General features: G+C 40.3%; 1 protein-coding gene and 1 long non-coding RNA gene across 5 annotated transcripts in view; both read right to left on the reverse strand.

The window, feature by feature from the left end:
• cdh4 (cadherin 4, type 1, R-cadherin (retinal)) overlaps nucleotides 1-21,557 on the reverse strand; it is a 197,840-nt gene extending 176,283 nt beyond the window's left edge. For all 3 annotated transcript variants that reach the window (XM_040116214.1, XM_040116213.1, XM_040116212.1), the window contains exons 1-2: nucleotides 21,386-21,557; nucleotides 19,990-20,101 (exon numbers count right to left, since the gene is read on the reverse strand). In XM_040116214.1, coding sequence (XP_039972148.1) covers nucleotides 19,990-20,101; nucleotides 21,386-21,442 — 169 coding nt within the window. In that variant the 5' untranslated portion in view covers nucleotides 21,443-21,557. The remainder of the gene's footprint in view (nucleotides 1-19,989; nucleotides 20,102-21,385) is intronic.
• Nucleotides 21,558-38,250: 16,693 nt separating this feature from the next.
• LOC120783040 lies at nucleotides 38,251-96,054 on the reverse strand. Of its 2 annotated transcripts, none has more exons than XR_005706292.1 (4): nucleotides 95,987-96,054; nucleotides 41,741-41,882; nucleotides 39,493-40,049; nucleotides 38,251-38,719 (listed from the first exon to the last, which is right to left on the reverse strand). It is a non-coding gene; the product is annotated as an uncharacterized LOC120783040 (long non-coding RNA). The 2 variants fall into 2 exon arrangements; XR_005706291.1 differs by having other exon boundaries at nucleotides 38,251-38,765.
• Between the last annotated feature and the right edge of the window lie 5,354 nt (nucleotides 96,055-101,408).

The following is a 101,408-nucleotide window of genomic DNA, read 5'->3' on the forward strand; positions in this document are numbered from 1 at the left end:
GGCAAATCTTACTCAAACAGGAATAAATAGCACATTGGATGAGGACTACTTACGGCTGTGGATTTGGTGTGCTTACGACAAGCAGGACATTGTATGTGGGATGTACTCAAAATAAACTAAAGTGTGTGTATGTGTTCATGGTAATGTGAGACTATGTCACCCAGTGTAATGGTGTGGCTCAATGATTTGTTTTTAATTGTTTTTGGACAGCAATGTAGTAGGTTTTGGCTATAGACACAATACTTGTTAGTGCGATCAACCATATCGATTATGGGCTTTTATTTGGATCTGTTGGTAATAAGATAAATACAGAATAACACTAGACTTATCTTTAAGACCTTACCCTATGTAGAAAATCTCTCATATGAAATCTTCAGTCATCAAAGGTTCTATGTGTAAGCAAAGCTAAGGGTGTGTTATTATGTACCACTCGTGGTTGTAGTTAGATGTGACACAGTGGCCTGCTGAGAGACACACTTTGCATTAAAAAAAAGCACAGGAGGGTATGAATGGACCCCCATGGTGTCCATTTCTAGTGTCCTGTGTTGTTTCTGGCTATCTTTTGGTCATGATTGTGTGTCTGTGCTAACAGAGCAGGAAATGGGCAAAATATCAGCCTTCAAAGCATACACTGTTACTAGTATTTCTGCTAACAATGAAGAATACAGAAGCAGAATGTTACATGAAATGTAATTATGCGTGGCATTTTAAAAATGTGTTGTACTGCATAAAATGCCAATGGATCATGCATACAGAGAACAAGCACATTACAGAGTATCTAAGTGCAAAACAGGAAGCCTGCAACTTGTCAACTTGTCATGCGAATTTCCAAATTCAAACAGTTGATATTTTGGTTGCTGGCTGAGATGCTCCAGTGCTCTGCTGAAGCTGAGCAGGCTCCAGTTGATAATCATCTGCTTTGTGGCAGGAAGCAAGGGGAGATGGAGCAGATGGCACTAGTTTTATTTTGCCGCGGATGCTTTCTCTGAATAAGGAACGCTCTACTGAATGCCAAGCTCTGTGGGAGAGCAGAAGCAAATTGAAGCCCTCCTGCACAGCGCTCCGCGTCAGGGAAAGGACTATTGTTGTGTGTGTGCTCCAATTCCAAAGTGACAGGCAAGTTCTGCTCATTCATTAATGTACCGAGCTTGGGGATGGACAAGCCACATGGGAATTTCATTACCTCACTCACTCATCTTTTCTGCCCCCCCCACCACACACACACACACCCCAGTCCCTAACTAACTCACTCTTTCACTGACATGCCCACATTGATGAGAAGTGATTCTGTTGTTCCAGCAAATAACCAGGAAAAATAGAACGACACCAATTCAATTAAAGAATAATGATATATGGTTTTCAGTTAACGATGGCTTTCACCCCGAAAGGAATTGGCATTCCACTCCCAGTATTGCCGTGATTCAACACTTCCTGAAGATACAGCGGACACTGACAGACCTCATAAGTACACCAAGAATGACTACCAAGGTTTAATCATGTAAAGTCCAGACCTCTTTTTGCAGAAATGAAACGTAGTTCAGATGGTCTAAATGTCACATTTGGTGACATTTCAGTGACCAACGATGAAGAGAAACCTCTGGGAATTCATATCATATAGAAATAAGAGCTCCCTGGAGCCCATTGGAACGCAATTATGAAAAATGTTGGCAGAGGTATATTTATGAATTATCTGAATGACGTAACTTACTGTTAATGGAATGTGTTTATGCGGGAAAGAGGCCAGTGCAGTGAAAGGTCAAAGGGCATCAGTGAACAATAGAAAATAGAGCAGAGTGAAGCATGAGAGAGCAAGGATGGGAAAGAATGAGAATTGAAAAGAGAGTGGAAAGAAGATAAATCCAGAGAAAAAGCAGGGGGAAGGAAGTCTCAGTAGTTTGTGATTATAAGTGTTCCCTGATGATGTTCTCTTTTTGCTGTGTCTCAGGACAGTTTGTGCACCTCTGACTCAAATGTCTTCCTCTCTGTTCCTCCCCCTTGTTCCTTCTCATTACCCTCTAATGTGTCACATGAGACCCTAGCCTTCTGTCCTGTATGCATATACTCATCAATACATTTCTCACGCTGAATGCTTTGTCATTGCAGCCCAACACGTCACAGTAATCTGTCGAATGAGCCGACCATTTTACTCAGACATCCTTCTGAGATCTCACTGTTATCATTTGTTATCAGTGGCGCCCTCTGTGTAAATGGAAGCAGACTGTGGTGCAGTTTGGATCCCATTTCACACATGTAGAAATCAGACAGAGGCAGCTGAGGTAGTTTTCTCTTTTGTAACGACACTGAAAGAGCTTGATGAATCAATATCGCCTGATTTACACAGGTCCAAGAATTGTACAGCGAAAAAAGGTATAGTTAATACTGTCCTGTATCACAATATGTAGCTTATTTAAAACTGTGCTGATTTATACAAATGTAGTGAGGCCATCTGAGGAGCAGGCTGCCACCCCCTGCACATGTGCCATCTTTCTGTGCTGGACATGGACACTGGCACTGGGCAGCATAAATGATTGAGTTGGATGTCAGAAGCAGAGCTCTTGCCAAGGGGCCGCAGCATCCATGCTAATGGGCTGATGGAGCCTAATCTAAATAAGTGTGAATAAAAGGGCTTTTACTCTGAGTGTTTACATCTTAAGCAGAGAAACGTGCTGGAAATCGCTTCAACTTAATCAAACAGTAGACAAGACAGAAATTCAGTTCATTTAGCTCTCACCATATAACTTTGACGTCAGCTATTGTTTGGAAGAGTATGTTGGTGTGTGTGAGACGTTTCACACGCATCTTGTGTGCAAACTCTTTGTTTGTTCTGTAAATCCTTAGTCTTCTGAAGCCCATCAGAGATCAATCACTAGGCCAAGCATGATGGAGAGGCCTGTCAGAGCTCACTGTTGTGGCCTTGATTCAATAAACAAATAAAATGGGCAGAGGCATCACAGAAAGGTTCAACACAAGCTAGACAAGAGACCACACCAAAGAGCATTCAGAGAGAGGGGTGAATAATGAGGAGGGGGATAAATGTCAAAGAGCACAGCAGGATGAAAAATGATGATGTAGAAAAAAGGGAGACAGGGAAATGTATACAGAAAAAGACAGTGAGGTAGACTGGAACAGAGGCAGACACAGAGAGCAGCAGGCAGCGCTATTGTCTGCCTACGTTAGCCCAGTTCAGCTCCTCACCCTGTTTCTCCTTGACAGCATGTCATCAGTGCAGCTCTCCTCTGTTTAGACCCTGCTGTGGATGCTGCAGTGCATAGCCATGTGATGAAAGGGAGGAGCCCAGAGAGATATCTACTGCAACTTCCCTCACACATCCTTTATATTCTATTATGTCAGAGCACATTAGCATCATGCCAGCATACCGTTTCTCTGATGAATTTGTTGGCCATGTAACCTGAGCTCTGCAGCACTAAGTTCGGCTCAGCTGGATTTGATACAGCAGCGTTTACAAGACTACATATGACAACGCAGCATAGCTCTTTCTCCCAACATAACAAAACCCAAGGAAGCCATAATACACGCCTGTCAGCACTTAACCTCCAGCCAGCACTTTAAAGAGACATTCAGGAGCGGGTAGGACGGAGGTGAGGCCACCCTGGGAAGCCACAGCCAGACCCCAGCCCACGCGCTCAGTGGCGTCAGATACAGCACAGAGCTCACACATCAAACTACTTCCTGTGGTTCCACTCTACTTCATACTGTATATGTGGAGGAGGTGTTGTTATGCACCCTGCTGGCCTGACTGGTCAGAGAGAGGTAGACGTCAGAGGTGTGCTCTGCACCTGCTGTGTCAAACTCAACAATCAAATGAGACTTCCACACAGTGCATGGCCAGAGGACGCTTCAAGAAGCTTTGGGAAAAATCACGAGAAGAAAAATAATCTGCTCAGTTTCTCATAATGATGACACATGGGTTTCTTTTAAGCACTTATTTCATTATTACAGGAAACTTTTCTCATTATAGCAATATCTAAACTTATCTTGCTGCAACAAGGAACTTTTTTTTCTAAAAAGATGAACCAGTATGTCATAATAACAACAGTCTTTCAAAGTGTTCTCATTTTAACAACTAGATCTAGTCAAAGACTAATGAGAGGACATTGTAGCCTATGGACATCAGAGAAATTGACAATGACTGATTTAAATTATTAAGATAAGTTTGCTTGGCAGCAAGATTTTTCCATTATAGAGCACAGTGGATGGTTGTATGCATAGACAAAGAAGAATGTTGAAAGAAAAAACATTTTTCTCAGAGAAGAAATCCATCAGTAGTAACATTGATGTAGAATAGTGTGCTTGGATCCATCTAACAGACCATTACAAAACTTTCAGATTTTCAGTTAAAATTTTTGTTTATGTAAACACCCCTCAAATTATGGCTTTACCCGCATGATTTAAACAAAATCTTTGTCAATTCTTCTGTTTTCTATTGATTAAAATGTCTTCACATTAAGTTTTGATTCAACCTATTGCTCCTTCTAACGACATGTGAATGTTTCTTGTGATAACATCATACTAACTAATCTTTTTGGGAATTTAAGTGTCTTGTTATAATGAGATGTTTGTCTGTCATTTTAATGAGAAAAATATACCATTTCAACATGAAAGTAGTGGTACAATCCAAAAAAGATCTTGTTATAACCAGAAAACTCTCTCATTATAATGAGAAAAGGAGCAGAATTTTTTGTCATGGTGGCAGCCATGTGCTGCCGTACAGCAGCTGTACACAAGTTTGCTTTTTCCTTTGTGTGGGAGTGCATCTTTGACTTTTTGCCTTTTTGCTCCTTCTGAAACTTGGTTTCTGGGTACCCATCCAAAAGAAAGCAATTTGTGCTTGACTTTTGTCTTTATATTCCTAGCATCTGCATATCTTTTTGCAACAAATTTGACTTGTGAACTTGCATTCAGGATGCGACTTTAGTATCAAACATTTTAAAGGTGAAAGACTATTTGAAAATTCCTTGCTCTGAGCATTTTTACCTTGCATGCATTTTGCATCTCCATTTAATCCATGTGCTATACGGTATGTAAATAAATGCATTTTCAAATCAAATGCTGTCCAGCTAACTACAAAGACTCACTGAGCCACAGGAATGTTTTTCCTCCAGTGAAAAACTGACAACAGTTCCTTAATAATCATAAATCTTGGTAAAACACAAGGTGTCTGTGCCTGACTGGCAGTATTTACAGAGAAAGCCTGTAAAACACACCACAATTCATGTGCATTTATTTGCCTTGAGGGGTCCATTTATTAACTGATTCAGTCCTGACACAACACTCATATTTCTATCAGTGTTATCAAGCACATGCTGCACCCCTGGCAGTAATATTAGGAGGATGCTGCTGTAGTCTAACTGCCCTCCTGCAGGATCCTCCATCACTGCAGTGTTAGACTTGCTGATGTCTTTGACCGCGCACACACACACACACACACACACACACACACACACACACACACACACACACACACACACACACACACACACACACACACACACACACACACACACTTTATCACACTGGATGAATGGCAGGGTAAAGCTGTACTGGCCGGCTCAGAAAGCAGGAATGGAGGTGCCATCTCATTTACCTTGATTGACTTTTCATCTGTGTGCTATTTACGTAGGTCACACACTCTGCGCTTCAGTTACACATGGGCTGTTAGCTTCTATTAAGGTGCCATGTTTGATGTTTGCTGTGCCATTAATGATCCAAAACAGGGTTTTATAAATACATAATGATGTTTACCATGAGATTAGTAAGATTTTCTCATTAAATTTCATATTAATTTTCATATTAAAGCCAAGGTTGTTGGCTCTTTGGAATTCTGATTTATTTTAAATCGTGCCTTTAAGATGGCACAATATCTGTTAATGGAAACCTCTACAGAATTATGTTGCACATCAACATAGCAACACACAAATTGTGACCAACACACTGACGGTGGGATCTTGTCGTCACCCCGCCGTGAAGAGCTCCATGTGAATGGATGGAGGTTTGGCTCATCTGCAGTGCGCTGGAGTCTCACGGGCTGGCAGGGCTCCAGTCCTCTGCTCGCTTATTCATCTCTTTTTTCCACAGCCAACATAGTCTGACACACACACACACACACACACACACACACACATCCACACACACACACACGTTTGGCACACATATGCTCGCGAGATCAATATAACTTCACACACTGTCATTAATCTAAAACAAACCAAAATTCAGAAGCACCATATGATGGCCACATAACAAAATATGCTAATTGATATTTCAAAATCAATCTCTTCCTGAAGATAAGTGCAATGCAATGTAGAATCAAAGTCCATTAGACCTACAACACTGCAAAGTCTATTGGGGTGATTCCCAAAGGTGAACAGAGAATAGACTAAGCTCAACATCCTAAAGAAAATATTCAACTGTGAGAGTAAATTATGCATACAAATGTGCCACAGGTTCGAAAAAATGCTATGTAGATTTGCCAGTTAGGTGGTTCAGGGTGCGGAGGAAGTAAATAAATAATCCTGTTTAATAATTCATTGAAATTCATGTTGCTTTGCCTCCAGCCTTGAGAGTATTTAGAATGCAGCCTGCAAGGGCCCTGCTTCTGACTTGTGGTGGTGTGTGGTAAGATTATTGAAAACAGGAGGAAGCTCAAGCACACACATATCCACATGCACACACACAGAACTACAAAAATGTGTATACAATGTATCATATGTTCTATAAAATAGTGAAAAAGGACATTGACTGTCAACATCTTATCCCCTGTTTGCTCCATTTCTCCCTAGAACGACAGATACAATCTCCAGAGTGTGAAGTGAAGTTCACACAGAGCTTCAGGCTGGTGAATACACTGAAGCTGAGAGAGATGGCGACGCAGGCACAGGGAGGACTGCAAATTGGATCTAAAAGTCTTTCAGGGGGAAAAGGAAAGGGAGAATATCAAAACAGAGAGGAGGGAAGAGAGTACTAAGAGTATGGGGAGAGGAGAGGAGAGGAGAGGAGAGGAGAGGAGAGGAGAGGAGGCTTAAGGCTAGTGATCCATGTGTGACCCGTTCCTGATGATGTCTTTGCTTGATAGAATTACCCCAGCAGATAAAATGATCTTATCTCACTCTCTGTCAGGCTGTGCGTGTAGATTCAGTTTGGTCACTCTGGCCAGTTCAGTTGCATCTTTACAATTCATTAGTATACAAATTTCTCTATATCTTTGAACCTCCCCGTTCTTTTTGGTTTACTGTTCTTACAGTTACAGTGTTGTGACGAGTGGATGTGGCTTCTGCATATTAAACGTGAATGACTGGAGGGGATTGATAATTGAGAGAATATTGTGAAAACAGCATCTTCAAGCATTTGCAGGGTACAGCTAACATTTTGGCACTGCTACCAGTCTCTGTTAATGCCTATTAACAAGACAAAATTAGAGATTCTTTTGCATTTTCCTCTCTGTTGGCAGCTAAGAAATTAATGCTAAGATTTGATTAAATTAGAATGAAAATACATGCTGTGATTTAGGACTGCAGTGCAAGTATTGAGATATTTACAATATTTTACAATATTTTTGACACCAGTTTGGCTGTGTTTGTTCACATCCGCTTAACAGTACCATACCATACTATATGCACTTAAACCAAGCTGCCTTCTCCAAAACTGCATTAACGTTACCACAAGTGATCTAAATACTGAAGCAGGGTCTTAAAATGCAGTTGCTCCATTAATAAAATTGGCTCAACTTTCCAGCCTGCAGCTGTTTCTTTTAATCACTTTCCTGCTAAAATGGAAGCTTACACCTGTGGGATAAAACATTTTGTGAGGGTAAATGGGAATGAGGCAGAGTGCATAATCTGTTAACTACGGATAAAATATGCAGGTGGTTCAACAAGTGGCTTCATCAGACATGCAAAACTCAGTCCCCAAGACCAGAGTGCAGTGAGGTATTCAACAGGTGGAGCACTGAGTGCAGAAGACAGTTTTCACCATGTTACAACAAAATGTCCTTAAGCAACGCTCACATAACCAAACCATCAGAACAACTGGACAAAGTCATCACTGAAATGGCAGCACTTACACTGTAGTTACTTCAGATGAGCACTAAAAAAGGAAAGCCATATGTCGTCAGCAACCTTATTTTTAACAGGTACTTTTCATAATAATACTGTCAGAAAATCTCACTGAAATTCAAGAATGACAACAAAATGACACAATTTCTGAATAATTACTGTATCTCCAGTTCTGCGATAAAGATTAAGTTTAAGTTATGGCAGTTCAGATTAAGTTATGGCAAGAGATCCCAGTTTCCCAAGAAACCTGGTGACAAGGCTATGCTTGTGCTGTTGCTAACTAGACCTGTTATCAAGCCTGAAGCGAAAGCTATCTGGAGTGCCCTAACAAATAAGGTAACATTACCAGAAATCAGCTTTTCTTCCAAGCTAGTGAGCTAGGCTAAGCTGGATGCTAAGCTAAAAGCTCAGTAACAAGGCAATTTTGAAAGTGAAAGGTAGCAAATCTAACATGATGCACACTAAGCACAGGAAGAGCAGATAAGGAGACGAATGAAGAGAGTAAAACAGAACATTGAGGAGGGAGAGAGACAGGGGTTATCAATCTCAAGGAGGTCACAACATGCGTCACAAGAAGCAGCATCACATAGCGATAAGAAACCATTCAACACTAGCGTGGTTGAAGTATGAAGTATCACAAAGCTGTAATTTATTTATTTAGCCCCACTGTGGATGATATACAGACCAACTGTTAAATCAAAACATCCACAAGAGACTTAGACTCCATTTTATCCAGTATTGCAGTTCAGCCATTATGTGCTTAATGTTATAACCCTCTGTTGATACCATCAAGACATTGCTTGATCTGACTAGCATCTTTACAATTATAGTAGAACTACCGATAGCACTATTCATTTGTAACTGTACTACAGTGTAAGTCCATTCTTTGCTGTTCAGTGTAAATTCTTATGCAGCTCGCAATGTTGATCACACATATGACTTTACTGATGTTCAGGCCTTGTTCCAACTCCTCCTCGCATTTCATCTACAAGCTGCAGGGCCTGAAGGTGGAGGAGGGTCTTGTATTGTTGCCAACATCCACCCTAGCTCTACGATAATGAGCTCTTCAGGCCCTGAGCCTGACCCAAGCATGTAAAGCTGTCAGTTAAAAATAACAGGCAGGCAAAGCGCTGTGATCAAAGCATCACGTGGTATATCAGTAGTTTAATAGAATCTTGGAAAACCATAACAAAATTGCAATTCAAGCTGTGAATCACCACATCAAATTAGGAAACCCAGCAGTTATCTACGGGTAGTGGATGTTTATTCATGACAGGTGAGTTTGGCGCAGTATATGGCCCTGCAAAGCAGCAGAGATCATTCAGCCAGGACGTTTAACTCTCTGCTTCACAGTGATACTTCCGGAGAGCTGTTCAAACCATTCCATGTCCGAAATTAGAAATGATTACAGCATGTTCAGCCAGTAACCTGTGGCCAGCAAATCAAAAGGCTACATGCGTAAGCACAGACATTAGGTGTTGTATGCAAATTCCATCGGTGTAACAATCTCTTTGCTTTTAATGCACACCGGCACAGCACACATGAGCCCCACACTACAGAGCTGGTGTCAAACATCGTTCACTTATCTGTGGCAGCTCTGGCGTGTCATCATTTGGATTAGCCTTGATGTTAGATTGGTTTACACAACTATAAATTTGACGCTGCATTTAAATAGGTGCCTGGATGTAAAAGCCATCATTCACTTTGCCATAGCCCTGTGGTGGCTGTAATCATGATGACACAGTAATATGGCTGCATCCGTTTTTTCTTTTACCCAGGCTAAATTGCTGTTTATGGCAATAAGAAGTCCTCTATTCCCAGAGGCCCCAGTTAGTCAGACTGGCTCTTATTGTTTTACTGCTGGGTTGTGGTTCAGAGCACAAACACTGTCACCAACAATAACCCCCCCAACCATGCCTCTCTTCTCTGTTGGTTCTCAGAGCTATTATTTTTATCTGAAAACCTACATACAAGGCTACAGAGAGAAACACGAGAAAGAGACCGAGAGGGGAAGAAAGGCACACAGAGAGACAGAGAAGAGCGGGAGAGGAAAACTGTGATTCTTCTGAAGCTATGATCGATGCTACCAGAGTGTGTATGCATTGCAAGTTGCAAGCAAAGAGGAAGGCGCTATTGATTTGCTTCCATATTTCAATCAAAAAAGTGGGTTCTCAAGCCCAGAATTTCCTCTGTACCTCTGTACGAATTACCAGACTCTCACGGAATAAAGACTAAAATGCCAAACGTCAAAAAAACTCAGCTTTGTTATGCAGAGACAACAAAAGACACGCTTGTGTGTGCGACTGGGACATCTTTGGCATGGTAATGATGTTTCATGTGGATTTCTGACTGTTGCTATCCGATGGCTATAATCTTCTCATGGGTATTTGCAGTGCATCTCTATCCACATCACACACAAAATATGTCAAGAAGTGAGCAAGCAGTACAAAAGGTACAATCAGATTTAGAAATTAATCTTTTTTTTCGTGGCAGTTTAACTGTGTGCTTGTTCTCCAGCAGAGATTGGAAATGTACAAGTCTGCAGGTGGATTATTACAATGTAGAAGAAACCCATCTTGAGGTCAAAGCTAATATTATAATGGCACATTTAACATTTGTGCAGATACCTACGGGGGCCTCTACAATGAATTAACCTCCACAGTAAGTGTTAAAGTGCGTGTCAGCATGTGTATGTGCGTGGGATACAAGTTGTGTATGTGACTTGTTTCGATGTGAGCGCAGCTCTAAATATAAATAAGACAAGTAAGTCGCTCCGTGTTTGGTGTCTGAGTTTTTGAGGAAATGGATTCATAGGGGAGTCAGTGATATAGTAGCATGATGAGCTCCCTCAGGTTTTGAGATAGAGAAACTGACAGACAGACATGCAGCTGAGATAATGTGATCATGGAAAGAAAGCAAAGTAAGCAATAAAAATGTAAAAGGATTTCTTACTGACATTAGATCAGGTGATGACAGAGATAAGGAATAGTTTAAATTGTGATACAATTCTACAGAAGATTATCTTCTGTTGTTTCAGGTCAGCAAAGCATATTTGCAGATTTGTCAACCTCCCACAGAAAAATCTGTATCACAACAGAAAGGAGCATGGTTCCATATCGTTATTTCCAGTTCTGCCCTCTGAATTCTGGCTAGAATTTGTTCTTTCAAACAGTTTGTCTGCAGAAAGTACAATCAAAATCGACTCCGGTCTAGCAACAACTGTGTTTTTTTTGACAAAGCAAGCCAGTCATTGCTCAAGAGGTAGCAGGTACCACAAGTTTAGCATAAATGCACCTAGAAACATGACAACAAGATCAAAAGCAATGGCTTCGTCTAAATCCTGACTGAAAGTTTCACGGTAGAAAATACATTCAAGCTCAAACAGAAAGAATGGGTGAAGTACAATCTATGAAAAATGTAAAAACAAACAAAAGAGAAACAGAGAGTGGTGTGTTTCAAATTAAATAGGATGATATAAGCTGCACGAGAAGTAGCTCCCAGCAGTGGGCATCCACAAGTCACTGTGCATGAGCAAGTAAACCTGCACAAAGCCCACTTTTTAGATCAAAATAGACAGCAAATTGATACAATCCAATCCAAAAAGCACCACCGCCATAGGAGATGCAATTTCTACCCTATTTTCCATGATGGAGTCAGGATTTGTGTTTCTATTTTCTTTTATGGTGCCATCGTTTCCCAAATTGTTTCTTTTATGTGCCTCAGAGCCTAGTGAAAAATGGTAGGGACACTGTATATCTTTCAACACCAAGGCTAATCTACAGCACACACAAACAGTTTATATGTTGCTGTGTACATCACTGTGGTTGCACCCCTTCATTTGCTATTTAAAACTGTGAATAGCAGAAACTGTGAACACTCGCTAGCACTCTGTTAGCAATCGGCATACTAATTTTTACTAGCAAGAGGTACAATAACAATGTGAATCCTTAAAATGGATTCTAATGTACGCCGTCACGCTCCGATTCATATTCTAATGCAGTTTAACGTACTCAACCCAAACAACTGAGTTGCATGACGACATCGCCTTTTCTCACAGCCAGGCTATGAGCATGAGCAAAGTTATTTCAAACAAATTATGAGAAATGTCAATACGGCATGTTGCTTTCATTCAGTGTATTAACACCAAAATGTGCAATTTAATAAATGTCATCTTTCTTATATTTAAATAGTCTGTGGCAAATTGTATTTCACAATTAGATCTGTAAATATCTGTAAATGTAATTGCGTGGCATCAGCTGCTAAGGTGAAATCAAATCCTCTGTTTTAGTAATGAAAATTGTTAATTAATATGGGATTACAGAAAAGCTTCCTCTCTGTTTAATTTACAAGTTTACATCTTTACCACTATAAACAGGTATGCCTCTCTCTCTCTCTCTTTCTCTTTCTCTCTCTGTCACTGTGCTGTATTATTCTCTCTCTCTCCCTCATCCCTCTCCTTTGCTTACTAATGACCTGTGAGATTGACAGCTGGATTACCGGCCTGGTTTGTAATCCTTTAATTTCTCCATTTAAGATAATCACCCTCTGGATGGAGCACTGCCTTCAAACACATACACACACAAACACACAATACACAAATACACACAGTGCACAAAATATACTGTGCTCCTATTTAAATAAATAACTTTGTGTTTACACATTTAACAAAAAAAAACAAGAGCATATGATAAAGATGAGAGCATGCAGACATCCTGATCATATACAGATTCCAGGCTGAATTAATCCAAAGGATTAAGTAGAGCACAAGCCCCTCTCCGATGAGGGACCTTTTTGATATTAGAGTTTGTAGAACAAAGGCATCTTGACAGTGTAGTCTTTTAATTAAGGCGATAGAATAGCAAAAGCCCAGTGGCTTCAGAAATGGCTGTACACTACAATACAGAGTGGCCCTCTGGAGATGCATTTAGCAGCAGCTTAGAAGGATCTATGTGTTAAGTCAAACCAAACGTAAATCATTTTGATTGGGCCATGTTTTTCATCTCCTCCAGTGCTGCCGACTGAGGATATGACTGTTGGAGAACATGTGAGGTCAAGTGGCAGCACAAGGTCAAACCGCTTGGTCGTAATTCATCAATAAAGTGAGAAGCTATATGTCATTTTGAGCATCTGACTCAGGAATGAAGATGGGGTGGGGGAGAAAAACAATGAGGCACAGCTGAGCGAGAGGGCGGCTAGGGTAGACAGAGAGTCTCATGGGTCATCACTCAGTAAACACATATTGTAAAATATGCACATGATGAATGCGAGAACTTGGTGATCTGAAGATTATTTGGTTTCAAATCTGGACCAGACTTGAAAGTATCCTGCTAAAATAAACATTTCTGTCTGATATGCTGGCGTTTGTGGAAACGCCAGCTTCCTCCTCTTCATCCTCATCCTCTTCCTCTTCCTCCTCCTCCTCCTCCTCCTCCTCCTCCTCCTCCTCCTCATCCTCATCCTCATCCTCATCCTCCTCCTCCTCCTTCTCCTCCTCCTCCTCCTCCTCATCCTCATCCTCCTCCTCCTCCTCGGGGACCGGAAGAAGGACTGAATAGATCTGAAGATTGGATTGTGAATCCTCTCCTGATAGAGATCCACTCCAGAGTAATTACAACGATCACAGAAATGGCACATAACATTCTAAACATTCAGGCTGGGCTTGTTGGAGGTCAGCTAGAGAAACTTGATGGTAAAAATCACATAGGTAGATGGATGTCTGAAAAATATTTATAGTCTATACGGTATGTGGAGTCTTGCTTTTTATTTTTCCTATGTATTTTATTTCTTCGAGGAAGAAACGTTGACAGGCTTCAAAGCCACACAGCTTTGAAAAGCCACAATTTCAGATTTGATGATAAAAGAAATGGAAAACTGGTACAAAACTGAGATTTTCCACATTATATTCAGACAGGCTTGCACTGAGATTTTATTCTTTTCTCTTCAGTTTCTTTTGCAGGGGATAGTGTAGTTAAACCGCTCTCTTGTTTTTCTGTTAATTGTAATAATCATTATCTATCCAATAATCCTCCTAAAGGAAACTGAAGTCAGCATTGTCATGACAATGCAAACAAGCAGGATAACATGCGAGTGAATAATTTGAGCTAAAGAAACACCACTTCAGTACTGAAGACCTGATTTGTATTCAGATGCATGTAAATCCTTGCGAGCCTAGAGGAGGGGAGAAAAACCTTTGTAATGAACTGGTAGATTCTAGGTTACCCTTACAGCTAAAAGGTGAAACAGAGGTCTCCTAGTGGGAAAATTGTTCATTTCTGCCCTGGAACATAAAAAAGAAAATAGAGACTTAATCAAGGCCACCGATCGTTAAAGTGCACTGAGATGTAAACCACTAATACACATTGATTGTGAGGGAGCGCGGTCAATTAAAAAAAGGTTTTTGATAACTAATGCAAATAGTATTCACAGAAAACAAGGTCATCAATGATAGATGTGGACTGTGTGTGCTTTCTTATATTTTTTAATAGTCTATGTAAGGAGAGGCATCCATCAGGAGGGTTGAACTGTAATTTGGAGACAGTGTCTGAGAAACACAAAAGAAACACCACTTCAAACTTCATCCATGATTTTGTTCTAAATTTGCCCTTGTCTCGACTCCTGAAATACAGTAGTAAGTCTCTACCCCCTCGTCCAACACAGTCCTCTTTCTTATCCGTTAATCCCTTGCCAAGGACTCTCTTTTTGGCTAACACCATCAGAAGTGCCTAGTTTCTCCTTTTTTCGTTATAATCACTCTATGATTGAACCCACTGCCGCCAGCTTTTGCAGATGCAGTCTGAGGTCTGATAATATTGCGGTTAGCTCCATTTGAAGGTCAGAATTCAGGGCACAATTAGTTCACCTCTATTTTGTCAGGAAATGTAGATCTACTTCATAATCTCACCCAGTAGAGTGCAAACAGACAGCGTGCACGGCACTTTTAAAATGCAGCTGGAGTCTCAGGCGTTGGGGTTCGTCCCTGACAGCTTCTCACCGTATAAATGTAAGGAGGTCGAAACGAATCATGCCTGTCTCTCAGTGGGCACCAGATGGGAAAGAAATGAAACTATCTGTGTTGTAATGAAACTCCATGAGAGTGCATGCCATGACCCAGTGACCAACCGGGTCAAACTAAACGTAATACCCGTATACAGCAAGAGGAGATCAGCAGAGATCTGTGCACTAGAACTAATAAAATTCACATGGAAGCTCTGACAAGACGCAATAATATTTCTGCTGACAGCCAGTTTCCCATCTATCAAAACCCTTTTTTTACTTACTACCTCCACTGAAGAAGTGACTACAAAACAGGATGAAAAGCATTGTGCTGTGGCATGTACTATATCTTGGGTGGCTTGCTTGATGGAATTGGCTCAGCATGTATGTCATGTTGTCGGGAGTTTGAGGGATATAGGAGCGTAGCTTGGTTTTGTAAGAAGGCAGGCGAGATAAAGAGAAATGATGTGGCTCATCTTCTGTACCTGTATTCTATCAGCTCGCCACAGACTGCAGGTCCTGGCTGCAGAGATGAAAGACTCTCTGGAGGACAAGAGCGACGTTTGTGAGTCAGGAGGAAAATGGCATCCCGCTTATAAAATGCCTGGAAACATAATCCCACCCCCCTCCACAGTTCTTGGGTCTGGACGTCCTTATGAAAGCCCTGTCACTTTGGATAGTAGGTTAGGAGTCAGAAGTTCTCCACAGCAAAACCAACACTGAGCTGGCTGTTTCAAAGCAGATATGGCTCCTTGCCAGATTTCCCTGCTGCAGTCTAATTGGGGTCATGTTACAAGTCATTCTGTATGTGTAACTTCTAGAGATGGAACTAAACAATAGGAAGTCCGTGCTGAAAGTTTATAGCTGATGGAGGCATTAACCTCCTTAAATTAATCTTTTAGATTCAAGTACAGTGTGTGTCATTTCTTCCCCCTGTATACAGTGCAGCAGTTCTAAAAGCCCTGGGATGAAGGAAGCAAGAACAGACACCCAATTGTGGATTATTTTTTCATAGAGCAAGTCCATCTCCTGTGATTCAAGAGACAACACAGGGACTGGAAATGAGAACGTGCCCATTCTGTTTGAAAGGTGGAGCTGAAGTGGCAAAGCACAGGCTTTATGAAATGATGCTGTCTACTTGGTTACGGAATAGACACATGTCTTGGGATGCACTCTGCCACAAAAATATTAAGTTATCATCGTTGTTTTTTTAATCTCATTTGCCCACAACAATTGTCCACAATTTCTAAGAGCCTCCATTGAAAAACTGAAATTATTTTTTTTCCGAAAACAAGGTTTCTGCAATCCTGTAAATCCCTTCTCACAAAATGAGGGTGGCATAATGCAAGATATGCAGTCAGGCAGGCGTCTAAATCATGCAGATCTGTGTTGTTCACTGTCTTTTATGACTGGCGAGGGGCAAAGGGTGAAACTCATCACCACTGTCTTTTCAAATATGCGTTGACAGTGACTTAAAGAGACACTATCCTGACTGAACTCTATTTCAAATCAATTTCTTTTGTGCAGAGGCCACATCCCCTTGTCCGTGTTCCTAGGTGTCTGTTCCGGCTCTTGGAGCAAGGTGATGGTTTACATAGCGATGTGCAATCACTGGAATATTTCTTTTCATGGCTTATCTGCCCACAGCGGGGATCTGCACGGACCACGACTCAAGGCCCGGCTGTCTGCTTGCCTGTGTGCCACAGCCTCCCCTTCCAATCCTGACCCAGCTCTCAGACAAACATCTCCATGGAAGCATGGGATGATTTATTCAGCAAAACTTAGCGGCAGCACAGAGATTTGTGAGTTAGTTAAACAAAGGTCTTTTATGGTCGACCACAAAGCCGTAACAGCCTTTTTAACCTATAAAGCTGGCACAGAATGACCAAAGGGGGCAGTGAATGATGCATTACAATTCAAAAATGACCTTTCAAGTCTTGACCAGACACTTGACTTTACCTACAGGGAAAACTATAGAAGAGACCAGTGTTGTAGTAAATTTATTTACTATAAATCATGTATCATTTAAATAATTGCTGACCAAGACATGCTGCTGTGTTTTGGATTTTTTAATGTTTGAATTAAATACTGGAAAATTTTACCTCATAAGAGACTCTAAAAACATATAACAATGAAAATGAGAGGGTTACATCACTCTCTGCTTAATGGGGTATTTATTGGTTTTAGGGTGACAAGCCAAAAAGGTGGGGAACCAGCATGGAAATGCTTCTTTGTGGGTTGAGAGAAATCTTCCTCTGTCACAGGCTCTAAACCCATGTGAATATATATATATATATTTTATTTTATTTTTTAATCAGTGTTTTTGTGTAATAAAAAGATAAAATTACACGTCAGTGTCCCCTCATAGCCTGAATATTTAAGTACGCAACCATGACCTGCAGCATCCCTGGTTCACGTCCAGCTGGGGACCTTTGTTGCATGTCATTCCCATTGCTCTCAACCCTCATTTCCTGCCATCTCTCCACTGTCAGCTCTATACTAAAGACTTAAAAATCATCACAATAAAAAAAAGAAAAATACACACACACACACACACACACACACACACACACACACACACACACACACACATACATACATAAATTACAGGTTGATTTTAAAGTTTGCATTGTATTTCCACACAGTGAGGACACAACTCAGTCATAGATCAGTCCATATTGAAACAAATAGAAACCAATGGCTTCCTTGAAGGTAAAAAAAATTGAGTAAAATGGAAAATGGCTCTCCACATTTAAATTACTATAGTGTGCCTTGGGATATGGAAAGTGTGAAAAAGCACCAGTATGGACATTTAAGCAGACACATAACGTGACAACCAGGCATATACAACACATCACAATTCACTCTTATCGGCATTAATTAATTTGACATCAAAAGTATTATGTAGTCACTTCTAAACTACCAACACATTATCAAAAACAATAAAGAAGAGGACAAACAATTCCCCCTTCCACCTCAGCATGAAAAGAGCTGCGGCCCACACATTGTTCAGCAACTGGAAATAGAAGCTTGGTTCACACTGCACCTGCTGGGTCGTAGCTCTTTGGTCCTTCCCCCATTGCTTACTGCCCATCTCTCCAGGGAGAAAACAGCTCTGTAGCATCCCAGACCATCCCTCATCTCATCCCCGGCCCATTCATTTTCTTAGAAAGTGACAGTTTCAGGTTATACATATTGTAGCATTAGTAGTAAAAGCCTCTTCCCACTTTGTGTCCCACTGTATATAAAACAGACCTTCAGTAAGGCTAGCCAATGCACATTAATCATTGCATGAGGACGAAAGCTGCTGCAGCACATATCCTTTTGAGTGACCAGTTGGGAGGACAGTGTGGCTCTCTGATTTTTACAGAGCAAACACAGAGATAGACAAAATGAAAGAGAGACTGGGAGCAGAGGTAATATGGCATCAAAGCAGGGGCTGATGTAGCACAAAAGCTATATCAAATTGATGCAGTTGAGCTTTGCTGTAACCTTTATTTGAATTGAAGCGTGGGCAACTAATACAGCTTGCACACCAGAACATGTCACATGTGTGTGCAACATCCCCCCCGAGACACATGTGCATATAACACAGACAAACACGGGGCAGGAACCAACATACGTTATCTGTCTAGACACATCACCCTCCGTTAACATCGTTTGGGTCAGTAAGGACGCCTCAGCCCATTTCCAAACAAGCAGAAACCTTGAGCCCCGAGCCCCTTCAGGCAAACGCGCGCCCCACTGACTGGCTGCACTGTCCTTGTCAGCCTCCTAAATAACAAAATAACCTCCAGAATAATTCAATTGTTTTGCTCACAGCCGGAAAATGCTCGAACAGCTGTTACAATGAGAATGCCATTTCCTCCTGGCAAATAGCATTTCATGTAACAATAGACAAATATTTGGCTATAAAAGCAAAGTTTCAGGGGAGAGCTAGGCTTATTGTACACTGCTGTTGAGCTGCGGCATGCAAGTGTGAGTAACAGTCTAGAGTAGGTCTAGCCTAGACTGTTATAGCGGAAACCTATAGAGTAGATGTGAAATCCTGCAAAATGCTGAAGTACTCCTCATCTTGGGGGTAATTTTTTCATCTTGCAGTTCAAAGAGTTTAAAGCTTTCGATATAACGTGGTCTATGTTATAGATACATATCCACTGAAAGTCAAGGGGACACTGGGATGATGCTGAGAGGGACCGTTTTCCATTATGATAAAGATTCATCGGCAAATAGAAGAGACACACTGAAGATACTACAGCATAATTTCACATGGCAGGAGGAGAACCTCACAGTAGATTCAGTACGCTGCCTGTACTGAAAAGAAATGGAGCGAATGAAAAGAGAATTGAATTCCTCTGAAAAAGAAGGAGAATAAAAGGGCTGGAAAATGTATTACAATGAACACTGGAAATAAAATAAAACTTTTGGGCTTCCAGCTGTAAACATGAAGAGAAGCGAAACAGGCTATTTAAATGAGTCTGCTCTGTCAACCTGCTGCTCAGTCAATCAAAAAAACAAAAGAAATGTATTGGGGTTTTTTTTTACTGCAATCAATGTAATTTAGGTGTTCATTCATCAATGAAACTCCATATCAAATGACAGCACCTGTTGTCATGGCACATTTAATCACATTGCAGGATTTTTTTTTTAACCAAATTTCCATCACAACTGGATCCTTCTGCTTAAATATACAGTATGCATATCCGTGCTCAAGATGAGCCGCTTATATTGCACAGCCACAGCCAGAGTGTGTTCTGACCTTCCTTAGGAGTGATGGAGAGCCACATGCCATAATATATGTCCCCCAAGACACACATGTAGACACACACTTACTCACTCAATCACACTATGGGGTTGGAGACACATCTGGGCAGAGATGAGAGAATATCACCAGTCAATAAATGAGATCCAGCAGCGGCAGAATTACCTTTGAGAATGTTCTGGCCGTGCAGTACGTCTCTCGAGACAATCACTGTGTAGAAGGTCTGGGAGAAACCTGGTCTGCATGGGGGTTTGAGAGGCTGGCCTGCCTTACCCCCCTGAGGAATAAAAACAAGACGGCCTGTTAAGCATTGGCAAATTGACTTGCAGCCACCAGGTTACAAGCTGATCTCACAGCCTTTTGAGACTGATGTTGAACTTCACAGTCTCTCTGGCCACAGTGAGTGATTTGCTTCAGACTACATCATGTTGCACTCGGACCAGCGCAGTGTGGAAATCCATATCTGAGGCTGAAGACACCTGCTTTAAACCTCTGTAGTGAAACATCAAGTCTCACGGAAGACACACAGAGTGAATCAATTATTTTAATTATGGTGATCATCATTAAGTCATTATTATTATTATGACAGACATTGCTGCCATCATCATATGTTGATTATTGTAATAAATTATGACACAAATGGTGATAATGACAGTAATGACAACCATTATAAAGATGATAACTGTGGCTAACATGACATGTTGAACCTAAAAATTCAGTATGTACTGCATGCTAATCAAAGTGTGGGGGCAAGAGATACACACAGAGTGTGTGTTTGCATGTGTGAAAAAGATTTAAGAAGGAAGTCAAATGTATTTAAGTAGCTGACACTGTTGATACATAAGCTTAGTTGCAGGCACCCAGTTTTCCAGCTCTTCATTCTCCACAGATTGCACTTACAGCAATCCACTTCATTCATCTTTGTTTGTTTTTTTTTTTTTTTTAGAAAAGAAAATATATTGCAGTCTGTTGAATAATATAGGCAACTCCATTAAAGCTCCACAAACTACCACAAGGCTACAGCATATATTGGGGAAACAAGGCTAATTCTAGCGAATTATTTTCCCAAGTTTGCAGATAAAGTAAGCTGAGCTATTTATAATCGCACATTTTCCTCGTGAGGTCATCCTCCATAAATGAGCACTAAGACATCTGGACGAGGAGAAATGACAAGCGCGTAAACGTGCGTAAACGAAGTTGATCGCGGCAAACACAGCGAGAAGCCCCTCTAGACCCCACCGTCCCCTGCAATAAAGCACTGCAGTTTATCTGGGCGAGAGGCTGGGGATGCCAGCGAGCAGAGTTGTCTGGGACTTTTTTCACCGCACTTCAGACAAAAAAAAATAAAAAATCTGAATGACCCTCAACGCCGCCGCGCTGGGCTCGACTACACGCACGGTGTTGCCTCTCAGCGAAGCACTGCGGGGAGAAAGTAAGCCCCTCGCGGCCACTTCCGAGGGCTCATGCGGCGCGCTGCAAAGCCCGTGCAAGCGCCACAGCGGTGCAGCGCTTCCTCGGTACTGGTAGCCGAGAAAGACGTGAAGAAATCAACTCATCTTACCGAGGAGGATGCGCCCACGAGTAAGGTGCACGCCAGGATGACGCAGCCAACGTTCATCTTTGCAAAGCCGCGTGTTCGGGGAGAAAAAGGGGGGAAGAGAAGAGTCTTCTTCGCCAAAAACACCTCAGTAATTCCCGGAGCCGTGTTTCTTCTCGTCGGGTGCCGAGCGAGAGACCGTCCCTACTTGTCTGGCGCAAAAGTGCCGCTGAGCCAGAGATGCTGCGCTCCGTCCAGAGGAAGCCGGTGCCCATTGGATAACGGCGTCACTACAACCCCTCCTACCGCACCGCCGTGCAGGCATGGCAGTGTGCTCAGGTCTGTATCTCCAAATGACTCCCTGTAATGATGCCCCGTACACTTCTGGGATCTATTGGTAGAAAAATGCATTTTCCAGGCTATTTAGATTCATATTTTCACTTCAAATGGAGCAAAGGCGGGTCCGACGGTGTGAGTGACAACCAACCATCCGAGTCCCTTCATGTGTCCATCAGCTTACTGGTCTATTGGAGTCTATTTCACACCCCAGTTACCTCCTCGGCCGCGATCCGTGGCACAAGTACAGCAAGAGCTGCCGAGTTATTAGTTTTTTATTAAAGCTGCTGTGAGAGAGAGAGGGATAAGACTTTGATAGTTAGGCTAAATGTATGGCTCAAATGAGATGAGGTCCAATGAATCAGTAACCTGTGTGATGATCTACAAGAAATACATGTCCATTTGGCCAGTCATTTCAGACTATTCCGTTCATTGTTATGTTTGAGGAATTTTCTGCCGCATTTTGGTAGATTTTTATTTTAAACTTCATTTTATAGAAATAGAATGTGAGAATGAGTATTAAAACCTAAAGAAAAATTTTAATCAGCACATAAATTTACAGTTTCAGTACTTTAAATATTAACTTGTCTCACAATTTAATAATGTTGACATTTCTGAAGCTTCAGATCAGTGCCTCAATTTCCATATCTGAGAGGTCATGACAATTTAATACCATCAAAAGGAATAGGACAGTATTGCAGTGTCAATCAACACAGCCCAGTGCCTGCCCCTGTCACTGTCATTCACTTTGCTGCTTTATTTTCAGTACTAACTCCTTCAATTTTGAAAAAAAAAAGTATCTCTGAACACTGGGGTTTTTTTTTTCAGTTTCTTGCCTTCAAAATAAACAGCTTGAAGCTGATCATTAACTCTTCAGGGCATTGTGGGGCTGCTGCTTTTGTTACATCCTGGAAAACTGTATGATAAGGATAAGGATTTAGAACTCACGCCTTGTACAGTAAACAATAACTATTAAATAACATCACATCTTTGTATCAGTCACTGTCATTTCCTCACATGGGAGCAGCTGCTGACAGGAAGGAGGGTTAAGAGGGAACTTCCACTAAGAAAATGTCTGAGTGTGCTGAAAATGGCACGTCCTCAAATGTAAAAGACTTTTGCCAGCAGTCCTACTATATTTTCCTACATTCAGAACTTAGTCAAGGCCATGCATGTGCTGCTATTTAGTAGCAACGCAGTACAGTGCATGAAGTGGCCATGTCTGAATTACACACTCAAGATATATCAGCTCATCTCTCTTTATGCTCATATTATCCCATAGTTCTGGTTCTTGACCCAGAACTATGCATAGACCCCCCCAAACACCACCACCACCCCACCCCCACACCCTGCCTCGTCTTCCTCCGCAGCACAAACTCAATGATATTCATGAAATTATTGTTTTGCTGAATTAGTACCCTGAAGAAGGGGCCCAACTGATTCTCTGCTCAGTAAATTCTGCGTGGCTCGAAGGTGCCCTGCCTGTTTCAGAATGCATGTAAATTATTCCTCTCAAGTATTGAGCATTTTTGCCTAATAAAAATACCATCTGGGTACTTGAACTGAATTGGTTTAAGGCCGTGCTGAATTATTAAACAAATTTCACAAAATGGGTCCCAGTTCCCTTTTAATGGGGGGAAGGAACACCTTACCATAGACTATACAGGCTGACAAGTTCTACTTTCTATTTGTTATTTCATCCATTGTTTTTTTCTCCTCTAGTGCAGTCATGAGTGCAGAGTTATGTGTTTCTTTCAAGCATCTTTCAGTTTCTCGGTTCTCTCTTTATCTCTGCCCCTCTTTTTTGGCATGTTTAGACACCACAAGCAAAATTTATCAAGAGACCATACTTCCATTTATAAACTTTGTTCGGTGAACAGCATTTTTACAACACATTTTTTTTTGTGTTGCATTTATCATTAAGGCACACATGTTGTAAGGGCTCATTGGGAATTTAATGATCCTCCTTGCATAAATTAGGGCAAACAGTAAATGATTACTTAGGTCCGATACCAATATAATAATTAGGGAAGAAATTTAACTTACTGAAGATTCATTCTCCTAAGAGACTTGTTGCTCAGCTTTAACTCTGTCAGCGTACACGCCAGTGTACCACCCACTGCTTAAGTGAGGCTTGTATAGGAACCGACTGGTGTATCTCAGCCCGGTCAGCATATCAGTAGCTCTGATCCTTTTGAGCGAAATGAGGTATCACACTTGGTTTCAAGCAACATGTGCTCATCAAATTATGGCTGTGTCTCATTGTACTTAATAGGGGGCAGAGTCTGTAAATAGTTGCCAGTGTTATTTATTGGTTATGATGCTGTTTTTAAAATATTGACCGTTGAGCCCTATTAAACCAGACGGGTTAGTGACATGGTTTGACTTAAGCAAAAAATGAGTAAAAGTTTATAGATGTTACATACTAAATTTTACTGCCAGCACTGAGAGCCACATTCAGTTCAGTAAGTCCGTGCTGAGGCATTTCACTGCTCTGTTCCTTTATCAAAAAGGTTCACATTTACTGATGAGTATGTAATTAATAAAAGGAAGTAAAAGTGTGTTGTATCTTTTTGTGCCTTTTTTTTTTTTTTCTGAATGTACGACAGTAGACCTTTGCTGTAAAATTTCAAACAACAACAGAAACTTTACTTTTTAATTTGTTGTCTTCATCAGGTGACATGAACTGCTGCCAAACAATCACGTACTGTATGCGTGATGTTGTAACAAGTGTCAAACCCATGCGAATAATAACACGAATAACGTTGACATTTTTAAAGGCCATTGTAAAGGTGCTGCTCTGTATGCAGATAATTTGTCACAAGCCTGCCAGCTCATTATTCATTACTATTATTAAGCGTGTCAAGTAGATGAATGTAGTTGATCAAACAGGAACCCAAAGAACTGATATCACACTTGAACAGATAATTATTAGATCTAGTATACACATCATGTCTTCCCAATGAATGCACAGTGGGACAGGATTGGTACGTGTGAGCTTCCCTTTGAACAGATGTATTCAAAAGGTGTAAAAGCAACACATAGTTCATCACAATGGTGTTCACAGCCATGCCACTGATGATGCAACTATTGCAGCGCTGTCAACTGCGAAGTAGTGCGAATTGCCGTTATTATGAAACTTTCCTCATTGCTGACCAAGGAGAAAACGTCACAGACACTCCTAGTTATGTGACAGCATAGTAAAATCAGCAAACCTCTCCAGATTAATTTACACCCTCGGAAAGAGGAGAGGAATGCATTTCAAAAATGTGTTTACGATACAAAGCCATTCTGAAATCTTTGGAGGGTTTTCAATTCAAAGGGAAACAATGCTGCAGCCACTAGCAGTGCGTACCTAATCATGCCTCTAAGCAGAATTTGTTGGGAGTTTATCTTTTTTTCTTAACTCTATGCAGCTGTGCTGGAATCATGTTTTTCTGTCTATCCACACAATATTCTATATTGCACCCTCTGTGCATTATATTATTGAAAGGGCAGCTTCGGTACTACTTAACACATATTTTTTGGTCTTTTGAAAAAAAAAAAAAAAAACAATCATGTAGTGATTAGCATGCTGTAACAGTAATTTATGAGTGTTTTTTTCCCTGAAGTTTCACTTTGCCGTACTTTTCAGTGCATGAATATCAAATTGATGCACACTGAGGAAATGAAAAAAGCAGCAAAGATAGAAAAAACGCATTAAACTACAACAAAAATTCTGCACAAACTCCACAACACTTAGTCCTCTCAGACTTTCAGGAACTGATGTTTTGTTTTTACCTGTTTCTCTTGAATGAATGAAATATTGATATGCACCCAACAGAAATGCCTGAAGACCGAAGGAAACATAGGATTTATCAGTAAAAGACCAAAGTAAAGATTTAATTAACACCTTGAGAGGAGCAAAGAAAGTAAAATGAATATAAAGCAATTTCACCCATGATCTGATTTTTTAATTTAGCTAAGATTAATATTTCCGTGCTCTGTTCCAATGGGCTTCACACATATTTCAGCAGTACAGAGCAGCCAGTCCTTCTGACTAGACAGAGACCGCACTGTAGAATCCAAACAGCAGGGAGAAATCAATAGGCAATGGGTCAGTTGTCATCAGCGACTATACGACTGTGGTCCAAATATAATGACACACGGCGAGGGCTGCTCTCCATATCTAACACAGGGGGGCTGAGCCCCTGCAGATGCCTGTATCCCTAACCTTTTCACTGCCATTTCAATATAGCATGAGAACCTGATAGGTGCACAGAGAGTGGCTCGACGGAGATGGATGATGGTGGATGTTATTTGATTTTCATTTGAACTGGCACATCAGAATCTACTCCGCCTAATTAACCTCTGTCTCTTTCCACTTGGCAGACTTCCACTGCCATGTGGAGAAAAGAAAGAGCTTTGTACAGACTTACCTTCAACATATTTCACACATGGTTTACATTTTATGTAAGACATTTGTCACATAACTGCATTTGTTAAGAAATTTCACAAAGAATAAGAGACAAAGAATAACTCATGGTACAAACTCTGTCTCCCAGAAACACATTTATATACTAATAATTTGTTTTTCCAATTACAATTTTGTGGAGAAACACAATTTCTCTCTGTACTATGTTTCCTGGCAATGTTTTTTTCTAGTGTAGAAAGCTACCACACACAGGTTGCAGGGAGCTGGTCAGTAAGGATATTGGGCATGCAAAGTCCAGGACTTAGACTCCAAAGAAAGGGGTTTGTATCCTGAGTACCACATGCGGTTAGGTTAAGGCAACAAGAACACTTTGGTTCAATTAATTCTTTTTTTTTAGTCAAATAAATTTTATTTTATTTCTAATTTGTCATGTTTTATCCTTCAAGTCACCTAGAATACTATGAACTTATCCTATCCATAACAAAGCGCAGTGAGTGCTTAAATATAGCTATAAAAAGTTGAATCATGCATTCCTTGTTGCAAATCGATATTTCATTGCAAAAGTGGCTATTGCCAGGAACCCAAAATTAAACATATTGTCTGTGGACATTTTGCTGATACTTTCAGTGTAAACACTTGCGACTTGGCAACATTAAAGGCTTTAAAAACCTATTTTCTCATTCAGCTTCCTCCTATGACTAATGGGGTACTACAACACACTTATTTCTGCCAAACTTAAAGTGGTTGTTAAGATGCCTGCGTTTGAGTTCTTCTCTGAGCTCTTCTCACTTTTTTCAAGCAGGCGGGTCACAGTTGGAAATACATGATGTCACATATTTCCATAAACCACTCAGGATCTGAGTCTAAATGTTATGACAGATGGAGGGTTGTTTTGTTACCGTCAGTCAAATCTGATAAAACCACACCCACACAATCCTGATGAAACAGATGAGTTTTTGAGTGTTAAAGTCCTACCTAAGGATGTTTTTTTCGTCAAATGTAAAATTGGATTGTTGCTGTTAAGCCACAAATATTTAATGTTACAGAGGATTTCAAACCAAATTTTCATGGTTTCAAATTTTGATTAAGGTAAATGATGTCAATTAACAAAGGTCCATCATTATATTAGAATAAAAAGAATAATAAGAATTTCTTTCAAAATCTTTGCTTTTGTAACTTAGTAGTATGTAAATGTCATTTCTATGAGACAAGGTTGAAAGTCCAGTGTTAAACGTCTCTGAAGCAGCCCAGAGGCTTTTAGAAACCACTTTAGAAACTAAAGTGAGTCATTTAGGTCAAACCATGTAGACTATTTAAATGAGCAATCTTGTAACATTTTTGGAGTCACGATTGACAGTTTTTTTGTTTAAAGGATCAAAATCAATGCAGCATTCAATTTTCAAACTTGTAGTCGTCAGTCCCAACTAGTGTTAATTTGGTTAACAAAAATTTTGACAAAATATATTCCTCAACGTTTTTTGCTGCGACAAAAACGAGACGCTACCAAGAGGAAACTGACATCATTAAACAATAACTGCGACTACATGTCCATACAATGTTGTTGATGAAAAACAGGTGACTAAAACAGAGTTTAAGAATAAAAACTATGACAAAATCACTTTAATTTTGTTTTTATAAACAATCACATAATCCAAATGTCCTTCTTTGAATGGCTGTTCTGCACATTTCTCTTCCTGCACGCCCTAATTATCTTCCCAGTGACTTTACACAGCAGTGCACCCAACAGTGCCAGTCTGGACCCAGCCGCTTGCATGCACTATGACGCTATAGCTTTGGAAGCTTTTTCTACAGCTTTTTCTTTTTCTTTAATTCTGAAGAACTACAGGTCAAATTTAGAAACATTGGTGAGTGTGAGCAAATAAAAGAGTTTTTAAATTCAAATAATATTCTATCTTGTTTTCAATCTGGTTTTAGAAAAAAAACACAGGACACTAACAGCAGCCATGAATGTACTAAAAGATTTTTATGGAGTCAGTGGATAACAGCAGATTTTGTGCAGCACTGTTTATTGAGACAGGCAGCTGGTTTCCAAAGTACCTTGCTGACATATTGCAATGTGTGAAGGTAAATGGTTCAGTGTCTGAAATGCTTAAATTGTCGCATGGGGTTCCCCAAGGTTCAGTACTTGGCCCTATTTTATTTATTATTTATACAAATGAAACTGGCCAAATCATTTCAAAAGTGAATTTTCATCTTTATCATGATGATACAGTCATGTATTCATCAGCTCCTACTTTAGACAGTGTTCTTGCATGAAGCTGCAAGAAGCATGTAATGGTCTACAGTCTGGCTTTAAATGCTGACAAAACTAGACTCATGTTGTTTACAATAAGTAAGACTAAAATCTTGAATTATTTGCAGCCCTTAACATCGAAAGAAGAATCAATTGAAGTGGTTTTGTCTCTGAAGTACCTTGGTGTTTTAATGGATGATTCTCTTTCTTTAAACCTCATGTCGGCAACCTTGTCAAAACACTTATACTGAAACTTGAATTCTAATACATAAACAAACATTGTTTTTCAATTCTTGCAAGAAAAAAAGTTGGTATCAGCTAAATTTTTACCACAAATGGATTACTATGATATTGTGTATATGAGAGCCCAGCTGAGTCTCTACAATCCATAGACATGTTTGATCGCAGTGCCTTAAGATTTGTCACTGCGTGCTGTTTTAGAATTCTTCTCTGTAAGTTGTATTCTTCAGTTGGATGCCCATCTCTTGCTGTCTGCAAATTAACTTTCCTTATTTTACTTAGCCATGATTATTTTACCCGCGTTACTTTTCACGTTAGTCACGTTATTTTTAAAGCCATATTAAGCCAACTGCTAAAAGCAATGGTATTAGCATCTCACAGCAACTGGGCATTGCTATATTCCTTGCATATGGGGGTTTAGCGTTCCTGAGAAGTCAGCAGCCCAGGCAGCTGCTTGGAATAACCTATTGCTTAAGATAAGTTTGTTTATTTTTTGTGTTAAACGTGCTATCTATGCTAAAGCTTGCACAACTTAATTGCTATACAAATTTCATAGTCAGGTCTTGTCGATTTTGAATGGGTACATGATAGCTAAATGTGGACTATTTGCAACATCTACTGGTTATTGATATGCACAGCATATTATATAGCAGATTGTTCTGTGCTTGAATAAAGTCTGTTGGGCAGTAACCAGCTAGCTAGTGCTTAACTTGTGTTGTGTGCAGTGAGGTTCCAAATACTTCCTCCACAAATTTACTTAAGTGCTATTATACATTTTTTTTTATACACTATTGTACAACCTATTATAAACACTTGCTGTATGCGTATAACACAATCTAGTACAACATTACCATTGAAGCCTACAAAATGACAGAGTAAAATCAGCACCTTTCTAGCACAGTCCTGACAAAACTGAACATTATAAGCGTAGGAATTATTGCAGGGCTCTGGTGAAGTTGTTTTTTTTTAAATTTGATTTTGTATGGTGTTGTTTTTTTCTGGATACTCAGGGTTTGTGTAATCAAACAGAAAGTTAAGATGATAGCAATTACTGATTCATATTGCATGACTTAGATTGCATTTAGACTTGCTGACGTTGTTGCATCTTTCCAGATTTAATTGTTTTATCCTCGTTCATGTTCAACTGTATTGCTCAAATTAATAACATCAGACCAGACACTCTCTCTGCAAATCAGCATTTTTAATCATACAAACTATCATTGTGTGACAATTTCTTTTAGTGAAGTGTTCAGTAATATCAGTTGGATGAAATCTTATTTGAAAGCAGTTTGTTGAAGTTTAACCAAAATCCTCATTCTTGGCCTTGACTAAATCTAGAGTAAAATGTTCACAACGTTTGTCAACGTGTTTTTGTCGTCTAAAACTAGACTAAAATGTTTGTGTTTTTCTTTGACTAGGATGAGACTAAGACTGAGACAAAATAGAGCCACAAAAGATTTTATGCTTATTTCATATGTGCAGTAGTACTCCCTACCACCTGCAAACAGACTTTCTCCCCTTTATGTGAGAAGCTAAGGTGATACTATACATGGATGTTTTGTATGTGTTAACTATAAATTGTTTTGTGTGTTCCTGTGTGTGTGTGTGTGTGTGTGTGTGTGTGTGTGTGTGTGTGTGTGTGTGTGTGTGTGTGTGTGTGTGTGTGTGTGTACACGCACACTAATATTTCAGTGTTTCACAGATATTCTTGGAAAGCTGATGCACTCTCTAGAGGCACCATAATTACTTTTATTACACACTGTATAGTTGCATTAAGCAAATTCATACTTGCTTGAGCAAAACATGCAAGCACAGCTTTTACATGACTACACTGTGCATTATTGCTCGGTGGGAGGGGGGCTTAATTAATTAAAGAAGCAATCTTGAGGGAAGGTCTGTTCAATAACGGCAGCCCCACAAGTTCTAACTGTCTCCGGAAAAAAATGCAATAACACATAAAACTGTTGTGTGAATAATTCAGAAGTAGAATGCATAAATAGTGGATTAGGCTTGATTTAATTATGTCTGTGTGAAAGCAGAGCCTGGTGTTAAACAAACAAACACAGGCAACCGGAATGAAGCAGTTCAGCGCCCAAGTGGCAAGGCCTTGCAAAGGAGCGAAAAGCAGGCTTCTGTAGAGATCAAACGCAAGCAGCAGCATTTAACTGGGGCCAGACAGAAAGATAGGTACAATCGAATCGGCTCCTCTTTTCAAAGTTGTGTAGAGAATTGGATGTGACTCTCTCACAGGAGAGTACCCAACATCATTTTCATGGGAAGATCATTGTATTGTTTTCTTCATAACACTATCCTCTGTACGCATCAGGTGATATTTATATCACTTTGATAGAAAACCAGTTTACTGTGCAATGGTTGGCTTATGATGGAGTGCGTTTTCCCTGAAAACTTCTATAATGTTAAATCTCTGCCTGCTGTGGAGCTGGATTTATGCATATTTGCTCCATACATTTCCAGAATTCTTTGTCTGGTGCAGAATGCAGTCAGAATATTGATATTTATTGATTTTCTGTAAGCAAATATTAGAAATGGCAAATGAATAACTGCATTACCATAGAAATAAGTCTGCATGGGGGAATATGGTCACAACATTAACATCTCCATGAGCACAAATGATTCTCGGGCTAAAACTGATCACATCACATCATTCAGAGCTACTATTTCGACACTGATAAGGCTGTAGTTCATTTGTGAGTGGCAGAGGCCTGAATGAGAGCAGATGTAGTCAACCAGAGAGGGATATGGGGAGAAATGTGAACTGATTGCAGAGTTATTCTCTGGGCAATGGAAACCAATATGAGGAGCCAACAGTAAGCTCCATCTACATGGGCTGAATGGCTGATTGAGTTCAGAGGGAAGAATGGGACTTGGCAGCAAGGAAGGGAACACCCCTTTCATCCAGAGCCATCCACTTTCATTACAACATACCTTTGAAACCAGCAGCACATAATCACAACTGAAACCTGATCAGAGGGGGGGGGTTACTACTATTCACAAGTGGCATTATTCGAAACTTCCTGCTATGTCCGCATTATGCGCACAATGCATCCAAAGATGCAAAAGTTTGACTATTTGAATTATGCTAATGTAACTTCCTTTTTATTGTTGTCCTGTCATTCAGTTTCCCAGTTTCCATATTGCAAGCATTGCCATCTTTTTGGAAACCATGTTCCATTTGCAAATGTTGAAATTAATGGATTCCTTATGTCAGGAGCCGTCAGCCGCATAGCTTTCCACAGCATCTCCCCTTGGTAAGATGGTATGGGTGTCATATGTCTTACCCTATTTAAATTTTTCACTGCCCTCTGTCTCTCCTTCCAGGTGGAGATAAGAAATATTGACTGTTCTCATCTGGGCCTGCAGCCCCCACCCCCATTAAACCACCACCCCCAGCTACTCTGCTATCAAAGTGCTGGCTCAGCGAAGTGGAGAGAGGAAAGTGTGAAAGAGCAAGAGGCAGATATATGAGGGGGTGGGAGTGGAGTGATGAGGGGGCTCTGCCGAAAAAGGAAGGCATGCGTGAGAAAAAATATGTAAATTAGTAAGGGAGGAAGTGAGCAGTGGCAAATTATGCGTAAACAAAATAATCTTGTGTGGAGCCATTAAATCAATAAGACCGATAATAAGGGAGAAAATGAAAATTTGAAAATGTGGATTAAAATAGAAAGTAAATTCCAAAAAGGAAGAAAAGTTAGAAATCTGTGAAAGATTCAAACTATCTCCAGCTATTTGAATGTGAATCTGAAGGGTTCTGGCACTGAGGGTGTGACAAGACAGCTGATTGTGCAGTAAGTGGTAATTATACACCCCAGTCTGCGGTCTACTGCTGAGTGACAAATAGTCTACTTGCTGTACACTTGTGTATCTTATCTCTAAAGCACAGGAGGGAAGTACAAGTGGTGAGGCTATACGACCATTCGGGAAAAAAAAACACGCTCAGTCAGTCATTAAGATGTTCTCAGTACGGTAAATTTAATGGCAGGGACAAAGGCAGTTGTTAGCAGCAGAGCTAATTACCTGTTGCCAGGCTCTGTTTCCCATTGAAAATTAAAGGGGACAAAGGTAGAGCTCCAGCGGCATGCCCAGTGATGGTGACAGGATATTACACATGAAAAGCAGCTTGGTGCACAAATAGAGGAACTTGAATAGAAAGGGATAAGTTGGCTTTGATCGGACACATCTTCCTGGGAAACAGACAGTATAAGTGAGAAAAGCTCAGAGTTAGTAAGATGTTCCTGACTGGGGGCTTCAATTCTGTGTCAAACTTTTTGTGTTTCATATAGTCTTATATAGGCTTATTATCATGGAGAAAAATGACTATGAATTAGGTTTGTCTGTCACATATACTGTATCTTAGATAAAATCCCAAACATCACCAGTCTTATCTGGACAGAACTCTGACAAATGTTGCATTTCTCAGGATTTAGAAAAATTACTGACTGACTGCTGTAATCATGTTGCCATTAAATTAAATGTCAAAATTTGATTTCTCAGAAACCACCAGTTCGATTGTGGAGAAATTCTGAGGCAAGACCACATCTTGATATTAATCCGCTGTTTGTTCTGCTTTATGGAGCTAAGACATGGGCAATATTAGCCTATGGTTTTGCATCAGTGAAGATGCAAGACAAGGAACATTTTATCATCAAAGTAGCTATTTGCATGGCCACAGTGTTTGAATATCGTCTGCACCGGCATGTGGTTAACACTGTTTGCTTCTGTAATGTGTTTATTATTAATTCGCTTCATCACCGGTGGAGTTTGAATTAGGCAGGAGGGTGTACGATAAAATATTTATTTAAGTATTTGTATAATTTTACTGTGGTATGGATTCAATCTTGAAGTGGATTTATTTTAGTGGTTTCTTTCAATCTTAGAATAAAGACAAGGAGTAAAGATTTTTAAAATGAACACCTGTCAGCTGTCATTTGAGAAAAAAATACTAGAAAGTGAAGGTTCAGTGAATGAACTGCAGAACAGTTTAAAGCAAAGGTGTCATTTCAGAATTAACAAGCTTTTATGTGTGTGTATGTCTGCCTCTGTGCATATTCTTGTACTTTACCTACATGCTGTATAAATCATTAACCCTCTCACCCTTTTTGCAACACCTGTTTCCCGTTCTCCTCATATTCACACACCGTGTCCTCCTGTTGAAAATGTGCCGCCTTCACTAAAGTCCCGATTACCACATGTAGGGCAGTATGCAAGTGTACAGCCTTTGCAGATATATTTCTTACACCTGCAGCACACGCTTCCCTGCTTTGGGTGGGACGTCGAGGAGACTTGTGTCGCGGGTCACAATGACCCGAGGACAGCGGGACGGTTAAATCAATGTAATGTTAGTCACATACATATATTTACCATCTTATATTTACCCCCCCCCCATTTTGAACGGTAGTTAAAATTTCACATGTCACAGTCCTGTCTGTAAATGCCAACACAGTCCTGCGAAGAAGTCCAATCAGAAGAAGTGGAATGGGTGTAGAGTTAGCATGAAGAGCCCTGTCTGCCCTAAATAAAATACAGAAGATCCATGTAAACTACATAAATTAACCAAAATAAAAAAATTTAACACACTTTTTTTGCGTTAACCAAAGCTTTTAGGTGAATAACAGAGATGCTAAAGTTACCCCTGTTGCTAGCATCACTTACTACAACAGCACTTAGGTTTCTGACTTTGTCCTGTTTTTTATTGGAGCTGGGGAAGTTGACAAGAGATACATTTGGCAGACTCAGCAGTTATTACTTATCCTTGAAGCCCTTTCTCTTTTAAGTTAAAAAAAATATTTCAAATAAAGTGTTAACCTCACCTGTGTAGCTTGTTCAAATATGTCCTCAAGTGCTGTGGCACCATTCCTGGCTTTGTTCTGTCTTTCTCAGACACATTCTCTCACACTCTCCTGTCAAGTTTTTGGAGGCTGTCGGTTGTAACGTAATATTCTGTGACACTGTATGTCACCTTGCCTTCCTGACAGGTGACTGTCCATTTCTGCAGTGACGACGTCAGGAGAGTCTTTCCACTTGTTCCCCCTCGTTAGGATATATTTCCTCCTTAGCGGCACACCATGTAACATGAGTAAGCATTGTTGTCTATTCAGGCCAGTAAGATATTTTGTTTTTTTATTTTGTGTGATGTAGTCATTAGGAACTTAATGCGTGGCTGTAATGTTAATCATATCCTGATGCTCATCGTGTCTGATAAAAGCTGTGTACAGCCCACACACTGTTCATTAGGATGTGAGTTTGCGGGTGCAGCAGTAGGCTGTCCTGATTTAGGAAGACTGGTTCGTGTGCTGGCAAAACAATGTGGATACAGTGAGGAAGTGGGAGTGTTTCCCTGCGCAGTGCAACCACATGTGGCCATCTTCATATCCAGGCTGGTTTGACCTACTGTCAGGTGTTTATAGAGACATCACTTCATTAGCTGTGGATGATGCCGGGCACACATAAGGGCCCACCATCTGCTCCCAGAGCCCGGCCAAGGTTAAATATTCTCCTGGCGAGATAGAGAGGAAGGCGGCAGTGATGTGTGTAAGCAACAATTGGTAGAAAGGGTTGAGTTAGAGAGCGGTAATGGAGGAAAAAAGGCCATATATTTCATATGCCCTTTTCTGGACTGAGCGCTACTGAATAATAAAGACAGTTTTACTAAAGAAGGAAAAGCATTACTGCAGTAACCACTCACTGGAAGAGAAGTTAGAAAACACTTAACTGGAAAGTGTTTTTGTTTTTTCCATTCAAATGTGGCACATAAATACAAATAAGGAGTGCAAAAAGTGCATAATTAAAATGTTCAAAAGGACCATTGTGTGGGTTGCGTGTGTTGCATGAAGGAGTATGTGTGCAGACTAACTGTTGCTAAGACAACTGTTACTAATGTGTTTTGTTTTATATTTCATTATTTTTGAAAGGTTATTACTCAGCCAACGTAACTGCAGTGCATTAAAAAGATGACCTTAATTTGAGTGTCAATGCATTAATGTTGTTTAATGCATCAGCATGTCATGACATCTACCCTGATCTGAAAAGCTGTTCAGCCTCATTTCGTGCCGACATTATGAAATAAACAAAACACTAGGGCCAACAGGTACGGTCCCGCTGGAAGTCAGTAATTGCTGCGGAGATTCTCTGCACGTCACACGCTCACCCCGACACCGGGGTCACCTCAGAGATGAGGGGATTGGCTAATTTGGCTAATTACCCTGGCAGATAGTGATGAGTTCCTCCATTAGCAGGGTCACCCTCTCTTCCCTGGAGTCCCAGTGTAGGAATGCAATTAGAAATAGCTCTGAAATCAAATTCTGTATGGCAGGTGTGTGTGTGTGTGTGTGTGTGTGTGTGTGTGTGTGTGTGTGTGTGTGTGTGTGTGTGTGTGTGTGTGTGTGTGTGTGTGTGTGTGTGTGTGTGTGTGTGTGTGTGTGTGTGTGTGTGTGTGTGTGTGTGTGTGTGTGTGTGTGTGTGTGTGTGTGTGTGTGTGTGTGTGTGTGTGTGTGTGTGTGTGTGTGTGTGTGTGTGTGTGTGTGTGTGTGTGTGTGTGTGTGTGTGTGTGTGTGTGTGTGTGTGTGTGTGTGTGTGTGTGTGTGTGTGTGTGTGTGTGTGTGTGTGTGTGTGTGTGTGTGTGTGTGTGTGTGTGTGTGTGTGTGTGTGTGTGTGTGTGTGTGTGTGTGTGTGTGTGTGTGTGTGTGTGTGTGTGTGTGTGTGTGTGTGTGTGTGTGTGTGTGTGTGTGTGTGTGTGTGTGTGTGTGTGTGTGTGTGTGTGTGTGTGTGTGTGTGTGTGTGTGTGTGTGTGTGTGTGTGTGTGTGTGTGTGTGTGTGTGTGTGTGTGTGTGTGTGTGTGTGTGTGTGTGTGTGTGTGTGTGTGTGTGTGTGTGTGTGTGTGTGTGTGTGTGTGTGTGTGTGTGTGTGTGTGTGTGTGTGTGTGTGTGTGTGTGTGTGTGTGTGTGTGTGTGTGTGTGTGTGTGTGTGTGTGTGTGTGTGTGTGTGTGTGTGTGTGTGTGTGTGTGTGTGTGTGTGTGTGTGTGTGTGTGTGTGTGTGTGTGTGTGTGTGTGTGTGTGTGTGTGTGTGTGTGTGTGTGTGTGTGTGTGTGTGTGTGTGTGTGTGTGTGTGTGTGTGTGTGTGTGTGTGTGTGTGTGTGTGTGTGTGTGTGTGTGTGTGTGTGTGTGTGTGTGTGTGTGTGTGTGTGTGTGTGTGTGTGTGTGTGTGTGTGTGTGTGTGTGTGTGTGTGTGTGTGTGTGTGTGTGTGTGTGTGTGTGTGTGTGTGTGTGTGTGTGTGTGTGTGTGTGTGTGTGTGTGTGTGTGTGTGTGTGTGTGTGTGTGTGTGTGTGTGTGTGTGTGTGTGTGTGTGTGTGTGTGTGTGTGTGTGTGTGTGTGTGTGTGTGTGTGTGTGTGTGTGTGTGTGTGTGTGTGTGTGTGTGTGTGTGTGTGTGTGTGTGTGTGTGTGTGTGTGTGTGTGTGTGTGTGTGTGTGTGTGTGTGTGTGTGTGTGTGTGTGTGTGTGTGTGTGTGTGTGTGTGTGTGTGTGTGTGTGTGTGTGTGTGTGTGTGTGTGTGTGTGTGTGTGTGTGTGTGTGTGTGTGTGTGTGTGTGTGTGTGTGTGTGTGTGTGTGTGTGTGTGTGTGTGTGTGTGTGTGTGTGTGTGTGTGTGTGTGTGTGTGTGTGTGTGTGTGTGTGTGTGTGTGTGTGTGTGTGTGTGTGTGTGTGTGTGTGTGTGTGTGTGTGTGTGTGTGTGTGTGTGTGTGTGTGTGTGTGTGTGTGTGTGTGTGTGTGTGTGTGTGTGTGTGTGTGTGTGTGTGTGTCTGCGTGCGTGCGTGCGTCTGCGTGCGTGCGTGCGTGCGTGCATGCGTGCGTGCGTGTGTGTGTGTGTGTGTGTACACCTGTACGTCTATCCTTGTGAGGACCACTTTGAAATATAAACCTTATAGAATGAAGACATTTTGGGAAAGTGAGGACATTTTGGCCAGTCTTCACAACTTTAAAGGGCTGTTCGAGGGTTAAGAGTTGGTTTAAGGGTTCAGGTTAGAATTAGGTTTAGAATAGGGTTAGTGTAAGGGTTGGGGTTAGGCATCCAGTTGTGATTGTTGAGGTTTGGGTAAGGGGCTAGGGAATACATTACATTGTGAGTGTCCTCACAAAGATAGAAGTACAAGTGTGTGTGTCTGGATGAGAGTGAACGAGACAGACTGCCTCTCTGTTTGCATATATGTGTATCTATCTGTATGCATAAGTACTTGTGTGTTTGTGAGAATGAGAAAAGCACGCAGAGGTAATCTGCTGATCTCCTGATCTCAATTTACATGAAAACCAATCACCGCTCAGGCTGAGGGAAGTGTCTCGTTCCAGAGCAAAAAACCAAAAGAGATGCGTGTCACAGAAAAAAGGCAGAATTGAAAGGATGAATGCTGAGATACAGCGCAGTAGATCATCTGAGGGCCTGTGTGCTTTGATTCGATTAACAGTTTCCTTTCAGACAAACTACAGCTTCTGCATGTGAAGACCCTCTCCTGCTGGGAGATCACAGTCTAAACATGGAACTCAAAGAACTCAGATTGAAACATAACTATCTCATTCATAATAATTTTGCTGTAATGAGTAGCTGTTACACAAGCACTTTCTGTTTTTTTTGGCCATTGCAACAAAGAATGCACATATTTCCATTTTTGATGAAAGCAGACAGTAAAGAAGAAATAAACAATTTTCTAAAAAGAGCACCACCTCTTATATTTACACCTTGCAAGATTTCCTTCTGCAGTTTGTTATTCTACAATTAAATTTTCACCTGCAGCACAAAAGCATACATTAAAACAAAACCAGACAGCTGGAAGAAAACCCGTTTCAACAGCTTGTCCGTAAAAAAAAAAGGAAGCCTCCATGTTTGGCATTATGTTCCCCTGGCAGGAGGGTGGATGGAGTGGGTTGAGGTTTAGAGCAGTGGGGCTCAGGTCAGGGGAGCAGGAAGGAGGAAATGAGTGGAGACAGGCACTGCTCTCTGCGGTGAGCCTGTGACACTGCCTGGCCACCTGTCAGGCCTGGTTTGCTGCCTGTCAGGCAGCAGCCTGGGATAGGACAGGCAGGCAGGGGTTCAAACATGGAGATGACGGCTGGGGAGGGTGAGGAGGAGACACAGATGAACTGGTGGCTGCAGATCTGTGTCAGGTCAGGATGAAGCTATTACTGGGACATCAAAGGACATGTGATTTTTGCATAAAGTGTAGCAGCTGGTTTTGGGGACAGGGGAGTGGAGGAATACGCATAACGAAGCTTACAATATTTTACAGTGTCTACGACTACAAGTTTTTGTTCTTCACAGTGATGAAGTGGTAAATAAAAACTTGAATGAGCTACTGTACGACCTTTTGCAGGTGATCATTATGCCGCATCACAACAAACAATAGAATCAATTGTATGTATATTTTTTCTCCTTTAAAAAACACAAACCTCAGACGGCTGAGTTTGGTGGAATTTGCTATGATTTGTACAGTAATGAAAATTTACAGCAGCAGGTGATGAAACTAGATTCTTCAATAAACTGCACATCTCAAATAAAGCGAAGTTCAATGTTCTAAAAGTACAATCGGAGAAATAACGGAATAAAACAACAGGATGCAACTTACAATTATTTTCCTTATCCATTAATCTGCTAAATACTTTGTAGACTAATTGATTAATCTTTTGGTTTATAATCTTTTCTGATTATCAACTGATTAGTTAATCAGGTAATCATTTCAGCTCTCTTTCAGGGAAAATGATTAGATGTACATTGGGCTGTCCACGTCAGTACATTTATATATGGGTGTGAAATAGAAACGGTAAATGAAAAATGTAAGGAAATGAAAATAATTAGTCAGCAGATAAACAAGATCCTCATTCTTACCTTTTTAGCCAGTGTAGTCAAATTTTGCGGGGAAAAAAATCCATCAATTTTCTTGGTTATTTCAACCTTGCTGTCGTCTTATGGATCAAAAATGACCCATTTGTGAGTTTAATAGTAGAGAAAAAAATCTGATGACTTTTCCTGGACTAACGATTCCATCATGAAGTGAATCACTGCCTTTTTCGTATTAATATATAGAGGTCTTACACCGTCAGGATATAAAGATTGTATAAAGGTCCTGCTTAAATATTAAAAATTGTTGAAAGCAATTTGATTTGCTGCCTTATCAAATACATTATGTGCAGAAAAGGCAATCTGTTTAGACTCAATTAGCTTGCCTCCTTTTCGTTCAGGGTTGAATTTCCTCCCCTTTGCAAAAACCATCCCATGTGGTGACCATGGGGCAGAGATGGTGAGAAAATCTGACATGTTGTATTCTGTTTGAGGATTGCATTAATCCTCAAGTCGTCCTCAAGGCGGTCCTCTCCACATCCAGAAGATAAATATTGAACAGTCGAGCAATACGGAGCAGGGAAGAGGTCACATACACACACGTACTGTACGTACACATAGAAACAAGAAGAGGAAAGAACAAACTTGTTACACTTCACTGGGCATGTGCAAACACATATCCTCACACACTTGTACCATGGATGAAAGCTTCTATCAGGCCCTGTTTGCAGCAAGGTGAGGTAGGGGACATACTGTCCGAGTTCTTTAACACCACAAACCTGACAACACCACGGACTGAGAAGGTAGACAGCTTCTCCCCATACAGCTCTTTTTCTTTCCTGCTTGCACACTACGCCACACTACTCCACACACACACACACACAAATACACATATACATGTTGACCTTGGTCACTTTTGGGGACATTGCATAGATTTGCATTAATTTCCTGGAGACTTACTCTAATCCTAACCATAACTACTACTTGCCTAACCCTAACTCTTCCCCTTCCCATAACCTTAACCACTGACTCAAAGATCTGCTTTTTCCCAATTGGGGACACTGCTTTTGTTCCAATTGGACAAGCTGTGCAAAATTAACCGTTTTTTTGTCTGAAATTTGTCCCCAAAAGTAGCCTAAGCCAGACCCACACACACACACACACACACACACACACACACAATATCCCTGACCTCTGTGGTGTGAAATGGAGGGCTTGGGAGGGGGGGGGGTGCAAAGTAAAGCAAGAGAGCTGTCAGAAGAATGCATCCAACAGACACTTGACAGAATGGAAGTTCACATGCTAGCTCTCATCATGCAGGCAGAGCACAAGGGGTGAACATCTCAATTCAAACGATTCAGCAAGCAGAGCAAAAATCAAGGCACATTCTCCTTGTCCGCTGTCTGAACTGCTGTAAACTGAAAATCTGCTCATCAGTGTTGTTGGTGGAATATTCCGACATTTTCTATTATCTCTTTTTCATATCACATAATTTTGTAGTGGAGGAGAAAAATATTGTTTTGAAAGAATACATGAAGTTATTGGCTGTTTTACTTGGTTGTGGGGTTTGTTTGTGCATAACTGTTGAAAACATTCTCTACTGTAATGATAGACTGTTTAGTCATGATTAATGGTATCCAATCAGGTTGTTGAGCAGTAGCCTCTCACCACCCAGGGGTGTGGAAATCATTTTCATATCCTGAAATTGATACCCACTCTTTTCTCTGGCTGCCTTTCTCTGTACATCTGACCTAATCAAGTGCATGAGATGAATATGGGCCAGTCATGTGATCAGGTCTTGATCGTGTTTATGTTGTCTCTTTCTGCATTGCAAAAGGTTGTTAATCGTCAGTGAGTTATGGCAATAATAACCAAGCTTCCTTATAATAAGATAATTAATTTAATCTACTGTCATTTGGTCCAGATTAATGCTCCATCTTTGTTCCCCGTAGGGGGGGCCATAATTGAAGGTTTCTGCAACTATTGACTTATGTTGAGTAAACATCTGTTCTTTAATATTCTTTTTTGAGTGCATCCATTAATTTTAATTGTGCCCAATTAACAGAGTACACATTCAGAGGAATATATTGGGATTCAGTCTGTTCTCTGATGAATGAGATACCAGCTTTCCCCTCAACATCCGTTGCAATTACTATTTATTTCTGATTACACTACTCCCATCAGCACTTCTTAATATTCTTCTTTTTAGAATCCAATATAAACCCTCTGAAGTAAGTGAACTCTCATCTTGCTGCAAAGGATGAAATTTTATCACCAAAACAATCACACAACCCACCTTTGACATTTGCACACCAGATGCCCATTGTTAATCCCAAAGGAAACTCTGGGTGTTGGATTTCCATTGAACACCCACATGCTTGGCCTTTTCTCTCCATGGAAATGCTGCAACACTGACTGATCAGAGACCTTCTGTGGTTCTGTGGGTAAGGGTTGCAAAGAATTTGAAAAGAGAGAGGAGGGATAGAGATTAGAGCTTCTCGCTTTCCTTCAGAGTAATGCATCACTCTCTGGGGAGAAGAAATCAGAAGATGGGGTCAAGCAAGGATATTGAACAGGGCTTCAGACAAGTCTGAATTTCAGGATATCTATGCTGACATGAAACCACCAAATTAAATTTGGTGCAATTGAATCCCCCCTTTCCCTGCTTTAAAACTCCCTCTCTTTCAAAGCAGGCAGAGGAAAAATCAATAGTGTACGTATTGATATTAATGTTCAGCATTATGCGTCTAAATGAAATCATAGAGAAGAGCAGAAGGCCTTCATTAACAACATGTGCTGAAATCAAATTACCATCTAGTTCTGTCTCACAGGTGGCTTCTCTCCAGGTAAACCAAACTGCTGCTGCCTTGTATTGTTTACCTCCCTCACAACTGGGCTTTTCTGCAAAGAAGAGCCAGCTACACTAAACTGGTTGAAGCGCGAGTTAGCGGATGGAAAAGCAGAATCCCCCTTATTGCTTCTTTCATTTATGCCCTTCTGGCTCCCTGTTTGAAATAACAGTCCCACAATGCAATTCTATGGGCAGTGTGCACCAGGTCAGCAGAATGCAGCAAGGAGCTTAACGGTTTAGTAGTAGGTGTTTCTATGCTTCCTTTATAACCCCTTCCTGGTTACACTTTCAGTTAGGCAGTTAGTGGGTAACTGTCACATTATCCTCAAGCATTTCCAAATGTAATGTGCACATCATTGTCAGTTGCTTATTGAATTAGTGTACCTCAGCAAGAAGCAAATTCTCGTTTGTTTTTTTGTTCAACAAGTGTCATGAAATGAATCTGTTCGCAGCACTTTGACAGAAACTGGGTGTCACTGAGATGACAAAACATGCACTGCAAATGTAGCTTTTATATTACCTCTGCATCTCCCTTCCAAACACCACTGGAGCACAAGCTGCCAGTTAGACACTGCCTTAGCTCCTGTCTATTTAGTTAAAGGGGGATGAAAGGGATGAAAATTTAACTAAATGGTTATCCAGGAAAAACTAAAAAGGGATGGGCAACTTGGAAGCACGAACATATCTATTAACAAGCACAGGAACAGTGTAGTTGGGAGTCAAATGCAATGGAAGAAATCAACTGTCAGACATTTTCATATAACTCAGACAATTTCCAACTTTCCTGTGTACATCTGCAGTCAATAGATGTAGTTCAACAGCATTTAGTATCTGTTACATAATTTCACTTCTTAGTGTGTATTTTGAAGATGATTTTTTTCATTAAGGAGATATTAAGGATTGAGGAAAGGAAGGCTTGGGTCATGTTTGCTTGACTGACAACTGACACAACCTATCAAACTGAGCTGTCAAGGTTAGCTTTCAGCGCCAGTAACTGAGAATGAGGGTAGTCCCAAATTTAAGCTTGGTAACATTGCTACTGGAACCTACGAATGAAGTTGTAGTTGCTTCTAGGACACAACACATATGTGAATGCTTTTTTTTTTTAAAGCTATTTTAAAAACACTATTTTAAAACAAATTAAACTACTTTTTAAGATCAACAAGATTGTGTAAAGTGAAACCTACCGTAAATCCAGTGTACGTTTATTTATAATGAACAAATCCTTTAAAGAGCAAAAACTTGACTTTGTTAAGATGGGTAATATAAAAATGAATCCATGTCCATCCATCCATCCGATGATGTGGTGGTAGATGAAGAGGCCTCTTCATCCCCTAGCAGATGGCTGACAGATTACAATGCAGACAGGGCGATCGTCCATTAGGCTTTCTTCAGACCAGTACTTGGTGCTTATGAATCAGGGTTTTCAATATTCATATCAAATCGGAATAAAAGCAAGAACTTTTCAGGCCTGGATGCATTTAAATATTGAGTAGCCTTCCATAGTTTCTTTCCTGAAGCCAGCTCTTGAGATGAAAGGTAAGACAGTGGAAAGGCCAGGCCTGGTCAAGCGATTTAAAAGTGCTGATATCTGCATCCCTTTGAAAATCAAATGCATTGCCTTTGTCATTGGGGGCTCCGTCTTTGATATTTCTTTCTTTTTGTCACCATGATGCCCGGCAGCTGTGTTATGGGTAAAACGGTTCCAATATTAATGTTAACTGACTATATTTTCACATCCATTCGATCCGAAGAAGCAGATGCAATCCAGATACAGACTCCTATTTTGCTTCTACCAAAAAGATACAAGAAAGGAAGCAAATATACTATATGATTTTAAAAAATCTAACACTACATGGCTGTAGTCATTTACACTGCATCTTCAGGAGCAACCTTGTCAACAAAGATTGTAATATTTACACAATCTGTATTTGTTTAAATAAATAATAATTTACTTACATTGCCATTAACGAGCCATTACAACTGGCAGCCACAGGGAAACCAGTTATAACACAGACAAAATAAGGTAATGCTTTCACATAAACAGTATGAGCACTATAGACAACCGGCAAACCATTCATTTGCCAATAATTCCCTATATGGAAGCATCTGCATTCATCATGATTCTCAGTTAAGGTTTTTCCATTCATTTGCCACCTGGCCGTACATCTAGTGGTTCTACACTTTGTAATAGAAGTAAATTTGGCCGCTGGCTGATTTCAAACTTGTTCTAGACTACTTATAATGAGCCATATCTACCAGTCTTGAACAATCAAACCACTTTTTCGCATGTTAGCATACTAGGACAGTGTCAATGATATGCACCTTTTGGCCTACTGGAAGTTGCAGTTTGGCCTAGACAACCGATAACAGCCATTTCATGGGGTGAAATTGCTGTTAGGGGCAGTTCTGTGAGGCTGTACTTCTATGCGTCGTTCTAATGAACAGTCATAAATAACACATATGTTGTTTAATTTGGAAGACTGGCAAGTATTAAGCCAAAGTATTGGCCAAAGTAAAAATTGATCTGAGGATGGCGCTAAATGGAAAGGATCACCAAAGTTATAACAATCAAGAGAGAGGGGCATGAATTTCATGTCAATCAATCCAATAGTTGGTAAAATATTTCACTTAAAACCACAAATGCAAATGTCATGGTGAAACTAAAAGACTTCAGTAGATCACTAAACTTATCGGGATATACTGTCTGGTAATCAATGTCTGTACAAAATTTTGGTGCCATCCATCCAGTAGATTTAAACATATTTCACTATATAAGTGTCAACTTTGACCTGCTGGTGGAGCTAAAGGAAAGGTAAGGGGCTCACCAAAGTCAATAGGCTTAATTCTCTGGGCACCATGAACATCTGTACCAAATTTTATGGTAATCCAATCAACTGCGATTGAGATATTTCAGTCTGGACAAAAATTGTAAACTGACCAACCAATATCACCATCTCCACTGCCACGCAGCTACCCTGACTAAAAAAAAAAAAGAAGAAAAATTGGAGGAAAAAAGGAAAAGAAAAAAGAATGCAATATGGCATCCTTTAGTTTTATTTAAGGCTTAATTTTATCAAGATGCTATGTCAAAATATGGAGCTATATAAGACTAAAAAATATTCCTTTTATTCACAGGCATTCAAGAAAAAGTTATGTATTTTCTAAGAAGCATTTTGACTTAGAAGTATTGACCCAGAAGTGCTTTTCTTTTTCTCTCTTCTACTTATTCCAAGCAATTCTTGTATACCTCCAATACACTGGAGGTTTACTAAACAGCAGCACTGCTGTGGGCTGTTGTCAGGATTCAAACAAGTCAGATTTCACTTGGGGAGGAGCATTTAAAAAGACTTTTTGTTTAGTGGCTGCTTTCAGAAAATGACTGACAACCTGGATGATGTCCACACACTGGCAGGCTATCTCTTATGTAAAAAATTGACTTGAGAGAAGCTGATCTGGGATTTTAAAGCTTTTAACTAACCAAGGCTTCCTGCTGCCAGACCATCATTTTAGGATTGTCTGGAATACTGTTGTAGACAAGGACCCAGCTCGTCCAGAATGACTCACGCCTTCCAGGGAGGCTGCTCCATAATCAGAGAGCTTGCCAGCAATCCTGACACACCATCTGGGATCGGGGTGCAATGATTTTCTCAATGATTACCTCAGCATGGGGAAGAGCAGGCTAACAGGGACAACAAGTAATGGGATTCCCTGCAAGGACACTGATCCAGAGGAGGTTTCACCAAGTACCAGTCCAGACCCATCAACTCCCATGAATAATGCTGGAAAGTCGCATGTGGCCATTCACATGGCAGGGGTGGGCAGCAAATGGTGGAAATGTGCTTTTATGTGTGTGTATGTGTACATGAATGTAAGGGCATGAACTGTAATAGCAGGTGTGAATTTGGTCTGCATATGTGTGTTTGAGGAGTTGTTAATTGGTGCCTCAGGTGACACTGGAGACATATTGTCAAAGCTGTGAATCCTCCCTGGAACAGACAAGACAGCAGCTATTCTGAGCTGTCAAACTGGACATGTCATGACTGACCATGCCACTGGGACTGGTCAGACACTGAGAAGACGGGCCCTAGCGTGGGCCAGCTCTCACAGGGCCTGCGTCCCCTCTGGTGGTATATGCCAGTGCCGCCATCAAAACAACAATTCTATCTGAGCTCAAGATTTGGCAGATCACTCCCCACGGCACTCCATGATCAACACAGGCTTTGTCAGTCCTCCTGCACTTCAGACACACTGTCATGACATAAGTGCTTTGCACCTATCAGATGCTTTAGAGAAGTTAATAAGTGTGTTCAAGTGAAGTGTTTTTGACTGTGGTTTTCCAGAAACATCCATTAAACCTTAACAGGAAAAGATTGACTGAATTCTTTATTTGCTTGAAAAACTAACACATTTGCGCTGGTGGGACCTCAAGACCTTGAAACTGATATAGCCATTTCTAAGAATGATTAAGCAAGATTCCAGAACTGTGAGCGTGTGTGGGCAGTGATTAAATGTGCATCCTTAAAAAAGTGTGTATCATATTTTAAAGCTGCAATAGTTGTCAACATGCTGCATTTCAGTGTGTGCAAATGACAATGTTTTAACGGATGGTTTGTCAAAAAAAGCAAAAACTCTTTTAGAACAGTATTAAGCGCACCCACAATTACACATAATGGACAAGATTTTTTTTTCATTTAATTACTGTGACATAGTAAAACATTGTGCAGAGCTAAAAATACAGTTGAAACATTTACACAACAGGGGAAAGTAGCTTGTCACAATCTTTAATTCATCAAAATCCTCAAGTAAAAAGAACACTATAATCTGTATTCCTAGCAGAAAAAAATAAAATGGTTTCCAGGGACTGCTGTGCGTGCCGCTAACATAACCACTCTGACTCCATTTTCTGAAGCATAAAGTAACTCTGCATTCTCTCCCAAAGGTATTGAATCGCTGCATAAAAATGTTCTGTTACAATGCTGGCTGCCAACTGTGATCTGAGCTTTGTCTTTCCCCTGGTGCAGCCTGCAGTTGCCTCTGGTGTTACAGTAGAAGCCCGGGACAGCCGCGAGCCCCGGTCCACACCCTGCTAATTAACCATTTGTTTTTACCGGCAGGGATACATTCAGTGCACACCATACTCTGGCTGATTGAGCAAAGAATGGATATGCCGTTGGCTCCACGAACAGGATTTGGCTCCAGTTAGATTCAATTTCCACGTGTAATGCTTGAGATTATTTTGTTTTGATAGAGCTGAGGAGGCAGAACGTAATAAGCAGAAATGTTAAATGAAGGAGCTGGACACTACAGGATTATAACCCACAGTAACTGGATTGGGGATTTTAGTTGAAATTTGAGGATGAGATGGATTTCCACCTCTGGAGAAAAGTTCAAAGAGGGGACAAATTTTCTTTTCAGTTAAACTAAACCACAGTGTTTGAGGGAAAAGGTGGTATCTGCGTGAGGGTTTCTCCTATAAAGCTAAGTATTTGCACCGACAGTTGATGATCTTGTGTCAACTGCATAACCAGCTCTCACATCTCATTCACTCACCTCCCATCGTACCACCACACAGCTTCTATTACCTTTCCTCTCTCTGGGCACTTGGGCTTTCACTTGATATCACCTGCGCAGAAACAGCAAAATACAATCATTCTTTTTTTCCCCCCTTTTTTTTTTTTGTGCCTTGGGTGAACAAACAATTCCCTGTATGGATGGAGACAATTACAGATCAGACAGCACACGGGGGAATGTGTCATGCTGGATCGTCTGCCCTTAGATTCACAGGAGGACACGTGACAAGTCATTAAGTCTCAGCTCTGTCCCCGTGTAGGAGGGACTGCCCTGGGTCAAATGGAGACAGTGACGGTAGAAGTGTAGAGGAGACAGACAACGATCATAACAGGCCTAATGGGCAGGACTAATGGTGCAATGGGCTCCAATTACAGGCCTTTCTGACAGCTGCTCACCACCATTCTGGCTTCACCTGCACTGGGAGCACCCAGCAACCGATGGCCGGCCAGTTGAGTACTTTGTTAGCTCGCATACAGTTATCTTCCTGGACTCCCTGCAGACAACAATGGTCCACTGCACACAGTTTAAGGGGCCTCACTGCGCGTGGAGGAATTTTGCTTCATGAACGTGGGCACTGTATTCTTTAACTGCAGTCGACAAACTGAGAGAGAAATTGATCCGTTCTCTTCGGCGGTTTTTAAATGATGTTTGTTTTGAGAGAGGATTGAATTGTTTCCTGTCCTCTCTCTTATTGATTAACACTGAATTCAGAGGCACATCATCATGAAGTTTATCACTAATGTCAATAGGTCTGAGGAGAGCAGAGTTTGGAGCCATCAGCTGAGAATAGCGATACATCACGGGATATTATTTTCCCAGAGTTCTAATCAAAATGTTAATTGTGCTGCTGTGCTGGTCTCCGCAGCTTCAATCAATCTATGAGGAGTACATTAAATAAAAGGTAGGTCCTTCCTCGGAAAACCCCGCCTGGTAATGTTCCCCGGCATTATGCACGGACATTTGTCTTCAAGGAGGGCAGCTTGTCCTGCAAGTGAATTACTTTCCAACGCTTAAAGAATATTCATTCACTTACTGCCGGAGCAACCTGTCTGCTTCCTGCCCTTCTAAATGGCTGCGGATCATTATCAGTGATAGAGATGGTTTTTTTTCTTTCCTCTCTGTGAGTTGGCAAGAGCTGTGTTTACAGTATGTTTTCAACTAAACACTCTAGCTCAGCATTTGTGTTGATGGATTAAAGCTTGTTAGGATGGCGGAAGCAGTTTGGGCATGAGTGAGGAACATCACTCTTCAGCACATTTATCGTTTATTTTGACAGGCAGAATTGTTAAAAGGAAAATTATAGTTTATTACAAGCCGGAGGTTATTTTGATAGTCTTGGCCAACACTGATGTTGGTTTTGATAATACTGTACTCGCTATAATAATTGCTAGGATCTGGGTGCACAGATCTCATCACTACCGCAAAGTTGGATTAGGCAAAAAAAAACACGAGATCAAACAAGAGCAGCGTAGCCAGTTTATTCGGAAGAAAGGTAAAACTAAACCTGAGTTCATCGAATATGTCGCTAATGAACCTTGCATCTGCTGACTCCTTTTTATGTCCCAGATCTCAGCAATTAACTTTGTGAGGACATTGGGTCCCCTGCAGAGACCACTCATCCAAACAGATCTGCTCTGACGTAGCACGAACAAGTGATTTATGCACAAAATTCACAAGTGGACCGAACCTATCTTACAAGTCTTGTACAAATAATTTGCCCTTCTCCACAAGGGCAAAAAAATTTAAGAATGATGACTTCAGAATCATAATACATTTATCACAAAAATGTATTGCATGCATTCTTGAGGTGTTGAATGTATTTCCTCTGTAATAGCACATTTGCAGTTTTGTAACATTTTTAAACCTGCAACGTTTGGAGGTGTCCAGATAGTCAGATAGTTAAGGTGCATCACACATAACAGGAATGTCCCTGGTTCAGCTCCAGATAGGTATCTTTGTTGCATGTCATACCCTTCTCTTTCTTTTCCTAGGGTTCCTGTCTGCCTCTATGTTGTCCACTATCTAATAAAGGTAAAAATGCCACAAACATTATCTTTCAAAAAAAAAAAAAAGTCCTGCATTGTATCCATGGTGACATCCTAGTGCCCTTACTCATACATCTTGAAGGCCATTTCAGAGACCTTATTTCTGCTCTGAGGATCAGGGATCGAGGAATAAGGAGGGATTTCTGAGAACCCATGAGCAAGGATACAGGAGAGCATCCTTCACGGAAGCCTTTTACAGACACAACCCTAACTCAAAAATATTAATACCAAGGTTTAGATTTTGTTTTCATATTCACCATCTAGTTAAGGAAGGTGGACCTGTGGGTCTGAGTGACAAAAGAACCATGAACAACTTTCTTCTTTCATCAGAAAGATTATTCTCTGCAAGCTATTTCCCGTTTGAATCTTACAGTCAGGGAGAGGGGGAGAGTCTGGTGTCATTTCCATTCAGTTACATATGAGGCTTAAAATCCAGGTGTTTCAGGTAAAGCATTTGTAAATCCTTTCTACAAAAAATGTTCTAATCATAACCTGGATTATTGCATAATGAATTTAAAAACAGATTACCAATATTTTTTAAATAAATGTACAGATGTTTTTCAAACAGTTTAAACATATCAAAAACACAGAAAGGCTTCAAAGGAAATAAAAAAAACAACAACTGCTTTGCCAACACTGGTAAGACGGAAGCCTACTCATTATTTGGACAGTGTGTATATGGGAAGCCAACAAAAGTCACCACAGAGCTCTAAAATCCGACTGACAGCTGTTCAAGCTGTGCCGGTGTCTTTGGAAATGGATTCCTCAATTCCTCTCCCCTCACATCTTTCCTTGCATCTCTCCTCACATCCTCAGTAGAAGGGACTAAGACCCAAGGAAAAGATGCAAGTGAGGGAAACGTGGATGCAATTAAGGGACCTACCCCGTGTTTAGTTGCTAGCAGTCTACTTCTTCCTTGTCTTTGTTGGTGCATTGCTGCGTTTTTTGGCGGTTACCACGGCCTGTACATCAGGAAGGTAGTGTGAAAGTATTGTCAAGAATGTGTATCGGATTCTTATGGTTATTCATATTGTGCACAAGAACTAACAATCCAGGTAAGCACTCATGATAATATTCCTCCATAACATTGGTACACAGAATACCTTAAAGATATTTTTTGGCATTTAAACTTCCCATCAAACCATTCTTGTTTTATTTCCATCACAGCGCAACTTTGCAATAGCACAGTGTTGACAACGTGATTCTTTTACACACAGTAACGTCACATTTTGTGAGGTGCAAACAAAAAGGTGCTTTTTTTAGCATGCGATTGTCCCGACAGATTGCCTGGTGATGTGAGGTTGAATTATCCTACCTGATAGACACCCCTGGTTAGTGCATATCAAATTTAGGCATACAAATCTTATAATATTTCATTATTTGCTCATGCTCTTAGGGGTTGATATACTTATTGCTCATGGCGGCTTTGTTCTGTATTTGAGAATGATAATATTGGTGTGAGTGTTAGATACTTACACCTGTTTTATACCGAATGTACTATTGATTATGTTCCCCTTTTTCTCTTCACTTATGGATTTTTGTCCTAAAGGGGGCTCATTTAGCAGATGACTACTTGTGAGAAAATCATGAATCTGACTGCTAATTAATGAATGTTTTTTTACTATCCATTGTGTTACATTTTGTTGCAAGGGTGCTAAAAAAATAGCAATATTTTAGAGTGATAATCAGTTGACCTAGCAATCTCAACAACCATCACCTGTTTGCTTGTACCTCCAACACAGTTTCAGAATTGGTCGCCGCCCCCAAATGCCTGTGTGTGTGTGTGTGTGTGTGTGTGTGTGTGTGTGTGTGTGTGTGTGTGTGTGTGTGTGTGTGTGTGTGTGTGAAATAATATTTTCTCACTTTTATGGGTTAACACCACTAAATGTGTTACAGGACATCAAGGTCCAAAGTGAGAAGTTCATTTTACTCATGGGTGGTGCTGGCTAGGTAGCCTTACATGGCTAGCTGTTGTGTATACTAATGATCACATCAGACAAACCTGCACCTCCTCATGAATAGGTTGCATTCATTGGGTTGAAACAAGCAATTTAGAGAAGTTTGTGTAGTTTCGTGAGACATTAAGAAATACAAATATGTTCTTCCATGAGGCCCAATATTGTTATTACTGACAGGAATGAGGGATAAAACTGCCATGGTGTATCTAACTTAGGACTGCAATGCAGGAAATCACATACCTTGTCTTTATACAGTATATCCAGCCCCTTCCAGTCGCAAATCTGTGTGTTGACTCCTAACCTCCAGCTCAGCATTCCTCACCACAAACTGGATCTCTGCTTGCCAATTACTCAACAGATAATATCTGTGGTGACTATGTGACTTGAAGGTTCATTACCACAATGAACCTGAACCAGCATTAGCCTCTCCCCCAAGTAAGGTTATATACGTACTCAATACTGCATTCCAATAGGCTGACCTCAGCAGTTGTGGTTTAACATGCCTACCCTCAGAGCTCCGCAGACGACCTCACAGCTCTATTATAAAAGTCAGTGGGTCATACTCTGAACAGACATTATTCTCATATTAAACAGTGAACCGCTGTCACATACTGTCTTATTCAGACTATTTGTTATTCCACAGGAAACTGCACGCTCAACACAGGGCGACATTCAATTCTCTTTTTTTTCCCTCCTTAAATTTCCTTCTTAATCCTGTGTGACCAGGCTGGTGTGAAATGTAAGTGGATAGGGCAACATATGGAGAACAATTTCCCATTGTCCTGTAATAGTGTGGATGCCTATTTTAGTACCTGTGTAACAGCATAGTCGATCGTGTTACGTAAAAGGCTCTGCTGCCCAGTAACTGAAAAATGACTAAAACGGAGATGAGTGCTCCTATATGTTTTATTTATGCCTCCAAAAAAATGTTGTTTAAGGTGCAAGCCTGTTTGTTGTGTATGTTGTTGTTTTGGCTCTTTTTCTGTCCATGGTGTCAATTATCAGGCCCAAAACAACACTGAACTCATTCCCTGAAGAAGCTTTGGAAAAGAAACAGAGAAAAAATCTCTCTTTCTTGGTCCTCATTCCGTTTTAAAACTAGCGTTTGCTGCACGAGGGACCTCTCCTCCCATGCTGCATAGATTTTGTCTGATAGAGAGGGAAATAGACAAGTAAGTCTCTTCTTCCTCCTCCAAGGTGTTTTACGGGAAGTCTCCAGAACTCCATTTCCATGTCATTTAAGGCCTGGCCTAGGGAAGAGTGGTAGTCAGAGGTGTAAAATTTGCCCTTATCTACCCTCTATACACACACACACACACACACACACACACACACACACACACACACACACACACACACACACACACACACACACACACACACACACACACACACACACACACACACATATTTATCCCCTCACATCTTTACAACACACAGTGCTGTCATTTATTGCCAAATCAGCTCATAATGTTGACACACTTTATTTAAAAAATATAGAGCAGAAAATTATCTTTTAGGGTTGTTTGTTTAACCATAAAATTGGATTGAACGTGTGTATCTGTGGAAACAATGCGGATGAATGCTGTCAATAGTAGAAAATAGCATTCCTGGAGGTGCTGCTTTTGTTTTATATACACCTGCCTGTGTCCACCAATGAAGGGAACAGTGCGCCCAGCGTAAAAAATAATTAAAAAAAAAAAGCATAAAAACGTTCTTCCCTTCACTTTGCACATACTGATACAGGTATAGAAACACAGAGATACAATTACACTGCATGCACAATTATTTGGCAGGTTGTATTTTTGAGGATTAATTTTGTTATTGTACAACTACAGTGCTCTTCTTCAATCCAAAATGTTAACAAACCCTCAAACCTGAACATTTAAGTAATAAAAGTGAAGTTTTGGCTTTCTTAAGAGAATATCTATATGTACACCATTATTAGGCAACTATTAGTGCGCAGAATTATTATGCAACTAAATGAAAAACAAAAATTTTCCCATTTCACTTGTTTATTTTCACCTGTTAAAGTGAGAATAGTAAACAAACTCAAAATGCAAATACAAATAAACATTTCTGAAATTAAAAAAAAAAAAACCTAAGTGACCAATATAGCCACCCTTCTTTTCGATAACAGTCACAAGCCTTCCATTCACTGAGTCAGTCAGTTTCTTGATCTGGTCAGAATCAACTTTTTGTGCAGCCGCAACCACAGCCCCCCAGACACCGTTCAGACAGGTGTACTGTTTACCTTCACTGTAACTTTCCTGCTTAAGAAGGGCCCAAAGGTTCTCAATAGGGTTTAAGTCAGGTGAAGAAGGGCGCCATGTCATTAGGTTTTCATCTTTAAGGCCTTTACTGGCCAGCCACGCAGTGGAGTACTTTGATGCATGTGATGGAGCGTTGTCTTGCATAAAAATCAAAGTCTTCTTGAAAGATGCAGACTTTTTCCTGTACCACTGCTTGAAGGAAGTGTCTTCTAAAAATTGACAGTAGGTCTGAAAGTTGATTTTGAGTCCATTTTCAACCTGAAAAGGTCCAACTAGCTCATCTTTAATAATACCTGCCCATACCAGTACCCCACCTCCACCTTGCTGGCGTCTGAGTCGAAGTGGAGCTCTGTGTCCATTACTGATCCAACCACGGGCCCATCCATCTGGTCCGTCAAAAGTCACTCTCATCTCATCAGTCCACAAAACCCTTGAAAAATCTGTCTTCAGATATTTCTTGGCCCATTCTTGACATTTCAACTTATGTGTCTTGTCAGGAGGTGGTCGGATTTCAGCCTCTCTTACCTTGGCCATGTCTTTGAGAACTGCACACCTCGTACTTCTTGACACTCCAGGTAGGTTGCAGTTGTGGAATATGGCAGCACTGGAGGATAATGGGTTCCTGGTAGCTTCATGTTTGATTCTTCTCAAATCTTTGGCGGTTAATTTGCGTCTTTTCTTCTCGACACGTTTCTTGCGACCCTATTGACTATTTGCAACAAAACATGTGATGGTTCTGTGATCACGCCCCAATATCTTAGATATTTCAAGAGTGCAGCATCCCTCTGAAAGACTTTTTACAAGTTTTGACTTCTCAGAGTCAGTTAAATCTTTTTTTTGACCCATTTTTCCTGAGGAGAAAAGTCTGCCTAATAATTATGCACACCTGGATATAAGCTGTTGATCTCCTTAGGCCACACCCCCCCTCCTTACACAAATACACATCCCCTGATATGCATTAAATCCAATAAGCATTCAAGGTAATACAGCTTGGAGTTGGAAATTATGGATAAAATGATGATATAGTCAGAATATTCACTTTCCTAATAATTGTGCACACATTGTGGAGTGAGGTTTATCTCCTGTCTGTGCAGCTGCAGTGCTTTATATGAATAGAATATCATATTTGCTTTTGTAGATGTTATACAAATCTTACTTCTTTTCTCTGTTGCCACTAAATGTTTGACAACTACTTGCTTACAAAACCATAAGCTATCTTAAACAGCTTTACAGTCTACCTCTCCCTTCATGCCTTCACACTGAGGAATCACTGCCGCAGCACCGCATGCAGAATGTTTTTATCACTTTATTGTTACCCTATTTGGCATTCATACGCAGTATAGGAACATAAATTGTTCATTGTCGTAAACAGATATAGGACATTTTAAAGGGTGGTCAATGACTGGACTAGTTTAGCAAGGCATTACCATAAAGTTGAGGAACTCACAAGAGACAGCTTTAAAAAGAACGGTCAAAATCAAAGCAGCAGAGGCCGACACACACTGAGTTTTAGGTCATAGTTTGGGTCAAGCTGAAGATTCCAATAATGCAACTCAACAACATCTTTCATTAGACATATCCTGCCTCCTAAATGCCCCCTTCTTTCAAGCTCCAGAACTCCAGGTTGAAACGCAGGCTTTCTGTTAAAACGTCCCAAGCCAAACTATCTATTCAGACTTCAGAAAGTTCATCCAGTGCCACATAAAATGATACATAACTGTTTTCACAGGCTGTGTAGTACTCGTCTCAGGGAGTATACTGAACTTCATGGGGTGCCCCTTTCATGCTAGTTAGGGTATTTGTCAACAACTGTAACTCCTCTTGTGAAGCATCTCTGACTGGTGTATAAACAGATGAACAGAACAGAATGAAACCAAATGCATGATTGACAATATAACATAACACAGTTGTAATTATGTAAAAAAAATATGAAGTATTTATTATGTTTATGAATCAAATATTTATTTATTTAAAAATACCTGTTCACACTCCATGACAAATGAGGACATGGTGTCTGCTGATGAAGGTCATGGAATGCTGCTGAAAGCTGTGGGAAAAATTGAGCAAGTCGATGTTGAGATTTTTTGTCTTTGTGAGTTTGCAACACATTTACTCACCTGTGATTAATTTGTACATCTGTGAACAGTTAATAAATGTTTTTGTTATATTATATATATTGTATTATCATTATCATTTGTTGACTGTTTGTACACCTTCAAAAAGAGAAGCTATAGTTGCTGACAATACATTAATAAACACTTTAAAATACATATGTACTTATAACTACATTAAAGTGTTACAAACAACATATTCAGTGTTTACAGACGGATTGTAAAAGCTAAATGAGGGGTTAAAGTGTTACCAATAAGTCTTTACATCTTCGTAAAATTACACTGCAAATACTGTAATGTGATAAGTTTTTTATTTTTAATAAAAGGTTTAATATAATGACCTGCAGATAATAAGTGTATCTAGAAAGCACTAAGTCGAGTGCAGATGTCCACCAAGGCCTAATTATGCATCCAATCAGCCATTACTCAATACATTTCCTCCACCCTCGTAGCCAGCTATGAGGTCCCTGAGGTCTGGACCTCAGTAAAATTTTTCCATCTCAGGCTGACATTTTGCATTTTATGTGTGTATGAAGGAACATTATTTCGCTTTGTGAGCAAAAGTGTCTGGATATCGTTATAAATCCCCCTATCAATGCATCTATTAGGCTAATGTGAGAGCATATCCCAGGCGGCAGAACAGTCAACACATCTGAGCAAATTCTCTGTAGGCCCTATGGTCATATCGATCCGCCAAATAAGACTTGTTTATTTCTCAGTGATAGGCGACCACATTTCTGTCATATGATAGTCGGAGGGAACAATGAGGGCCTACCAGCAGTGAGGAACATTTTAGTGTCAATATGGTGCAACAAAGTTACTATGTGTTGATACATCAACTAACTTACAGTACTTAAGATTAGCTAGCTAAGATTGGCAAGCTAATGTCGGTCACCTCGGGCCACTGTCTTTTTTTTAACTCATTCATGTCTGTAAATGAAAAACATCTTTATACACAAGAAGGGACTAGCCTACTGGTTTTACAAAATGGTTCCATTGGACAATGGCTAGGTGCTAGCTGTTATAGCTAAACAAAACTAAACAAATCTGTTATCACAAACAAAGCTGTATTTATTTATATTTAATTATCAGAGCATTCCCAATAATCACTCTATATCAGCAGGGGGAGGCGCTTGGAAACAGTTCTTTAAGGTGTAGCTCTCTGTCCCGCTCTCTCTCTCCCATTGACTGTCCCTTCACTTCCCTGTTGTTTTCTTTCTGTCTGTAGATTGGTACAATGGGTGGTGGTGGGGGGGCGAAGTTAAATTAACAACCATGAAAAGCAAGTGGGCTAAGAAACCAAACTAAATAACGTGCTCTGCCTCTCTTACTTTCAATCTTCTCCACTCCGTTTCAGTGCTATGGACAGCGCCACACCTGCACCTACACACACAACAAACACACACACACACACACACACACACACACACACACACACACACACACCAAACAGAACTGTCCCTGGTGCTGAAACAACAGCTAAGCAATAGTCACATTCATCTTGGTCATTTCATGTCATCATACATAAAGGCAAGAAATAAAAGCATCTGACATGACTATCGAGCCCAGAGCAGACTACACGCGCACCTATCGGGCCCACAATGAAGGGACTTACAAATTTTCATTAGCCATACTCAATTCACCATTTCATAGAAAAAACACCCACCTGCTTAGCTGTGGGGCTCAGAGTAATCATTTGTCAAAATATTTAGATATTTCAATGAAATGTTATTGTTAAATTAAATGTTAAATGTTAATTAATTTAAATATTTACATAAAAGTGAGTTGGTGGTAAGAAAGAAGGGGTGTTTTTTTAGCCTACATTTTTGGTACACAATAGCCTATAAGAATACATCGTTTGCTATCAACCAGAGTTTTATTCCATTGGATCAGTTGATTTCAATGTATTACCAATTCAGCAATCTCAGTGTCAGTGATGACAGGACTATGTCTGTGCTATGTTAATTTTAAGAACTCACTGTAAGGAACTTGCAAACAATTATGATATTGATCTTAAACTTCACATGGGGTCTTGTCTTCAGTATTAGCTACCCAACTCAGAACTTGCTCTTTCACTCATCTTAATTAAATAAATAAACTTCAAAAAGTACAAATGTGAAGCTATAAAATAAACCCGCTCTTTTTATGCTTCTGGACCTCGTTTAAGATTTTGGCCCTTGTTACTGCCCTGATTTCCTCCTCTTTGGAGCTTGAATGCACACACAAAAATAATGTGTATGATATTAGGAACCAGGAGATGGATTCACATGAAAATTAAAATTTTGCCCTTCTGATTAAGTTAGAGCGAAGAGTCTTTCCCACTGGCAGCGTAAATTCGGACACATATGTAAAAACTGTGCAATAATTTTTAGGTTTAACTTTTAAACATAAGGTTTGCCAGCACATTATTACACCATTGCTTTGGCAACAGCTCTATACAGGAAGGTATTTGTGTCAAACACAACTTCCTCTGCTTGGGAGATTAAATAGCAAAATGTGTTGTTCTGCGGGTTTTCATTGAACAGTGATGTAACTAACGTATTGGTGTTACAAGAAGATTAAAGACACACGGCTGTTTATAGCATGGGAGCTACAAAGAGCAAGCATCTGTCGGTGTAAAAGCAAAATCAAGAAAAACCTGCCTACCAGAGCAAACGGTAAGCTTCCACTTAAACATTCATCCACCTACAAATCACCCTGACTCAACTCATCACTAAGAGCTTCACTTATAGTCATGGTACAGTTAAGGTAGGACCTTGAGAGGTATGTTTTCTAATGGGCGTCATTTCGCTGCACACACTCATCATATTAATATGTTCTGCAGCAGTATGCTGTAGAACACAGTGTTCTCATTATGATCACTACAAATTATCAGAGCATCCACCCATTCATCTATTTATCCGTCCATTTTCCGAACACACCTTTTCTTATTCCCAATCACTGAGGGGGCTTGAATTTTTTTGCCATACACATCCATTAGAAAGAAAACAAACAATTTCCAACATTTCCAAAGCAGCCAACACATTCAAAAAATGAGTGTTTGAATCTTCAAAGTTTAAATATATATTTAACAGCAACCAAGAGTCAAGATCATTTTAGTCATTTGGACAGCCAGCCAGAAAGAAAGAGTAATAGGAAGTGGGAGAAGCTTTTAAAGTCAGGAGCTTTAACTGAAATAATGAGCCACTGCGTTTGAATAACTTTAAACAGCCATGGGGGACACATCTCATCCTGTGTCCATGACATATCAGCATTATTATAATTACCAGTTTCTCACTTGTAAACAGTGTCCCCATCAACATCCATGGTGCAGTTACAGCTGGGAAACTTTTTCTCTTAGCAGAGTCACTGACTGGACATGTCAACATGTTGTATAGTGTCTGCTGTGGCGCTGGAGAGCTTTTAAAAGTCTTAAAAAATAACCCTGGTGCTATTTCACTGTTTGGAGACTATACAATTAACAGGAGAAAGCTTGCAATAAAAACTAGGGACATAGAGTTTGAAAGCAAGCATTTACCAGGCAGGGATGCTCTAACAAAAGATGCTATCAAGCTGCTGTATGGGAGGTGTAGGATCCGGTCTTTTTGGACCCATACCTGGGACTAAAAGTCAGGAAAGCTCAGATTCTGCTGCATTGACTGAAGTCTGTCTTTTGTGAGTTCCAAAACTTTATGGAAGAGCGAAACCAAATCACTGGATTAATCCTTTAAAGGACAATTTGCTTTTTATGATTAGTCAGTTTATTTAGATGATAAACAGAAGCATCAAATGCCCTTGAAATGAATGAATACATTTCTTAATCAAATGTGTTGTGCATTCACCAACAAAGTTGGAAACTACAAAGAGAGATGAGTCATTTGTAAGTGATAAACCCATAGCTCTCCACAATATAAAGGTAAATAAAACCACAGTTTTGATAGTAAATGCCAACCTGTGTTATTATACAGAACTGAACATCATTTGCAAAATGATGATGCTTCAGCAGCCTTTTAGTCCAGGTGAGAAAAATGCTGTTAGAGCAGGTTTACCTAGAAAAAAGAGAAAGATGCATGTTACAGACACGCTGGGCTGCAGTGATGGATATTGGTAATTACTTTTAGTGATCTCCTTTAACCTTACACACACACGCACCTTTAATTGCCTGAAAAAGAAAAACACAAATCGAGTTAATCTGGTGTAAGGGGATCTCAGGACAGAGTCCTGAAGGGTGAGTGGAGCGGGGCAGCACTCCATCTCTGCAGACAGGGTGTGGCTGTGGACCCCTACAGATTCTCCATGGAGAGAAGATTAATATGACTCTGATCTCTATCCAACAGAAGGAACCAACTCAGACAGCGAGCCAGGGTTAGTGCACTGTGTGTGTGTGTGTGTGTGTGTGTGTGTGTGTGTGTGTGTGTGTGTGTGTGTGTGTCTGAATTTTGATTAATCTTGCACTGTTAGAGAGGCAGTAGTGAAGAAATACAAAAATACAACCAAAACTGACTGGAACAAAACTGTCCCTTTAGCGTTATGGGGGTGTAACAGAGCTGCTATCTGTCTCTGTTTATGTCACAAAACTATCTGTGGATTTTTACCAAAGATGGGAGGGGTCTACACAAGACATTGTTAGATTTCATCTCAATTGCTTCCTGTTCCGCATTACATTGTTTTCTACTGTCATTTATACATCCCATATGTCTCTGTTTAGGTTAAGCTACTGACAAAACATACAAGATAATATTATTAGTATTTTAATCATGCACCTAAATTAATCAAGTAATAAATCATGATGATTTGTATTAGAACCCTACCTTCAAAGACAGAAAAGTTTAAACTGAGTCTTAGTAAAAACTGTGTAACTTTTAATGGTCTGGGTGGAAATGAATAGTAGAAGTAGAACAGCAGGTTTATATAGCATGATTTGAAAACAAAACCTGGAGGTTGCGTGTATAATGGGAAGAGGCTCAGATGATAAATTCGGTTGGTCTCCAGCATCGATTTTTTTTTAAATGAGAAAAACATTGGAAAAAAGATCTGATATTCTCCTTTATCCATTTTGCATTGATACGGTTGTGGGCAGAAATATGTGTCACTAGAAACTGAATTTGAATCATTTTTATTTGAAATTGTATTGTTTAACTTAAATAGTTGCATTGAAAAGAGAGAGTGTGAGAGTTGAATTTTCAGTGAGGATCAAACACAGTTTCAGGTTAAATAAATTTAATTTCATAATATTACATTCATATTTAAGTTTATTGGAATTCAGTTCAAAAATTTAAATTAAATGTATTATTTATTATTATTATTATTATTATTTATCTATTCAGAGTCAGTTTTTCAATGCAATTAAAATTCAAATAATTTGATTCAAATACAGTTTTTTAATGCAAATATTCAAGTTGAGCAATTCAAATTCTAATGATTCAAATTCAGTTTTTAGTGACACGTATTGTGTCACTTATGGTCCTTATGCTGGTCAGTTTCCCACCCTCTGTTAAGTCACGAAATGTGCAGGCTTCAATATCAGATCATATGGTAAAAATGAACACCTGTTCAACATCATTCAAGCTTTATCCTGCACTGTGAAATAAATCTGGTGAAAGCTGATAAAAAGTTATTGAGGATAAACCTGACTGAACATCTGAACATCGAATTTAAAACTTTGAGTTCTGTTATCTGTATCGGATTAAGGCCCCCAATCATCTGGGATCAGTTTGCATCAGTGATCAATTTACATATGCACATTTTCTGCAGCCTGTGTGTTACTCCATATTGTATCTTTCTAATATATGGATCATCTGTGTTATCTACAAACCTGTCTTTGTTGTTATGGTCAGGTATGTCTAACAACTAATCAATTATTAATCAGTGAACACATTCATGAATAAATGGAGCAATTTGCATTCAGCACAGTATATCAATAGCCCATATGACAAACATGACGTTCCCGCCTCTGGATGGCTGAGATTCATCAATACTTCATGAACTGACAAACATTTTTGCCCAGTCTGATCGTATCGCGGCAATGAGTGATGGCATCCCCCTTTTTTTTTTCATCAGCTAATCTAACGGCACAGGATATTAAGAGAAACAAGAGCCAGATAGAGATTCTTATCTTCTCTGTGTTCTGTTTCTAGTTTATGAAGGTTAACAAGGATTCAACTGCTTTTCAGCTTGAATTCTTAAGGCATGTTCGCCAGGTAGCTTTGGTATACCTTGTTATTAAAGCTGATGCATATATCATAGAGGAAAAAATGTTCACTTTTAGTTCCCTTTTGATAAACTCAGAAAAAACATGGAAGGGAAGTTAAATCAGAGAGTGTTGGGCAGTGAAACTGTTCCTGTGTTTTATAAAGATAGGGACACATTTGAAGGTTTCTGACAGCCAATTTAGACCAAGTGAGAGATTTTCTTTACCACTTAACAACCCTGCCACAGACTGGACAAGGACATTTCTGTTCTTTGATAAGCTACATCCCTTTCCTCTGTAGTCACTACTCTTATTTGTTTATTTAATTACATAGCTTCTCTGTCGTTCTGTTTTCCTCCTTTTTATATAAGGTTCTCAGTTGTCTCCCAGCCAACAGCTGTTTGCGGTAACCACCACCAAAATGTTCTACAAAGGTAATGTGATGACTCAAATGTCTTCATGAATTCACATGAAGTGAAATATCTAATCCTTTAAGCTTGTTGGCATTACTTAATTGGGGTATTCTGCTCTTATCAAATCTAACTGCCAAAGCTAATCTATCTACTTCGGACAAACAACCTTTAAACTTGTCAAACAAAGACCAATAAATAATTTCAAAGAAACTCAAATGTGCACTTTGGAATGGGAAAGTGATACAAGCTAGACTCAACTGCGTTTGTTCGTTCAGGTCCATTACAACTAGAGAGTGGCTGATCAGCAATATAGAAAGGAGAGAACCTGACATTTCCCAAATGTTTCTGCATCCATATGCATCATTGGAAAAGCTCTGTAATAATGCATATTTAATTATATTCCTCAAATCATGAAGGTCACTCCTGGTGAGCTCTTCCCATAGATCAATGTGTCTGCATGGCCTGGAAAGTTAATATGATCAAACTCCCCCTGCTGAATTTCTCATTGCATGCTGAGCGCTGATGGTCATGATTTCTGATGATTCTCTTTCATTATCATTCATCTGCTGATAAAATCTGCTAATAAAACTATCGCTTACTTCTGCAGGAAAAGACACATTTTTCCTTTGTGATGTGATGCGCTGCCGACGAAACTTGGGGGGGAACTTCGATGGAAGTTTATTAGATTAATGATTTTTTTGTTTCAACATCTGCACAGTCTGTGCTTTCATAGCTAGAGGTTGTATTATTTGCAGTGATTCCAGACACTTCACTGACATAGACCGACTTGTTGCACTGCTTCCTGTAAACATCTCAGAAATAGATTTGCGAAGTTCTCCCTCGGTAGACTTCAGCTGCACGGTGTCATCACTCATGAATTGGCTTATTTTCTTTACTGTAGGCTAAAAAAGACCTGGCTGTTCTGTTATGAGAGATGCTAGTTGTTACTTCTCCCAATGCAATGATGTATGATTCCTGTGCAGAGTGGGTATGTGTTACCTATAGACTATAGGAGGGATCAATACTGCAGCTAGTGGTGCTTGCATCCAAAGTATAAATCTCCAAGACATCTGAAGAATGCAGCAGCACTCTGTCTAGCTCCCCCCTTGTCACCTGTGATTCTGAAGCCTCCCGCTGCCTCGATCACATCTCCCACACACACACCATGATCACCGCTCCCATCACACCATCCTACTTTGACATGGAGTGAGAAATAAGATCCAGTGCACTCCCAAGGTCACCGTTGCAGTTTCTCAGGCTCCTGTGATGATATGATACACTTCATACTGTCTCTGGGAGTGAAATGAATCTTCAAGTGCAGCCGTACAAGGGAGAGATCCCGCAATGTTCCAGACTTGACAATAAACAAAATATCAGATGGTGAAAGAAGTCGAAGATATTGATAGCTCTGTCTGCTGAGGCTCAGTGCTAGAGCTGCTGGTGGGGGCTTGCCGGTTTTCACACTCCCAACAGCACAGCATGAGATTTTAAACCTTAAGTAAACTTTGGAGTTTTTAAGGTCAACGGTGTTCAGCGAGGCCTCGAGGATGAGCGTCACCCAACCTCAAACTTAATTATGAACCTGCAAATGGGGGAAAGCTTCTGCTTGAAAAAGTGTTTAAAAGAACACCCGTGCAGACTGGTTTGCATGAATATTTGATACCTCAGTCCTTGAGTGCAAGAGTGCAGCACATAATTTAATGTCCCTAATGGTGCTTACTCCTCATCTGATGTGATGTGAGCTGTTTTTCTATAATTCTCAGAAATCTTTTCCTGTGTATTGAACTGTACAACCGAAGCATTGTGTCTTTGTTAGTTTTCTCTAGAAATTACAGCACTTTCAAAAGGCACATTTCTCAACTTTAGTTAGAGGTGTCTTATTACCTGAGCCCTCTTTTTCTTCCTTTAATTAAAAAATTCGGTGCGGCAGCAGGTTGGAATGGCTTCTGAAAAGTGGAGGCATACGTCACAGGGAGGATTATGAGAATCTAACATGGGAGAGGGAAAGGTGCTTAACTGTGGAATTACAGCTGAAATGAGTTTTTAATCGTGCAGTTAATGTTGGGGAAATGTGAAGCCCAGAGACAGTGCAAATTGCTTCCGTGAGGGATAAGACACCATCAGGGGAGCCAAGTGGACAGATTACAATATCACATTGCATCTTGGTAGAGGCAACAGAACTGACTGTCTTTATTGATACTCATATAATTGGTATTTAAGGCATTTCTTGTGCACAATAAATACATGGATAAACTTTGCAAGTTAGCAGCCTCAAACTCTAGACCTGCTTAAGTTGCAACTTCTACCTTTGGTAGAATATGAAAGGCAAAGGTCAACTGGATTCATTAGCGACAGCTAATCCTATTTTAGTCTTTAATTCTTGCATGGCTTCAAAAAGTGACTCCTCGTTATTCTTTAGCCCTCACTGGAAGAGCAGGGGAGCTGAACGTGCTCCTGTTAATGAGATGCTGGTAATCTCTATAGCACACTGCCTCCCACCCTCTCCCACTACTGCATTATTGTGCATCAGAGAGGAACTTTCAGTGTCATTAGTGTTGAAAGAAGGTAATGCAACAGACTCTGCCAAGTTTCACGAGGGGTTACCATGACCCAGAAGTAGTAATTGGCCTGGATGGGAAAGTCTGATTATGTGGGATCTAATATGTAAAAAACGGTGGCTGAAAATAAAATGGAGATTTGACGTGCCCGGCTCCCCCTCACAGGTTGTTCTGGGGCTTCGTGCCCTCTTTTATCTATTTCCTAAATTAATGGATCAAGGAGCAGTTATGAAAATTACCCCTCCTGTCATTAGCTTTGGAAAATTCTACAAAAAAGGTTCTCAACCTGAGAAATTTTAAGGATCATTTGCAGCATAATGTGAGAGCAAGAGTCCATCTATGTCAAGAGCATGTCCTGCCTATGCATAACTAGATGATGAATGCCGCCATGATTAGAGATTCGTCTCTCGTCGCCAAGGCCATAGACACCGAAGTTCCCAAATGCAACAAGTCAAATGGCTTGTGTAATCTTCAGCATGGAGGACTTGTTTCCTTTTAATTCAGGCGGAAAAAGCCAAAGAGAGGAGCCCGGTGATTGTAATTCCCCAAAGCATTTCATTATTTCAGTCCGTGTGATAACATCTTTAATTCCATTTTAAATAGGTTTATGTCCATCATAAAATATTCCCTCGTGGGTTTAATTAATGCTGTAAGATAAGAGATGCTATGGGAAGAGAGCAGGGACAAAAAGGAAGAAGTCATTTCTAAGGATGGAGACACAAGTTATGTAGCTTGGTGACTGATGGTGTCCTTGTTATTGCTTATCGCTTGTGACATCACTTCCTGTAGCTTTCATTCGCTTGGCTTTATCTTGTCATCTATTCAGCACAGACAATGGAACTGCAGCATCTGCTATGAGCCTGACACAAAGGCGCTTATTATGGCAAGATTAAGTGTAATCTAAAATTTTCCTGATTCAAGTAGCTTTTGACACAGTCACAACACAGTGGATGTTACCAGCACCTCATTTTAACTATGAATACATTCACCTGTGCTTATTTTCTCCGTGGTGCTTTTGCACATGATACACTGTGAACACGTAAACATGACTAGTTGCCGTGTAGCGATTACATAGAGCAGCTCTCTCCGGTCTTCTGCACGTGTGCGCACAATAGCTTTTAATGATACACTCTCACTTTCCTGTTCACCCTGTAAGGTGAGGCTCTCTCACCCACGTAGTGTGCGTCCACACACTGATACATGTGCAGTACCTGATATGCACCTTCACGTGGATGCGTGCACACACAAAAATCCACATATGACCAACAGCAGATTGTTTGAGCCTGTTTCTCTGGTCTGAAGGTGACAGTGGCTCAGGGACAGACAGTGGCTGACCAAAACCTCTGTGTCAACCATAAAATTACCTTCAATTCAAATTCACTTTATCTACTTGGAAATTCTATTTCATCGAGCACAAATGTATTTCAGTGATAGAGCTGAATTCTATATTTTTCTTTTTTCATCCCCGTTTTTGAAAATAAAACAACTGGTGGTTTGAAGCCTGAAGAATGTGTTGCATAGTAAAATGGGTAATCTGTTAATCTGTCTTCTTATCCACCCATGAAGTTTTTCTGAACTACTCTCTCCTGACTCATGGTAACCTCCATCACTCCCACGTACTCTCGAACAGTTAGGTAAGCTGCGTACACCACTTCATCTGCTGCAGGAAATTATCACCTCTGAGAGTCTGCGTGAAGAGACAGCGCTGAGATATGCTTCTTAAACGTCACCGCCAAATTAAGATCCTCTTCTTAAAACAAAAGACAAAGAAGACAGTGGGTCTGTGAAACAATACCAGCTGTGACTTTTTTCCTCCTCTCTGACTCTCTTAATCAGCACCTCCTGAAGTTTAACTAAAAGGAGATGTGAAGAGTAAAAGACATCCACTCGCTGGCAGAAAGCCTCCACAACTAAATAACTATATGTAGATGATGCTCTGTACTTCCAAAAAGGTTACAATTAACAGTGAATAACCTATAAAGTTAGGATTCCCCTGACTGTATTGATTAGGTGTCAGTTGAAGTCAACAATACTGATGGGAGCTTTATTACTGCACTTAATGAATTTTGTTTTATTAATGGCCATGTAATAAGATTGCCTTTATCTCAATGAAAGCCATCAGTCTTTGCCCTCTGCTGTGCGGCTCTGTGAACACTCATTAAGCTCTGTATAGATCTTGTTCTCTCAAACTATAGAGGATCTACAGAGCCCTGCAACATGCATCACTGCAGAGTAATGCACTCATTAACTGATATCTAACTGAAAAATAAAGTGAGTAAGATTGTATAATCAGTCACACCAGTAACAAATAAATTAATTAAAAATAAGAGAATATGTACATGTAGAGGGAAATTCATAAATTCAAAGAATTATTTTTAAAAGTGTTTTTTCATTTTGAAACGGAATATTTTCATTAACTCTATTACTGTTTACATGACACTTAAGAGAGCATTTAAGGCAAAACATTAAGATAGTGGAAGATTTCGAAGCTGTAAATTTCCAATTATTTAATTTTTAAAATTATATATAATTTTATAGTCACAATTTGATCAGAGAGAGAGAGATTTTCTCTAACACGATGCCTGACGATTGATATACTGCATGTCAAAGGTTTACAGGAGCTGAGTCAATACAAACTATTTAGCTTGATCAAAAGCCATGTGACCATCAAGCCAGTATATTTTCTCTACAGTATATATTACAGCTTCTGCTGAGCCAGCTCAAACAAAATCATTGGTGTGATTTAGTTCCAGGTTACCACAAATGTACTACGTGGTTGCTCCACGATGACTTTTAACCTGCACAGAAAAAGTAAGGTTTTACTGGTGTGTTTTCACTGATGTAGACATGGCCAGTCTTGGACTGGTTGAGAGAGTGGATGAAAATGGTTGGTTGACAGCTCTGCTGAGGTTTTTTTTCCCCCATCCGGTCTTGCTGTGTTTCAGTGGTGTACTGCACAGCGGCGCCTAGTGGACTCAGTCACTGAGGTAAAACCATCTGAAACAATGACAGCCCCCCCCCCGTCTCCTGCTTCATCTATCAGAATCTTGACACAGGTGAGAGAGATTGATGTCTCTTTCACGTGGGCCTGACATCCACCAAGCTCTGGCGAGGATTGTTTAACAAGTACCATCCCCTCTGCCAATAAAAAGCACCTTTTTCCCCCCTAAGGCATCTCACAGGGCAGCACTCAGCATATATACTGTATACTAGCCATAACTTTTTTTAAAAGCGGGATTTATAGACCCCTAAGCGGACATGTATGACAGACCATGGTGAATTAATTATTCCAAAACAATTTGATATATCTGATTATTAATTCTGGGACACGAGCTCGATTAGAGCAGAGACTGCTTGTAAAGGTTGGATTTATCATGTTGACATTTTGCTACAGCCAATGCTCCTCTCTCTCTCTCTTTCTCTCGCTCCCATACAATGCAGCTGTTCAAAGCTCTGCCCTACAGTTTTTTTTCTGCTGCACAAAGTGGCAGAACAAAAATATGCCCTTTTCGTCTGTCTTCTGCCTCTTTCTCAATGAGAAAGATACGGATGTTTTAGTAAGAGATAACAGCGAGCACACAAACATATCGTTCGCACACACCAGCTGTTGACAAGCGTTCTCTCTACTGGTGTGCCATGCATGGCGGAGCAAACAAATGAAAGGTCAGGCCCATCAACATCCATCTCCCCCTCAAACAACAGAGACACCAGCCTAATCCAGCTGTACGAACGAACAACAAAGGCGTGAGAAAGTGAGGACTCCAGTAGATGCATCAATGTGAAAGCATTAGAGAAGGTTAAGCCCTTCAGTTTGTTCAGCAAGCACTCGACAGCAGCTATGCACTCCGACTAAAATGCATGCAAATGAACACAGCAAAATGTTATCAGTGAGGTTGCATTCTTCTACATTTAGAGGGTTACCCTGGCTCTGTGTAACACCAGGTACTGCTGTACGCCCTGTGGTGGTAACCTTATGGGATTGCTGACCTGCTGAGCCATCAGAAGTGAAGAGCTGATCTCACCAAAACTCTGACATTGACTAAAAGCCAGGCATGAGCTTCACGCCAGGCCAAATGGCCACAAAGAGACGAGAAAACAACTACAGAGAGTTCTGCTGTTTCTAGTCATTCTGTGTCTCCTTCAGTCTGGATGTCTTGCTCCTATGAAGGAGGGACAGGGGGACTTTTACATGTCTGTGCCCGGGGATCCATCTTCTCCTAATCTGGCAGTCGCAAGGCCAGAGTGTTGCCTACACACACTCCAACATGACAAGTGACCTTGAAAGTGAATTTCAGCCTTTCCTACTGTATCATTAAAGCAAGCCAAAACACACACAATAGCCATTTCCCCAAGCTCTGAGTTTCATTACACTTCGGTTTCCTCGGTTCTATTTTGGCAGCCAGTCTAGGTATGTGCCCTTGATGTGATGAGAAATGTGAATTTCTACACAGGGCATACTGCATAGCATATAGCACTGTGCTGCCCTCTCAGACACATTGCCTCATAGTCATAATCTACATCCCACCTGAAACATTTCTCTCTGTCCTCTCTGCAGCTTGTTTTTCACATACTCCCTTGAACACGAGCAGGCTAAAAGCACTGTCATTACTCCATCACGCTCTTAAAGCAGTGTATCTGACCCATTAGAGAGGGCTGGTGGGAGTAGGGCTGTGAAATAATGATCACAAAGAGTTCTATAAAAAGAATACTGTTGCAAGCATTTGTTTGACAGCCGAGGAGCGATTAAGGCAGACTGATTGAAAGTGTCCCATGTGAGCGGACGAGAATGTTTTGGGATCGGCGTAATGGGCCAAATATCTGCTCCGCTTGGCTCCTCTCTCTCCTCCATTCTGCAACGCTCTCTCCAATTAATCCAGAGCCTTTTAATGACCCTCGAAGGTGACTCACTAGATAAGTGCAATTACACTGGAAACATGGGTGCTGCCAATTAGTCCTCAAGTCTCCCTCCATCTTTGCGGCAAAGGCTGGGCATGTCCCATCGGGTCGGCCTGTTTGTGACTTCATTAGCAGACTTCTAAAAAGGGAAAATGAACGCCTGGCCTAGATCACACTTCTGTGCGAAGGGATCAACACTGCATAGGATGTGTTTGTCCTTAGTTGTTCAGGAATGACAGAAGAGGCACGGGAACGTGGAAGGAGGCAAAACCTCGAAAACACACGTCGCGACACCCTCACATCTCAGACTGTCCACATAGATTAGTGGCACTTCTTCACCGTGGCAGCAGTTTACATGCTTTTGGTTACGTTAGGCATGTATACTCAGGGGAGGCCAAACTGATGTCTGGGTTTGTTGTCATGCCAAGGAGTGATGGTGATGATGATGGCAATGATGATGATTATGATGCATCCAGTGACAGCAGAGAGGAGGTCTCACTCCTCATTCTTCCTGACTCCTTCTCTAATGCCTCTTTGCTCCTTTCTAATTGTTTTCCCATTGTTCCTTCCAGAGAAAACTGTTAATGAGAATTTCCTGCTATGTAGATGTCAGGAGCACAGCTACTTGTCGTCTGCCAGCACAGAGTCTCTGAGTAATGGGTGTGACTAATGCTGCTTGGCAGCTTCCACTCTCATCCCTCCCTGCCATCTGTCCCCTGCCACCCCTCTGGGTGCACTGGGGTGCTCTCAGCAGGTCTCGGTAATCATACAAACACATACACACACTCTACACACACGCACACACGTGCGCGCGCACAGACACACACACACGTACGAGAAATTCCAGCCATTTGACAACATCCAAAGATTTTAGAAAAGATGTTTTCCAAATCTGTTCGCACAGACAGTGTCTCAGCAACAGATGAGTCACCTTCACAAGTTAGAGTCAACAACTAATTATTTTACTCTAAGTACGCTACACTTTGTGAAACTTATTTGGTCTATGAAGTGAACGTGTGCATGTTTGAGGACTATATCAATTTCAAATTAATCTAAAAAGACCACAGACCAATCACCCAGCTTTAGACAAAGTATCTATCAAAATCTCCCCTTACCAAAAGAGTAATGACAAAATTTAATGATATATTTGGTGGCATTCCTGTCGGCAACATGCGCCGTCATACAGCAATGCAATGGCAAATGAGATGTGTGAGTGAGCGTAGTGGATGAATGTATCCAGGATGTCAGTCCTGACTCAAGATATGGAGAGGCAGGATGAATCTCATTACGAGGGCCTGTGGACCTGCCCCTGCAGCCAAGTGAATCACTCGGAGTGACTTTAAATTGGTGTCCAATGAAGTAGGAATTGATCCTTGGCCCTATCCTGGTTCTCTCAGGCGGTTTGTACTGTAATCTTCAGAAGCTGCAGCTTTGATGGATTTGTGGTATCTGTTTAGTTTCAATTCAGCGGAAGTCATCTTCATCTGCTGAGAAAAATATTTGCTTCTTGGGTGACTCAAGAGGTGTTAACCTCTACTCGTTATTCTTTTTAGGCTATTTTGAAAGTTTATATAATAAATTACAGGAGAAACAAGAAGGGGACTTCTTCTGTGAGTTGGGTTCTGACTGTGAGTGTTCATTTTAACTGAAATAAAATTCATATGATCACCATGCACAAGAGTTGGAGTGGAAGCTTGAGGTCTTGGCACTGCACTCCTGGCACTAAAGTGGCAGAGGTATCACTGGGACTTTCCTTTGCACTGCTGCTGGTGTGGTGGGAGTGTTTTCACTCTGAATAGCCGAAGGCATCGTCACTCTTATTCTGCCTACCGGTCATTAAGTGAAAGCAGCTTTGGCAGGAAGACTGTTGCCCCCAAAAATAAAATTGACAGTTATTACCTTTCAGCTGTTATATGCACTTTTAGATAGAACAGTTACTCCTTTGTGCTGTGAAAAAACAAGATTTTCAAAGCCCAATAGCACATTAGACTCAGACTGAATTTAATTGTAGTGAAGCACCATCCGTTGTTGACATGATTATTGGTGCAGGTATTAGTGTAACCTGTGAAATATTGTTAAATTTACTGAAGCTGTAAGGATTTGGTTGTTACCAACATACATTATTGAATGTTATTTAGCAGAGTAAAAAGTAGTTAATTATTCAAAACCAGCACCTGACAACAAGAATGGATAAGAGCTGCTAAAGCCAGTCAGTTTAAACAAACAAGGTTGCATATATATAAAATACAAAAGAAAAATCATTATGCAATGCACACACTCCATCCATGCATCGAGAAATGGATTTGCTATGGATATTTTTAGGGTCACTCTGCTGGTCCATAATCTCCTTTAGAGTGAATGAAATAAACATATGTGAGGATTGGACACAGAATTGGACACAGTTAAGTCTGAGGGGTGGAAATTGATTTTCTGTAGAGCCGGGTACAGAGAGCAGTTGTGCAGCATGAAGACACTCCAGAGATGAAAACCTCTATCAGGGTTTTTTCTTTATCAGGCAGCTTACAGTAGAGAATTGTAGGAATTTCAGGAAGAAATGGATGAATGCTCACTCTCTGCATTGACTTTCTAATGAGTTGAAAGAGTGACAAAGTTTGAAGTAATGACGCAGCATTTATCTTACTGCTGATCTTGGCTCCTGCCTCGCATTAATGCAATAAAAATGTCAGTAAAGAATAGCTTGTTCTCTTCCTCTGGAAAGGACCTTTGTATTTTATAGTTACTTTTAAGAACATCCTGTACTTGTGCAGCAGCTGAAGGAGACCAATCAATGTGACCAAGTCAAATATACCGTTGCTGAAAAGGCTCCAAACTAAAAGCGAATCTAGTTGAATGACTTTATGGGATTCGATGATTTGTAGCATTAAAGTCTGATTTGTGACATGTTTTCAAAGGGATGCATCTCATGTTCAGTCTCAACAATCCACCATTGAAAATTCCACCATCTACGGGGCAGCCACCGTTCTGTTAATTTCACTACCCTCGACAATATAAAAATGCATTCCCTCACCATTAGCGCTGCATTTCAAACTTATCAGCCATTACCAGAGTCATTGAAGGAAGGCTGCTATGGCAACTAGTCCAGTGGAAGTGCACTTCTCTCATCACAAAGGCAACAGCTTCAGTGTTGCTTTACCTTCTGCAATAGTTGAGATGATGTAAAGATGTAAATGTGTAAAGTAAGATGTGGGGTACAGTTCCTTTGTTTTTTTAATTGAAAGATTCAATGCAGCTTGTTTCCATGGTTACCAATCATATGGTTGATAGCATAAGAATACGGTCGCTCAAAGATTAGACTGACTGATTAGACTGGTATGTGAAAAAAAAAAAAGTTTGCATCTATCTATATACAGACAGGTGACAAATTGAAGGAAAAACAGGTGTTGGGCCACCATGAGCCACCGGAACAGCTTCAGCGCACCTTGGCATTGACTCCCCAAGTCTCTGGAACTCTACTGGAGGGATGAACCCCATTCTTGCAAAAGATATTCCCTAATTTTTTGTTGTGGTGATCGTGGTGGAGAGTGCGTGGACCCGAACCATGCCAGCAAAATGCCCCCCACAGCAACAGAGCCACCGGATCCCCTCACTGTAGGGGTCCAGCATTCAGACCTGTGCTGTTCTCTTGATGTACGCCACACATGCATCGCCCACTTGTCGAGAATATGGTGAAGGATGACTCATCTGACCACTTTTTTCCACATCTCTGTAGACCAGTGCCTATGGTTTTTGCACCGCTGAACTCTCAGATGTGCATTCATCTTTGTAATGAGGGGTTTATGCACTGCAACCCTGCTATAATATCGCTCTCTATGTAACTGTCAACGGACTGCTTTTGGCGACACAGTCTGAACACGTCCTGCATCAACATTCTCAGGAAACTGAGGAAGAGTTGCTCTTTTGTTTTTCCTTACATATCGCACTAACGCACCTGCATCATGGTCATCAAATGTGCGCTGTCGACCGTGATTTCCGCCCCTATTTACTGACGTCTTGACACAAAATCAGAATCAACTGGGCCTGCTTAGTATTTTTATACATGCCACAGAGCGTGATTGGATGTTAACTGCTTAATTGTACCATGCAGTGCAACTGTGTGGGGGCATCTGCTTTGGTTATGTTTCCCCACTCATTTATTCAGGTTTTTCCTTTAATTTGTCACCAGTCTGTATTTCTCCATCTATTTTTGTGTTACAAGACACTCAGTTAAACAGACCTCTATTAAACCTCTCCCATTCATCTTTCTTTTAGCTCCACAGTCTCTGGATAAAACTGCTTATGAATAGTTTTATGTACACATTAAGCTTTCAAAGTCTGGCGATTGGGAAGCTGAAAAAACACAAATGACAAGTTTATGACTTCAGTTCTCTCTGCATACACAATCCATCAGAGAAGAGCTCAGTCTGGTTCTTAAGTTGGTGGAATCAATAGTAATTCAGTGGAAGCCAGAGGGAAGAGAGTTAATTATCTCAAGGTTCTCAGGTATAATTGAATAGATGTGTTTTGAAATTGGTCAGCTCACCATTGCAATGCCAGTGGTAATATCCTCCCACACTGTCATGGTCTGCAATGCAGAGACCAAGAGAAAGAGGACAAAAAGCAGAATTACAGTACGGCCTTTATGAAATGCAATTCAGGCGCCGCACACAACTCTTCACCCCAGAGACTGCTGGAAAGACAATTAACCTTTGACCTCTTAGAAACACTAGCCATACGCTGCCTTAGACTAGCTAGCTTAAAACTTTTGACCTTACAGGACCTTGATTTACAGCAGTTTGAGCCTGTTTTGAATTGAGTTAGCTCAGCCCTGTCATACATCATTCATACCCTGAGTGTGTTTTGGTGGATACCCCGTGGTCTCAGCAGCACCACAGTTCTCATCTGTGTGGGGCCCTCCAGCCACAGCCTGCTGCTGGTGATAAGAAGATGGGGCCGGGCCTGACGAGTGGCATCTTCCCTCCATCACTACTTCTCCCATTTCATTTCCCTGCTTTAAAGAGGAGACATCAGGATGCACTGCCCTCAGGCTGCTACCTCCACTCTGCTCCCATGACTCAATCTTCTCAGGCCACCCTCTCTCTCTTTCTTTCTTTTTCTCTCTCACTCTCTACCTCTATCTCTCTCACACGCTTTCTCTTCTCTTTGTTAGTCAACATCACACATACTGCCTCTCTCCAGCACAAAATAGGACGGCTCAGAAACCTCCAGGTTTCTATGAACAAATAAACCTGTTCCCCTTTCCCCACTCAAATACCCACGACACCTATGAGTCACGGACCGCCAATGAAAACTCAATCAATAAGGCAGCCCACAGGTCATACAATACTAAGAGACAATCTGAGCAAGCATCCTAGCTAATCTCACTCTGAAATAGTTGGAGTTGGCTTTGGATTCTTCCACAGTGGAAATTGTATACTGTGTATGTCTTTCCAATGTGCTGCGTGTTGTATCTCTAACTTTGGCACATAATAGACATGAGTTATGTATGGAAACATGTAGAAAGAAGCACAAAAAAACGAATAAACAAGACCGTCAATACACTGTATGTATGATCTCTATCTGAAAGCAATCCAATCCAAACTCCAATCAAAAAAAAACGGCTAATAGTTTAAATGTATTGATAAGCCCCCAAAAGGAGATGTGGGACTTTTTTTCAGAGTTACTTTTGCATTACTTTGCAATATGCAACCCACTCACATTATGGTCAATGTAGAAAGTATTGAAACAGAATGCAAAACTTGTTGTGAAGAATGCAAAAGTAGTCCTCACTCTGACCTTTTAGGAGCTGCATCCCTCAGCACAAATAGGCTTTTCATCTCTCCCTGAAAATCTTTGAGCAGAGAAGTATTTTAAAAAAAAAACAGAAAGCAAGGCAAGGTAATGCAGCAAAAAACAAAGCAACTTGATCTGTGTAACAGGAGGCAACAAGATCCATGGGAAATGTTATTTCACTGCTTTCACTTACTGGCATGAGATAGCAGACACTATTCATATTAACCACCCTCTTGTTTGCAATGCTTATTCAAACATATCACGAATAATTTCACAATGCTATACTGAGGAGAAAAAAAAGCTGCACCTGCCTTACATTTAAAAACTAACTCCATGTTAAAGCTGCTGTAATCAATATTTTTTTGATTAACAATAGATCAAAATAATACATGTAACATGAAAATGGTTGCTTGTGGTGACAAACCCACGGAGAATTATTACCCAACTCTGTAGTCCTGTAGTCGCAACCTTTTTAGTTCACTCAACACTCTCATTAACCCCCTTTCCAGATGCAGGCAGCTGTTTTCATCAAAAAATCCACTGTAGACTATCTGCCGAGCACCAAAAGGCAAACAGAAAGTTAGTGACTAGCTGTTGAAAATAGTGGGCCATTTAGCAGCTAAATGGCCATTTATTTCCCTCAAGTGTTGATCAAGACCTAAACAGAAATGAAAGGAGAGAGAATATTGGACTTAGACCTAATCAGGTGACCAAAAACACATCTCCAAATATGGTAATGTTGCTCTCCATTTGCTGAATGTGTAAATAAGCAACATGCAACATCAACTTTATTAAGTGATAATCTGTAAATTAAACACCTGGTTTCCACTGCCTCCAAGTGGTTAAAAACAATGTTAATGCAGGTTTAAAAAAGTAGAGGATGGATGTTTCAGTGTTTCATGAGGGATTTAGCTATGTATATGTTGTAATCAGAGTGCAATTACCCCATCATGACGAAGATCCAGAATAGTCCTCTCTAAATTCACGCTGTAATGCTGTGCCCCATGCCACCTCCACACGTTATTGAAGGCAGCAGCTGCCTAACCATATGCTTTTGCCTTTCCTCCCAAATGGAGATGAAGCAGAATTACTCTCCAGTCGACTGTGATGCAGTGTGTACTTATAGAGCTTTTGTAATTTGAAAGCGAAGCTGCACCAGCCTCTTCTCCACTCTGTCCTCTTCTATATCACCTGTCTAAAGTTTCTTCCACCTGCTCCTTGTATACCATCCATTTGAAGCTATTCTTGAGTCTACATTGGGAGGTCTTTTTCCATTCCAAACTGAGCAAAGCATGATAGTGCTTTGTGTGCTATTTCTGAATGCTTTATTTCTCTTTTTGAGGCGCACTCATTCCAGGATATGCTGCACAGTATTGAACTGCCAACATGTAACAGAATGCATGTGTATGTAGCGTACTGAGGCGTTTGTTTTGATCTAGGTTTTCAAAGTGGGGGCATCAGCAGCCCCCCCCCTCCAAAACCACAAAATCCCTCTCTACTGCTTCTATCTTCACCTTCCTCAGGATCAAGTGACATTGAGAAAAGCTTTCAGAGAAGGGCCGGGGATGTGTGGGCTGAGAGACCTGAGTACGGATGGAAAGCATGAGTTGTTGCACTGCTAATGTACATTCAGATGTTTGAATGCACTGTGATGGAGAACATTCCAAAGTCGGCCTTCACGGTCATCTTATCTTGAATGCAAGCATCTTTTTACTAAAAGCATATTTTCAGTTGAGAGAAAACATGTGCTTTGAGATATGACATCTATTTTAAAAAGTTCTGTACAGACAATACTTCAATTGTTAGCAGATATTTTGTGTGATGACTTGGAATCTAAAAATACGAGCTGGTAATTATAATTATTAATTTTACTGGTAATACAGGTCTAAAGTGTGTTGGGGGAAATGATTCGTATCATGAGTTTATTCTTCAGCTTTCATGAGCTGGGTTCCTTCAAACACTTTGATCATTTTCCATCTCAAGATTCTTTCATACTCCATAATACTCATTACTAATTCAGTCCAATTAATTCCCAATGACCTCGACAACCTATTCAGAAGAGCAGGGCAACTTGTGGTGTTAAGCACAGTAATGTAATTACCTTGTATGTGTTTTTCATGTTTCAGCCACAAGGGACCTTTTAATAGCAGAGCCCTGTTCATTGAATTTTTACTTTTTATTCTTTTCCCCAGGCTAGTCTAACGCTATAGGGTAAGAAAGTCTGAGTTGGAAATAGACAACAGACACATCTCTGTGTGTGTGTGTGTGTGTGTGTGTGTGTGTGTGTGTGTGTGTGTGTGTGTGTGTGTGTGTGTGTGTGTGTGTGTGTGTGTGTGTGTGCACCTATTAGCCAAAACATTAAAACCAGTTCACGGTTTTATTATTTATATATCTATATATATATACACATATATTCAGCCACAACCCAACAACAGTCAGCCACAACATGAACCGATAACTGGTTTTAATGTTGTGGTACACTTATAGATTTATGTGTGTATGTAGGAAGCCAAGTGTAATGGCTTGTCACAGGCTTGTCATGTTTCAGTTGCTTCCCTCAGTTAACTTATAATACAAAATATAATCAAACAGATTCCACAGCACGCATTAGGTTATCCTATATCCAGCCAAAAAAAAAAAAAATACAACCACAAGCAGTGGAATACAGAAAAAACTCCTCTCTGTGAACAAACTCTCTATTTTTCTTCTTCCTCTGTCTCTCTAGGTTCCTAATAAGCGTGATCAGAGCTGAATGGCCTAACAGCCTGACCCTCATTATAAACAAAAGTAATAAGGATAAGACACCAGTGAACCAGGGCTCATTAGGCCTATAGCTGGAATGCTCGTCGGGGGTCACCACCCTGGACGTTTTGCACTGCTCACAACTCTTCTGCTTTCACATTGTCTCACAGCTAACTAGACACCTTTGTTCTCCAGCCAACAGCGTCTAAATTAAATGGACTGAATTACTAAGACCTTGGCCATTTCTGGTACCCGCCGTTCTTCACGGCTGTTAATGTGCTATTTTCTTCCACTACTTTACTCTACCTGAGAAGGAAAGAGCTTAGGAACCATGTACTGTGTTTTAAATATGTGTTGCACTGCTGATGTTTTGCAACTACCATCTGTCATGCATTGTTTACTAGAGAAGTCTGAGTCCATTTATCGGAACTGCACTGTCCATGAGTATTGTCAAGTAGACATGCCTGTCTATTTCTGCTTCTCTGCAATACATTCAGTAAGACATACCATCTTTTTTGCTGTCCAATCACTATCAATTACTTGCAATTCTGACCATGTGTATATACTTCTATTGTCCTATTGATCCCATTTAAATAAAGACTGAATGCTTTGTTTCTGACTTGTAGGTCAGAGACAAGGAGAGCGCTACTAGAAAAACTCTTCTTATTTATGCACCCTCAGCAGACAACAAGTTCACAGCAATCAGCTGTAGAGCTGATAGAAGAAGTTTAGCTATTCTTTTTTATGATTTTCCAAAAGCAATCATTTTCCTCAAGCACCCACCACTCAAGCAAATCGCTGCAATTCACAGATTGTATTTTGTGACAAAAGCCAGTTCATTTAATTGGTGTAACACAATTCTACAACAAAATGACCTTGAATACTGAAAAAAAACAAGAAAATCTCCTATGTATATAATTACAGGGCTCTCTCTAGACACATTTGTCTGACTGAGCGCAGAGAGGTATTTTAATAAACAAGCCTGTACAAGGGTGTGGTGTGAGCCAGTGTTGTCCTGAGCAGAGTAGCTCTTAACTTGAGTATAATAATGTTGAATGTTACCACAAGGCTATATCCTTGAGATAATAACACAGCCTATTAAGGTTCTGGCAGTACGATCACAGGTCAGAGAAGACCCGAGGGGCTGTAGTTTTAAACCCATTACACCAAGTAATGATAGGACGAGCATTGCTCCAGCATCCACATGGCCTTTTAATGTGCTGGACAACAAAATCATACATCCCCACAGATCATTATGATTTCAGATAAAATAGGGCTGCAACTAACAATTATTTATGTTATCGATTCACACGTTTTTTTGATGAATCCACTAATTCTTTGGTCTGGAAAACGTCAGAAAACAGTGAAAAATGTCCATCACTATTTCCTAGAGCCCATGACAATCTCATTAAATGTCTCATTTATTCCAACCAACAGTCCAAAAACCAAAAGATATGCAACTTATTACAGTGTCAGACAAGGAAAATTGAAAATTAATTGATCATCAAAATAGTTGGTGATTAATTTTCTGCCTCAGCAAATTGGTTAATCAAATGACTGTGGCAGCTCTAATAAAATATTATATACATGTACCTTTGCTATTACTAGCTTTTTTATGCCAAAATTAACAATATTTCTACTGAGTATGGAAAGTGAAAGGTCATAAAGATAAAGGTCAATTAATGTTTTATTAAATCTAGGGTAATAAAAGGGAAGTTTTACTTCCTTTGAATTTGTTTAACAAGAATTCAAAACTGTTCTACCCTAAGCATTAGGTCCATTTTGAATGTGATTCATTAGTCTAAATGTAAGATTATGGTATTTCTGTAGAGTTATGAATGTGATCTGCCTACAGAAAGCTGAAGCCCAGTGCTCCATGGTGTCGAAGCTGACGCAGGCTACAGCAGGCTGGTCTTCAGCTGCATCACAGTTCCTTCAGCTGTCTGCTTATGACAAAACAAGTGGGGTCGAATGGAGCTGTTGGCTGGCTGCCTGATGACAGGTTCACGGAGTTCCCCAGTTAAAGCTTCCCACGTGAACAAATAAATGAGTAAAGCTGTGGAGGTCAAAGTGCAGCCTTCTCACATTTGACCATTTTACCTGATAAAGGTTTCAGGACATAAATGTTGCTCATTAAATGGATACAGGTGATTGACGGTGGACAGGATTCTTTGGTTTATCCACTGTCACGGAGACATTTAGCCCTTTAAAAATTCTGCTTGAGTGGTCATGTTTGCAAGATGTGCGCTTCGCAAGGTAAGCTAAATAATCGACAAAGTGGATCTCAGCCCACTCCCAGAGGGACCAAAGCCAATCCTGATGTGACAGAAGTCAATGCGGGTACTCAGTGTTGACACGGACTGTCCAATCAACAGCATTCTTCCAATAGTCTTTTTAAAGACACAAACACACACACAATAACATGTGGGGACTGTTCATTGATTTCCTTACCAAGCCCTAACATGCCTATCTTAACCCCTACCCTAACCTTAGCATAAACCAATTTCTATCTTTAACCCTGAATCAAGCTTTAGCCTCAGATTAAAGGACAGGTTCGCATTTTTCAAGACCCCTGGTAAATTTTCTTGGCATGTAAAGCCATGTTGGTCATAATTATCAACGCTTTTGACACTAGACAAAAGGGTGGAGGACATTAATATACAATCAACTCTTAAATTAAGGTTTATGCCTTTTTGAAAATAAGATATATAGATGGGTTATTCACTCTACAAATATCCCGAAGATCAATATCATCAAGCAATTGTGTTAGGGTGTTAGTTGCTCACCATTATAATTAATTTATTTTAATTAATCTAATCTAATATACAAAATGGTATTCCTGTCCACTGCAATAATTAGTTCGAAACCAGATAATTCGACTGGTAAATTATCAATGTAACTGAAAAAAAGCAAAATGAAACATGTGTTAGGTGCATATATATTTAGAAAATGCGAGCTTCCTACCGTTGTATTTATACTTTATAGAAGCAACTCTACACTCTGGATTAGCTACAGTCTTTTCTGGTTAGCCAACAATATTACTACTCCTGTGACTTTATGACCTTATACAACTGGTTCTCAACTTTTTTTCCATCTTTCTCCAGTTAATGATTTTCTTGGCACACGGCTAAATCCATGTGGCCCAGGAATTTGTAAGGGGCCTCTACAATAATTTGCTGGCCACCACGAGTGCCCACAGGAACCAACCTCAGGAACTAGAGATTCCTCAGCACATATAAGCCAACAATTACACCCAATATAAAAATAGCAGATTAAAAGGTTGCGTTTCAGACACAATTTTTGCAAGATTTAAGACATTGTGTTCTTATGTGTGTTTTTTGAGATTTTAATTGATGTTAGAGACAGAGGGAGATTAAAAAAAAATCCCCAGAAAGACATGAAAGCAGAATCCTGATGTTTTTCCTGTCTCTTTTTCTGTTACTACTACTACTTCTGTTACTACTGTTAGAGAAACTCTAAAATCAATGTAAGTTCTTTAAAAAACTATATAGTATCTAAGCTATTATGTTTTCAAACACCCCTGCTTCAAATGCTCGCTTGGATATGTATAAATTTTGCATCGATATACAGTCCACAGATTTTATGTTGCTGTCGCCAGCTTGGTCGCAAATGGCCCTTCCTCTCTCTAATAGTCCCCCCTCCCATCTGCAAAGCTGCTGTCCCACAAAATTACTCTTGTACCTGCCATTGTTTCCTTGATTGCTTCCTGTACCTCTGAGTTTGGCCTTAAGGATAACATCGATTAGGAAAGGACCACACTTGATTTATTATTATTCAGTGTTTTTCTCAGCCATGCTCTGTTCCAAGAACTACTCCTGAACAACTGGAGCCAATTAATGTCCAAACAGATGTGCAGCGCTGTGAGCTGAGCTTTGCTGCAGGGTCAAGCAGCCTGAATCTAATCTCCTCAACAGAATTACATTTCCGCCATCATGGCCTCATACCTGCTGACCTGCTCTCGTGCCACTAGAATGGACAGCTTTTGCATAATCATATTGTCATTGTCATTGCAGTGGAATAACTCTACATGACCGGAGAGCAGCGCTGTGTGGGTTACTGGTAATGTTGTGGCTCGATTGGACTGATGGCTGCGCAGACGAGGCTGCAAAAATGGAAAGCCTGTAATGTTTTAATGAGGAGAAGTGTCTGAGTTCAGTTCGATTCTTAATGTGTCATATGATCATGTCTTTGATGTGCTTTTCCATGTCTTGCCTCTCCTTATTTTTTCTGATTTGTGTTTGCAGAGAATGGAGAGGGAGATACAAACACAGAGAAATGAAATACCTGAGGCAAAAGTGGGACTTTACACTTGAAAGTGGAGAGCATTACTTATGCATTAGGTACGTCTTTGAAGAACCCAAAACATGCATATTTCCCTATTCCTTCCCCCCCAAATAATACAGATAAAATCAATTATTCATTTGTAAATGTTTATTTCACTTCAAAAACAAGTATGACATAGGCCTTGATGTTGGAAAAACTGTTCATGCAGTAACCTACACTCACAAATGACCTCATTGGAAGTTTATACTTCTGTTTTGAAGTTAAACAGAACCGTCCTACGGCAGGAATTAAATTAACAGTGATTACCAACAAATAAATACAGTCAGTCATCAGTCCATGTGTTTACCGATGTTAATGTTATCAACCAACATTTTATTGTGGGCAAAAGGACTCCTAGAAACAGGACAAACAGACGGCTTTTTTTTTAAAAAGGAGTTCAAGAGTTCTAATGTGAGTAAGAAATTGATTGTTTTGTGACAATAGTTCAGACAAAATTAGCAGTTCATTGGGAAAATCCTGGTGAAAATACAAAGAGGATACTGGACAAACTCAACGCTTAATTCGGACTACAGGAATACTTCAGTATTAAATACTTTGAACACACTAAATCCAGAACCTTCTAATTGTTAATTTAAAAAAGCCAAACACAGTCATCATCAGGTGAACTTTTGAAATTATGGAACCATTGTGCTAATTTATTAACAACATCATACAATATAAGCTGCTGGTCCTGCACAGATAAATGAAAATGTCTGTGGTTGAAAACGGGGCCGAAAGCCCTGATGGTGTCTGCAGTTACATTTTCATTACTTTGGGTGCTCTTGGCACTGCGCAGCCTCCTGATTAGTGAGCTTTTAATTTGTAATTTTCTGCACTAAGGGAAGGGAAGAGAGGGGAATTCTACAGCTGAAGCCCATAATTAAGCTTGATCCCTTCTCCTACCACACTGGATGTATCCGACACAAGCAGAATATTAAGGTTAGCTTCTGATATATAAACAGGTGGTAGTAATACACTATAGGAATACTCTACATGTGTAACCTTTGTGGTAGCAGCTGATCATCACTGTATGTATATGTATGTGTATACACATATATATATATATATATATATATATATATATATATATATATATATATATATATATATATATATAGATATATATAGATATATATATATATATATAGATATATATATATATATATAGATATATATATAGATATATATATATATATATAGATATATAGAAAAAAAATGTATATAGATAGATAAATAGATAGATAGGTAGATAGATATACAAACATGTTTCTAATATCGCATCATGTATGTAAATGGAAGTGGACAAAATATTAAAAACTCCATTATCAATATCATGCAATTCAATGACACATACTGGAACATTATAATATTATACAGGCTCCACAAATATAATGTGTATTATGGGAATGTTGTATTTGATTAAAACAAAAAGGTAGGGACTGGCTCTACTCATTGCTTTTATATTCAGTCACTTTAAACATACTTCAGAGTGCTACCCGCCAGGAGCAAAAGTTGAGGATCTGTTGTACCAGCCCTAAAAGCTTATCTTATTGTAGGGCTGGTACAATAATATAAATCAAAGCTCATTCTGAATGGTTGAGAAAGTACATACATAAATATAGACCTCATTAGAAGGCTCCACCTGTGCTTATAGAACCAGGGTTGTACTGTAGAACCAAGAGTCAATGTAGAGATGTTTTATACTTATTTGACTACTGTATATTAAGACAGTTACATATTGGCATCAATATTACAGGGCAAGGAACCCTAGTCTGGTATTCCACACATCCAGCTCACGTCTGTCTTTACCAAGTGTCTTATATATTAAATATTATTATTTGAATCACAGGCAGGTGGTGGAAGGGAGAATAGCACCAATATACTGGTGACGGAAGTTAGCAGATAAAGTGACACAGATGGCCATAACAAGGCTTTTTCAGTCAGCAAGACAGTTCATTTTCCCTGTAAATGTTTTATTCCACGATTCATCTCTGACACATAAATTGTATTTGGGCCGGATCTTCCAAGGGCTAAAGTGAAGACCCTCCTCTGCAATGTTAAATGACCGCTGGAAAAATTTGATTATAATTTCTTGCTGACAGACAGATTTATCACAGGAGTGGAGACGTGTAATGGATATGAGCACAGCTCTGGTGACAGGAGAGAGACGGTGGGAGTGAGGGATGAGGAATAGAGGAGTAGAAGAAGGAGAGAATTGACTCTAAAGCCCAGCTAAGTAATCCATTTAAATGTGTGTCATATGATAAATAAATGACAAATGACTCTTCTTTCCGTAGGCCTAGTAAATGTGAATTATGGTTTTGAAGTACCAGCAGCATGTTAACTTCACTCAGAGCAAATGGATCCTGGAGGAGCAGTTTAACCACAAAACTGCAAACACTGATTACATTTATGACCCCGTTTTGAAACCAGTGTGTTAGGCATCAGTACTGGCAAGTTCCTTACTGATATTACCTATTATATTCCCACTCGGCACGTCTAATGAAGCTGAATGTGATTTCTTTATCCCAATCTGTAAGTATGGAACATTGTTAACAAAGTGTTGTGTGTGACATTTCTGCAGACACAGCACAGGGGTCTTCAAGGCTGGGATGAGCCACATTCACTATTGTGGGCCAACCTAACAAGCATTTTCAAAATGTCACCACTGGAGCTTAACTCCTCTGTATTCACCACATCCTCTTTTCTTTGTCAATTGTCTGTCAGCACTTGGCTGAACTCCATAACACTGCGCGCAGTGGAAATACAAGGTAGACTGACTCCTGTGACATTTGTTTGGAGACCTGTGTGATGTCTAGCGTGTGTGTGTGCAATAGATGGAAGACCTGTGTTAACTGTGCCACTGATGGAGACCTCTGCCAGGCAACAAGTGCTGACATTATTCTTCTGCCCGCACTTTTCTATCAATCATGTTTTCCAAGCGTTTCCACTGAGACTGGGGAGGGCAGAGGTGAGTTGAGGAGGGGGAGTGTGCAAGGACAGCTTATCTGTCAGAAAGTGCATCAGGACAGGAGAAATAATTTGATTGGCCCTGACAGACCTTTCACTTTGCCTTTCTCTGACATAGGCTGCTGTCAAGCTGACAGTGCAGCAGATTTGTTTCCTTGTGGCGGGCCATGGAAAGTCACTGTCAGACCCCTGGCATACAAAATGGAAATTGGAATAGATATCAAGACAAAACTGCTGTGAATGTTTGAATGAGTAGATATAAAACCTCGGATTTATCCTTTTTTTATGTAGGTTATGTAAAAGGCATGTATGAGGGATAGCTCATTTAAGACAGCAAATTTAATTGTGTTGTCTCCATATCTACATATAGGTACACGTCAAAGAAGAGCTAAAAACCACCACTGTTTATTATTAAGTCCAGTGTGGCCAAAAATGACATGAATAGATAAATAAATGACTTAATTAATTATAATTTTGCCAAATATGAATAAACAAATAAAAGTACGTATGTGCAGATCTAGTTTTCGTGTGTGTAATTAGAGTGAGAGAGATGTAGAGACACACACATATATACACAAGACTGAGATGAGGAGGGAGCAGCAAGCTGTTGCTGCAGACAAACTTTGTATTTTTATGAACGTTACACTGTCGGATAATATGAACCAAAATACAGACTAATGACAGCAGTTGTGCCGTCAGATCGGCTATATTGACCTTTCAAATGTGTGACCACAGAGACAGTAACCTCACCCTCCAGAGACTCATTTAAGTTGGTTCAACTTTAAGCTACGTGTGTGTTTGTGGTCTTGCCGTGTGCATGCCTTTATAAAGTGTGCCTGCCCAACCAAACAGTGTTTGGATATTTTTCCTGTGCCCAACAGCAGAGCTAACTGTTAGCTACAGCAGATAGCACATGCTAGCACAGTCCTTATAGGCAAGTCTCGCCACTCAGGAGCCATGTTGGCGACACCCCCAGGCAGTTATCACCAGTCAAATCAAATCTGCCAAATCTGATAAAATGCACTTGAAAGGTTAAAAAAGTTTTTTCCACAGGTGATACTTCTATGACGCACTCACAGACCAACTTCTTTTTTACGGCTCAATCCAGAGTGCCGTAACGCCCTCGGGTCATACCACTTGAGAGCTTGTGTGTAAATGTGAGAGTTTATGTCTGATGTTTGAATAAGTAAAGTCGATGCATTACACAAGTGATTGTTTTGATAATCATATTCCCTAGACAACTAGCACAGGGTTTGACAGTAGACTAGAAAGTTGGCTCTTTTTCAGTACCTTCCCAAAGGAGCTTGGTTTGCACTTTAGAAATCAGCTGTAACATGCAAACCAAGTTATTAAATTTTCATATATGATGCAGTAACACTTTACAGGTGAACCTTTGGTTTAAGGAATAAGCGTTTTTTCAGGAGCAGCAGCAGCAACCAGCCTTTTTCAGCAAACAAACTGTGCAACCCAACACTACCTGCCCAGGACCAAATGACAGACAACTACAAAGCTAGCTGTAACTAGTAAGCAACTTGCTAGTGAACACAGTGAAGCATTAAGCAGCTGAAGAGATGGATATTTCCTTCAGGAGTTGGTGGACACCAAAAACAGAGCTAAAAGGAGAGTGTATATTGGACTTACATTAGCCAGGTGGACAAAAACACAACTCCAAATAAATGCTAATATTGCGCTGTGTCTGCTGGATGTGAAAATAAGCAGCTGTTTGATGACAAGTCTACCATACCAACTTTATAAGATGAGAAAACGTCAAAATTATGTTAGCTTGCTCTGCTACCCCCAATTGGCCAAACTGAATTACCGCAGGTTGTGCATAAAAAAACGATACTAGAGCAATTAACCGAAATAGATGACATTTCCAAGACCTGATGGTAAGACCACAAACACAAGGACTTTCTTGCTCCTTTAAGATAATCATGAAAACAACCAAAGATTTCATCAATATGTGATACCCACTAAGTCATAAATCATGGCACTGCTCAGCTCTTTCATGCAATGCTCAATACAAACATGAACATCAATGATGGATTTTGACAAATGCCACTGCAATATGAAGAAAATGAGTGGATAGATAAATCAGAAATATAAAGCTGAAGAGTAAGTGAACAGCATTTTTTATGCCTGACTCAGTGTTATTTCATGTCTTTGATTAGCTGATAATCTGAACACTTAAAGTAATCAGTCACATATTAATGTTAAAATACTTTCTACAGCATGAAGATGGAGGTGTAACCAACCAGTTTCTAGGGAAAATCCTTTAGTTTATGCACTGCACATGCAATTACATTTTAAGGTTAATGAAATATTAAGTTTCAAGTTGGAAATCTTCTTACATGGGTTCCTGTTGTTACCTTAATAAATCATCATCATTAATCTTCTGTTGAGGAAGACTGCAGATTGCTTTTTAGTCAACATCTCCAGAGATGATGGTAATGACTTTAACTGAGAAAAATGTTGCTGTCATCAATATATGCACCCATGAGGAGTAAACACACACACACACACACACACACACACACACAAACATGGCTGATGGATTTTTTTCTTCAAACAACTTTCATTTCATCAGTCGTATGTATATTGACCATGTATTTTAGCTGTTTATTTACTCCTTCAACCCACCACAGCTGTTCCAGCATCATTACTCAAACATGAAAAAAGCTTCTTAAGAACAGACATCTCAGCAAATGTAATGACAGGTATGATTCAAGTGTTTTACCTCTTTTGCACAGAATTTTCGCAACTTTTCTTGCATTGACAATTTTATGGACTTTCAGATAAATTTGATTAAATGAACTAACCATTCAAGTGAAATTTATAGTTGATATACTGCAGTCACTGTTAATAACTACAGGTTTGTTAAATGGCTCTAGTGACATTTCAGCATGTCACAGTGTGCCATGATGTGAGCCTTCAACTGCTTCAATCATCAGAAAACACATTATCAGAGACCAAACACCTTTATTATGGTGACTCCTTTCTTTTACAAAGACATCCATAGTTACTTAATGTACGCAGATCAGTTAATCACCTCAAAAGCTTAATTAATGTACACTCTGGAGTCTACAATCAAGTGATAAAAATGTCTCCTTCAAGATCCCACATTTGCACTTCAAGCTACACAACATAACATCAAAACAACCATTTAAAGTCAAATTCCTGTTGTTGTATCTCTTGTTCTTTCTTTGTTGTATTTCCTGTGTGTTTTTCCTTCCAAGAGCCAACAGAGTCTGCTGACAAGGCCACTAGCCCAGATTTGGTTTCCCCATACAACAGTATGATCAATAGATTGAGATTCATTTGGACGAGTGAACTGCACTGTGAAACTGCACCCACTTCACCCTTTGAGAATTTGCCGTCTAGGGAAAGTCAGTCAATTAAGTTCAAAAGAAAATGTACAAGAGATTAAGCAAGCAAAAATGGGCCTTTCAGCACTATCACAGGTCACACCACCGGACTCCAAACACTGGGGTCAATGCGGCAGAGTGGGGGCCACAACACTGTATCTTCTTAGACGCACGCTAGTTCTTGGAGGAAATGTGTAACCAACCGCATGGTCCACACAAAATCTGGTGTGTTCATAAAAGGCAGCTGAACTGCTGTTGAATAAAGAGCTGAGAGCAAATTCCAGCATGTTGATAGTAATTCAGTCAAAGAAGCTTGTGAGATGTTGTGATTAATGACCACGTTGTACTTCCTCTTCTGACAAATTGGACTTCATGTTGTCAGGCTCATGTTCTATTTTTTTCTGATATTGCCATACAGTGTCCCCTGTGTGTATCCTTCAAGAACCAAATGCAGAGTAAGAAAAGCATTAATATTGTTGACTACAGGCTACAACAGCACTCAGTTTATCTGTATGTTACATTGGTTACTGGTTATCATACGAGGATCCCAGGCTCACACACTAATATACTATCCCCTTCAGCCAAACATATTTTCATCCACAATAAACATAAAAAGTGAGCTGGGGCAATTATTTGTGGGTCTGGGGGCATTTTACTAAAATGTTAGGGTGTATCTTTAAAGTGCTTTTACATCATCAACACAGACTATAAACTAAAAATATTCCAGTTTTAGCTGCACAACTGCTCATTACTACACTTTTAGAATTAACTATTGCACCACCGCTTCCTCAGTCAAAACAAAATGCTACATCTGAATTGATGCAAAAACAAGAAAATTAGAACAGAGCTGGTAATGTCAAGTATCTTGTTCCACCGCCCAGGCAGAAACAGACCATACGCTGGAACAAGATGCGGGTAGCCTGTTCACCGTGATGACTATTGTGGAGCAGAGAATGATTCTGCTGTAGTACCAGATATCAGACATAACCTGCCTGGGCACTGACTGTGTCTTGTCCAACTTAGCTTTGGCTCCACCTCTCTGAGTGTGTGCTTCTTCCGCTGCTTAGACAGATGGCAAATTGGCAGTACTGGCTTTATCTAATTAAGAGACTGTATCATTAACACACAGCCCCTTTGGCAGTAACCTCCTGATTTACGTGCCTAAGACGATCAGAGACTTATGCCACGGATATCTAACTGTAACAAAGCAGCTGCAAAGTAAGATGATACAAAAGGAAGAAAATGTCAATGTGTGTGTGTGCTAGGCGACAATGGTGGAATGGTTTCAGGGATGGCAATGTCAGTTGGTCGGTCGGTCCACCACTTTGGTTCAGACTGAAATGTCCCAACAACTGTTGGATGGACTGTCATGACATTCACAGTCCCCAGAGGATCATCAAATTTGGTTTTTGACTAAATACCTGTAAAACTAATGACATCCCCATCAGCCTCAGTTGTATTTTCTGTTTAGTGCTAATTAGCAAATTAAAAACTAGGAACGCTGAACATGACAGACATTAATTCCTACTAAATATCAGCATGGTAGCATTATCATTGTGGATGTTTTGTTAGCATTTGGCTAAAAGCACTGCTGTGTATAAGTGCGCTAGCATGGCTGTAGACCAGTGGGTCCTTTTATAGTTTAGTTAAAAAAATCATGTAACAGTTTTGACGTTATCTACTGAAGATAGCGATGTAAGTACAGTGTCTATGTAAATCCCAGTAAATATGATCTCGTAACATCTATCACTGCCCCCAAGATCTTCTTGACAAATGAATATACAAATCTTGAACTGTGTTTCAGGAAGGGAAACTTTTGTGTGATTGATCTTATTTGTAGATCAAGGGACAGCATGTTTGCAATGTAAGAATTATGTTCATGCTGTTGTTTGACAAATTATCACTGCAATAGTTATTGTTTGTTTGTTTTGGTGTAATGTAAGTCCTAACTAAACTAACTGACACTCAACTATAATTGGAGCAGGCCTCAGTCAGTTACATCTCTTGTCTTGCATTGCAACAGCAAGAGAACTTATGTGCACGAGTCATTTTTGTGCCAAATGAGTATGTACAGACAGCAAACTGCTGTAAATCTTACAGCCCTGTCTAATGACATCTGCTCTTGGATACAATCTTAAAACAAAACAGTTTCATAAATCATTTTTATCTCTAAGTGAATCAAAAGGGGAAAAAAAAAGCTATTGGAAACATATAATCAATAAAAACATGCCTCCATGAGTAATGCTGAAAAAAAAAAAAAAAAACATTTTTCCCTGATTGAACACAGTCGTTAATCCGGTTGTAAACTTCTGGCCCTCATGTAGTCTTACATTCTAACTTTCTAACAAGCACGGGAGGCATGTTGTCTCAGGTACCGGTGAGAGATTGAAATATGATCTAGGAATATTTATCAGATTCCAAAATACTGCACAATGGACAATACTATAATAGTTTTTTACAGCTCTGCAAAGTTTCCACAGCAATAAATACTTTACCTCACAATCAGCAAGATGGAGGGTAAACGGTAGAATTATGACATTCATGGTGAAAGTAATGTGCCTGTTGGAAATATGTGCATGCACATATCTGACTGGCTAACAAATCACCCCATGATGTTGCATTGCATTCCAGCAAAAGTTGAGGCAGGTTCAGTGGTTAGAGGAACTGCCTCCTAACTGAAAGTTTAGTGTTCGAAGTCCACTCCAGCTAACATGCTTGTTAGTTCAAAAAAAAATACTCATGCCATTTGACTTTACCGATAGATGGCTTTACTCTTGGAATTGACTGATATGAGATTTCTGCATCCTCAGATATGCAAAATATCCCCTTTCTTGTTATATTTGACCACAGGTTATGTTCAGTGCCTGTTTTTCCACCATTAATAAAGCTCTACCAGGACCACCTATCATAGGGAGGGAACAGGAGGCAACCTGTGTCAAAAGTGTGAAGTTTAAATATAAAAGTTTTTGCACTTTCAACATGCAAGTGCTTCAGGCGTCTCTGGCAAACCTCAGACACGATGGCTGATGCAGGCAGCTCAGAGGGATTCACTATTTCTGCTTAGAGGAAATGATGCAGAGTACATGATGCCTTTCGGGCTGTTTTGGCTGGCATGCTGGGAAAATTCACAGAATCATTCATGAGTTTGTAATTCACGTGATCTAATATAAATTTAAATATGTCCCATATGTCATTAAAGCATAATTTACATTAAAAAAAACTATTTGTCAAGTATTCTGAGACACTGCTCCATAAATTGCACAGGGAAATGCTTCTACCATATGCCATGGCTTCATAAATCAGCACATACTCAAAACCATGTCTGAACAGGCATGTGTCCTCTTCCCTCCCGCCTCAGAAACTGGCCCAAAGGGAGCTCACTCAGGGAGTTGTAGTGTGGAGAGCCTCTTCTGAGCCAGAGCTCTGAGGTTTCAGATGAAAGGTCAGCAGATTGCAGGACATTGCAGCATGAAAGGAAGAGCTCGAGACAGTTCAGTCCCATTCTAACACCAACAAAGAACCTCCACCGCCATCCACTGCAAACCAGTGCACTGGGACAGACAATCTAGACTATGCTATGAACTTTTGCTTGATAATGCCACCAAAAACAATCTCTAAATCCACTTATTTTTAGTGTCTGCGGACACAACACAGCTGCAATCAAGAATGACGTCTTCAGTGAGTCACCCTTCTTCCTCAAGATGGTGCTTCATCTTCTTTAATGGCCTCATGGCTTGGCTGTAGGTCATATTGGATATTGTCCTGTTTGTCCTGGTAAGCAATAGGCAAAGATGCTATGCGTGTTTGTTCCTCATGACTCTGAAGTGATACTGATGGATCGAAAAAACACACAGACTCTTAAATATCTCCTATACGTTGAGTTTAAACAAATCTAAACTTTGCTTTTGCCTTTTCCCAGGAACTGAAGTCACTCCAACATGCTTCTCTTATACAATCAGTGCAGGTTCAGCAAAACTCCTGTTAGTTTTGCTGCACCTGTTAGGTGCAGAGAAATTACATCTCTATCACTATTTGTAGTGTATGGAGTTTGGTGACAGATAGAACTTTCTGTATACTAACTGATATGAAACAGTAAATTAAAAAAAAATATATACAAGGCTTGTTTGAAAGAGCCTGTGTACTACTGAGAGTCAATATTTTTTTTTTTTGTTTTTTTTTTAAACCATGACCATTAACCATGCCTGCTAAGGAAGACAGGTGACAAATGATGTAATCCTGCCAATAGGGGACGTCAGATCAGCAAAATGCTTAGATGTGTTCAGTTAATTATATAACAGTAGATACTGTTGCAGTACAAGAGCCTTGTTGATATTTAGGCTTGGTGTGTGTTTGTGTGTATTTTAAGTAGTACCACCACATCTGGACAAACATGTCCTTTATGTCAGAGTTTTTCACTTGGACCTGTTCATCTAAACATCACTGGAGAAAATCTGTGTGGTAGTGTCTGTGCCTTGAAGCATTGAGACAGTCCTGATCTCTCCCTTTGACATGACCATAAGAGAAGTGATCATGACTGAGCGGAGCGCATGTAAGTATACTGATTATTACCCACTTGTAATCCTGCCTGTCCATTCAGGGCTCGTAGAGCGTTGTTGTGCGCTGACCGTGTTGACTTTACAGCTCACCATACAGTCATGTGTGTCAGGTTCACGCTTGGTCACTGTGTTGCAACCCCTGAAGACCAGTAGGGGCGTGGGACACTTTTTGTGTCTCTGGTGAGATGTAAGATGTGTAACCTCAACAGATAGTACAGCTGAGTGTAGCAGACTGTGTGCTGGCTGTTTGAGTCATATCTCTTTTCATTTGCAATGTAAAGTTTCAACTGTGCTTAGAGGTAATACTACATAAAAGGTCAACTTCTGTGCCTTGAATGTTATCATTTGTTGGTTTTACTTTCTCCAGTAAGTACTATTTGGGTTATAGTGTCTGTCTAAAAAGGAAAAAAAAAAAAGATTCATACAAGTCAATATACAGACAGTATATTGGCTGCTGTGTGTCTCCCTTTGGTATGTCGTCTCTACGACGAATCACAGGCCCTCAGAGAGTTCAACTGCTTTCAATTCCTACAAAGCCTCCAGTCAGGCTTTTGCTTTCCATTTTCTGTCAGTTCTCCCCCGCGCTCTCAGTTGCCTCGTCTTTCTGTGTGAGTAAATGAATTCCCCCCTGATGGTAAGGGATGTGATGTGAGAGCAGTGATCGGGGCACTTTAATCTCAGAGATCCATCCTGGAGGTTTGCGCCCTGCTTCGGCACTCTCTGTTCAAACACTGAACTTCCCTACCAAGGCGACAAGGATTACAGCACAACCGTTCACCCTCTTCTCGTCTCTCCCCATCTCCCACCCTTTCATGCTCTCACTCTCCCTCTCTCCCCAGCTCACTGCACTTTTTAATACAAGCACACAAAAGCTTGAACTTTTATGTGAATGTCTCACTCAGACAGAGACCGATAATATTACAAATCGTCACACAGAAAGGCCTCATCACATACAATCATCTTGTGCACATTTCCCTGGCTGGGGGGGGGGGAACACATACAAAGAGGTGGAGAAGTGATTATTAGTACGGAGCACAAAACGCCATTTTGATGTCATTTTGAAAAATGAAATCAGTGAGAACCATGACAAACGAGGTAACACAAGAGCGGCACTCAAATAAAACCCTATGAGCTGTGAAATTATGTTTTCAGACATCTGCACCATCTAAATGAGGCAAATAGAGAAAACTGTTTATGAATAAGTTCCCACAATGCATGTGAAAACTCCCACATGGATTAGCGTGTCCATGCATCTGTGTGTTGAACTTGTATGTTCAGCGTGAATATGAATATTCAGATGATTTGAGATGCCTACACACATACAGATAAAAATTCTAACTCATACTGGTGAAACCATATAGAACCAAACACTATTATGAATCTTGGTAAGCCTGTTGCACTTTGCTATTTCAAGTATAAGGCTGCTCCTTTTCCCCTCACCCTAACAAGGTCAGAGAGGAGGTGAAAATAGGCTGCTGATCTCCATCTGTCTGAGTGGTGTAATGTAACATCGAGCCAGATGAAGTCAATGCAGTCAGATCTGACATTTTAGGATAAGGACTAATGGGGTTTTAGAGTCATCTGTATCTGTAGGTTTTATTATATTTTAGGCCAAAAATTAAGCAAGGTAGTATTTCTGTGGCAGGATATCAGGTAGAAAACACATACTGCTACATTTAAACTACTCATGTTTATGAATAAACAGACATACGTAAATTGACTAATAAAAACAAATAATTTGCACGTTTTTACAGACTTTTCTGCCCACATCTGGGGTGAACTGTGCTGGAGGTGAATAGGGATGCAAAAAAAAAATATTTAAAACAGCTCTTCAGTGGGTGGACTGTGATTAATGCTGTAGTGCGAGAGGGCAGGAAGGGGAAATTTCTATTTTCCAAACAATTTATATAAAACTAAAAAAACAAACCTCTTTGACACTGAAAGTAGTCCTGAGTTGCGCATCATTCAGCTCATGCGCAGCTTGAAATCATGGTCACGTACCGCTGTCTCCGCTCTGAAAGCAACAGCTGATTAATGTGTAGCTGAAATTAACAACTCTTAGTCACAGAGCTAATAAAGCGCATCACCACACCTGTAGGTTATATTTTTTGCTTGAGGGCAAATATGTTATGTAGAACCCGTCACTATACTGTGCGTCTTGTATTGGGAGATAACATTTGACGCTTGAAAGTCCGTTTCTGTGCACATGTAATTGTTTCTTTTTTTTTTTATAAACTGTGCCATGTATTTACTTAATCTCAATTTACATACAATTAGATAAATCAGCCATTACAAAAGCAAGTGAACAACATTTCAGAGGGGGAGAGAGAGAGCGCGGCATTAATTAAGATACACTTAATTATGTTGGCCATATCCACACTTAACTGCTGCCATGAGTAATGCAGACAGATAATGCATAAACCCCTGAAAGCACTTCACCCCTCAGAGTGCCTGTTATCAGGAAATGAGGCCCAGATCTGTGTGTGGCAACCTGTTGACCCTGGTCTTGTCATAGCAGGGGATAGAGTAGTTTGGTTTCACCTTGTATGCGCCTGTGTGAAATAGAATAAATAGCAGGAATAAGACCTCCTTCCCTTTAAATAAATAAAAAGGGCCCAGAGTTAAACTGCACCATGTAAACTTCGTACAGGTGCTGTAGCTGCCTCTGACAAACCTAAAGAGTGAGGGTAGTGCAGGGAAAAGCGGCAGCGATGTCAGAACATATGACCGCAGAATCGTCTGCTGTGTAAGTGGTATTTTCCACAATTCACCCAGTCACACATGAGGGGTTCATATATTAAACCAGAGAGACAGTTAATAACTAACAGCCTCTGGATATACAAATTTATTGTTCAGTTTAATAGCATTTGACCTTACAAAGATGTCACCACAACCAATTTTACAGCATTATAGCGCACTGACCTGAATAAGCAAGCGTAAATATTCAAATAACTTTACGCTGATCATGAAATTCACCCAGCCACGCTTTTCCTGGTTTGATTTTATAGAAGGGAAAGAAAGAAAAACTTTACTAAAAAGATGGAGTGAGCTAAAGTGACAAATAAAAATACTGACAGGGCCGCCATTTTGGCTGGTTGTTTACAGATGGGAGCTAGGCTTCAAGTTTCTTACCTGAAGAAACAAGTATTTTCCTACATCAAACGTCATCAAAAACAACATCAGACAGGCTTAAAAAGCCTTTAGCAGTAAGCTCTCTCACACACAGTTTTATGAAGAAAAAGCAGAGATGGGAGAGTAGTTGAGTTCATACAGCACAGAAGTGCTGCTACCCTTCCACTGCTCACGTCAGTGGAACTGACGAACTGCTCTTACAGAAATTAAGCTTAAACAGAGACTCTGACGCAGAGACCCTTACAGGAGGCAGGGTTGAGTTCAAAAAGGCAAAGTCTTAAACAATACTCAAAAACGTCTTACACAGTAAAGCGGTCCGAACGAGGCAAAAAAAAGTGGGCAAAAATCCATAAACCAGGGAACCAAGCAAAATCAAAAAGCAAAAGTAGAGAGCTCTGAAGACACAAAGGAACAAAGACAATCTGGCAAAGTGAGATGGGAAAGAGGTAAGTACATATACACAGGGTTGACTACCAGGAACACCAGGGGCAGGTAAGTGATTGGAGACAGGTGTGGCTGATCAAGGGTGGGAAACACACGCGGGCAGGAAATTAAAACAACAAAACAGGTGAGTATATCAAAATAAAACAGGAAATAATGCATGACACTGCACAAGATGTTACAGGTAGAGTACTTTTTCTATGTTACACAAGCAAAATGCTCTTGAATGAGAGTCTAACAACTCATGTCCTACGTGGAGGACTGAAGGGACTTTCCTCCCACATGTTTCTGCGCCTCGTCATCAGAGCAGGAGATATCCCCTAGTTTTCCATCAAACCATGATCACTGAAGAAAAGTGAGTGAGAATTAGAGAGAACTTAGCTATGATATAGAGCAAAATGGGCTCGAGCTGATTAAACTGAGCATATAGATGCAAATTTTCAGTGGAGATGAGATAAGTGGAGCCTAAAGAGCCCTATTAGAGGAGAATCTCAGTGTGAAATAGAACAGAAAAGTGTCTTATTATCCCAGTGCATATGAAGTATTTAACATCTCTATCATTTAAACATTAATTCCAAGTTAAATCACCTCTACACGCAGCATAGCCAAGTCACATTATGGCAGTCATGACAGCTATCTGCAATGATCACCATACTCACAATATTTATACTTAGAGTATAATCCGAAATCCATACCATAGTTCAATGGAGAAGAAACATCAAAAAAGTGATTTGTTTTCTACTTTTCTTTTTTTTTTGTTTCACCAACTGCAGGTAGTGGATAACGTTTCAGCTCAGCTGATTCAAATACATGCTGGGTCTTTAAAACAATTCGGCTGCAACAGACATGAAAAAAGGAGGCGCTTATCCGAGGCACAAATCACTCAAAGGGTGGAATTTGTTCAGAAGCCCCTGCACAGTGAAAACAACCAACGCGAAAGAATAGTTACTGATTGTAATAGTACTCGCCAATAATAAAATCTGCCGACTGCTGTTCGGATAAATGACCATTATTTTTGCAGCAGACTAGCACACCATGAGTGCATGTGTACATAACATTTCTGAACACCCGTATATGTCTCCTCTCCTACTACAGATCTTCCACAGTCAAAAATATAAAGTTTCTACCTGTTTGTTCAAGTCTCTGAAATCTTTGCGTAGGATTTCTTTATGCTTTTCCATAAAATCTTATCTGTTTATTAGTGTTGGTCATTTGTTTAGACATTGTGTGGTTTGCGTTGTAGTTGCTATGTAACTCCTGTAAAACGCAGATTCATTTTTATGAGTTGGTCATTTGATTTACATTTTTCTTTTTAAAAAATGTGTTTCATGAACTGCAAGGCACTTCCATGCAGGCCGTAATATTGTGGAACCCACTTTCCTCCAAAATTTGAGGCAGAAGAAATATTCTTTATAAGACTTACACCGATATAAGCAGATTAAAAAAAGGACTTTTTTTTTCTGTTTTTACAGAACATCGTTTCATCCAAACTCAATAATGACCAAGTTCATATTATCATGACAGCGGTATCATATTCATCAAATGAGCATCACTCAGCCAGTTCATTGTTGTAGTGAGATGAACAGAGGAGGGGGAGAAAAACAATAATGTTCCTGAGCTCTAAATTGTGTTTGCTGATAGCGCTACTGCTTGGCTGGCTGTTGATGGATATTACTTTCCATGCCGCTCCCCAGGCCGTTCTGCGAAGCAGTGCCTTTTGAAATGAGCGATTGTGTGATGCTCCTCTTAAACTAGTTCAGCATGGCATCATTCATCATCTGCGGCACTGCCAGCGGGGAGCAGCGGCGTCCCCTTGTCTGCCAGTCACAATGGGGTTACAGGGAGAATCGCTGTCTGCAACCTCACAATGCTGCGCTTTGCACGGGGCCGCTGAGATAGCACTACCCTCACATTTCACGTACATCATTTCACATACTGTTTTGAAAGTAATGCCACCCTGCGTCTATCCTGTTTTAACAAAAGACTTGCCGGAGAAATTTCTCCAGAGGGCGGAGAGCAATGCAATAGCAATGCATCTTCCACACAAAAACTGGGACTGGAACATCTTTAACAGCATCTTCCTGTTTTGAATATACTTACTGTTATTTCACAAGTTATATGAATACGCACTCAGTTGTCAATATATTAGGAACACCCGGCTAAACCTAATGCAGTCTAATCCACCAGTCCTGCAATAAGTCTTCCCTCATGAAGGTTATAATGTTCAGTTTTTGTCGAAACTGTGTTCAAGAGGTTTTGATTCAAATGTCTGATCATTTTGGAGGCCGCAGTTTGTGGTGCTGTTGAACTGTATTCCAATATACACAGAGGTGTTTCTGCTATTTAGCCTGCCCTCACTGATTTGAATGGCGTGGACAAATTCATAGAAGCACCTGTCAACATGACACAATACAATTCAACAGCACCACAAATTGCAGCCTTCAAAATGATCATATGGTTGAATCAACACGGTTTCAATAAAAACTGAACATTATAACCTTCATGAGGGAAGATTTATTGTTCTGAATGTATATTGAAGGATGTCCAAGTCTACACAATCAAATTTCAGCTTCGCAAACTGGCACGATAATGGTTTTCCTCATTAAAACCTGCTGTTTACTCTTTGAGTCAGTTCGTCAGTGCTTCAGTTTCAGATTGTGCTTACTTTGCAGCTAAAAATCCATCTAATATCCACACCTGTCAATTCTTCCGTTTGCAGAGGGGGCAAACATATCATTAGCAGTTAATTTAAGGCTGACTTTGGATCAGCTACTATCAGCACTTCTCAGGCATATCCGAATTCTAATATCCAAAAACATTTTCAAGTGACTTTTTTACCACAACATTATTGTCTCAACTTGAAGGGCTTCCAAAGCGCAGCTGCCACACTCACCAGAGTCTCTACCTGCTGTATACGTGGAGCTTTGTTGGTAAAAGGAGAGCTGTTGCTGGCCACGAGAGACTGGCAAAAAGCGAAATAAAAACTGCGTTTCGAAGCAGGAACATCGAAAAGGAAAAGGAACATCCACCGTGTGCGCAATAGTACAGAAGAGTTAAGGCCTGGTCACATAAGCAGTGAATTTCAGTGGAACTGCCATGAACAGTTAACTGTCTACACAGTGCTGACTGTTAGGGGAACAAGCTGAGAGTCCAAGGCAGGAGAAGCTGTTGTAGCTTACCAGTTCCACAAAAGAGAAATGGTTTACAGACTCTCATGAGAAAGGAGTGGATGGTACTGACTGCTCTGCTAAAATGTGTTATTGTCCTGTTAGCGACTGCGTCAATAGTTTGTTAGTTGAGAGTTAGCAAGCACACTTGCTATCCGGCTTGCACATTAGTGGTTAGTTTGCCATCAGCCCTGCAAGTAGTCACCACATCACTTGACCTCTACAACCACGTATTTCACAAAGATGCATTTTGCTGTACCAACATCTGGTGTGACCGGGTCTTAAAGCTTTTTTAAACCCTAAATTATTAACTGAGTTGAAAAAATAATTTGCTGTACAGACACACACACATACATTTGAACATTATCATTTAAATTTGCCTCTGCCAACAATACTGATATTCCCAAGGGTAAGAAAAAAACCCAGACCGGGGTAATTTCCCTTTTAAAATAACTGGTATTTCATTTATGATTATGTCTGTTCTAAAGCACTGGCAAATAATCTTGTTTAAAATAAGGAAGGAAAAAAGGTTTGATTGCATTTGCAATTTTATTTCAGCATGATGCTTTTTGTTTGTTACAAGAAAAAGACAAGTTCCTGGCACCAGAT

The sequence above is a fragment of the Xiphias gladius genome, chromosome 21 (genome assembly GCF_016859285.1).
Source record: "Xiphias gladius isolate SHS-SW01 ecotype Sanya breed wild chromosome 21, ASM1685928v1, whole genome shotgun sequence".
NCBI classification, from domain to species: Eukaryota; Metazoa; Chordata; class Actinopteri; order Istiophoriformes; family Xiphiidae; genus Xiphias; species Xiphias gladius.